At 38.4% G+C, this 144179-nt stretch overlaps 3 protein-coding genes across 7 annotated transcripts in view; 1 reads left to right on the forward strand and 2 right to left on the reverse strand.

Annotated features, from left to right (window-relative positions):
• Nucleotides 1-20583: 20583 nt before the first annotated feature.
• GSTCD (glutathione S-transferase C-terminal domain containing) lies at nucleotides 20584-87666 on the reverse strand. The gene is made up of 11 exons (XM_075709358.1): nucleotides 87241-87666; nucleotides 85103-85564; nucleotides 79109-79363; nucleotides 78330-78423; nucleotides 38517-38632; nucleotides 38252-38296; nucleotides 37709-37837; nucleotides 32226-32359; nucleotides 30382-30412; nucleotides 26139-26208; nucleotides 20584-20720 (listed from the first exon to the last, which is right to left on the reverse strand). The coding sequence occupies exons 1-11, from the start codon at nucleotides 87649-87651 to the stop codon at nucleotides 20584-20586; spliced, it is 1884 nt and encodes a 627-aa protein (XP_075565473.1). The 5' UTR covers nucleotides 87652-87666.
• Nucleotides 87667-97249: 9583 nt separating this feature from the next.
• On the forward strand, nucleotides 97250-125703 carry INTS12 (integrator complex subunit 12). Of its 5 annotated transcripts, XR_012831015.1 has the most exons (10): nucleotides 97268-97302; nucleotides 104497-104660; nucleotides 106654-106806; nucleotides 107355-107542; nucleotides 112493-112652; nucleotides 113981-114133; nucleotides 116355-116675; nucleotides 117482-117546; nucleotides 119206-119306; nucleotides 125621-125703. XR_012831015.1 is itself a non-coding variant. In XM_075709430.1 (8 exons), exons 3-8 carry the CDS (start codon nucleotides 104505-104507, stop codon nucleotides 116934-116936), a joined length of 1392 nt encoding a protein of 463 aa, XP_075565545.1. In that variant the 5' UTR covers nucleotides 97264-97302; nucleotides 102789-102914; nucleotides 104497-104504; the 3' UTR covers nucleotides 116937-117253. The 5 variants fall into 5 exon arrangements, 4 of the variants coding, with proteins under 4 accessions (XP_075565547.1, XP_075565545.1, XP_075565544.1 ...); XM_075709430.1 differs by lacking the exons at nucleotides 117482-117546; nucleotides 119206-119306; nucleotides 125621-125703 and adding an exon at nucleotides 102789-102914 and having other exon boundaries at nucleotides 97264-97302; nucleotides 116355-117253; XM_075709429.1 differs by lacking the exons at nucleotides 97268-97302; nucleotides 117482-117546; nucleotides 119206-119306; nucleotides 125621-125703 and adding exons at nucleotides 102112-102148; nucleotides 102789-102914 and having other exon boundaries at nucleotides 116355-117253.
• Nucleotides 125704-125794: 91 nt separating this feature from the next.
• The window catches only part of ARHGEF38 (Rho guanine nucleotide exchange factor 38), a 36254-nt gene continuing 17869 nt past the window's right edge, over nucleotides 125795-144179 (reverse strand). Inside the window, exons 5-14 of the mRNA XM_009479911.2 lie at nucleotides 141467-141484; nucleotides 136830-137029; nucleotides 136191-136324; nucleotides 134409-134513; nucleotides 133089-133211; nucleotides 130333-130653; nucleotides 128557-128697; nucleotides 127197-127395; nucleotides 126756-127015; nucleotides 125795-125980 (exon numbers count right to left, since the gene is read on the reverse strand). Coding sequence (XP_009478186.1) covers nucleotides 125795-125980; nucleotides 126756-127015; nucleotides 127197-127395; nucleotides 128557-128697; nucleotides 130333-130653; nucleotides 133089-133211; nucleotides 134409-134513; nucleotides 136191-136324; nucleotides 136830-137029; nucleotides 141467-141484 — 1687 coding nt within the window. The remainder of the gene's footprint in view (nucleotides 125981-126755; nucleotides 127016-127196; nucleotides 127396-128556; nucleotides 128698-130332; nucleotides 130654-133088; nucleotides 133212-134408; nucleotides 134514-136190; nucleotides 136325-136829; nucleotides 137030-141466; nucleotides 141485-144179) is intronic.

Genomic DNA, 144179 nt, shown 5'->3' on the forward strand with positions numbered 1-144179 from the left:
CAAAACGCATGCAGCAATTGCAAATAGGAAGGTAAATTTTGCCTGAAAAGGTGTTTATTTTATGCAAGCTTAGTGACCCTTCCCACCATCCTCATCTTACTCCTCTCCATTCCCTTATAAAGATCTTTATGTACCTTGTGGCAAAGAAGCCACACTATCAGCCATGAACCTCATCTCAGACTTTCAGTCTCATGGATATATTAAGCTCAGGTTGAGACACTTCTGTGAAAATCAAGATCCTAAACTTGTTAAGCTACTCTGTGTTGAAAGCAGAGGAAGAGCCTGAAATACTTGCAGTTGCCCATGCCACTAGAAAGCCCGTTACGTTCTGAATTATCTAGAATTTCCCAGGGGATGAAGCCCTAGGTATACATTCTATTGCTGTATTCTACACTGTAAGTGATAAAGGCACATCTGACCACACACAAAACTGAATTTTGGTGATAAGGTGGCAGCGAGTGAAGAAATACTCTAAAGAGCGGGGCTTGCTAATTCTGCTGCAGGCAGGGTAAAGGTGGTGATGACAACTGCCGCTTCTGGGATGGTGAGCGTGACAGAGTGACGTCTGGCACGGTACAGTTAAACAATGCATGCAGGAAGGTGTTCAATACACTGCTCAGTACAGTACTAGTATTTTTCAAAAAAATAATACAGTGCAGTGTTAAACTCCATTAAAGAACCGATGTCATGAGCAATGTAGGTAACTGGTAATAAAAGTAACATCAACTAAAAAAGCATGTAAACAACAGGAAACTCAGTTCTAATGAAATGATGCTTACTTGTAGTTTTATCTAGTGAAATGAACCTTTCCTATATACGTGGGACCTGTTTCTCTTGAACAAGAATACTTTTACTTCACTTGGGGCAGACTCTGCCCAGTGGTCTCAGTGTTTAAAACTTCAGCTGCAGGGCTAAATACAGGTTTCTAATGCACTCTTTGTGGCTATAACCATTCCTGAGAGGAAAAAACAACAGAACAAAACCAGTTTCTGGAATATTCCCTGGCATCAACTGGACAGGCAATATTAAGAAAAAAGCTGAAAAGATACAAGTGGTAGATACATTAGGCTGACAGATATTGGTAGATATGGTAGGTGATAGAATATGGTAGGTATGACAGAAATCACACAGAAACAGCTTTAAAATTTATCTTCATTGTTACAGGTAGCTATAAATTGGACATAATGACACCAGTAAGAGATACTGCTAGGTAACTTTTCTTTGAGGAAGGCATTAAATGAGTAACTTCTTTCATGTCTACTTTTTTAATATTAACTTCCTCTTTGTTGTCTTAAAACACATCACAAATATTAATGAAGTCCTCTGTTCAGTGGCATCAGGCAATACTTTTTGTAACTCTCCCATTTAGATAAGCAGAAATTAAGGAAGAGAAAATGATTTTCCCACAAATCAAATCATCTGTCATCAAACCAGAAACAGAACTCCTGTTTTCCAATTTCATACTTAAACCACAAATCCATCCTTCCTCCCTTCTAAGTACTTCACCCTCATTGAGGCTAAGAAAGTTAACCACAAATACCACACTACCCCAAGTCACTAAATCACACTATGACATGCGTAAAAAACACTTGATTTGTAGTTAATGGCATGCACAATCATATTCTGCACTTGTGATGCTAACGTAACACATATACTTCTTGCAAAATGGAACAGAAGAAAAGAACATGAGTCCAAATTATCTATGAAACTTTCAATGTCATTACTTTTCCTCTGGGGCTATGCAATACTGCTTTTCAACCAACTTTATATACAGTGTATGTAAAAGTAGTATTTATTGAGTAAATATTATCTCCATCATATGCTAGGTAACAATCTCTGTCAGACCCATGCTAATAAGAAAACTGTGAGGCATCAAGAAAATCCAGCAATTCAATCAGCTAAATCAATCTTGGTAATCCACCTCCCTCTTAGTAAACCTACCTGAAAGGGTAAGAATGTCATCAAAACTATCAGACACTGTAGTATCAAATTACCTTCTGTACAGATAAACACTGTGCTTTGGAAATACTAATTCAAAAGCTTCCAAATGCTTTTTCTGCATCAGATTTTCCAAATTAATTTGCTTTTTCCAGTAAGTTTTTTTCCAAGCATACTTGATCCTTCTTTAAGAACTACGAGTGGTATTTGTGTTGAAGTTTCCTGCATTTCATTACAGTGTAAAGAATTTATTTTCCCCTGTAAATAAACAACAATGTACCTTTCAAAGCCCAGTAAATTTTATATTCCCTTCTGCATGTGTCTTTTAAACAAATTTCTCACTGTCCATGTTATCAATTTTTGTGTCAAAGGTATTTTGCATAGGGGATCAGAATGATAATCCCCCGAATTTAACACTACCCTGTTCATTAGGGAGCCAGTCTACTTGGCCTCACTTGCAACACAACCACTGAATGCAGGAAAAATCTGTAACTCATACAGCTTCAGCAGGATGGTGAGGGACGGCATAGCCAACTTCAAAAAATGGTGCTAAACTGCCTGCACTAATCCCAGCCTTGCACATCCGGCACCTCTCAGTCGATGCCAGCAGTGAAAGAGATGCAACTGTTGGAAAACATGGGCTTAAGAAATTTTTTGTGGTCAGGACCAGAAACTACATTGCGTTGATCCCCACTTGCAGGCAGGCAACAGGGTGGAACTGGGATAAGTTCTGCATGTGACTAAAACAATTGTGAATGCCTTCACAGACTGAGCAGAAAAACACGCACGTGGCCTCTGACGCTGTCTGAAAAAGGGAGACAGAGAAGAAAGTTTTAGGAACCTGTTGAATAAATGACTGACAAACTATTTTATGCAATCAGACTGTCAGCACTGAACAGAATGCCTCCAACAACACATTAGCGTCATTGTTATCTACTCCAGGTTGTTTCAGCCGGTTAGCTCTCATTATTCACCACTCTAGTTCGGTCAGCCTTTGGGCTTGGGAAAGCCTCACAACAAACCAGCTAGGTTCAGTGCAAAGGAGGCAGGGCTAAGTTTCCTGAGACCCCTGGCTTAGTCATGCTTCTGTAATGGTGTTTTCCACATAATCTTGTAAGGTCCTACTGTTCCAATAATACACTGAGTCCAATACAACTCCTATAGCTTTACGGCATGTGTTTTGCAGATCATACTACAGCTCTTCATGTCCAGTTTTACACCGTACAGCCAACGTCCAATGCTGTCTCCTTTCCTCAGGAAACCAAACGTTTGAACACAAGAAAACGTCACTAATACATTGTCACCTAAATCATTACCACCTCCATGGGCTATATGCACATGCACTTTGCAGTCAGAGCGAAGAGACCAGAACTGAGGCACAAGCGAGACATTTAGCCTGAGTGGAAATTACCAAAGAAATATTACTAATATGGCAAGAAAATATACATACTTGGCAACACTCAGAATCAACAGTGTACTGTTTTTCACGGGCAAGGAGTGCATAAAACCTTCTGTTCAACAATATTAAAGACTGATGACAGATTCTTTAAAAAAAACAAAGCAAAAATCAAATCACCAGATTACTATCTATAACTAAAAGAAAATGTAAAGAAAACAAAACAGGAAAAGAGTCACATATGTCATACAGAGGATAACTATAAAAAAAGCTGTCAAGAATCAAAAAAACACACGTATGTAAGCTGAAACCAAACTTAACCTCACATTTTCTGCTTAACAAAAGAAAAAGGCAACATAGACAGAAGAGATCTCCTTGAAGACATGTTCTTGACCACAAGTCTGGTGTAAACTGATTTGAATCAAGCAGGCCAACTGTTTTGCATATTACCTGAAATAATTATGTACTTCATGTGAGTTTTCTATTTCATGAGCCCAGACTGCAAGCTAGGACTTCTGGGGCTATGTAAGAATTTTAACATATAAGAAACAGCCACAAATCAGCCTGAAAATTTACCAGAATTGTCTTTAGGACAAAAGAAGCAAATAATCTGGTGCAGCATGGATTCAATTGTTTCTGCTCATGAAATACAGTCCTTACAGCAAGAAATACACTGGGAGATGCAGAACCAGAAGGAAATGATTTACAGTAGCCTAAGATATCAGCCTTGACCATCACAAAGTTTTTGTGACTTTGTTTTTCCCCATGCCTTGGGCTCATTGCCAATATCAGACAAAAAAAGTTGGAGGTCCATATATTAATACAGGTATCCTGCCCAGACTACCTATATAAATTATAAATTATGACAATGACTTTCCAGAGAGAAATGATCAAGCACTACTTTAACCTCATCCTTCAGATTGTTTTTCTTTTTTCATACTGAACCTGGATTGCTACATGAATTCTGGCAAAGATGGAATAAATTAGCTCAAAATATATAAATCACTCTGGATCCTGATTTTCCCTGTGTTTCATTTGGTTTCAGGTGCTGTAACTTTGCTTGCCTGAGCTGAGCTATAGCGGTGTAATGAGATGGATCCTCTGGTACTGGCTACTGATAAATTGACCTAGAACTACTTATATAAATTAGTTTGAATTGCTATTCTCAAGGGAAAAATGGGCTTGTCTAATTGATTTAATTCCTTATTCAATTTCCATCTTATTTACATACAGAAAATTCCTAGTACATTCTGAGATACCAAGGGGGACCAGTTGTCCTGGTTTCGGCTGGGATAGAGTTAATTTTCTTCCTAGTAGCAGGCATAGTCCTGTGTTTTGGATTTAGTAGGGGAAGAATGTTGATAACACACTGATGGTTTAGTTGTTGCTAAGTACTGCTTATGCTAGTCAAGGACTTTTCAGCTTCCCATGCTCTGCCAGGTACACAAGAAACTGGGAGGGGGCACAGCCAGAATAGTTGATCCAAACTGGCCAAAGGGCTATTCCATACCATATGATGTCGTGCTCAGTATATAAACAGGGGGACGGGTTGGCCAGGGAGCAGTGATTGCTGCTCGGGAACTGTCTGCGTATCGGTCGGCGGGTGGTGAGCAATTGCATTGTGCATCTCTTGTTTTGTATATTATTATTATTATATTGTTATTATTATCATTACGATTTTACTTTATTTCACTTATTAAACTGTTCTTATCTCAACCCAGGAGTGTTTCTCACTCTTACTCCTCCGATTCTCTCCCCCATCCCATCGGGGCAGGGGGAGTGAGCAAGTGGCTGCGTGGTGCTTAGTTGCTGGCTGGGGCTAAACCACGACACCAGTAGGCAGGAAAACCTACTACAGATGCTCTGAGGGAGATTTTCCATATAGTTATGATATTGTTGACTCGGCTTCTCTTTTCAACTCTATATAACTGCAATCTCAGAAAGAACTTTCAGAAGTTAAAACTGTGAGGACAGCTAATTATTTCTATTGCTGTTTCATAGAATCACAGAATGGTTGAGGTTGGAAGGGATGTCTGTAGGTCATCTGGTCCAATCCCCCACCTCAAGCAGGGTCACCTACAGCTGGTTGCCCAGGACCATGTCCAGGCAGCTTTTGAATAGCTTCAAGGATGGAGACTCCATAACCTCCCTGGACAACCCATGGCAGTGCTCAGTCACCCTCACAGTGAAAAAGTGTTTCCTGATGTTCAAATGGCAACTCCTGTTTGTGTCCACTGCTTCTTGTCACTGGACACCACTGAAAAGCGCCTGGCTCCATCTTCTTTACACCTTCCTTTCAGATATTTGTCCACATTGATGAAATTCCCCCCAAACTTTCTCTTCTCCAGGCTAAATGGTCACAGATCTCAGCCTTTCTTCATAGGAGAGATGCTCTCATCCCTTAATCACCTTAGTGGCCTTTTGCTGGACTGTCTCCAGTAGCTTTGTATCTCTCGTACTGGGGAGCCCAGAACTGGACCGAGCACTCCAGCTATGGCCTTACCAGTGCTGAGTAGAGGGGAAGGATCACCTCCCTTGACCTGCTGGCAACAGTCCTCCTAATGTGGCCCAGGATACCATTAGCTGCCTTTGCAGCAAGGGCACATTGCTGGCTCATGTTCAACTTGGTGTCCACGAGGACCCCCAGGCTCTTTTCTGCAAAGCTGCTTTCCAGCCAGGCAGCTGTCAGCATATAGCACATGGGGTTGCTCCTCCCCAGGTGCAGGACTTCGCACTTTCCTTTGTTGAATTCCATGAGGTTCTTGTCAGCCCACTGCTCCAGCCTGTCGAGGTCCCTCTGGATGGCAGCATGACCCTCTGGCATATCAGCCACTCCTCCCAGTTTTGCGTCATCAGCAAACTTGCTGAAGGTACATGTGCCCTGTCATCCAGATCATTAACGAAGATGTTAAACAGAACTGGACCCAGTACTCACCTCTGTGAAACTAACAATTTATACCAATAAAGTTTTCATATGTTTTAAGTCAAAACCAAAAAAGATCTCATAGAAGTAGAGTGTAGTAATAGTTAAATAAAGCACATGACTGGTATGATGATTATTGCACAGATAGCGGCTCGTGAGCCTTTTCATGCCTTTCAGTATTACAGATTTTGTTTGTGGTTTTCATTAGGTAGGGTTTGAGAGACTAAAATGTGCATGAAATTCACGTCTTCAGAATACATTGTGAGAGACCAGAGGATGGAAAAGATTTAAGATGGGTTTAAGTGCTCAGCATGAAAGGAAATGAAGCCGTTTCAGGGTTATCTACAGTTTTTGGTAGACAGTTACTGATTCTTCTATATTCTGCTAAAACAATGCAGTAACATTCAGTTTTACTTTGTTCTTCTTGAAGCTGTATGTTCAAAACCAGTAAGTCCAAATAACACTTCTAAAGACTTCTATGGGTTTTCATGGATATCTTTTGAGAGGAGACAATAAATTTGGGATTCCTTTTTAAAATGCAATGCGACACACACCTGAACTGTTGAAATAAACAGAATTCTCCTGAACTGTGATTTTCATAAGGTAGAGAAATACAATAGTTCTGGCTGAGATGGATCGGGAGCACTAGAAGCTTCTTCCATCAGTAATGAAGATACTCTGCAGAAGGAAAAGTGAGAAAATTTCAGGAATAGAAAACAAATTTATAATGGCTAGCATGAAAGGAGAGGGGAAACCTAAGAAAAACCCTGGAACAAATCTGCTGACAATTTTAAAAACTGGTTTGTAGACTGTTCTAGGACAAATTTTAAAGGGCTTGGGGAAGAGTGGCTGGAAAGCTGCCTGGCTGAAAAGGACCTGGGGGTGTTGGTCGACAGCCGGTTGAATATGAGCCATCAGCATGCCCAGGTGGCCAAGAAGGCCAACAGCATCCTGGCTTGTATCAGGAATAGTGTGGCCAGCAGGAGCAGGGAAGTGATCGTCCCCCCTGTACTCAGCGCTGGTGAGGCCGCACCTGGAATACTGTGTCCAGTTTTGGGCCCCTCACTACAAGAAGGACATTGAGGTGCTGGAGCATGTCCAGAGAAGGGCAACAAAGCTGGTGAAGGGTCTGGAGCACAGGCCTTATGAGGAGCGGCTGAGGGAACTGGGGTTGTTTAGCCTGGAGAAGAGGAGGCTGAGAGGAGCCCTTATTGCTCTCTACAACTACCTGAAAAGAGGTTGTAGTGAGGTGGATGTTGGTCTCTTCTCCCATGTAGTTAGTGATAGGACAAGAGGAAATGGCTTCAAGCTGTGTCAGTGGAGGTTTAGATTGGATATTAGGAGAAATTTCTTTCCTCAGTTGGCAAGCATTGGAACAGGCTGCCCAGAGATGTGGTGAGGTCACCATCCCTGGAAGTGTTCAAAAAATGGGCAGATGTGGCACTTTGGGACATGGTTTAGTAGGCATGGTGGTGTTGGGTTGACGGTTGGACTGATAATCTTAGAGGTCCTTTCCAACCTTAATGATTCTATTCTAGTTTTACTTTCATTAAAAAATAATCTAGCCACCAAGCCAGGAAACATGAAATTAATTATTACTCTACCCTTAACTGGTTTAGTGGTGGACTTGGTATTGTTAGGTTAATGGTTGGACTTGATGATCTTAACAGTCTTTTCCAACCTGAATGATTCTATGATTCTATGAAATAGCAGAATCCACAGGTGACAGAATTAATGACAGCATTCATAAACAGTTCTATGGACAGACAGAAGACAGAACTAGTACAAAGGGATAAAAGTTGGTTCCTGACACATTTCAGAAAGTACATTTTATTCCTGTCTTTTTAGTTGTAATACCTAAATAACCATGACTGATAACTATGCTTGGTCAAGTAGGGGAAGTATTAGAGTTGAAAAGACAGACAGGAAAGTGTCTATAAAAAGGTCTACCTTCTTTCAAGAACTATAGCCTGAACTACTCTAAAATATTTTGCAATAATCTGAAGTGTAAAAGTTGCACCTTTAAACTGACAAACTGTCAGCTCTCAAAGACAGAGGGAAACTATCCAGATAAACGAGGTGTCATTTTTCCTTTGAGTGCAGTTAAAGAATGTCAGCTGCCCATCAGAAAATTAGACTGTCAAGCTTGCATAGTACTCAGTTTCTACTTTTACTGAAACTAAAGGCAATGATCATATAAGGAAAAAGGAATACATTTTAAAAATACCAAATCAGGAAGGAATTGAAGGAAGCCCACTTAAAGAATCAGATTTGGTTGTACTGTAAATGACATTAAAGATGCTAATCTCTGGTTCTTGGCCCCCAGAAGCTTATGATTTTGGGATTCAAACCAACAAACATTTGAACCCAAACCTAGTTGTACTGAACTTTTAGTCAATTTAGTAGTTGTACTGAACTTTTAGTCAATTTAGTTTATGAACCATTTCCCCAACATCAATAGCATTACTGACATGAATATAAAGTTAGGTGTGCACACTTGTAGGGCAACTCTCTACATTATACACAACCCCAAGGAACACTGCATCAGTGTGCACTAGGGACATGCTTCATTAAGCAGACAGGTCACAGAAATTTCTGTAGCGTCCTCCTGTATGTCAAAGCCTGACTGATTTTCTCGCCCTTCACACAGGGACAGCATAACAGGGTCTGCAGTATAGCTTAGAATTAAACTAGCACCTCCTGGCATTTACTGCTTTTAGTAATTTCTTCCTATTTGGCTCACAGGTGTCAACTCCTGCTTTGATTTTCTTGGTTCAAACCAGAAAAGTACTGAGTAAAGAAAGGTATTTTCTACTCTTTCTCAATGTGTGGAAGGTGCATGCAATTAGCAGAGCCAGACAGCGCTTACAGAAAACCTGCTGTGCTTCGTGTAAGGTGTGAGTCTACTGGACTTGATCACCCAGGAATAAAGTGTTACTGTTCAAAACCAGCTTGAGAGCAATAGCTAAAAACTTTGTCTCACTGCTTTCTGTGCTGTGTTGACTCTTCTCGGTAGATGAAGGCCAGTATTAAGTCATAGAAATTTTGTGCATCTGTATGCCTACATTTTCACGGTTAACAGATGACCTTCAGAAAGACACTAACATTCTTCAAGATCAGATGCACAAGATTATCCTGAAAAATTTTAAAACTATACTTTCTAGTGATCTCTACATACAACAGCAAATTCTGAATAAGGATGGTAGATACAGAATGGTGCTGTGTTATCCTCAGAACTTGAATGCTCCCACTTCTTTCAAGCAAGCTAAGTGCTAACATCAAATTAATTACATGATTTATGTCCATCAGGTTGACAGTATACGTCAATGGCATTTATTCTTGTAACAGTAGCTACTGTGTATACTAAGAGTATATAGATATCCTACTAATGTAAGATTATGAAGAGCTAAAAACAACTGCAGTTGCAAATTCTCTCAGTAAGGATTATTCAGCTGGAACATTTTTTCTTTAGAGGGCTTTGGGGTATTTATTACAGAGCATATAAAAGTAATCCAACTGTGATAAAGATTCATAAACTAACTGAAAGTTTCAAATTGAATAACTGCTTTAAGTAAGTTTAAAAAGGGTTTTCTTTTCCAGAATCCTACTTTGAACATGAAATGTTACTCCAGCATGGATGAGGTATCTATTTATAACCAAATGTTTGTGTGTAATGGTCAAATGCAAAAAAGAGGAATCGAATGTTTACTTTAGTCTTGATTTTCATCCAGTACTTTGCGTAATTTATCCTGAAATTCTAATTATATCCCCCTATATAAGCACTGCAAATATGAAAACTGAAATAAAACCAATTTGCTAGAACTTTTTTTCTCTTCTTTTTCCAAAGTAAAGAGATCCTTGCGGTCAAATTACTTAATGAAAAGAATTCAGTGTGTCAGCAATCATCCCAACAAAGAAAACATGTCCATTTACAGTATTGTTTAACTATTTCTATAGTTGGTGACCACATTAAATGGGTATTTGAATAGGAACATGCCAGATGAATAAAAGCAACCTCCATGGGTGCCAAACATTAGCTATTTCTACAAAGTTAGCTAAAAGCATGCAAAAGCAATGTGCAAATTTACACACACACCTACTATAACTACCGGCCTTTTAGGCAACATGCATAGTCTATAGCTGATGTGATTTTGTTTAAGAAAGCAGTGTCAATAAAATACACCAGGAGTTATTACCAGCCCATTATGTCACCATCCAAGCTCATATTGAACCACAGCCATATATATGTATTGTAGCTCAGGAACTGTAACACAGCAGGGCTACGAAAACGGGTATCTATTCATGAAAGAAAGCTACAGTTTATGCTGAAGTACATGAAAAATAATGTTAGCTGGACAAAAACCATAATAACCAGAAGCTATGCAGTTCAACAGCCTTTTTTCATGAAAGAAAGCTACAGTTTATGCTGAAGTACATGAAAAATAATGTTAGCTGGACAAAAACCATAATAACCAGAAGCTATGCAGTTCAACAGCCTTTTAGTAGTTGAAGAATTAAATTGAATAAAAGTTAATTTTAAGAAGTCAGCCACTGCAGAACTCAATTAAAGGAATGCGCCTGGGATTTGCAACAGTGAATCAGAACTTTGATTCTTCTGGTTGCCAGTAGTGGTCCAGACTGGAGGCCTCTGAGAAAGGAGCAACAGTGTTTTTAATGAACAGCAGTTGGCTCAAAGTTCTTGGCCTAAGTTCTAAAACATGAGGCTTCCATCCCCCATGATCCTTCCCTGTAGTCTATTTTAACTATGGATAACTTCATTATCCTTCTTTAAAAAACCATCTATTTAAAACCCTGATTTAAAACCTGGCTCAGTGATAGTTTGTCATGGGGAATTCCACTGGCTAAATACAGATGCCACAAAGAAACAGGCACATTATAAACGTGATCACTTACCTTTAAGTTTGCAAACTTACTGGCACCCCCAGAGTTCCACACTAAGTTGGTTATGTTATCCCAGACCACCATTTTTGTATTTTCTTTGCAAAATAATAGGATTCTTTGTATACAAGCTAATAAAATCACCTACATGATTTTCTTCACCTTACGTTTGCAATTTAATATGTATTTTTATATAGACTGAATGCAACCCAATAGTAGGTCAGCTTGTCACAAAAAAACACATAAGCAGCTCTTACATCTATCAGTTCAAACAGCCATAGATAACCCAGAAATGGTCCACAGTCCAGGAAATACCAGATAAAAAACCTCTCTACAAACATATGGCGAGGTAGGGAAACAAAATTGCTAGAGGGAGAAAGTGCCACAGCTGGAGTATCTCAAATAACCATCCTCCATTCAACTCACCCTTCCCTCTCCACATTTACACTGCTCCTCTCCACATGCTTTCACCAAAAGTACCCTGTCTTGAAAATATTAGGCTAAAACATCTGAAAAAAGTCAGATGTTCCTCAGTGGAGTAGTTACTGCGTGGCTTTTTTTTTTTTTTTTAAATGAGTAAATTAGAAGTTAATTTTAAACTTGTTCATTTCACAGGCAAGCAAACTTATCTATTTCCTCCATGTTTAACATTTCCCATCATACCATAGCCACAACCTGTTTCCCCCACTTAGACACTGTTCTCGAACTCATACAAGTCCATAGGAGTAGATGGGACACATCTGACAGTACTGGGAGAGCTGGCTGGCATCACCATGAGGCTGCTATTTATTGTCTTCGAAAGGTTGTGAAGCCTGGGGAGGTTCCCCAGCGATTTCATAAAGGTAAATCTTACAGCAAGAAGGACAACACAGGGCACGTGACGCAAGTCACCCTCACTTCCATCCCTGGGAAAATCACAGAGCAAGGACTCTTGGAAGCCCTCCAACCTGCTATATCTATGATTTCCATCTAACTTTGTAGCCTCCTTAAGAAACAGGTCTCACCTCCCCACGCAAGCTCTAAAACTTCAACCAAATTCTCTCTCCTTTCTCTTACCTGCAACACCATTTTAGGAACATTTGTTCTGGCATATCAAACCCTAATCATTTGAAAATGATACATCTGTAACTGGAGTCATGCTGAGGCCTTTGACATGCTACTGTTTGGGGGTGAATGAAATTACAGAAATCCAAAGAAAAAACACTAAAACCGAGAAACACATCGAAAGCTGGGCATCAAGACAATGCTGGTGATAAAGGAAAGCTAACTTTTTAGTTTTCTGTTCCATGGCACAGACGAATTTACCACTGCATTGCTTACCTTAGATAGACCATTTCCTCTTTATTACTTTCATGTAACGGAGCTGTTTTTCCTTTGTCTCTTGTGTCCATGACTGGACAAGTGCATTTCTCTTGAATATAACTTAGAATTATATTGCTATAATTGAAAGTGACCTACAACATAGTTGTACTGGTAACAGTTCAAAGTACAGTAATTTACTCTATCTTCATACATTCGAAAATACAGTCCTTCCAAAAACCTCCAAGTTCTAATTATAGTGTTAAATGCAGCAAAAGCAACCAAATACTAACAAAAACGTTAAAAATTACAACAATGACATATTAGAATAAAGGCCATATTAAGTACACTGGCATGTTATTTTAAATTGACACTAACACTCACAAAAAGCTGTTAACAAAAATATGTGTGGAATGCTGTTCCAACACACCCAAACTAACGATCTGGGTTGGAAAACTAGCACTGGGAGAGGGGAAAGCAAGAAAAATGGGAGCTATAATAGCATGCTAAAATGACAATTGTCAGGACTGACAAAAGTACAAGAATTTTAATGTGAACTAATGTTTTTGATGGATTAAAGTGCACAAAAACATTAAATTAGACTTTGGCTTTGGCATATGAAATGAACATGGCTAAGAAGCACAATTGCTTTTCTGTATGCTATATCTATTTCTACGCCTTTTGCAACTAGCAAGTGACAGTTTATCCAAATTTCATGATCACATATATAACATAATTATTGACATTATTTTAGTTCTCACATATGTAAGATTCTCCTGGGTCCACCACTCATTTAATTGTACTCTGATTCTAAAGGCAGACAGAACGGAGATTTTTTTTTCCTAAGCTTCAAGAAATGTAATTCAATCCTCACCAATATACAAATACCATACTGAGCACTAGTGTTGATGAATGGATTCCAAACTCAAAAAGACATCCTTTGAAAAGAAGGGATAATTAAAAAAAAAGCAGTATCAGCAGTAGTATGATCAGCAATAAACTATTTCTACACTCCAATGTACTTGCTGTGAAATAACCAAACCATAGGTGGCAGAGAAGTGTGTAGGTACAGATCTAAAAAGGAGAACAAATGATATCACATCAGCATGATGTCACCACATCAGCATGATGTCACCACATCAGCAGCATCTTTCAAGCTTCAGATTTGTTAAGTGAGAAACAGTAATTGTTCTTCTCTGCAGGTGGTTTATCCATGCATTTTGATCAGTGAGTAAATGTTTTATAAGATTTTCACGATGAATCCAATAAAATTGGGTTGTAATACAACTTACATATCGTTGTCCCATATACAGGTGCAGAATTTACAACCTGCTGATGAAATGCTTCCTTAGGGCTGAAAGAATCAAGTCTCCATTGTGAGCATGTTTCCTATTGGATTTGGCACACACGGTACACCTCTCTAGGCTATCACTGCATTGTGACACTTCAGTACTTACATACGCCATGACCTGTCTCACTTGTGTATCTGCTCCACTCAGCAACTACCAGCTGTATCTCCCTGGGAAAGTACAAAGAGTTCAGCCTGGGTAATTTTTGTTTTAGCTCTGAATTCCATACCTATTTTCCATTCTGCTGCATGCATGTCTACTGTAGCAATCTACAGAATTACATAAGATTTCTGCCGCTGTTCATGTCCAATATATATAAAAAACAGTTCAAGAGCTTTTCATCAGGAGGTCACAACTCCAATATGGTCTTACAGGCTCTATTAGCCAAGTCTCACTCAACCTCTCAAAAGATCAATTTAACACCCCCAAAAATATTAGTATTTACATTTGAAGCTAACTCAGATGGTTTTAAAATAGAAGTCCCTTAAAACTTTTCAAATACCTACAACAATGGAGTATAAACATAGAAGGGCCGCAGTACACAAAAATAATTAAAAAGTGATGTTTCATGTATTTGAAAGTCAGTGGAGGAAAACTTATTTTCCACAGTATCATGGACAGCTTGACATCTTCAGTGCAGCCGTGATTTCAATCATAGAATCACAGTATTGTTCAGGTTGGAAAAGACTGTTAAGATCATCCTGTCCAACCATTAACCTAACACTACCAAGTCCACCACTAAACCAGTTAAGGGTAGAGGAGGAATTTCATGTTTCCTGGCTTGGTGACTGGATAATTTTTTAATGAAAGTAAACACTAGGAATCATTAAGATTGGAAAGGACCTCTAAGATCATCAGTCCAACCACCAACCCAACACCACCATGCCTACTAAACCATGTCCCAAAGTGCCACATCTACACGTTTTTTGAACACTTCCAGGGATGGTGACTCCACCACCTCTCTGGGCAGCCTGTTCCAATGCTTGACTACCCTTTCCGTAAAGAAATTTTTCCTAATATCCAATCTAAACCTCCCCTGACACAGCTTGAGCCCATTTCCTCTCGTCCTATCGCTAACTACTTGGGAGAAGAGACCAACACCCACCTCACTACAACCTCCTTTCAGGGAGTTGTAGAGAGCGATAAGGGCTCCTCTCAGCCTCCTCTTCTCCAGGCTAAACAATCCCAGTTCCCTCAGCCGCTCCTCATAAGGCCTGTGCTCCAGACCCTTCACCAGCTTTGTTGCCCTTTTCTGAACACGCTCCAGCACCTCAATGTCCTTCTTGTAGTGAGGGGCCCAAAACTGGACACAGTATTCCAGGTGCAGCCTCACCAGCGCCGAGTACAGGGGAACAATCACCTCCCTGCTCCTGCTGGCCACACTATTCCTGATACAAGCCAGGATGCTGTTGGCCTTCTTGGCCACCTGGGCACGCTGATGGCTCATATTCAACCGGCTGTCGACCAACACCCCCAGGTCCTTTTCCGCCAGCCACTCTTCCCCAAGCCTGTAGCGTTGCACGGGGTTGTTGTGACCAAATGCAGGACCCAGCACTTGGCCTTGCTGAACCTCATATAATCGGCCTCAGCCTATCGGTCCAGCCTGTCCAAACCTCATGTATCCTAAGTGCTCTTTTAATTCTTAAAGGTCAAGGGACATCTTTCACTCAGGGAATAATGACAAATTTATCACAAGGAATGTGACAGTAAAACTACTGAAGCAATACAGGTATATTTCAATTCACACAACAGGTTCATATTTGTCAATGATACTGGAAAATGTTTTATTTTGGTTTTTTTTTTTTTTAAAAAAGAGTACAACTAAAATTAATAGTCATATTCAATATTAGTAAAACTGTATCATTTAGCAAATCTGTTTCAAGGGTTCCATCACAGCTAATGTTGTGCAAACTTATGAAAGATCAGCAACAATCAGGTAAAATATAGTCTGAAGGGGAACAAGCATAGTATTAGTCAGTCATTTAATTTCTAGAATCAGTGATTACTTAATTAACAAGAATACTCAAATAGTATCACTCACTTTCCAAAAAATGAACATTTCCACTACCACCTTTAAAAAAAAAATTTTGCAAAAATTTCAAACATTTAAGGTAAAATAATTTTGAGTTACAAGTTAGGAAATATACCATTTGACACATACAAAGTTTAAAAACTGTTCTGTTTTCACTCAGAAATGACCCGAGTGATTTATTATAAAACTATCCTAAACACTCTTCCTTACATATGAGGCTTATCAGGGGAATTCTGAGAATAGTAGTATTTTCTTAAATTCACTTTGAGGGGAAGAATGCAGAGCAGGACACTTCATTATTCATTTAATTTCTCTGTCAATAAAAGCTAAAAGCAAAGAGAAAATTAATTTGGTTTCAGTTTTACTTTTTGCATATAATCTTAATATTATTAACTTAGGAACTGGAATTTCTTTTAATGATAGTTCTAATAAGCTGAAACTTGCTAAGGACAAGCTACTGAACTGAAACTATGATAGCCAGGTAGTTTAAGCGCAAGTCTGAGCATAGAAAGTTCTGATGTTTTCTTCATTTTATTAAAGAGGCATGTAAGTAACACTTTTGACACTAGACATGTAGACAGATACATGTATGATACCTAGGTTTTCCTTTTTTTTTCCTAAAAAAAAAAAGTAGTAATAAAATTACAGGAACTTAGACTGAGATTGTACATCAGGAGTTTGGTATGACAGGCCAATGCTCCCAGGCAAAAACACTGAAAGTAGTACTTGAATAGTACTTGAATAGGGTTAAAGGAAAAAATTGTGCTTTTCTTTCTGCTGACAACTAAGCAATTAAGCACTAAGACTCAAACCAACACTTCAGCTGTTCAGTTACCTTTTGTTAAGAAATGTTTTTGTAGCTCAATACTCTTTAAAAAAAAAATACATATGTATTAATTGAAATGGTAAATTACTAATCCTAAACCAAAATCTTGACAGAAGATAGCTGTAGCTGATGGTGTCTAGCTAAACTAATATCCATATAAACCCATTATAAAATCAGCTGCGTGCCACTTCACTGCAGGTTACTTAAAGCTCATAAAATTATATGCGTACATACTTGACCATACAGGTTTTGTTTAATTGTTCTTTTCAATGAGAATACCTAGCATAGCATGTCACCTAGGAAGACAGCTATTTAAAAAGATATTTTTGCTTATTATCATTGTATTTTCAAATGACACCCACCAGGTGAAAGTCAAGCAATAATCAGAAACAGAAAACATCAGTCTAAAATTTATGGCAGCCCTGTGAATGAATCATTTCATATGTGTCTTTGTAAGAATGATCAATGGGTAATTTTGACAATGTGTAATTTTCATTTAAAAAAAAAAAAAAATTGGTTTAGCAGAGTCATACTAACATCCCAATTGTTTTTTGTTAAGATCAAGCCACAGAAAAATTAGGGGGCACAATGTATTACTAGGAACGCCCCTTATTTATTACTACCCATGCCTAAATATGGCAATACTAATACCTCTTGAAATAGGATTGAGGAAGCAGATAATTAAGATGATAAAGACAAAAACGAAAGAACAAAAATAAAGATACATGTACACACAGACAACTAACACACACACAGAGGAGCTCAGTTCAGTTTGGTCATCAGTTTCCTGTTATAAACTTACTTTTTCCAGCATTACTGGCTTCAAGGGTAACATAAAAGACGACTGGCAAGACAATGGAAAATTATGACTATGTTAGGACAACATACATCTGGTCCCAGTGGGGCCAGACACATAAGAAACACAAATAGTATTTAGCTGTGCATCTTAAGACATCGAGCTAGCTCCTTGCATAACAAGCTGCTAGAAGAACAACAGTTGTTCACTTACCAGGACCACAATGTCCAGTCACCTTGTTTAGCGAATTCTAGGCTCTATTCATTCCATACCCTTTATGTATATGGAAACATGTAACAAATTAATAACTAAAAAGTAATATGATGATCTTAGAGGTCCTTTCCAATCTTAATGATTCCTAGTTTTTACTTTCATTAAAAACAATCCAGCCACCAAGCCAGGAAACATGAAATTGCTACTATACCCTTAATTGTTTTAGTGGTGGACTTGGTAATGTAATGTTAATGGTTGGACTGGATGATCTTAAAGGTCTTTTCCAATCTAAATGATTCTATGATTCTATAATTCAGCTCACATTTCTAGAGTGAAGTATATGGCACACAGTGGCATTTTAATCTGTGGTAAATTAGCTATTATCAGCTGTTGAAAATATCTTCTCCTTTTTATGCTTTTTTTCATCTGCTTCTCTTCAGTTTTCAATAAACAAAACACCATTTTACCTCAAGTATAGTTCAGGCTTTACTATTCACAGTAATGTAACTCCATCCTTAGACATGAGGAAGATTCTGTTCTCCTGAGAAGAAAAGAAACCAGAGCCCACTGATGCCAACAGTGACAAGATCACAAAGTAGTATTATAAATGGGATGCAGTCTCACCATCCTGTAAGCCATCACGGTGATGGATATTACAAGATGCCATCAAAATACCCCTGCTCTCTGGAAAAAAAAAAAAAACACCTGTCACAAACTCACTTTCTACAGTTTGGCCCATCCAAGAAAAACAGGATGTCATGATGCATATAAACACAGTACTGGTTTTGCAGGTTTTCTCCCTTGCTTGTGTAAATCTTTTCTTCCTGTGAACCCCAAACAAAACAGAGATTGGTATTCAGATTTTTGCATGATTTTATCTGTTTTTCTTGACTGTATTAAGTATCTAATAACCTCTTGGACATTTGTCCAAATAAGGCTCCTTTCTCCACCTCTGTTTCCAATAACTACTGGGTTTTACCTGTCAAAAAAAGTAATTTTTATCTTTTATGCAGTGGCACACATGCTCCCTGTGGCACATCCCAAATGCATTCCTTCTCCATTTTCTGATAGATCCAAAAACTACTACAGACTATTGAGACAGACATTGTATTAATTTTGAAGCATGTAACAGCATAGATTTTTGCTCTACTGAAAGCTATTTATTATTGCATAATATCAGACCATGCCAAATATTCAACGTCACCACAGTTAAAACAGTCATATTGGTACCCATTGCCTGGAGCAGAGCATTGTGAAAATCTTCACCGTCAAGAGCATCAAAGCTTGCATCAGGTGTCTCACCTTGATGAGTTCTTCCTTCAGCACAAAAAGGTAATGAAGAGACATTTTCTCCCTCCAGACACAGTATCTGGAGTTCTAAATAAAGTAATTTAACATGGATAAAGTTCAGACTTGGCACACTGCTATCTTAAAAACTGAGTTCTCTTTGGGCAAGTACGAGAGAAAACCCTGGAAGCAATTGGTATTGCCACATATTTTATATTTGCTATATATTCTTCCAACCTCCAGCACTCCTGTAACTATAAAAAGCTGCAGAAAAAATACTACATCATTATCTACTGAGAACTCAGGCTAAAGGTATGAAATCATACCTACTTGCTTACCTTTGTGTTTCCAAATAAGTGTGCCACTTCGTTCAGTCTTCACGTTAAAAAAACTCAAGTATTTAGATCATTTAGAGGTATAAGTTTCATGAAGAATATTTCAGGATCTTTTTTTTTCCTCCAGTACCTGTTGTTGTCTGTAGTTCTGTGTGCCACATGCATTGAAGGTATGTTCACACTGACCAACCTTCAGATATATTTAAATTGATCCATGGCAGAATTCATAAACATATCAAACCCATAAACATGCAGGAAAAATAGAAGCTATGTTCCATTGTGTTAGTGTCAAGAGATGATTTTAAATTAGGGTAGAAAACTGCCTACTAATCAGAGCACAGAATAACATTTATTTTCATTTTACAGTAACATGTCTGTGGTTGATCTTTTCAAATGGTTCCACAACTGCAATTTTGTTCAAATTTTAAACTGACTATAAAATCAATGAAGATGATGTATATAGACATATGAACTGTCCTTAAAAATTTCTTCTGACAGCAAGTTTCTTAAGAATGGGAAGCAATACATTTCAATCAGCAGAGGTGGCAGTGAAGTATCCATTCGCTATCATCATCACTAGCTCCCGTTATCTGGTCCATGTGTAAATACGGGTTTGCTTTCTTTAACTAAAGACACTTTCAAATGCCTGGTTACAGAATTCTTGTGTAATATTTAAAGATAATTTTTAAGTCTTCTTAAAAAGATTGGTTAGAATACATTTTTCTACAAGCAGAATGATGCCCAAAGTATTCTGATGAACTTTTATTAAAAATAATCTTTCTACAGTAGTATGGAATTCTTTAGCCAAGTCAAGCCACGACCTGTTGCACAGCCTTCTTCACTAACACCATAAATTTGATCTTTTCTGGTCCTCTAGTGATCTGCATTATTGGCTGACAACTGCTCTGCTTATGAGCATAAATGCAGTTTTGAACATGAATGCAATTTTGAAGCAGCCAAGACAGCTTTACTAAAAAGGAAACCACCTTCCCTTCAATGAGACCAACTTTTTTCTAAACCTTTGCAGATGGACATGATTCCATGCACAGTCATTAGATCCAGAAAATTCTCAGTAAGAGAACCAAAAATTGCTTAATGACACATAACAAGTACGATTTGTGATGCTCTGCATGCAGTTCACTTTCTAAGAATTTCTGCGCTGCTTCCTTTTCCCAATGCAATGGGTTCAAGATGCGTGATGTCTGGTTCCCAGCTATGCTTGTATCTGCTGGATGTCATTATGTGCTGAAGATTTATGTTCAACTTCAAATCAAATGCAAGTTTCACACTCTAAGTAGGGATGCCCACAAACATATTGTTCTTTGGAGAACAACTCTCTGGCTCCATAGATATAACTTGCACAGAATAGTTACATTCTTCTGCAGCCCATGCCCGATCCAGATCCACAAGCCCCATACACTGCTTTCCTAAAATGAGAGCAAAGGAGAGTATGGAAACTCTAAAAATGTAGAAACATTATCCAAAATGTGCACTTCAATATTCAATGTTAGGAAAACACGTCAGTAAGTAATCTAAAAAATAAGTTCTAAATCCACTTAAAAAACTATCTTAATCTGCTTTGCTTCAAATAGACACTCACTAATAGTTCTAAATCACATCTGTGACCTGTAAACCTCATTTGGCAAAGAGCTTGAGAAGGATTATTAACTATTTATATATGGAGAAACATAACAGGCACAACTATTTTTAAGTATTCTCAAAACTTACAGAAAAATCCATGCATTAATGTAAAAGACACAGGAAGAAAAAAAATGCCTAGTTTACCCTTTAGCTCTCCAAATTGCCAAAATTCTACTCCCTTTATAACCATAACTGTTTTCCTCCTGTACTTTCATCTAAAATCTGAAAATCTCTGGTTATTGAATACCAATAAAAGATTAAAACACCAAACAGTGATCCAGTGTAATTGATTTGAGATACATGAATGTAACTGCTTATAAACAAAAATACTAAATTAATAATGAAAACTAATCTTATCTCAGATTTACCTGCAGAAAAAATGGGAAGGGTAAATTCAAGGGTTTTTTCTGCTTAGAAGTTTGTATTATGATACAGCCATGCCAAGATCATGGGACCATTTATCTTTACATATTTACTCACTATAATTATGTTGTGAAATACAGAACTGATTTGTCAGATAGTATTTTCAGCAGTTTGAAACTCTCTTGCAAGAAAGACTTAGCACTTCCCTGAAGTGTTTTATCACTAACAGTCATACAGTCTCAAGTCACAAACAAGGCACAGTCCAATGGTCCTATGTCTCTTCTTGTTCCTGACAGAATTGTATAGTTAAATATATTTGGGATCTGAGATGACACCAAGTTGGGCGGGAGTGCTGATGTGCTTGAGGGTAGGAAGGCTCTACAGAGGGATCTGGACAGGCTGGATTGATGGGCTGAGGCCAACTGTATGAGGTTTAACAAGACCAAGTGCCAGGTCCTTACAAGAACCCCATGCAACGCTACAGGCTTGGGGAAGAGTGGCTGGAAAGCTGCCTGGCTGAAAAGGACCTGGGGGTGTTGGTAGACAGCCGGCTGAACATGAGCCATCAGCGTGCCCAGGTGGCCAAGAAGGCCAACAGCATCCTGGCTTGTATCAGGAATAGTGTGGCCAGCAGGAGCAGGGAAGTGCTTGTCCCCCTGTACTTGGCACTGGTGAGACCACACCTGGAATACTGTGTCCAGTTTTGGGCCCCTCACTACAAGAAGGACATTGAGGTGCTGGAGCGTGTCCAGAGAAGGGCAACGAAGCTGGTGAAGGGTCTGGAGCACAGTTCTTATGAGGAGCAGCTGAGGGAACTGGGGTTGTTTAGCCTGGAGAAGAGGAGGCTGAGAGGAGACCTTATCACTCTCTACAACTACCTGAAAGGAGGCTGTAGTGAGGTGGATGTTGGTCTCTTCTCCCAAGTAACAAGCGATATGACAAGAGGAAATGGCTTCAGGTTGTGCCAGGGAAGGTTTAGATTGGATATGAGGAAAAACGTCTTCACGGAAAGGGTTGTCAAGCATTGGACCAGGCTGCCCAGGGAAGTGGTTGAGTCCCCATTCCTGGTGGTATTTAAAAGACGTGTAGATGTGGCGCTTAAGGACATGGTTTAGTGGTGGATTTGGCAGTGTTCAGTTAACAGTTGGACTTGATGATCTTAAAGGTCTTTTCCAACCTAAACGATTGTATGATTCTATGAAGGGAAGAGACAGGAGCACTCATTCTGTTTACCATCAGGATGCAAGTCTGGCATTCCAAACTACCCTCTGGAACTGCCCATCTCTCCCCTGAATATATACAGAGCTTGAGTGCCTGTATCATTACAAGCCCTGGTAACCATCTGTTAGGTGCCTGTAGAAGTTTTGGGTAGGTGGCACTAACATGCACCTTAGTACGCTTGTATTTCAGAACAGCTGGTGCACATCACACTTTAATACAGTACTCGGTCCAATTATTCTGCCTTTCCACAGTGAGCCGATGGCCAGAAGTATTTTCTACTTCTCAGCTGAATTCTTTAGTTACAAAAGAAAGTCAATACTTTGACCTTACCAATATTATGACATTTGGACTCCGTTTTGTTGGTGGCTTGGAATTTGAGAGGGGGAGTAATTGGGTAGGAGACAATTTAGAGATACAATAATAAGATTAGGTCTGAAAAAGAACTTTCCAACTCAGTCCTGTATGTATTTATGTGTTGCAGGGAGAAATTACCAGTTTATATAACCAACCAGGATAGATCTCCGTAAATCACTTCTTGTGGCACTATTCTCCTACATTTGTGGTTTCATAGAAAATCACCTTCTGCTGTTGGTTGAACAAAATGGCATGTACACGCTCCTACCACTGACAGCAATATCATTACTGTTCAAAGTGTACACACCAAAGGGGAGTTGGGATTGTCACAATGGGACCTGGTTCCCAGGGCTCTCTCAGTAAGACCACGTGAAATACATGGAGCAGTTCTGTGATCAGACAGAATAAATCGGGTGCACTGTAGTGATGTTCACAAAACCATTCAGTATGTTTGCACTCAGGTCCCACTGCTGCATGTAGTGGATAAAACACACATGTCCAGTGAAAATGGGAAACAAAACTTTGTTCATTTAAGAGGGAACTGCTGTGTGTAGCAGACTGCGTTCAACTGCGTATTTTTACGTTCACAGATACCACAGGAATTGGCGATAACTCCTTTGACCAATGTGTTGTTTCAGCCATGACAGTCACAGACAGAATGCTGTATGTTAGTGCTTTAGGGGATTACAAGTAATGAAACAAAATGATTTGTCACTTCACTGAAGCTGCATAAATTCAGTGGTAATTGCTAAAATACAATTTACAATACAACCTTAAATATTCAAAAAGTCACAGAACGAGTCGTTTTGCCACCATTTACAATAGAAAAGAAAAACTCTCCACCTGTTCAGGAATATTTTCATTAAATGAAATCTACACAGTTTTCTCAATACCTGGTCGTGCACTGCACAAAGTTAAATTAAAAAAAAAAACCAACCAAAAAACCTCACCATGGCTGTAACAATGATCTGATTCAATCTTCAACTATTTGCAAGCAAGACTTGAAAGTACCTACCCCAACAAGATTCCCATAAAACCAGTTTCAAAGCTGAAACAGAACACTGAAATGGGAATGATCTTCACTGAAAGAGATTAGTATTACATGGAACTTAAAGAAAAAAGAACATTCTTTAAAACAGAAAAAGCAATGATGTAGGGGAAGGGAGAGGAATAAGATTTATGTTTGGTTTTTTGTCAGGGCAAAGCACATAAAAGATAAAATTTGTGAAAAAAAATTACAGTTTCAGAGACAGAGAACAGATAAAAGTTACGATCTTTCAAAAAAGTTTTTTGGGTCTTTTTCCAATTTTCAGTCCACCTGGCAAGCAGCAGGAGGCAATGCGGGGTGCTACACTAGTAACTGAACACTGCTCTTTTGTTTGTTTGGATTTTTTTTTTTTTCAAATAGCAAGAGAGCCAATAAATTTATTAAAAAATAGATATTGTTATCTCAGAACCTGTATTATTTTCTTTTTGTGCAGCGAGTAAATACTTTGAATTCCTCAAAAGAAGCTTTGTAAAGACATTATGATTATTTGCTGCTACTGCTTTAATATACTTCTATGTGTTTCTTGCAAGCCAAGAATGCACAGATATATCCTGAGAGTTCCCAGCCCCTTCTGTCTTTTCTGACCTGGAAACTAATTTATAGCTTCCGTCAGAACATTAATACCAGACAGGAGCATGTTATACCCTTTTGTAAGTCAAAGAATACTAGAATATTGCACGTAATGAAGAAATGGCTTTGCTTATTCCAAATATTTGAAGTGTTATGTATTTTGCTGTCCTTCTGAGTAATGAAATTCCCTCTATCTTAATGATAGCTTCTTGCATTTCTTTTCCTCAGATATCACTGACACCTGACCAAGAAAGTCAAATCTCAGGGATCAACTTACTTTGGCCATTAATTGCACGGAAATGACCCAACAGAAGGCAGCTGCTCTTACTCAGAAGGCAGTAAAGTACAAACCTGAAACACAACTGACTATCGAAATGTAAAAATTGAGTCACGCACTGCTGTACCTGTAACACAAGTTTCCCCACAATGGGAAGGCTAGTACCCCAAGTAAGGGGTAAGCCAAACTGTGTTCTTGGTAAAGCCTTCAAATTATAAATATTATTAACTATTTTAAAAAAAAAAAAAAATCCCAGAAAACCTGTTGCGTTTTTTTCTAAAATTATTATGATGATCATAATAATGAGGTGGGTGTTGTGCTATAGGCTCTGTCGGTAACCAAGCCCCAGACAGCCACTCACTCACCCTCCTCCCGCTCAGTGGGGTGGGGGAGAGAATTGGAAGGGCAAAAGTAAAAAAAAATCATGGGTTGAGATAAGAACAGTTTAATAATTGAAATGAAGTAAAATAGTAATAATAATAATATACAAAGCAAGTGATGCACAATGCAATTGCTCACCACCTGCTGACCGATGCCCAGCCAGTCCCCGAGCAGCGATCGCTGCCCCCCAGCCAACCCCCCCAGTTTATATACTGGGCATGACATCATATGGTATGGAACAGCCCTTTGGTCAGTTTGGATCAACTATTCTGGCTGTGCCCCCTCCCAGTTTCTTGTGCACCTGGCAGAGCATGGGAAGCTGAAAAGTCCTTGACTAGTGTAAGCACTGCCTAGCAACAACTAAAACATCAGTGTGTTACCAGCATTATTCTCCTACTAAATCCAAAACACAGCACTATGCCAGCTACTAGGAAGAAAATTAACTCTATCCCAGCCAAAACCAGGACAGTGGACCAAACAGGTTTGTCTCTTCTTAAGCCTTCCTGTACCAAAACTAGCCCAACCTCTGCAATTTAGCCTTATCATTTCCAGCTGGCATTATATGTTTGCCCTTCTAAGAGAGTTATTACCAGTGATTACAAGCAGGATAAAGGGTGCACACTGAAAATCACTGCTACAAATAGCCTGTGCTTCTAATGTAAGATAAACTGGCAATAGCAGGACTTTAGTGAACTTTACAAAGACTTCCTTCTTTTCAAACAATGGTGGGAGGAAAAAAAAAGATGAAGCAACAAAAATCAGTAAAATGTAAATCCTCTATCTCGTATTGATAATTCTGAAAGAAGAAAAGAGTTTCTATACCATAGTTCAGAACAGCAAGAGGCAAAATGTGAAGAAACCCAAATTTTTCAATTGTTATATGAAGACAGCAACTTAATGCCCTGTTCATAAATGTACTACTTCTTCCTTTATGTATCAAGGTAAATACATTACTGAGATAGTTTACACAACAGCTGCAGAAATTCATACCAATTAGCCTGCGTTCAGGTGGAAGCTGAAGAGCTGTCTGATCTGCAAATCTGCAAAGGATCATGTGCTCCTAGGGAAAAAAAAAAATACAGAAATTTGGTCTAGTAGCATTTCCCTCTTCCAAATAAACTAAGAAAAACTAATTAAATGTTTAAAAGTATCAAAAATGCTATGATGTTGAAGATTATATTTCTAGAAAAATTATGTGTGCAAATTCTAATTTTGATACTGCTTTGGCTTGTAAATAATTGTGTGTAAATTAAGTGCTTGTAACCACAACCACATTTCTACTCATGAGTTATTTGTTTCCTGCTAAACTTTCTCTAATTCTCTGCAGTAGTTGAATTGGATGCAATGTATACAAAATAGCATTCTTCAAAGACATAGTGCAGACTAATTTTGCCTTCGATTACTGATGAGCAACACAGCCTTCTTTTAGCAGTCATCATGGGACAGCATCTCTGCATCAACAAGCAGCCAAGACAAAATTCTTAAATAGGTGATTTGAACTACTTCACATTTCTCCCAAGCAGTGATTTTGAATCCCAGAAGAATTCCCTTGTGGGTCAAACTTCCTCTCCACTGCCAAATCCATTCAGGATCAACCCAAAAGATCCTGAAGGCAAAATTGATCCTGAAGGCAAAAAATACCTGGCTGTGAATAGGGAAGTTTCCTACATCAAAATGAGCACAATTCACTTTCAAACTACCCCTGTTTCACTTAAGTTTCTGCAGAGGCTTCTACAACAGCTGCTGTTGCTTTCTTCCTGTCTTGTCACGCAGGGGTATGGTGCAGCAGAGGGTTAGCCCCACCACTTTACTCCCTGCTTAGATCACAACACAAGCAGGCAAAACCCCATCCTCATTTGCCTTCAAAAAACACCACCTATGCTAGCATAATGGTTTCTCAAAGACTAGCCAAGCTAAGAAAGGCAAGTTAGCCAGACAGTGAGAGAAAAAGACTTGAAGGTGTAGCAATGAAATGAATGCTCTGATGACAGCTGCGCTCTTTGGGACAGCTGCAATACTAAATACAGGACAGAGTCAATCAGAACCATTTTAGAACCGTACAGCATTCCTAAGTGTCCCATAATGTCATGGGGAGAAAACAGAAACGGACAACAACAAGAAGTGCTCTGCTAAGCAAAGCTTCCAGAGCTACAGTTCTGAAAAAAATGACGTGTCTTGCATCAAAAAGACGACTTTTTTTTTTTTTCATTCTTGTCAGATACAAAATGATGATTTTAAAGGTTTGGTTCCTGTAACAGATAGAGAGAGCAACTTCACGCAAGGATACTTCAGCTTCCTTCAGTATCCTGAAGTAAGGATACTTACTCCAGCTTTTTATTAGGGGGACATAAACATCCAAAAGTTTTCATTTCACAAAAAGCCTGAATGAAATTCCATCTTCATATTAAATCGAGATGGTAACTCCCTCCACAGTACACTCCATCCAATTAATGAATTTAATATATGCCTGACCACAAAAAAGTTCACCCACATATTATAAAATAAAATATTATCACTACTTGATATTCAAATATTAGTCATTTAAATAAATTTACAATATTTTGAGGCAGGGATATTTGTTCCCTAGTACCGCTCATTCACATGAAGGTTTTCAGCTCACAGCTCCATAAGAAATATGCAAGCAAAATGAGTACATGTTATAACATGTTTAGGACTTAAACATGTTATGCCCAGTCAGTTCAGTTAAAATATGGCTCTTGTAGTACAAAAGAGCTGAAAACGTTAAACCCAGATGTGACTACTGGAGAATGGAGGAGAAGGAGAGCCACAGGCAATGTGGCTGCTGTTAGGAGAGAAGAAGTGGTGATAGGCAGCTTTGGCAGAAAAAGAGAGATTCAGAGGAGAGAGAGAAGATCCACGTTAGCACAGAACCCGTCACCAGCCTCCAGGCACCCAACACAACCCAGCTCTTTGCAACATCAGGTTCTCAGCTCATCCAACTAGACCAGAGCCAAGGTAAGCCTCACCACTTAACCTGAAAATCTGGACTGATTCTAAAGCCTTGGCTTCCTACAGAGATGATCCAAAAAGTTAAACTAGAGCCTAAGTTACAACTACATCATTTCCCCATGACAGTCATTAAATTGTCACATTCCCTGTCAGCAGAAATAAGAAAAGCATTTCTAAAATAATGACGATAATTATAAACTGCCCAAACTTTGTGCGTGCATAAACAGTTAACTTGCTTATTAGAACACCTACATCTTCGATTCCTATTAAGTTTTCAAAGCTGTATGTGCAAAGTTCTTCAGTTTTACTTTCCAGTCCTCCTATAAGGAGAGTGTCTTGACAAATAGAGTCTCACAATGTATCATGGTAGAAATCTACAGCTATCATAACCTTATTCTTTGCAGCTATAAACTATTGAATTACAGCATAATGTTCTCATCAAAAAAGTTTTGGAATTGCCAGACTTCTGGATGTCTTTTTAGATCTCAGTAAAATGAAAGATAAGAGAAATGAATTTAAAATGGGAACTGGAGGGGGGTGACAAAGACAACGTCTGGCTAACACATGGTAGCTCTGGCTACTAGCCAATAACCTGTAACAATTTATTAATATGAAATATAAAAATGCATATAGCTAGCTGTATAACAGAAGTTATTTATAACTAGGATTATTTGAGGCACCAACCAGCCTAGACCATTTGTATAGACTCTTACATTATTAAGAGCAGCAATAGTTTTTAGCATTGTCCTTGGCCCCTGTGCCCTTCTGCAACACAAATAATAAAATGCTGGAACTTCTATAGTGTTGATAAACCCCGTGATTTAAACCTCCATGGATTAACAGATTAAGAAAAAAATTCACTGAGCTTTAATGATATTATACACACTATCCTAATCAAGGCACCCTTGACTTTATAATTGTCACCATGTCCCTCTGTACTGTCAACAGGTCTACTTTTAATAATATGTTAGTAAATAAACTTTTTCTGAACTGAAACCTGAGTTCTTTGTGATTATGTGTTAGAAACATATAAATATTTTGAAAAGAATGTTAAATCAAGGGAAAAAATAATGGCAGGTCCAAATCCACTGTGCCGCTTTTATCATCTCAATCTGTGCACATTTATTTCCATGTAAATTACTAAGTGTACATAAACCAGACTGTCATGAAGATAAGATTAGGGTATTACCAGATAACTGAACTTCCCTATACAGGATGGCTGGAAATTTTCTGAATTTTTTAAAATGCCCTCTTACTTGAGAATTCAAAAGGATAATCTCCATTTTCCTGCTACATATAGCACCTTTGTTATGCTCGCTGTCCCAAAACCCGTTTGGATATTAGAAATACTGTTTCTCATATTTCTGTTACAAAGGATTATTCTGCATCTCCAAAATTCATTTCCTATATTGTAAACGCCAAGACCCTTGTCTAGGATTTGGCATGTAAACTTAGTAAAGCTTCTATATAACCTTGCTTCTCTCAAATGGAAACATTTTCTTTCCACACCACATTAAGTGCATCTAACCTTCAAATTTCTGGTTGCTCATCACTAACTAGTTTAAACACACTAGACAAAGCTTAACAGATCAGTACCAGTTGTCTGCTGTCCACCTCTGCTCCTGTCCTTTTTCACTCCCCCGTTATCTTCATTCTGTTGGATCTGCATGTCTCATTCTTTTCTCCACACAGACCCTGGCTCCCCAGGGTCAAAACGCATTTGAATATTTTTGAAATTATTTTGAATAATGTTTTAAAAACAATACTGTATAAAATTCTTGCTGATGAGTATAAGCTCTTCCTACTCACTATGTCCAATCTTCTAGACATAAATTAGAGGGAAAAATCTAATGTTTATCAGAAAATAATATCTATAAAAGCAATAATTTTACCTAAAAAATGGTTAGACATTTCCACAGTATGAACAGTTGTATTTAAGACCTAAATAAATTGGTATCCTGTAATCATTAACTGATACTTGTTGAAGCATCTTAGGAATGGCTCGCTTATACATTATGATAAAAAAAAAAAAAGTTCTTTTGTGGAGAAACTATTTCATTTCATTGGAGAAAAAAAGCCTTAACAAATGGATGGTGGAGAGAAAGCAACACAACGACATCTGAACTACTAATGAACATTTCACATAACACATGCTCCTCCTTGCAATTAAAAGATAACCACTTATATTTCATTTTATAAGAAGACCCAGTGAAATGCAGGAAACTGCACGTAACCCTCTCCCCCCTGCAACCCTTTTACATACCTTGTAGGACAAAATTTCTTTGAACTGATGACTGAAAAAAAAAAAAAAAGACCAATTCAACTAACATCTAAAAAAAAGCAGAGGTGGAAAATAGAAGCAATCATTACATACTTGAACACATTTTAAACAAAATAGCAGTATCTGTACCCTACAGAAAGGCATTAAAAAAAAAAAAACAGAAACCATTACAGTTCCAGTTCACTAGAAAAGGAAAAGCGTATTTGGTGTCATCTTTTTTTTTTCCCTACTGTATTATTCATAAAAATTCTCTCTTTAAATCATTATAAATGCTAACAGATTTGCTGGCATTTCCACGTTGTCACATAAATACTTTATATTACACGTACACAATCTCTAGACATGCATATATTTTGTTCGTATCACAAAAGTAAGGTACCTCTACAATGGAACTGAGTACAGAACACAGGCAAGATGGGCATATGGGCAAGCTATCACGTTTTAGTATCATACAAAATAAAGAAAAAAGAAAAAGCAAACCCTAAAACGTAGCTTGAGCTAGGTTTGATATGTTATGAACCAAATAACTTTCTACATAGACTTACGATGTTAGATTCAAAATTTTAGCAAACACAAAACCATAATTTACATTCTTGCAGCATCTACAGCAACAAAAGTTTCTAACATAGTGACCATTTCCAGTCTTCGTGATCTAAAAATGTAACTGGTCAAAAGCTAAACAGTATCCAGTCAATTTTAAAACAAGTCAGCAGAGAAAAGCTATATGCCTGCTAACTTTAGAAGGCTTACATTGTATTGCCTCTTCCTTAAGAATACTTATTTGTTTTACTCTGTCACAAGAGAAAACAAAAAGGGCACACGCATAAAGAGATGGAAGAATCAAATTGACTACGAAAGCCCTGTTAAATGCAAGGTTTCTCAAACTCACAAATTCTAAATATTTACTCTCCACGCACTTCTGAGATAGCACATTTCGATATTACAGAAAAATATGAAAACTACTTAACATGGACACATAAGGTTTTTTTAGATTTGTTGATTCCTTTTCGACAGTATGTTTCAGTTTCTTATTTTAGCAAACATATACCTAAGACAATGTTGTAATTCCTAGCAGAATTAAATCTGATTCATCTTGGACATCCAAAAGGCAAAGCTCAGCTTTACAAAAAAAACCCCCACAACCCTCTTCCCCTATCTAGTTCTGCCTCAGAAAGCTGTTAGCCTCTTATCTTCTGCCACTTTATGCTTATCTTTTACATTTTATTTATATCAAAGGCATTAAAATTCTTAAGCCTAAGATATATACGTATCTCCAACATGGCAGATTAGAATAAGACAAAATATCAACACAGTCCACTGAAAAAGTATTACAAATATGAACTGAAATACAGAAGAGCTTGTCTACTTGGGAATAAATCAGGAGAGTTTCACAAGCAGTAAACTGTGGTATAAAGCAGACCCATTTCTTTAAGCTGATTGCTTACATCTTTCTCCAACATTAAAATGTCAATTCCCCTTCTTACAGTAATTTTCATGAGTTTTCTATTAACTTTGTGATTTCAAGGTAAAAGGTCTGCGTATTACACAGATTCCCACATGCTGTATCTACTACGTTGATGGTATAACATCTTCTGAAGTATGGACAGATAAATCCAGAAAAACACAACTCAGGAACTGCCAATCTGCCTCCCTTTCAGGACGGGTTTGCAAAAAGATACAGGAGGAAACAGTTGCATTATAACTGTGAACCAATTTAGCCTAGACACTTGCAATGATCTTCAATTGATTAATTCTATACTCTTTTAGTATTTTCTTCCTTTATTTAAGCTGATATTTTCAAGCTTATCTTGTTAGCTTTAGTTTACCTTCGTGGATATTGAAACTTCACTGTGTTTTGAATGAAGCCGTAACAACAAGGGGAGATGACAAAGGCTGCTCGTGCCTTGATGCAGTGTTCGATCACCATATCTGTTGCCACACCACATGCATGCAAAGCCACCTACAGTCGTGAAAACAAAAAACAAACAAACAAGCAAATTCTTTATAGCATTATTCTACATACAATTCTCTTGCAGTAATTTTTTGGTTGACTGAGTTAGTTAAATATTTGAGGAAGTTTTTGCAGTGAAAGCTGTTATGCCAAAGGCCTGGTCCTTAATTCCTCAGTTTTTCATTCCCCTCCTTCATATCTATGCTGAGGAAAATCTATGGCCTATTCCATTAACGCAGGAACCATCAACACTGAACAAGAGTCACTCACCAAAAGCACTCAAAAGGTAGGTACACTGCATCATGATATACAATCAATTAAAAACTAAGCTCCAGAAAAATATCAAAAGAAAAACTACTGTGGTCATTAATCAAAAGGTTTTGTCAAGCAAAAAGGACTTAGAAATACAAAGAACTATTTCAAAACTGGATTTCAACTTAGCAGTAAGAGAAGTAACAGATATACCTGAAGGTCACATTTAAAGGACAACATTTAAGCATAAATTTTGATCATTTGATTGTAAGGCATTGAGTAAAAACTTCATAAAACAAACATTGGGGGGAAGGGGGGGAAGCATAAAATATAACTTGCCCTCCTTTTTTTTTTTCCTCCTTATTCTTTTCTTTTTCTTAGTGATGGGAGCTCCAACTAAAACTAGAATGCCATTCAAGCACAACAGCTACCTGCGAGCATTGATGTGTATTTGGGCAACGCAGAGGTTGTACCCAAATTCTTCATGCTCTACTACAGAAAGGCAAGTTTTCGCTGTACTCAATATTTGCAAGGGAAGGCAAGCAGCTCTCTCCTATCAATACCTGTGATACCAAATGGGCCAGGTGAAATGGAGGCATTACTTTCTCTGCCTTCTTCCATGTAGTCAGTAGCTCAAAGACTAGGCTTGGTGCATACACATTGATCTAAGTTTTCATGAAACTAAGGACATTTTTGAGGCACATTTTCAATTTTATGCAGTGGTGTGGATTTGTAAAATTGCATTGTTTTCTTTGCTTTTTGTTCACTGTAAATTTAGGGAAAAGGTTTAAAACTGCAAAACTCAGATTTCAGGGTTCAAAGTTGTTTTTCAAGGTACAGCAATGGGAAGATAAAAAACTTTGCTCTCAGATATAGATTAAAACAAAGACTTTTTTTGTTTGCACACTGCTTGATGTAAGCTCAGCTGAGCAGACCATTAATCATCAACTGAACTATAACTGCATACAGATGGTAACAAATATTCTTGTCTCAAGCAGAACATTAAAATTTAATAAGAAAATAATTTCACAATAAAAGTTTTCTGCTTGTATGAAATTAACAGAAAAAAACCCTAGTTTAACATCAGAAATAGATTCTTAGTATCACAGCTATTAGATTATCATGGAATATAATTATAGTTACTTTCCCATGTATCCAAGCAGAAAACAAAGACCTCTGCTTTGCTTGCATGCTTGGAAAAGAGACCTTAAAACAGCAGTGGATAAAACTAGTAGCTTTGCTGAGCCTGTATGAACTTTTACAACAACTGATTTCTTCTTTGGGTTTCTCAGAATCAATTTAGCTAAGCTAAAAATCACAAATAAAATTCAAGACCAAGCTTTCTCAGGATATCCTATGTCTTAAACTCACTATCTAAAACAAGATGAAAAGCAAGGACTAATGCAGATAATGCATTTGGTTTACAAATCCGTACATCTATAAACACAGGAAAACAAAGTGGCACTTGAAGACAGCAACAGAGCTAATGCAGTGAGACCACTGCCCTATATTACTCCTCCAGTGCTGCAACTCCCCAGAACAGCCTAGTGCACACAGCAAAGTGAAGGGAAAAGAATGTTTCATGAAACCTCATGTTCACTTTAGTGATCTTAAAAAGATAAGCACTCAACACACACAAAAATATATGCCCCCCAATCAAACCTTAAACTTTTCAACGTGTTCTCACAAATTAGCTGAGATAGTATGAGTACTATATAAGTATTAAAACCAATTAAGATCTCAAAGACTCCTCTGGGTGTTGGCATGTAAAAGAACACTGCATGCAAATACTTGGAAAGCTTTCAGTTTTAGATTGAAATCCTTTATTATGGCAGTTGTACATAATAAACCACCATTTATTATGGTGGTTGTACTATAACATGTAAGATTACAATGTAATAGTAAGTCTGGCATTCAAACAGGTTGTTTCAGAACCTTGATCTTCATTACCCCAATAATTCATAAGGGCAGAAATTTTATGTGGAGCAGAAGGGAAGCAGTCAACACATTTTTCTTAACCTGCTTTTGAACTCCTGGCAGATAAGCTAAGTAATGCAGATTTGATGTCAAGGTAACTAAAATGCATATGAACATGTTTTAAATCAATACCAAAAACAGAGAGATGAAGACTTGTGTCACGTTCATTTTCCTATACCTCTTTAAATTTCAAGTACTATAACCAGTGAATTTGTCATCATGTCCACGCTCATATTTACACTGTATTGTTTTACTGAAAATGGTGAAGTCATGCAATGAATGAATAGCGTTACAAGCCTCAGAAGATGGGTTCAGAAATGAGGCATTGCCAAACTTCGTATGTATCTATGTATTATGGTATTATATTGTCATTTTTGTATCAGACCAGTGTTTATAACATAATCATAGAATCATAGAATCATTTAGGTTAGATAAGATCATCAAGTCCAACCATAAACCTAATACTGCCAAGTCCCACTAAACCATGTCCCTAAGTGCCACATCTACATGATACAAAGGCAACTAAACTTTACATTATTTACCTTCAAACACACCAAACACTTGTGCTACTGGTCAGTAAACCAGCCAGCTCCTGTCTGAATGTGGCTGCATAGGAAAAGTTAATCCTGAGTTAATGAGCTAATTCTGAAGAGTGAATCATGGTATGATACAAACTAATTCTGAAACTGAGATTGATGCAGGTCTCCCAAAAAGCGAAAGCTCCAGGTTTGTCTGTTGAATAGACTACAGAATCAAGTCAAAGAAACTGAAATCACAGACCTGGAAATGAAGAATTTCCAAGTGAATTTCTCTGACATATACTTCAATGTTTTCTTTGTCACAAAACTTAAAAGAGAGAATATAACACTTTTTTTTTTTTTAAATAAAAACTCAACAGAGATTTTTAACTTAGTATTAACCTGAAAAATAGATCCCAAAAAATGAAGACAGGAACTCCAATGATCATGAAATCGGAGACTCATTTCACTGAAAAACTATTACACACTTCACACACAGAATTCAATAAATTATTCATGAGATCCTGATTTTTTGAAATAGATCTCTAGTTCATCCACTGAGACTTATATGACAATGTAGCACAGAAAATAAAGCTAGAGAATTGGAAATATACACTGGGAAGGACTGGGCTAAAATAATTTATTCTCTCCTCTTTCTCCTGCACTTTATTTCTTTTCCTTTATTAAATAAACCAGCTAAATAGTTAAACAGCGCTGTTCATGCACCATAAACCTTCAGCATTAAACATTCTAAGCTATAGCTAAAACAGGCCCTTAGATGGATGATTTAAAGAACAGACTCGCACTGAAAGCTTGGGGCTTGCTGCAAAAGTTCATATTCTATTAACAGAAAATAAAACTGAACGACAGGAATCTTTACAGAGTTACAAAAGACTATTTATGCCTTACTCTTCACTAGGGCTGCAAAATCCTGGAGAGGACATTCATCTCATTTACTTTCAGGGTCTAACATGGATGCTTTGAATCAGTATTCAAATCACGTACTTTGTTCCTGCAGAACTCAGATTCCTGCTTTGGTGCGCTCATTTACAGTTAACTGGGAGTCAATATCACCAGTTGACTGCAATAGGAGTGCTCAGCATGAGTCCTACAAAACTGAGATATCATTCTGCCTTTATAAACAGAATCATACAATCGTTTAGGTTGGAAAAGACCTTTAAGATCATCAAGTCAAACCATTAACCTAACACTGCCAAATCCACCACTAAACCACGTCCCTAAGCATCACATCCACATATCTTTTAAATACCACCAGGGATGGGGACTCAAACACTTCCCTGGGCAGCCTGGTCCAATGCTTGACAACCTTTTCGGTGAAGATGTTTTTCCTGATATCCAATCTAAACCTCTCCCGGCACAACTTGAGGCCATTTGCTCTTGTCATATCACTAACTACTTGGGAGAAGAGACCAACACCCACCTCATTACAACTTCCTTTCAGGGAGTTGTAGAGAACAATAAGGTCTCCCCTCAGCCTCCTCTTCTCCAGGCTAAACAATCCCAGTTCCCTCAGTTGCTCCTCATAAGAACTGTGCTCCAGACCCTTCACCAGCTTCGTTGCCCTTCTCTGGACATGCTCCAGCACCTCAATGTCCTTCTTGTAGTGAGGGGCCCAAAACTGGACACAGTATTCCAGGTGCGGTCTCACCAGTGCCGAGTACAGGGGAACAATCACTTCCCTAAGTCCTGCTGGCCACACTATTGCTGATATAAGCCAGGATGCTGTTGGCCTTCTTGGCCACCTGGGCACGCTGATGGCTCATATTCAGCAGGCTGTGGACCAGCACCCCCAGGTCCTTTTCAGCCAGGCAGCTTTCCAGCCATTCTTCCCCAAGCCTGTAGCGTTGCATGGGGTTGCTGTGACCCAAGTGCAGGACCCAGCACTTGGCCTTGTTGAACCTCATGAAATTGGCCTCGGCCCATCAATCCAGCCTGTCCAGATCCTTCTGTAAAGCCTTCCTACCCTCAAGCAGATCAACACTCCCACCTAACTTGGTGTCATCTACAAACTTGGTGCACTCAGTCCCTTCATCCAGATCACTGATAAAGATATTAAGCAGAACTGGCCCCAATACTGAGCCCTGGGGAACACCGCTTGTGACCAGCCGCCAATTGGATTTAACTCCATTTACCACAACTCTTCGGACCCAGCCATCCAGCCAGTTTTTAAGTACACTTCTGATCTCACTTTACTGTACTCAGGCTTAATTTGAGCAACAGTAGTCTTCTCTTCCCATCTTCAAAACCTTCTCCAAAGTATATCCATTATATCACTAATTTTAAAATAACATGATTAAACCGATAATCTACCCCATTTTTAATTCAGCACGATCAGGCAGCACTCCTATTTTTGTTTTTGATTGGAGCAGACACTTCTTTCTTCACTCGCGTAATATAAAAATGATGCCAATTTGCAGCAAATAATAAATACGAAATTAACACGGTTACTATAACAAGGGTGCTTCTCATAGCATCAAAAATACCTGTCTGTAAGAACATATAGAATTTTATTTTCTCAGATATTTTAGTTGTTTTAAGAATAATTAACCAGACACTGAAGTTTTGAAGTGGAAAAGTTATAATCACTTACCCCAATGTTAAAAGTCCCATTAAAATAGTCCAAATTTGCTTGAATGAACCATATGTTGTTTAAACCTAGTTCATCACTTCTGTCTTTAGCACGGATCAGAGACAACTCCTTATTTTCTATGAGCACCACCTAGATTTCATACACAGGATAAAGTAAGGCAAAATAATACTGAGAAATCAAAGCACCACATTACCAACAAGCATAAAACTTCGTAGTTTAGTTGAGAAAACCTCTGAATTACTTGTGGCAGATCTTGAGATCTCCAAAATGATTGGCAGGAAACCCAACAACAATGGAAGGCATTTAATACTTGCCAATATCAATCAGCTTGCAGATATTTTATATTTTCCCATAACTTCTGTTTTCTCAGGCAAGCAGTGGGGACACATTTGGGATTATGCTAAAAATTCGCATGTTTCAAATCTAAGTCCTCTGCTGAGAAAATTGTGTCTTCACATTTATTCTCCTTACATGCACATCTTTTTAAGATGATTATCGGAGACCAAAAGCTCCTACCATCTGTACTTTATATTTAGAATTTACCTGGCATGATGGCATCATGTGAGCTAGAACAATTCCAACATGGCCCTGTGAAAACAAAAACAAACTGCAAAATCTGAGTCACTTTCCATTGTCCCTGTTGTTGACTCATTACATGATGAGCATCCCCCAACCAGTGACAGAACCTTTGAAAACAACTAAAATTTCAGCATTTGTACTTTTGCTTTGCCTTGTGGCAGCAACCACCTAGAACTGCAAAGATGAAAGCTGAAAGAAATTGCATCATGTAAACAAAAATATACATTACCCCTCCACTGCAAAAATCCACAATCACATCTCCAGGCTTAGCAAGTTTTGTCACCGCTGCTACCAAATTATTCAATTGCTGCTGCTTCCTCAGAGCCCGGTCTCTAGACATCTTTCCTGGGGATGACAGAGAAAATGCCTAAGCAGTGATCAGCAGTTCTCAACATTGATAATTTTAAATGGATAACAGCAAAGCATTGCAAATGAAATTTATGGCCAAGGCTAAAAACTCGCTGGAACACTTGGGCATCCAAATCCACTTCGAGCTAAATTCACAAATATTTGGTAGAGCTTTCTCTATACCTTTAGCATATTTAAAACCTTACTTTCCAGCTGTTGCTGTTAATGTATCCTTAGGAACAGACTCATATAAACTGGAAGCAATGTTAATATAAAAGTAATCAAATCGCTGTAAGCTCTAGCCTGATTATATTCCAAACCTGTGAATCATGCCCAGAAACAGAGCCCAAACCCATTCACAGTAAAGTTGCCAAAATAAATCCCTATTTACTGTATCTATGTACTGTCCTTAAGCATGTTGTTTTTAAAAGTTGTATTCTTTCTCCTGTCAATTTTCACTTTTCATAATAAGTAGCCCTGTTTGTTTAAATGACTCTGCGTGCAAGGCGGTACTTCTCAAAGCAACTACTCCTGCATAGCAAAGTCTGGCTTTCTGTCACATCTGTAACACAACCAGAAACGGAAAAACTATTAATTTCTTCCAAATGTGCTTGGTAAAGTCCAACATACAGTTGCTTCAGATATAACAGATTTGTTTAGTCAGCACTTACATATTTGTAAAGACGCATTTTGTCTCAGTGGTGCTAACAGAGTGCTGACAGACCAATTTAATACTCCTTTTGTTTGTTCAGAAAGCAGAGTTTGACAGTAAAAATATTCATGAGCTCATCTTTACAATAAGAAAAAAGGTACTGAAACAACTCTCTTGAATGAGTTTTCATGAAGGAGGTTTAGGTGTACCAAACAATCCTAATGTTCTCTGAAATATGAACATATTTCCTACTTGGAGCATCACATTATATTTGAGTATGGGCACTCTCCAGTTTTGTATTAAATTCATTAACTTTGTCTATTAAAAGTACATTTTTCTCAGTACTGAGGAGTAATTTAGAATAAAACCCACAAATCAGTGAAGTTTCCTGGTTACTACAAAACCAGTTCAATTCTCATCATCATCATAAATTGCATTTATTATACAGTTTATTGTTCAAAACTCTATCCTGAAAATGTATCATTTTGTATTATATTTTATTGTAAATAACCTTTCACTTTACAAATAATCTATCAAATTCAACAAACTCATAAGCACATTGTTCTGGGTAGAATGAGGGGGGAAAAAAAAAAGATCACTTTTCAAGACATTACATTCTATACTGTCAGGGCAAAGAAAACCAAAAAAACTGACAACAGAAAGGAGAGGAATTAGGGCACAGTTCATTCTGCACAGTAATTGCACAGACAGTCATTTAAAAAAAAACAGAGTAATGACTTGTTAAAAAAGTATTCCTAGATGACTGCACTGCATGGTGATATATTAAAATGTGTACTACTTCTTAATGAAAATTAAGAGATTGAACACAACCTCCTCACTTCTTATCAGCTTTCTAAGTATAAAATAGTGCATTTTATAAAAATAAAACCACAGTTACATTTCAAACATTTTTAACACTTTGTGAAAGTTACCATTAAGAAGAGTCCCAGAAAATCAAACTTTGTAATGACAAAAATGTATACAAGGACTGTGGATATGAAACCTTTACCACATTATGTAAAATGATAAATACATTTTAAGGGATCATCTCTTTCACATGAGTAGATCCTTAGAAAGAACTTTTATGAAAGACCATACTGGAAACCCTAATTCCTTGTGTGTCAAATATCGATGTGAACTACTATATAGATTGCCTCTAATTTTCATGCTTCCATTTGATAATCTAATGTTCAAATGTTCTCAACACCTACAGTTCTAACTGAAGCCAATGGAAGATGCAGGCATCCCAGTATGTGCAAAATCAAGTGCTGTCACGGTGTTTGAGCTAGAAATTCAGCATGTAAGGTGAAACCTATAATTTGTTAGGTAGACATTAATACCTAGAAAATCCTATACCTCAAAAAACCATACAGGTATGATCTCTGTGTACATGTATGTGTATGTCTGTGCACATATACGCACACACAGCCACAATGGATTGTTTGAGTTTTAAAAAGTAGCTGTTGTCCTGCACATAGCTTTAATGTAATTGAGGCTACTTGAGCAATAAATGAACAGAATCGAGAAATCTAATTTATATTTGTCTGCTATATCCCCCACACCTGAAATACAGCTGTAGCAAGGGGGGCACAATTAACGGGGACTTTTATCTTGATAATACAGGCTACTAATTGGGTTTGTTTTCATCAGTCAACAGATGTTATTGGGTTTGTTTCAATTATTTCAATTCTACCTGATAAAGTACTTAATAAAATAGTTGTTGCTCTAAAACAAAAAAGAAATGACCAGATGCTTTCCCCTCTTATGGAGGCAGCAAGAAACTGAATCACATCTGAATTTTTTCATCTGATAAGCAAAATGAGCAGCCGAGAAAGTCCAGACTTCCCCACACATACAGCTTCCTCAGAAGCCCACTAGGAGCTGTCCACGCACAGCATCTCCAGCTGAGTACGGTTACACGGCTGTAAGAGGTGTGACCACAGCTCAGCTCAGTAAATCTGAGCTTGCTTTAAACAACTCGGTTTGGGCACCAACAGCAACACTGCTATGACAGCTCTGAGTTTAGGGCAAGCTAGCCTTCCAAAAACCTATTTATTCACCTCCTATGCTGCTAAAACCCAAGCTACCAGCTTAAAAGTAGCTCGGCTTACCTCTATAAACTGCAGGCATCCTTCTAACTGCAGTATAAGCCTACTCTTGGATATTGCAGGTCCAGAACTAGTGGACAGCAGCAGCAGCAGGCACGAATAGCAAGAAGGAAGCAGGGACATAACTCCTGATCAGTACTGGATAAAATTTCAGGTTCAGCTAAAAACAGAAAAATGGGCTTTCCAGAAGCATGCTAAAAGCATAAACAGAGTTTTTTGTTCGACAAAATTCAGTATGGGCTTGCCCTTTTAACCTCAAGACAGCCAAAGCACACAGAATCCCTTAGTTAGAAATACACTGTGAAGATAAAAGGTCAGCTCTGCTCTCCAAAATAGATTTGAACACAACAAAATTTGCCTCATAAGCTTAGGTGGCTTCATTTACACTGTAATTATTTTTAACAGTGGTTGGTTCTCACAAGCATTATCTTAAAAAAAAAAGAAACAAAACCAAAACCTTCAACCTTCACAAATTTTCTTTCAATTCAGTGAAAACAAGTAATAAAAGTACTTAAAGCTCATTCACAGTATAAAGTGCAAGCTCCCTTGGTGGAAAGCCTTCTGAATTCAACACTTCCAGAGCTCAACCCCCGCAATTAATTTAATGGCATTTGTTGCAAATGCTTTTTTCCCTGGTAACTTTTGTATCACTCCCTTATATACACTTTCAACGTCAATCTTTGTAGTTATGAGAGGGACCAGGCAGACAATTTTGTTTCCAATTCCTGCCTCTCAACAGGCATTAGCACAAATGTTCTGAGCCATTTTCCTGCTCAGTACTGAAGGACAGACCACACCTGTCATGCCACAAACGGCACAAAAATCCATGTAAGCAAATGCTCTTACTTTCTTATCCAGCTTCTCTGTTCTTATTCTCCAAACCTAAGGTTTTCCCGAAAGGTCTGGAATTTATTAATATCAAGTACAACTCCTGAAAAACGTCACCAAATTTTCATACTGTGCAAAGTCAGCAAATAGATCCTAGAGTCACTAAAAATCAAAAAGTAAAATAACAGGTTTCATCAGCAACAAGAGATCCACTACTTAGTACTTAGTTAGTTGACCTCCTGAGTATTAAATTAGTAAGAAATACTTTAAAAAAAAAAAAAATTAACCTATAGCCTTTAAAACCTCCCTAAAAATTAACTCTTCATGGTTACCATCAAACAAGGTTTCATCCTGCCTTGCTGTGCAGACAATAAGTAACATACATTCCCTTGAAAGATGGAGAAAACAAAGCTCAAACCACTAGGTCTTTTGTCTGCTCTACCTCTGTATTTTGAGCTCGGTAGCTAGAATTACAGAAACACAGCAAGCCGGGACATAGCCAGCAGAGAATGTTAGCTAGCACAGCTGGGCACACTAGTCCTTCATTACAGCAAAGAAGCAATATATTCAACTAAAACTTCTGCATCTAAAATACTAGCACTCACTTTGCATTTCTCAAGCCCTGTGATGGTAAAGAATGCTAACTGTTGTCTTCAAGAACAGTGAGAGAGAAGATAGCTTGAAATTTAGCCCTACGAGGCAGAACATTGAAGAACGTGACCTTTTCCTACAATACACTGAAAGGCCCCCCCAAAATGCTTTGCTCCTTTGTAAGGCCCCAACCGACAGATTGCTATACAGTCCCAGAAAGATTTATTTTCGTTTTTAATTAATGGCCACAACAAAAATATTTTATTTGGCTTCATGAACCTAACATTACCGTTAATTCAGCCCATGTCAACAGAGCTTTAAAGTCTCTGTGGCATTTAGAGGTCTTGCATTTTGGCACAAAGAAATATAACTCTTCAGCAGGCAAAAAGCCCTTTATTTTTATATTGCCTTTTGTCAGTGTTCAAGGTCATATAATCTTTCAGTCCTCAAATAATACTTCCATATTTTGCAAGGTAAACTTGAAAAGCTATCAAAGTTTCCTTAAATAAGCAAAAGCCAAATATCATCCTTAAGACTTTAACCCTATCCAGCTTTGAAGTCATAACACAGTACAACAGAACACACGGCTACCAAAACATACATGTAACACACAATACATGCATTATCCTATTCCATATCGCAGAATTGCGTACTCCTATTGTTTTGGCACAAGTATCGTTTTATTAGGTTTTCCATAAGCTTCAGCTAACTAATTCAAATGATAATGTGAGTCTACTGTATTTATTGCCATATTGATTTAATCTTAGTACAGCAAAAAGGCTCAGTAACTATAAAGCAAAAGCCAAAACAGACAGTTTTATTATTTCATACTAAGCTGAACGCATTTTTCTGAAACCAATATTGTTTTTTTTTTTTTTCCCGGTAGCTCCTTATGATAATATTCAGCTCATTTCTCCGTCACTTTGATGATGGTATCTCCTGCTACGCTCTTTTTTGGTACATTTTGGGGGGTGTCGGGTTGTTTGCTTCTCTGTTTTGGAGGTGGTTGCTGTGGTTTTGCATTATGGGTGTTTTTTTCTTTTTAAATACAGTATTTGTCAGATTAATATAGCTATACAGTGGTTCCCATGCAACTGCTAGAAAAAGCAGAATTCAAACAGATGAAGGATGCCAGCTCAGCTGACATTTATTTACAAAGAAATATTCTTACTAGTCAGAAATAATAGTAAAATTCTTATAAAGAACTCTGCCAAATCTTGCAATAAATACAATTAGCGAGGACAGTAACTTTGCTATGGTCCAGTGGTCACCTCAGTTACTCCAGCAATATTCTTCTTCAACTTCAGCTGCTTTAATTCAATCTGTGTGGGCCAGTGCTGAAAGTTGAACACCTGTCCTCCCCTTCTCCAGCCTGAGGCCACCTTCCAGCTGCCCCCTTTCACTGCACTGACCTGTCTCCCTTCTCCTCCCTCCCAAGAAGGGAACTGTTAGCTTTCAGCCACATCTGTTTCCCACTCTTATTGCATGACCACACCAGAGGAGAGAGGAGAAGTAGCAGGACTGGACCTGCCAGTCTGAGCATCATCTACAAGTATGTCATGGTAAAGACCCAGCTGAATCACAGTCTGAAATACGTACTACGTCAAAAGGAAAACTTGCCCAAAAGGCATGAGAGGCAAGTGTATCTCAATCCCCCTCTCCCTCTCACCCCCCTTTTATAACAAAGGAGGGAGGCAACTTTGATCGAGCAAATAGGATGATTATCTTTTTTGAGCAGTATTTGAATTCAATACAGCAAATAGTGTGTTTGTGGTTTTTACACTTGGGTATAACTCAAAGGAGGGGACCCAGAAAAGACAGTGTGGCTGTTGAGAGAAAAGCCTGACCACATCCCTTGTCGGGACTTGAGTATCTCCTAATTGATATAAATCTGTCCATTTAAAAGCAAAAAGTTACATTCTTCAGAGTATGGTTTCAGCTTTGGGAATAAAACAGGCTCTTTCTTAACTCCAGAGTAGCTGTAAAACAATTAACATGGCAAAACATTCCTAACTGATTCCTCATGGCAGTCTAGATTGTAGAATGACACTAACGTTGGCCTTCCACTTGTCAGGCTCAGTATAAATTGTTTTCCTTATGTCCAACTCCCTTATTGTTACATAGCTTTGTGAAATAATTCAGTCTGGTTGTTTCCAGTGATGCCGGACTAAAAAAGTGTTTGTCACTGGAAGTCTGCTTCTTATTTACAGAGAACACACTCCTTTACTAAGCACATTAACTCTAAGGGTCAGACTTTGAGCTCTGACATGAATGCAGCATTCAATGGCTGGCCTCTGACACAGAGTAGTTTTGAAAAAGGATTTGCTGCTTCATCTTGAGAATTCTCTTTCTTTCCTTTGCTAAGAAAAATATTAAAGGCACACCTAAATGTGAAAAGTAACTTTGAGTCCATCCAAAAAAGGAAGTCTGATCCAGACCAATGCTAAAACAAATCATTTGACACATTAAAATGAAACTTTACAAGCTTATTAAGATGTGAAACAGACTGAGAAGCAAGGCTGAAAATACTCAAGAAACGCAAAGCCTGCTGAATTTGGTCATAAAAGTATTTCTTATAATGGGGAATACTGAATCTGCTGGAATTGACGGTGACAAAGAAAACATCAGCCAAATTCTTAAAAGAAGTTTCACTGTTTTTATGTTTTCCACTACATCATTTTACATTTTTCACATTTTTCTACCCTTAACAATCTAATACAATTAATTTGCACAATAGGTGAATTTTCCAGATCACTCTCATCAAAAAGTAAATGGAAACACTTAAATCAGAAGAGCTTCACAGAATTTTAAAGTAGGTATTTAATTAGCAGTTTCATCATATTCAGGAGATATTTCTGGGTTGTCCTACCTGCAGCAATGTATGAAGACTAAGAATATAATTCACATTTCGGAAGGCCAGGGAACAGAATTATCAGAAACAAAAAAGACCTACTTTGAAGTATCACAAAGCATCAAACAGTCCTGCAGCCAAAGCTCTGTGCTGGAAATTTTGTTTTATTGTAGAGAAAACTACAGCAAACCTGAATTTTTTCCTGTTTCATTCTTCTGATCTTTTTGCCTTTCCAAGACCTTCTTCCTAAGCTATACCCAAAAGGCAGCTTGCAGGTGGGGAATGTATATGGTTTTTGGCTCTGCAGACAATCTCATAGAGCTGTAATGTGATATAAAGACAGAGCGGCCAGAGGTGTCCAAAGACTACTGGGAGAACTAAACGCTCAAGCCTTTTCAAGGGACATATCTACAAGGTGCAGCAGAAAGATGCAGTTACACAAGATGATGGCAACTGTACTGGCTCTTTGAGCAGTAACAGCCCTGTCAGTGCAGAAACCCAAATTCCTTGTTGCTCTGTAAGATGCTACACTGTACCATATGAAGTAGGTCTCACTCACTGCTTATTCAAGCATGTCCTAGGGCTGTACTCCATGTTTACATGGTACACACATGCTCAGCTTCCTCCTTGGCTTTCTGTAGGCACTGTGACGCTGTCCCAGAAAGCAAACCAGCATTTTAGGACAGAACAGAATTGTTTCGTACTTACAAAGACTGCTTGTAACAATTCTTGTAGGTTTTCTTACGCATATGGCTGTGACTGAAGCCCTCAAAGTGTAAATCACTTCCTCTATTTAACCAGGAATAAATTCCTATGCAAAAAACAGACTAGAAGATAAGCTTCACTACTTGTATCATCAAGGAACAACACTAACCATGCTTTTCCCTAACTCTGGATATAATAATAAAAGAATCCTAAGGTACAAAAAGGAGCTTGCAGGTGAGTTGAAAAATTGCTCATTGAACAATTTGCAATAGAAAATAAAAGTAAAGCAGAATAGCATCTATGGTGAGCAATCACCTGCTTCCTAACTCCTAACTCTCTTACATGGATGACTCAAGACAATCTATCATTATTTTGTACTTTTCAGAGAAATAGGAGCCTATTCTATTACATTTAAATTGTCGTGTTTGTTTAGAGAAGCTAAAACATTTGTTCAATCAGATAAAAAATCAGCTTGGGGTTATTATTGACTCATTTGCTCTTCCTTTACTTTTGGAAATTGCTATTCTGATCTTCCTTACTACATGTGTAGATATGAAAATATATATATGCACATATATATATGAAAGTATTATATTTTAAGCAAAACCAATGTAGATATTCAACATTAGTTAATATAATATAGGTACACTAGAAATACGCCAGTGTCTCATTTCTTTTCAGCTTGGACTTCCTGCATTGGCTTAACTCAGTTTCCTCTTAAAACAGTTTTCCCACTGATTTAATTTCAAAAGTAACTGAGTTGGGTCAAATATAAAGAAAAAAAAAGTCTGTCTCTGATTGTATAAATATTTCCTTACTTCTGCATCAGAATTTTAATGCATTAATCTCATAATGAAATACCCTACTTTATCACAGAGGTAAGCAAAACAGAGCAATTGAGTAATAAAAACCAGCAACATTAACTGAAGGACTGTACTTTTATTACTGTTCTCCGCACCTCACCTCCTCCTATTTTTAATCTCTCTTTCCATTCACTCTTGGAGAACGAAAAGTATGAACTAAAGATTCAGGGAAAGCACTGTTTTATAGATCAGGTTGCAACAGAGAAAACCTCATTTTCCTCTATTTTTATTATTAACATTTTATAAAATAACTTGTTTTATAATATGCCTGTTTGAAGCAGACAGAAAGATATCCTGCTGCCCAGAATGCATTTTTATGAACAGAAGTAATCACCAGCCACACTTATCCACAGTTCAGAGAAAGGTGTTTTTTCGGTTGGGGTTTTTTTTTTGGTTTGGTTTGGGTTTTTTTAACCCTGAGTGGATGTTTATCAAAACATATTCTGGAACTATGAAGTTTGGAAACACACCACATGCCTTTACTTGTTGGTAAAAGGGCACGTAAATGCTTACTTTTTAAAAGAGGTAACAGATACATATGCCAATTCTACAACTTCATATATTTCTACAAGCAGCCATCTCTATTAAATGAAGAAAATTGCTAGTAAGTTGTCTTGGCATACAGTCTATTCACCTTTTCCTATCAGATCACTGAATATTTTCATTGTTACTTTGTGTCTTAGCTTTTCTCGTTCATCACAACAATAATTAGATTTTCAGGAAAGTTGTGTTGTTTTGTTTTATTGTTTTTTAACTAACCTCTGAGGAGGACAGGACTAACAAATGGGTTGACAAAAGCCAACATTTCTTGCCCAGAGACTCGTTACAGCTAAGAATACATAGCTGCTCTGCGCTTTGCAGTTCAGAATGTATCAGTCCTCATTCTGCAAAGACCAGACTTTGCACACTTGAAAGTTCCTGGCAAGTCTGAGAGAACTAACGGCGTTCATGAAGTTACTCGTGTGCGCACATGTAAAATAACAGCCTTAGCATTCATTGTGGGTGGGGGAACAAACCAAAACACCGAACGTCACAAATAAAGCCTATAAACTATCCTTCTGGAGAATGTATAGCATGCAATTTCAGTCAACAGATAAGGCCAGAACAGAAAACCTCAGAGTACACAATTTTTACTATATAAAGGCTTTTATGATCAACTGTGGTGGTATTTTAGCTGCAGTCAAGGGAGTAGGAGAAGAGAATATTACAATGCATGGTTTAAAATATATAGATATAGGGCAATAATAAAGAGGACAGGAAAGACAACTGAACTCCATGAGAACATTTTATTGTTTTTTTAAATAGGAGTCCCTCCTGATCTTACTAACCAATCTGCTCTTTATTAAGGCAAGCTTTGCAAAATAGCTTTATCACTTCAGGCATAAAAACCCCCTTCATCTCACATACACTATCTTGGTGCAGTCTGAAAAGGTCAGACAGCTATGAAAACTGACCTTTGACAACCTAAGCAGGAATTTGGTCTGCTTCCTTTTTTGTATTAGAAGATTATAAACAATAAAAGAATAACTCAACTTTAAAAAAATAAAGATCAACAGATGCCACTAAAAAAGAAGCAAATTAATGCTGGGCTCCCCCTGAATGTAACTATGTTCTATTTATAAAATTTTTTTGGTTTTTTTCCAATTGTTCATCTTCAAAACTCATCTTCCGAATATTCAGCAAAAAGCAATCCAGCAACAAACAGCTAACATCATTTTTACACATCTAATCTAGTATTTACACTATTTTTAAACTTTTTTGTACTAGATCATGAAGCCTCTGTATGTACTCAAATTAATGAGTGTTATCCACACTAGCATGCACTTGTTAGAGTTTTTCACGTTATAATATTGCCAAGAGCAATCTTCAGAAAAATCATGTATCAGCACCTCTCGTAAAACACTAGACTAGTTCCAAAATTCTGAGCTACTATACGTTTAAGATTGACAATGTCTGTTCATCCTTCTTCTCATTCTGAAGCCTTTGAGATTCATATTTTCAAGCTATTTTTCCAGAATCCCGAAGATTAGGGAATTATTTTGTTTTGAAATGAAAGCAGCCAATATTACACAATCATGGTATTTCAAGGAAGATATCAAACACTGTGTCATGACAGACCTGTGAGAAAAAAATGACATCACATTTACCCTTCCTTCACTTCTTTTTCTCCCATTTATTCATATACTGCCTCTCCTCCACTCCTCTCTCTTTTTTCCTTCACCTTTCTCCCTTACCTTCACTTCTTTAGGGTCAAGATGCCATAAAGAGAAGTCAATGTGTTCAGAACTCATGAGCAGTTGCAGGACCTCATAACTGACCCTACTGGACTACATGACTGCCTGAGTTCCCTTCCAACCTGAATTATCTCATGGTTCTATGAATGGGTATGTTACAGGTAGTAAGAGTTGTACACATCTTGCTCAAAGAGCAGGTATCAGAGCAAACACAGTACAGCAGACACATTTGTAACAGCTTTACAACAGTGGTGTTCCTTTAAATTTACACCTCCTGTCCTCACTGTACCTCTTCTGTTGCTGCTTTTCTTTTCCATTATCTCACTACACCTGAGCAGTCATCCCTTTTGCCTTTATCTTCTGCTCCTTATGCGTTCAAACCCATCTATCACTTATAGCAAAGTGTTTGAGTAAGATGTGAGGAGGAAGGCACACCAATACAAACCTTATAAAGCAAAAGATGATAAAGTTTTGGGGGAATAATAAAGGAAAGGGAAAAGCAACCTCTGCTGCGCTCAACGTGGAAAAAGGTCTCTAACCCCAAAACAAGTGTTGTTTTAACTATGCACAGTATTATACCAAATCTCAGCAACATCCAGGCTTGTGAGGTACAGGCTGCTCACCTTCTGCAAAATTTCTTCAGATGAAGATGTCACTGCCTGACAACGAAAGGAGAATCAAATGGTTTACCTTGCACAAGCCTAATATACTGATTGACAGCTACTGTCTTGCTGAGAAAGGGGAACAGCTAATTCCTGCTGAATTCAGCACTCACCAGGGGCTAAGAGTGGTTGTCTCTTGCAGAAACAGGAGAGCTCCTTCCCCAGCAGGGAACAGAGATGGGCCCCTGTTGAGGCCAGAACAAGGGCCAGAAGCCCCTGTCATTCACATTCACAGCTGTTCGACAGCATCTTGCCTCCAGGGGACCAACCCTTGGTAGTTAAGAGGCAGCCTATTCACGGCGCATGCAGGAACATGAGCTCCTTATGCTGAGTATCTATAACTGATTGTTAAGGAAAAGGTAAGAGTTAAATGGCTCTGTACAGTAAGGAGCAGTGAATCACAAGTAGGTGAAGGAAAGACTAAAAGACACCTTCTGATACATATCATCTCATCAGTTCCCACCACAGCCTCTAAAGAAGCAAAAAAATTTGCAATATTAGGTATATTAATAATTTGGATGATTCCTGTCTCTGATTTGCTTATCAATAAGAGTGAGAAAGCCTGAACTATTAACTCAGAAACAGGAAACGCTGGCTTAGAAGACAGACATGATTCATTTGGCCCTTACGTGTCAAGCAATTGAACAGCTGGCCGCCGGACAAACAGCAGTACTTCAGCTTAACTTTACACGTCATGTCAATGGCTGGAGGAATCCCTCCAAAACAATTACCCTGATGAAAAGGAATTTCATCCTTGAAACTTCATCCTGCATTTCAGTCATTACAAAAATTAAATCCCAAACTGCAAAGGGTTTGATGACCGATTCATAATTCACTGACATTTTAATATGCAAATAACCACATCATTTCACCATGGCTGGATACCACTTCCAAACAAAAGGCATTCTAGTTGCACATGGAAAGGCCAAGGTCACAGATTTCTACCTGGTCTGATCTACACTGCAATTATCACAGCACTTACAGCTTGATCCTGTATAAATCTGGAGTTTATGAAAATTTTACTCAATTCAATCGATTTTACTGTATAAAATGAGTGTCTCTGGTATTCATGTGGTTTATGTTAGTTAAAAGGGCTAAAAAAAAACCCAAACATTCAGGCGTTCATAGGAAATATAGCAATTACATGACTCCATCATAAGGTTTTAATTCAGTAATAATAACAACTGGTTGACCACTTAACTGTTTTCCTTCAGTTTCTTTTTTTTCTGATTAATTTTTTTAGCAAAGTGGTGGGGGGGAAGATATCAAAATGAACTGCAGTTTAGACATTAAACACAATTAATTCCTTTGAATACCTAGCTAACTAGGATGTTTTCTATACAGTTTTGCACTGAGTCACCTGCTTTGGATAAGCACTCTTTGAACCTCTGATGTTGAAGGTCATTATCTGCTTCTGCCAGGTTACCAGTCTACCACTGTAAATGCTGATGATCAGCATTAAAGTTTGTATAACCTCCAGAATTGCATTCTATAACAAATAAACTTTGTTATAAGAAGTACATATGACAGATTTAAAAAAAAAAAAAAAAAAGTTATTTTCAATTAGCATTTCTCTTTCCATAGTCTTTTCCCTCCAGTGCTTTCTCATACTATGAACACAAAATGAGTAAGCCAAAAGTGGCTGAGACGGCAGTCCTTTAGCTATAATTAAGTTCCTGTTATTGAATGCTAGCTGTGCAATTTTACAGGTAGCACACCACAGCCAAGTACGGTTACCAAGTAGTCCTTCAATATGTTTATGGTGCTATGGGTAACCAATTTGGGTCAGAAACAACAAGTATTTCAGCATTCTCAGCTTTTGAGGAGCTCTGTAACTATGTAAAACCAGACCACTTGCTAAGCAACTTTGGCATTTACTATATGAAAAAAAATAGGCTTTGTAACAAATGTCTTCATAAAGATAGTCCATTGGTACCTCCACCACCTTTAGAGCTGTAATAGATATGTTATTTATCCACACTACTAGAATCAGGGCATTTTGCACAATGCTCCTGTTCAACCTGCTCCTTTTCATTGTTGTCAGTAATCCAAACCACCCCACTCAAATCCTTCCAAATTAGGTAAAGCACAAATTGACTACAATCAGCACAACCTAATTACAATGCAGTGGAAAACAAACTAATGAAATGAACGGAATAAATACCTACTTTTTTCCTTTTAATAAATAAAAATAATGGTGTGATCACCTGGCTCATACTTCACAGCAACAGTCATTTACTACGAACAAATGCTACTTTACTGCACACTTTATGACAGAAAGATTGCGAAGTTAAACAATCCTGCCATAAATAGAAATTTTTCATGACAGGTCAAAACATGTAACATGCAGACAATAACGTTTTACATCAAGTTTATAAAAAGAAAATGTAATAAAATTTCAACATGTTTTAATGTGTTTCTGAAGGACTACACGTAAGGGGAAATGCCTCTCAAATAACACCGAAGTGTCGGCTTATGCTATACAGCACTTACAAATAAATACATTCCTAGAAGATTTTCAGAGCAAGTATAAAATACCAGTTAGAGACAATTTGGATATATCAATTCAGAAAGCTGCCTAAAGATAGAAAATATTTTAATTCTGGCTAATCCAGTGTAAGATCATTTCAGAAACACTGCTGAAAAGCTAACTGTGCATACAGTTCTCCACTACAAACATACATGCCTTTGACAAAAGAGCAGAAGAGAGTCTTTTCTTACTGATATTGTAAGGAATAAAAGTACTCATGCATGCAAAGATTGTCACAGTTAACTCATTTTCCTGAAATCCAAAGCAGAGGCAAAAATTTAGTTTCTAAGACAATGAATATATACAATTGGCACTTGTTGCCTCATCAATGGTTCTAATAATGACAAGCTCCTTTTATTTGTGTCTTAAGCAGCTTTTTGCCAGGTGGCTTTTTGTATTATTCTTACACAGTTTATGAAAGCAAATAGCCAAGAAAATCCATAAATCCATTCAACCACCTTTGAAACAGAGACTGAGATTTAAATGGAAAAAAAAGTTAATGAAACCGTGGGCACCAGCCCAGTACTGTATTCCAGTCCCCTAGGCTTTACATGTCAAGAACATTAGAAAACAAAGACATGATTCATTTGGCCCTTCCATAGCAAATAACTCTGAACAGCTGGCTGACGGACAAACAGCAGTAATTTCAGCTTAATTTTACACATCACTTCTGTTTATTGTACAAACTATCAGCATACTTAAGGCCATCTAACTAACAGTAAGATCATGCATAAACTTATCTCCAGCATGAAAACTCTGTATTAATTAATTTAGAGGAGGAAATGTACGATAGTATCTTCCTGCTCTTTATGTCAACACTGAGTTCTCTGCAGAAGGGAAAACATTAGCGCATTTCTCTCCCTCATCTCCCCAATATATTTTAATGACTTTATTATACTTGAACAAAACTAGACAAGCAGTTTTGAGGGGATAGAGACAGGCAGAAGAATTGGGTAGCATGGACTGAAGTCATTCAAACAGCTTGCTGGATTTCCATAAATGTTTCAGAAGTTGATCTGAAGCCAACAGAAATGAAAAAATATGAACTCTTTTCCAACAGAAATTAATCAGTTCAGTCAACTAAACAAAGACTCAGGCTAAAGAAACATCTGCCTTCAGAAACTTAAAAAGAAAATATAACTCCTACTAATTGCCAGAAGGCAGGTTCATAGAAACATCTGCCTTAATGGAAAATACACGACTAAACACAAAAAAATAGTAAAAACATGAGGTAGTTCAAGAGTAGTATAGAACATAAAACTAAGATATTTTAAAAACAGGCAAGTATTTGTAGGGTGCTGTGTAGAAAATGGTTCTGACACAAACTTTGTATGCCAGTATAATGTCAAAGGAGACAAAAGCTGTGAAATGCACAAAGAAAACAGCACAACAAATCATCACAGCAATGGTTTTTTGGGTAAGACCTCTGGAGTTATTCTGGTACAGCCACCTGCTCCAATTAGAGCTACCATCGAGACTTGGTCAGATCTAGCCAGCTCTTAAAAAAACCTCAAGCATGCAAATACCACAGGCCCCTGGGTAACCCATTCAAGTGCCATACTACCCTTCTAGTGCAAGAATCATCTCACAAAATTCTTTTTCCTTCATCAACATCATCTGTGGATACAGAGTTGTGGCACTGGAGAACATACAGATATATTTACTGTATCATCATCATTTAATGCTGATGCAGAAATTGACCTAATAGGTCACCAAGTATCTGTGGCTATAGACCTCTTCACCGCCTAATAAATTGTGAGAAGGGATGTCTGGCATTGAAAAAAATGAATAGTTTATATATTTTATAGCAGTACCTGTCTAAGAAACGCCTCAGCAGTGCCTCTGCTAAGCAATACCTCAGCTAGCAGTTCTTAAACATAAAATCTATTCTAATATATATAAACATACATATTTCTACTAACTGACTGTAGGAATGCTTTGCATCATTTACAAATGAAGACACTCAAAAATCACTAGATAAAAGTGGAAAATAAAATATATTCTTTTTTAATTTATTTAACTTTTAAAAATGTATGGATAACACACAAAAGTTAAGCCACTTTAGTACCACTTCCTCCTTAAAATTTCTTCCTTTATATATAATATAAAATTATTAAGTTTTTATTTTCTCAGCCAAGCAACCACAGTCATCAGAAATTGATGAGAAACAGTAATTATACCACTGCTTATTACTATTCTAACCAAGGAAATCAAGCACCATTTCTGCTAGAAAGATGAGAATATAAACTAGTCGGTATACTGAAGCCCAACAACATTCACACTATCACAGCTAAGACTAATAAAAAATCCAGAGGAGCAGCAATGTAAGATATATAAAAGCTCTGCACTGCACAGATTGTTTGGTATATTTGAACAAAGTCTGCCTGTCACACACATGTGGATGGACAAATTGGGCTTAAGCAAATGCATATGAAGCTAAGACAGCAATAGTCACCTACTTGAGTCACTTCAGAGTGGGGTTAACAGTTTGCCTTTTCTGTTATCCTATTTTCCTAAGTCTTCCTACTCACAAACTCCACACAGAAAAATCTGCAATATTCCTACTGCATCCCATTCTACCTACAATGTAGGCACTGACAAGCAGAATTATTTCTCTGGACCTGTAACTGTGTGGGGAATTGAGAATGGAAGACACCAGTAATGCAAGTCACAAGGAACCAAAGCTCCTCAAAGTAGCTCAAAGGAACCGAGAAACGTGGGGACCCTTCATCTTTGCATGGACACTACCTATGAGAGCAAGGCACATACATACTCGTGTAATACTTCTGAGACAGAAGTTCTGCAGGTGCTGGAGCCATTATATACCCACAGCACAAAGCAAGCATTCAAAGAAGAGCAAACTCAGAGGGTACTGACATTGCAAGCAAATTCTCCTCAAGCCCAAAGACATAAAACTGTTTTGACAGTAACTAACACAGACACACCATAGCAAAAAGCTTAACCTACAGAGAAAAGTGTCGTCAGTCAGATCAATAGTATTATACAAATATAATCCTTAAAATGGGCGTTTCAGGTATAAGAGTGGGATTATTTTGAGGCCATTTGATGGGATTGTTTTATTTATATTAAACCACTTCCTGAGTAATCCAAACTGAAAAGACATGAAGCCAGAACAAGCATCTCTATAGTAAAAGAATTATATTGCAATTACATGGAAAAGTGTTTCTTACAACACAACAAAAAAGACTATATGTGAGTATAGGCGTATCCGTAACTGAGTATTCAGTAATTTCAAGGGGTATTTTTAATTACAAAATCCAAGAAAACCTGAGCTGGGATAGTAACCACAACCTCCATTGTGTACCTGCATAATAGTGAATATTGGCAGAAAAGTGCAATATAAATCGTCTGCAGTCACTAAAATCCGAGGATGGAAGATAAAGTATTCGATGGTTTTCAATTCATTTCCCCCCTTAAGTACAAAGGAGCTCAACATCCCTTGATAATCAACAGCTGTCGTAAAGCCCACTTCTTCTCTTGTATTGCAGCTTTATATAAAAATATAAACATGACGTATGCTTCTAATTTTACTCATGCAGCAGCCACTAGATGTCTTATGAATGGACTACAGACCACATTCCATCAGATTTGATTTCTTCATAAAGCTGTTTTGAGTTAATGACTAAAATATTACAGGGTTAGGGTTTTTTTTTTTAATTAATTATTACTGAGTTGAAAATACTTCAGAAAAGTAATTGCAAATAAATGAGTTGAGCACTATGCTCTGTCCCTCTCTGACACATAAAAAATTAAATCAAATGGGAAATTAATACAGTATGGAGCACTTGACTATGCAACGTATTTGTGATACAAAACTGAAAAAACATGCTAAACAAAGTGTCTTAAAATTTATTTCTTTGGCTTTGTGTACATTGCACAGTAGCAAATCTAACTGAAACATCTTAATAAAGAACATAAAATGAAAGCTGTGATTCTACTGAAGCTTTTGTTGCCCAGTTTTGACACATGACCTCAACAAGACTACTCCTACATTTAAACAAAGTACACACATGGTTGCAGTAGGGAAGACAAAGCTCTATAAGTCACTGTAAAATTAAATTTATTAAAGAAAAACAAAACCAAAAGGAAGTTTTCCTGTATCTTTTTAACTAACTTAAGAAATGACTGGTTTTTAAGCAAACATTTCCCTATGTTTCTATTAAAATGATGAACACCTTATGCAAAAGAAGTTCTACATTCATAAAACACCTTGAACTAAGTATGAGATATTACCTAATTATTAGAGATGAACTATTACCTAATTATGAGAGATGAACTTACACTTGCAGAACCTTCAGGAAAAAATATAGCACAAAATCTGCTCATCTCCCTGACAACAAAATCATGAACAGATACATTCATATAGACCTGCATGTTCTGAACTTGACACAAAACCAGGTGAAGCTTAATCTACAACCAACCAGCGTGTTCTGTGGGAAGTTACTGCAGTGATTTTCAGCCCTACTGCTTGCCGTTGCAACAGCTACAAACCAATCTTTAAACAAAATTTCTGACATTATGGCTTAAATAGGAGTTCAACATTCATAATCTCTGCCATATGTTCTACTTGCTCCCTACAAGCAAGAATCAACTGTGGCTGTAATCTTTATGCCACAGTTAAAAACAGAAATATGTAAAATGCATGTATTAACCATGAAACAAGAAAAAAATGGGGGATACAAACATAGAAAGAACAATCTAACCTTTGTTTACAAAGCAATTAAGATCCCAAAAGCCCAGAAAGCTTGACTGAAGGTATGATTTATTTTCTGCATCACATCTTATTTAACATCATCCAAAATAAGTTACAGAGAACTTAGAATTCCAATATTCACCAAGTGGGATCACAACTGGGCCAAAGCATCCAGTAACAAGCACAAGCAGAGGAATGTCAAATACGTGCTGCAGATAAGATGGAAAGTAATCCACTTGGCAGATGTTTTTTGAATAGCATAGAACATAGGATTAAGAACTCTTCTGTCTCAGCTTAAATTGGGGTTTTGTTTTTTGTTTTTTTTAGAGAAACAGATTATTTTAATTAAGAAATCATTTCCAGAGTTTCAATAAAAGATGAGAGTCTAGTGAAGAAATTATGGCAATGCTTCACAAAAACTGTACAGCAGTAGACTGTGCTCAGAAAATGCATTACAGAATATAGGGACAGTAACAGTTTTGGAAGATGTTTATCTACCCATTTATGTTTGCTTTCATATTTTAGATCAGGTAAAGCACATGAACAAAATTTATTTCTGTTGTGAAAATTCCTCAAAACTGATACCTGCCTAGCAGACTATGGTTACTTCACATAAATCTGAAATACATTTTGGGGACGACAAACCTGAATTACAAAGAATAAGCGTCTAGCAATGGGCAAGCATTGGAGAGCTCTAATGAAGATTTTTACTGTTTACATTTATATACTTTAAAAAAAAAATCACTAGAATCAACAATGGCTAATTTAAGAAAGCATGAAACATTCGCTTGATTTATTCATTAGTTCAAAACGCACCCACCTCCCTCAAAAACTAGTACCATCAACAAATGTTTTACATAGAAGTCCAAAACTATCTGACGTGCAGTCTATTACAAGCATGAGAGGTTCTGCAAACCTGGCGAAAAAATATGGAACAAAAAGTTATCACAATTTTAAGTGCCAGACTTATTTTCAAAGATTTTTGGCAAGTGGTGTGACTGAGAAAATAAAACCCTAAGTTTGAAGTGACTAACAAATCAAATTCCTTATATGGAAACTACCAGTCTGAAGTTAGACGATCTAGATGTAAAATCTGGGATTTGCTTCTACATTTCCTACACTTAAAGCATAGTGACATTTATTTTTGCTTACGTCGTTTGCTACAGAAACCACCGAAGAACACAAATAATTTCAGGATTAGCACACATAGAAAAGCTGTACAGCTACTTTATGGTTAAAGCAAAGGGCCAAACGAGCTACAAGTATAAATTCAGAAGCTGTTCAAGAGTAAACAGTCTTTCTTAACACTTGACTCTCAAAGTTACATATCAAAAAATAACTCTCATAGCCCCGGCTACAAGACTTTTCACGGTACTTGCTTACAGTTTTATATTTCCATTATAAATAGAAATGAAACATATCCATATACACTGATCCATAAACATAATTATTTTAAAGCATGTCATAAATATCTTAAAATACACTTTTATACTAAAAATAAGGTCTTGCTACTTGCTTACTATAACACCATACTGGTCAGTAACAAGTTTCTGGATTACAGGTAAATTAGGCCTGGAAATCCCACTCATTATTTTGGAAACCATTTACATTATTATCAGGATTCCATAGAGTCTTCAACAAGCAAGGCCTAAATTCTTAGGCTACAATTCTTAGGCTACGTGTTATTGTAGAGATAGATCTATAAATTCCAATACTAAGCAGCTGTGCATTTCAGACTAAGCCATTTACTGAATTTTCTAGGACTGCCCACATTTTCCTGAATCGTCCTCCTTCCCTTAACCTTTAAAGGTGAAAAAATGGGAGAGGAAAAATTATTCTAAAAACAGTTAAATTCCACACTCCAGCCCAGCCACAATATTCAGAGTCCAGCATGATAAAAATATATTAATTCTTACATTGCTATAAATCATACCTAAAGTTTAAATTTTATTTGAGGAGAAAAACATGGGTCATTGGCTAGTATAATAACATGGAAGCAGAGTTCAGGTTCTGGCTATTTCATATTTCTCTTGTGGACCTCCTCAGGCACACCAGCTAAGCCCAGGGCCTCGGCCGTATGTGGGTATTAGTGTTGTCCCATGTCCCAAGCCAGCTCTGAATTTTAACAACTGAGAAGCTGTAAACTAGATACAACAGCAATAGCAGCGACATAAACATCTACGATAAAATGATACAATTAAAAGTGACCCCACTTCCAGAAGAAACTTGTGAAAGAGAGCTATGTTGGAAAAGAACAACCAAGAAACAACCACCCTGAGACATTTTTAAGGTGCAGATAATTGAAGTATGTCAGAGGCTGCACAAACAAGGGGAAAAAACACAACTATTTGATTCTACAAAGCAAACAGGAAAAGAGATTAAGATGAATGTTACTAATGCTTTCTTGTGGTATTTTTTATTTTATTTTTAGTCTCAACGTATGCTAAAAGACTGAACATATTAATCCACTGCCTTCTGTTCTGCAGTCTCTTCCTCCTCCTCCCATTCAAAATCACTAACTAGTGCTAGGCCAAATCCAATCAAGATTTTCTGGAAAAACAGAAGTCAGTAATGAGAACTGGTGAAAGTGTACATCCCTGTGATTATATTTATTGAATATGTACAGACATATCTATGTAATTGTCTTGCAAACAATTGCAACTATCTGGATAAAGACAGAATGAAGACTTGATGCTATAATGCATATACTTGCTTCAAAAAAACAAACCCAAAAAAATAAAACCCCTTAGTATGATCTTGGGTTTCTTAATTTAATGATTTTAAGTGATCAGAGATGCAGTGATCTCAGCCAAATTATTTCAAAACTAGTCATACTGCTGAATTATTGTCAAAAGAAACAAAACAGCGTATTGGTTTATGTTAGTCCAGAGTTGGGCTCAAAACATTTTCACTGAGTTTGTGGGAAACAAATCTGACAGTAATGAGATGGTGAAATGAACAGACTGGTCGTACATCCTTCCAGATGTTCAATATTGGAAGTGAAGAAGGACTTGATATTAGAACTGAAATACCCACAAGTATCTGCTAAGTTCTACATCCTTATCTTTTCTTCCTTAGGAAATGAGTCTGGAAATGAACCAAGTGAAATCAAAGTACAATTCAATATATGGAGGAAGTGGCAGAATCAGACTCTTCTAGGAAGAACAGGGACAGATTCTCCAGGCAACAAGCTCTTCTGGGACAAGGACTCTAATTATGGGTACATTCAGTATTAAGCACTTAAGAAAGGATTCTAGTTCAGGTGGAAGCTAAACAAGTTATTAAATAATGCTTGAGTGCTACTGCTACCAGACCAAAAATGCAGCTTCCTCATATTGCAAAGCATTGATTTGATATCACCCTGGGGGCTCAATTAACACTTCTAATTCTGCGCACTCCCCCCCCTTTTTTGATATTTAACTTGTACTGAAAAGCTTTCATTTAGGTAACATTCTCTTTATCCGTAGCACTGTTTACAAGCCAAGTCAGATTTCAGGTGTCCTTTCACAGCTAGCATAGCAGTATCTAGGCACAAGTTCCAAATTGTGTGCTAATTTGTCACAGATACAGTAGCATGCCAATGTCTAATTCAGATCAGACTTTACTACAAAAAGACCTGGCAGTGAAACCATTGCTTCTGTTGAGAAACTTAAGTACTACAGAAATACAAACAACAGAAAAGGCCCTGGCCTTAGAACTCTGCAGACCAACAGATGCCTACTATGATCAGAAAGCTCAAAATAAGCAAATACTCACAAACTGGGAGTGAAGGAAGTCACACCAAAGCCACCCATGACTAAGGTCATGGTGACAGGACTGAGGCAGTCCCTCTTACTTACCTGGATTGTTCTGCAGCATTATACTGCAGAAGTACATTGCAGTGCTCATTTCAACAGAGGACACTTAAAAAAAAAGTCATGCCTTCAAGAAGACACATAGCACAAGAACAAACAGAATATAGAACTAAATGAATATCACTAAACAAACATTTTTCAGTGTTAGTACTGTTGCTTCACCCCTTTTTCCATTTTGCTAAATATGAAAGTAACATTTTTGCAAGGTCTGGAGGACACTATTCACAGCAGAATACTAACCAAAAAAATCAGTTTACTTCTCACTGCAGAACAAACTATGCTTTCCCTCTCACATTAAGAAGAAAAAGTTTGCTGATTTCAGAATCAAAGGAATTCACTTCCACTCAACAAGCAACATCAACACCTGTGAAGAGCCATCTTTGATGACACAGCAGCCTTCAAGCAAACTGTTAACTTCTGCTTTGGAAAATAAAAATTCTCCATTCTTCACACTACCAAGTGTACCTATTTTTAAAAAATCCACCAAAGTGTCTAGCCAGAGGATTTGAAAATGCACTCATCAAGAACGTGGAGGAATATAGATACTGCAATCTCTAAAGAGCAGTGGAAAAAAAAAATTCACTCACATTTGCAGCAATAATATGAAGCTTGTTAAAAGTAAAACCAGTAATTCTGTCTATTACAGTTGACAAGGTCTAAAGAATGTAAGTCAAAAAAAGCCCGAACCATCAATTTAAAATGTGAAAAACATTAGAAACTTATCCATATTAATGTAAAATTTGTCATTAAAGTCCACAAAATTTATCTTGCACAGCAAGTCTGGTTTCTCAAGCTTACCTATGTATATTTGATAACCCGGTTCATTTTTCAAGTTACTACTTCTGAACAAAGATTTAATTACATTCTTTTCCCTGTATGAGGGGAAATGAGCTACAAACACCAAATCCCTATTCACATTATTGAAACATGCATTTTGAGAACAGACAACACCTATATAAGTAGCTTCTGTTGATGATACCGGAACATAAGAATGATAAAGACAGGTATTAAAATTTCAAGCAAAATATACCAAATATTACTATAAAACACAACAGAAATATGAGGCATGAGTCAAGGTATTATATCTCCAAATTGCCTTATTTCTTGGACAAAATAAGCCTGTCACGCTGCAAGTAACAGCACCATGTTCTTTCCTAAAGATACCAGCTAGTTAAATCCCACTGAACTTGCACCGAAACATGTGAACCCATCCAGGATGCAGCATGAAATGCTAGCTCATAGAAGTCCATGACACATACCAATATTTCCTAATGTCTTTAACTGACGGAGGATAGGGAAAGGAAGCCAGTTTCCATATGGAGTCTTGAACGTCACATATACAGCCTAGAACCATTTACAACCTGAGCTAACTTTCAGTGCAGCCTTCAAAATATCAGGTACAAAGTCTAGGACAACAAGGAGTGTTTGTATAAAACAGAGAAGTTTTAAGAGTGCGTTTTTATTTTTTCCAGCACACTCTTCCTACCAAAGGAAAGACTGCAGAAAACATTCAGTGCAACTGAGAGCCAAGGTAAGAACTTTGTCCAGTTTAGCATTTCTTCATGGAAGCACTCAGAACAGTTTATACTGCTAAGAGGTATCTTAGTCTTTGGGGGTGAGGGCGTGTTGTTTTGTTTCTTATTTCTTGTCACTAAAAATGCAAGAACACAGGGAAGATCTGCAAATGGGATATTCAAAAACATTTTAGAAGATTTAAGAGCACTTCACCAATCAGACACATTAGAAAATTCCAGGTAGAGTGTGCTGATGGAACAACTAAATGAATACTATCTCAACTGGTCTACTCACAATACTTAAACAAGCAATTTAAACATCAACACAAAGACCAACAACTCCGTGAAAGATCTGCAAAAATTTTAAAGTAACCTCCTGGCGCAAACTGAAATAAAAGTGTCATACCTCTCTTATCTCTGGATCTTTAGATTGATGTTCCACAACAACAGGGGAAAAATTTTATTGCTTCAGATTAGGTTTGACTAATGTTAATATTGGGATTATTCTCCAATTCTTCTACACTTACAAGATAATTCTACAAACAGCTGAATTTCCTACTTGCCTTTGCTCTTCAATACTTTAAAAGTTTTTAAAGGATGTAAATTCCTTTTGATATTGCTATGGTAAGATGCCAGAAGTTTGACATGAGACATGCGCCAAAAATTAACTTTTCAGAAGCTATTCCAGACCATCTGGAGAAGATGCATTTCAAGTACAAAATAATTAATACCACCTTCACTAAACCACTAAACACACAGTAGTCTGGCCTTTCCTTTGTGCAATTAAAAGCTTTGAAAGTATCAGACTACTCAGAGGAGATTATGAATCACTCATAACAAAATAATTTTACTTTTTTTTTTTTTTTTTAAAAACACTTAGGTTTGGGGTTTTTCTTTTTAAACATAGCAGTGCTGTCTTTCTTGAAATTGCTGATTAGAACTTCAAATGCACAACTGTGGCCTAAGAACTCACTTTCAGGAAGAGCTAAAATGAAACTCCTGACATTATCCAGTGTGGAATTGTATCCAAATCAAGTAATACATCCATGGTTCTTAACATGGAAGTCTAAAAACAATGAAAGTGCAGATGGAAACCATAAGTAACTTCAACAGACAGAAAAAATCCTCCTTATCTCATATTTTGTCACAAATGATTTATGGATTGGAAACAAAATCTGCACCTCAAATCTGCAACAGATAAACATTGAGGGATGGAAAAAGAAGGTATATGCAGCCACTTGTACAATGCTTACCTTTAGGAGTACACACACCACCTGTGTTTCTAGCAGAAACTTTAGTTTCAAAGTATGTTTTATATACACAAGTCTATCACATTGCTTCGATGAAATATGTTGTGATTCATAAACTCCTCATAAAATGTCCATAAAGAGCTTACAGACATTCACTAATGCTACACAAAACTTGACAGTACCTCAACAGTGATATACTTTTTAGATAACAAGGCAGTTCCCCGCCCCCAACGTACAAAACTCTGACACTGCAGAAGAAGGTTGTTCAAAACATGTTTGCCTACATTTCTGAAGGAAACCGTCTAGTTTAAGAACCACAAAATAAACCTCCATGTTATTTATTATGATCATTTATGAATTGACAAAATCTAGGCAATCACAAACTCTGGAAACAATCAGTAGCCTTAGAAAGAACTCCTCAAATTAAATTAAATACTAAGTAAGAGAGATTCATAGTTTCAGTAATCCAGTAAAATAACAAACTGCAAACTGAGAACACAGGTTGAATTATTTTTCACAAATAATCTACAAATAAGCTACTGCGTTCTTCAAAGACCACTACAAAAAAGATAATGTAAATCATCTATGAAGTATTTCAACTTCCAGCAAATCCTCTCCTCCTTCCCTCCCAATGAATAACAAATAATGGTTTTAAAGAAATATCCCCAGAACAAAATATGAGTGAATGTCAATAAACTTGAGTGAGAAGGACATATACATTCTTTCAACATGTTTGCAGTATTTTGTTACCAAGGAAGAAGAGAAACACACAGGCTCAGTTTCAGTCATTCTCTGGGCTGCGCTCTCTTCGGTGTGCAAGCACAGTAACTATACCTTCCTTCTCATGTTTAGTTAATCTTCTGATCTTAACTTCTGTGTAATTTCTCAGTGCCTACATCTTCTTTTTTGGAAGCAAGATTACACCAGGAAGAGAAGTTGTGAGAGGTTCAATTAAGAGAAAGAATCTTTTTTGACTTGTTTCTGGGGACCATTTTCAAATATTTGCATAGGCTAGACAGCTCTTTCACATTCTGACTACTGCCCTCCCCTCCTAGTGAAGAAGGTCACATATTCTCATGTGCTCACAGTGCTGCTACCACAAAAAAAACATTACTGGTTAGTTGCTTAAAATTCACCTCTTTACATCCTTTCACTTGCCTACTTTTTTCTTCTATCATATCAAACAAGTTATTTCCCTTTCCTCTGAATTCCAGCCATAACCTATCCTTTAATGCTACCACCTTTTTCAGTTACCAAAATGTTGACCCTTGAGCTATGGCAGCATTTACTGATCAATTAAAAAAAAAAAAAAAAATTAAATCACTTGCACAATTCTTCTCGTGTTGTTCCATATGTGACAGGAAAAAATTCCCAGAAATTTCCATTGAGCTCCTCACTATCTTACAAATATCTTCCCAGCATTCTCCTTTATCCCAAAGGACACAAAACTCCAGCAAAAGAAGTTGAGCTGATCAACTTTCCCCCTATCAGTCCCTGCTCAGCTGTTATCTCTTTTCTTAGACTTGAAAACATTCAAGGCAGAAAGCATTACTCTGCTATGTGTTTATACAGCACCTAGCACAACAGACTCCGCAATTATTGCTTCTAGGTCCTAGTCCAATACAATGAGTGTGTCAACTGTTAAATCATCAACTCGAATTTGAAGGAAAAAGAAAAACTTTTAAATCACTTTTTCCAACAGGTGGTCCCAAATTTTGGGATTAGAGGTTACTGAGCTGAGAACTGCCACATGATTAAAAGCATCTTTCTCTTGGGTGACTTAGTTGCAGGGCACAGCTCCATCCATCCAGGTACAGTTTTTTATCCAAACAGATTTTGCTGCCCTCCTGTGGCCTGTGAAGATTTTAAGCTCCAAAAGTCACGCGCACACACACACCAGCGCGCTGGCGAAACAGCTAAGAAAAACTCTGATTCCACTCCGCTCAACCAGTTCACACTTTTGTCTTGAAAGACAGATTGCACAGCTCAACATGACACTTTGAAGACAGTAAAAAAGCCAAAATGCTGTTGCAGAGGTAACAAAGGCCTCCTGATGCCTCTGCTTGCAAGGACCACTTCGGCTTTGTAGCAGAAACACAGAGATCAGTCATGCTCACTTAACAGTTGAGCTGATAAACTTAGAACTCAGCTGTCCCTCAGTTGCAATGTGTAGAAAACAACACTGTAAGTGACCTATAAAAATACTGCAAAGGAAGGGAAAAAACCTAACTTTAAATCCTTGTGTTGATTATGCTACATAGCTATACGAATTATGAATCCCCATACTCTCAGATATGGCAAATGGATGACACATGAAATAGCTAAAGGACGCAAGCTATACAGTAGTTACACCCTATCATCGATGTAGTTGAGATTTAAGTCTAATGAGAAAACTTACAGAAAAATCTTCAAATAAGCAGTGAAGACGTTTTACAGCAAGAAATACGAGAATACTGAAGCAGGTTAAATATCTCTTTTAAAGACAATGCTGGTGCTACAAAAGATATATTTAAACTGTACAGCAACTAGAATACTATGACATTAGTATATTCTGGGAAAAAAGGATGAAGCCTAATGTCATCAACAATTTAACTTTTATCCAATAGCATATTCTGCATATTTGGAAACAAAGAAAGGCATTAACTCCCCCCCCTCCTAAATCTTTGTAATTAACACAAATATGCTAATGCATATGGAACTCATTACTACATTTGATTAAAATCTTTAGAAAGTTAAAACATATCTTTCAAAAAGGGAAATATTAGCCCCAATGAAGTAAAAGCAGTATTTTTATTTGCTTATGTGGAAATAGGACAGGATTTCTTTACACATATTTACAAGTTTTCAGATGGTATCCGAAGGTTTTTAAAGGAATTCATAGTCCAAAACTAGGCACATCATTACAAAAGCATGCTGAAAATCAGGTACATACAGATTTAAAACTGGACAAGGTATAAAAATGAATTTGCTGTAAGTTTGATCACTATATATACTCCATAGGAAAGTTCACATCTACTACTGCAAAGAGCAAACATCCTGAAATAGGCATTTCATTCTTCCTCATAGTGGCAGACGTAAAGTCTATTTTGACCTATTCAGAGGCAAGCAAGAGAAAATAAATGGAACATGAACAAAAAAGCCAGCATTCCTCCATCTAATTATCTGTTTATACTTTTGCTGAAGTTCTGAAACAGGCTGATTTTTTTGACAACCAGGGTTTTTTTGACAAACAGCTGCCATGAGGACCATCTGAGGGCCAGCAGTTCATGAATGGTCAGCATCTGTGTAATTCAGACTGGATGGCATATATGGAATCAGTTATTATGAAATGGCAACACTATAAACAGGACTCAGAAAAAAAAAAAAGTAGTTAAGTGGCTCCTCATACGTAGTTTCTAGGCAAAAAGGAGCAAGAAATGTGTCATATCACTGTCTTCCCTACAAAGTGTCACTTTGTACCACAGCATCACTCCTAAGTACACCTTACTGACCATTAAAGGAGATAAATTTCTATATACTCTGGCTTCCCCAGAAATAACCCTGCTGATGATTTCGAGACATGTTTAGAAGAAAATGTCTTTTTGGATCACATGAATCATCTCTCCCAGATTTTTGCTGGACATTGTCCCAAACCAAAATTGCTAGAATGCATCATCAATCCTTCTTTCCTCAATAGTAATCTTCCATAAAGAATGACCTGCACCTCCATGCTATGGAGTACTTAGCAGAAACTTGTTCTCTAAACTCTGGCTTAAAAGATAAATAATATAACTTTGGGGCTTTGCTATCCCATGAACAAGGAACACAGAAATATAGAACGGGCAAAAACAAGTAAACTCTACTACAGTGGTATCACAACAACAGGCCAGAGTTACTTAGCAGGCTATTTAATATTCATTAAAGGTTTCTGAGGAAGACACGGAAAATTAATTTAACAGTCCTGTTAGGAAAAAAAAAAAAAAAATCTGCTAGTCATCTATGAGTTGATGTTTTTGGTTTTTATGTCCTTCCAGATGTGTGAGAAATTTAGAGACAAAAAGGAAAAAAGCCCTACAGTCTAATGAATAAAACTACTTTTTCTATCTAGGGCAGATCACACTCAAATTCTGTCTATACAAAGCCAGCTTAAGGCCAGTGACTGCCAAGTGCAGACACTTTGTAAAAATTCACTCTGATTAATCAAGAACATGCTTTAATTTAACTGTCAGAATTAAGACTACTGTGAATTTACAAAACCAAATCATTAAGAATTGCCTTCAGTTCCCAAATCATAAATCACTAAAACGTTTCAACTGGCAAATTGCAGCATTTAATTTCAATTCTTTAGACATGTTCAGCAAACACAAACCACAATGGGACTAGAAAAAGCTTCCACTGAACTTTATATACTGTATTATATAAAACAAATCTCTCAGAAGCCCAATAAACTCACAATTAACAAGGACTTGTAACTTGTAAAACCATACCTCTAGGGATTAAATTTCATCAAAAACTGAGCTCCTGTTATAGAGGATATTCAATATGAAGAGCTAAGGTTTCAGTAATTCTCTGAGGGTTTACACTTATTCCACAAAGCAGGGGACTAAACCAAAGGTGACACTTTTCAGTATGATTATCAGCCGTATGGAAAGCCCATCAATCACCCTCACCATAATAATTTCTTACAGAACAGGCCAAGCACCAATGAGAATCTCTCCTAACTGAATCAAAATGCAGCTGTTAGAACTTGGTATTATTCTTTCTAGTATTATTTTCAGTAAGACACACTAGCAACTGCTGTTTTTTACTTTGCAGATTTTAAACATTTCAGAGGTTGTTAAGCATTGCATTTAGATCAAAACATCACTTAAAAAAATGCAACAGACTTCGAGCAAACATAAAGGTACCGAACTTGTATCCCTCATAATGCAGATGCACTGTTTTCATGAGGCATACAAACCTTCTACGTTTTCAAAAAGTATTTGTTTCAGTAAAACATTGTACCTAAAAATCAGGTTTACATACTAATTTAACTTAGTCATGTAACAGCTTTGCCTCCTGTCTCCAAATAGGCATCTTAAAAGTATAAGATAATGCATTCCCTTCCCTTGTTTAGTTTGGTAACCAAGACAATCACAAAAGAAAAATGGACGGAGAGCACAGTAATAGTAGGAACAGTATATATTGCCATGGACAAGTTACCTGGTTTGGGGGCATGCCTAATTTATTATTTCCAGTTACACATAAAGAATTTTTTGTCTAAAAATTAGTAATTGCACTCAAACTCCCATCAAAATTGTCCTCAGACCAACTATGCAATGCTATATCCCAGAACAATCAAAAGATCCAAAGAAGTCACGTACGAAATCTAAAGTTTTACAAGAATCCTCTTTTTAAGATAAGCCACATAAAAGAAGAGTGAAATCGCAGTAATAAGCTTCCATTTTCTTACACTTATCACCTCAAATATCAATGTTGTCTATATCAAGCCATGAGCATTTCCCTTTCTCTTTGTTACTGAAAATTACTTACTTCTCAAGAATTTATTAAGAATATGAGGCAACCTGGCTCCATTGCCATTACAGGTTTTCCAGATCTTGAATTGCAAAATACAATACAATCATAAATGTGGTTTAAACTTATTTAAATGAGTGCAGCAAAACTATAACTTTACGGAGAGGTTAATGAGAAGCAGCTTCAGTTGAGTTTCCCTTGGATTGTTACCCATGTGGCTTGCAGGCAAAGAGCTGTCTGATACGGAAAAATCAGTTGAAGAAGAAGGATGAGTTCCTGCTTCAGGATGCTTGAGATACTGAAATAGGCTACAAAACTATTAAAAAAAAAATCTTCAAAGTCTTTCAAAGAGTTCTGACAGGCTTGGAAGGGAAATAGAGAACTTTAAAGTGTTTTAACTCTTTTTGTTTTATAGAATAAATGACTGCCTGGATCTCATTTCAGAAACACTGTTGTTTTTCACATTTAAAGTAAAACCCGTAATTTGCATCTCTTGATTAGCAAAAATTTTAATAAAATGTCACATTCCCTAAAGCAGTTTTTATTTTTAAGCATCATGTATTCTCATCTCAGAAAGCATCTCTCAAATCTAAAATATTCCAAAGGTAATACGAATATAAAAAGCAGAACAAAGTAACTGTGACTCATCTTCACAAAATAATCCTAGAAGCAACTTGGATATATTGAATCAATCTTGACAACAATTTCAAATCAAATAACTCTGCATCTAATGAAGCATTTATTCCACAGTTATTGTGTTAGTTCTGTTAGCAATTACAAACAATTTAAAAGTTTGTGACTCTGGGTCCATATTAAAGTTGGTTAAAAGATACTGACATCATTTAATGCTGTTTTCCTTCAATGTTGTGAAAAAAAATGCTGCAACCATTAAAAAAAAATCAGTAATCTCTAATCATGTGAAGTTAGAGAATGGTTGATAGTAATTTGATATAAGGGTAGAACCCATGAAATCAACACTATGTCCAAAACACAGGGAACTCATTGGAAGCCAGGCTTTTCAATGGCTGATAGATCAAATCAAGAATCTCATCATAGCTCATTGATGTCTCCTTCCTTGCACTAAAGCTAATTTTGTATATGAAAAATAAGGGCTGAAAATTTTTCAAAATGTTTTTCTGCCAAGTTAAGAAGTCTCTGTATCTTCACTGTTGAGAGGCCATTCTACACTGAAGTATCTTTTACTTAATATCAGTTCTGGAAGCTGAAGCTAACACTGATCCTCCAGGATTGTTGTCTGGTATACCACTAAGACTGCTTAATCAAAACGTCAGTTAATTCCACAGAACTATAACACTTTGTTCTGTGCTACTGTTATTGTGCTAGCCTGTGTTACTTAAAGGTTCTTAAGTTTTGAAGATGTTTCTAAACTAAAATTGTAGACATTGTTTTATTCTTGTTGGTCCACCTGAGCTCTTTTTAAAAACTGCTGCCCTTCGTAACTTATTCTTTCACTTTAGAATATCTAATTTACAGTTTAATCTCCATTCTGGATAAATAAAATTTTACTGTGAACCCACAACTCTTCCTTCAACCAGGTACCTTTTAAACATTATTATTATTCCATGAATCATTCTGCTTGATGCATGCAATTATGAATTTAGCTTATAGCCAGAATCAGGCAGGAGACAGGTATAGATGATCATATTGTCTACCTAGCTTTAAAATGCACTAATTGATGAGTTTAAAGAGTGTTACTAATTTAAAGAAACAGAGTAGAGAGGCATTTGTTACTAGATTAGTATTTCAGATCCCATCCAGATAAAAGATAATAGAGTTTTTGGGCAAGGTAGGGGGGTAGGAGGAGCTGGGGAGAGTTTGGGGACCTGAGAAGTCATTTTACAAAACAACATCTTATTAAATAGGTAAATGAATTTTAAAAATAGCCTCACAACTACTTGTATATTTAGTCTTCAAAGAAAGACCAGAGGTTTTATCTCAACTGTAGACAAATTAGCTGATGCCTTAATTCCTAAGTTATGCACACTGGAAATCAAGACTAGAGATCAATCTGAACAGTGACATTGGTCAAACCTGATGAACAGGCATCACGGGGAAACTTGTTTTGATTGTGTTAATTTGTCATTTGATAAAGGAACTGCAACTCCTAAACCAGACTATATTTGTATTGTTAATCTGTCAAATGGAAAAAACTTACATTAATGTCTCACAGAAAGCAGACAAGGAAGTAAAACTATTAAAATAAATTCCTCTGCATACTTCATTTACAAATACTTTCTCAAAGTCTAATGCAAATTTCTTACAAAATGTCCTATAAAGTCAGTGTTTATGGACAGAGAAAGAAAAGAGAGTAGGTATGGAGAGAGAGTATGCAGAGTAGCAAACCACTGACACAGTACTCAGTATTTGCAAAGCACTTATGCTGAATGAACTCAGTCCTTGAGAGCTGACCCAAGAGGACAAACCAAATGGCCTTGGAATAATATACACAAATGGGATCTCCAAGGTCACTGGTTGTCCAACTATAAAAACATTTTTGAGATCCCCATCCCAGAAAATTTTTATTTAGCAGATTCATTTTTGCCAATGAAGGAAAAAACCCTTTTGCCTTCTTAAGATATTTTAACAATTCCAGTGCAACAAAGCGTCAGCCAAATATCTGTGATGCATTTTTCTTTCTGCCAGAAAGACATGTATTACAGTAACCCTATGTTACATTGGACAACAGGTTAAAAACAAAACCTGGTTTGCAAATAATTAATGCCACAAAGAAAATGTGAGCATTAGTCCTATACAACAATTGTGGAGCACAAAGATCCTTCTGGAGGGAAGCAAGTTTCACTGCCTTGCATTTTCAATTATGTGTTTTTAAAGAACATGACATTGTGACAAACAGTTCCGCTACAGACATCGAGAGCTGCTTTTTTTTTAGTGAAACACATAAAGATAGTGGAAATTTCCATCTCTCCATATTCTTAATTCGCAAGCAATTTGTTTAAAAATAATTTTAAGAAAATTTTCTGTTCTTCATCTGGCCATACATATTGTGATGTCAATTCTCAAAGCCACATACTAGATTTACTTGTAGTTTTTTCTCATACTCAAATGACTTGAGACAACCATTCATCAGAAATTATGTTCAAACAGTGTCACTTGTATTTTTTCCAAATAAAACAATATCCCAATCACAAAAATGTAGCATTTCCTTTTGGGAAAAAATTATCACCACTACCAAACATACAGAAAGGTGACACAGTAGGAAGAGCTTCATCCTCATGTCACTATTCTTTCTGTAATTCAGACAAGCTCCCTATTTCTAATGTGAACATTCTATACTCTATATGTACATAAATAACTGCATATGGCACCTTTAGCAAGATTTATATTTATGCATATGTTAAAATACTCGTATTATTAAAAGAAGGCCTCTCAAAACCAGAGAAAGCACTGAAGATGAAATTCTCAGCTGAAATAAATTATTTAGGAAAAGACAACATAAAGGCAACATTTTAAATATTATATACCTGTATTTCCTGTATTCTGCTTCTCCCCCCCCCCCAAAAAAAAACATTTACTGTATATTATGAATTATTCTGTGGCTTAAAAATCAAGGTAACAAATCTCTTCTCAACAACCATTTAAAGGACAACCTTATCCCTGAATAGTAGCTGTTAAGCTTTCCAAATTTTGTCTTGTTTTGAAAGCTAAGCATTCTAAAAATCTAGCAACTTTCTCAAAAGTCTGAAGACTTGAATGGAAACAAGGGGCAAGTATCAATCTGGGTATCATTTTATTCAGGCTAACCTTTCTGTGACAGTTTTATATAGTCATTTAATTTGGCCATCAACTTGCTACTGACCACAAAGCAAGCATAAATCAAACAAACTTGATCAGAGTCATTCTGAACTTCAGCCAGGCAGGTATGCATAGCCTTGCAATGGATTAACACCCTTTCTTACACCTGTGCACTGGACACAGAAGATGTGAAAGGCCTTTTTCTGTATTCGCTTTTTTTAAATTCATACATGGAAAATTTCACCTCCTCAAGTCAAACACTCGTCCAAATCAATCCAATACGAGGAATCAATCGATTTCTTACGAGGAATAACGAAACATATAAAATACTTGACATGCTTCATTGGGAGCTGTGTTGATACACAATCCATTAAAATGCACTTGTTTAGGAAAAATTTACCCTATGAATAGGACCAGCTACAAAGTTAAAGGGCTACATGTCTTCCATTAATTGGTAAGAGCAAGCTGCACTTATAAAATGCATTCATGTATTTTGATCTAGCTTTATTTATTTGCCTACATTTTTTAAACTAACTCCCTCCACCTCAACTCTTCAGGGATTCTGTAATTGAATCATCTATCTCCTACTGTGCATGCACCCCTAGTTTTTATTGTAGTGATCTTTCCACATTCACCCAACAGTAAGTTGTATTTCAGCAAGAGGAGCTCTTTTCTCTATAATTTCTACTATAATTCCTTCATTTAAGAAAAAATATTTTTATGAGGAAGAGGGCATTACTCACAAGCCTACAGAATGTAGATTACTACTTGCTACATTCATTCTGTAAGCAGTTTCACACTTTGTAAACAACAGTATAAATTTGTCCACAGCTAACCACTACCTTTGTAAGTAAATACCGTCGTATGCACACTCGGTCAGTCTAGCTGGTAATGTCAGAATGAGATACCACAAACAAAGCACTTTTCTTCTTTTAAGTACTTCCCGCTTAACAAGTATTTCAACTTAGAGAAAAAGTAAGGGTTTGTGAGACTGTGGGTCAGTTATTTCTCATTCTTGAATTTCACAATTGGGTAAAAGGTTTAAATAAATAAAAAGCTGTTTTAAAGCAAAAAAAGCTTCCTGTTAAAAAACATAACCTTTCTCCCTTTTTTTGTTTCACAGTGAACACAATGCTTGATGAAAAAATGACAGTACCAAAGACTTACATCCCCATATATTGTCAGAATAATAAAGCAGCAACAGGGGTTATCACTCCCCACCCCCACATACACACACTTTCCCCCTCCCCTTAACGTGCTTTGGGTGAGCCTAAAGGAAGCACCTCTAACCATAACCAGTCAAACTGATCTCGATAGCCACAAAGCCTGTGCTGCTAGCAAGAAATTAACCTGAAGACAAGGAATGGTTTCATGCACACAGAGCACCAGGAACACAATCAAAGACTCCAGGGTTGACTAAAGTTCTAAAAAGGATAAAAACATTCTTTCTACTGCTAATATGAACTGCAGAACCACAGAAAAGACGCCCCATTTCTTTGCTCGTCACAAATCTAATTAAATACAGCCTCCCCTTTCCCAGACCCCTCATTTAATCAGCAGTAGCACAATATTTCCATTCAGCATTCTTATTTCAACAAGCCCCTCTTCCCAAAAATTCAGCCACCACCTTGTCAGGGAAAAAATGAAGATTTTCTATGCTGACATACATTATGTGATTACTTCCCCGCACTGCTGATGCAAGTATCTCACTTTCCTTCGCTCTCACATTGTCACCACATACACGTTTATATTCTGACCTGCCAACCTGTTCTTTTAGCATCTGTATTTATTTACAACTGTATCTCCCTTTACTTCTATGGAAAGCTCAACACAACCAAGCACTGAGCTTGGTTAGGACCTCTGGGTTGTGTCTACTGCTGACTGAAGTATTTATTGCAAATATTGTAAGTATTTCATTAAATACTTTAATGGCTTACAAGCTTCCAGTATTCATCCCTAATATAACTTAGAAATACTACATTTTCTTTTGGGATTTTGCACAAATTAATTTTTCAATATCAAGAGATGCATTTAGCCAGACAGACTTGGTTTGTGTGCCTGGGGGTAAGTCTTTATACACTATGTGATTTGGAAGAAACAACAAAATCCAAAGGGGTTTTGGCTTCTGTATTTAATAGACAATATCAACATATTTCTGATCTAAACATAGATTTGGAAAACAAGCTTAGAAAAAATACAGTTGAAGTACTGGCCAAATTTTTATATAGTAAACTACAATAGAAACCAGCATTTACAGTACATTTTAAAATAAATGAATTATTTGGTGTTAAATGCCTTCTGAAAACAAGTTTGTAACAACCCAACCACTACAATATCCTAGAATATCAACAGTTATAGAGGCACTAAGATACTGTATTTTGGGATATTTTGCAATGTTTCAAATACAGTCCAGATGCTCACAAAGCCTTACAGATTCACACATGTCTCAAGGCTGATACACACAACTTGAGAAGCCAAGTATTTTAGAAGTAATTGACATAATGGCAGGAATTTTAAAAGCTGGAGGATATCTAAAATGTAAACATGCCTCCATTTTGGGTCAATCAAATACCTTTTAAAAATTGCATCAGGACTAGAACTAACAGCTCTTTATCTCATTCTGCTTCAGAAATATGACTAAGCAAATGAAATGCAAATCATGATGTTCTTTTTTGCAACAGTAAATAACCCCTACCAAAAAAACTGAATGAACCAAAATGTATAATCTAAATAATACATTAGAACTGCAATCATCAGTAATTCTTTTCTGTACTAAATAGCTGTGACAGCAAGGTGGTCTAATTAGATTTACAGACTGAACAATTCAATCCAAGAACTTCCACATACATATAACAAAAACTCTGAGTTATCTAATCTGAGATAGAGCAAAGAAAGTATATCACGTATGCTATTAAATTAAGATTTGACAGCAAACTAAATTTACTGTGGATAAAAAACAAAGTGATTTTTAACTGAAACATTCTCTACTTCATTCCAACTGCTATGAACATTAGTAAGAAGAAATGTTTTTGCCAGTTATAGGGGTAATCTGTTTGAAAGCTTGAATTGCATTACTCAAATCCAGTTTAAAACCCTGTCAGATTCAGTGACTATTTTCTTAGTGTGCCAGGTAGGATTTAGTAGCAAAATATTGAGAATTCAATCCATAAAACAATGATTAGGCCATACTAGCAAAAGAATCAGGAAACAGAGAACAGTACCACTAGAACAGCTGAGCTAAGCATGCAGATGTATCCAACTGAAAAGCAAAATCAATTCTTGTATCACGAAATTTCTTTTTGTCCTGTGTGACTCTGTAGCTCCTGGACTAAAAGCACAACCATTTGGAGCTTCCCTAAATCAGAAAATGGCATCAGCATCACTGTGATCTTGGGTGAAGGAAGGTGAAATCTCTCTCGGCACCTTGTTGAGCTAGCAAATGTTCCCAAAAATTGAACTGAAAATGGATTGCAGATATCAACGTCATTAGTAGCAATTTCAGCAAACGTGAAAAGAGAGAGCAAGCACACATGCAGGCAGGAAGCAGCAGGAGTTCATTTTTCTCCCAGTCAAACCAAGTCCAAGAGACGCCTTCCAGCACAAAAATATACATTCATTATGCGGTTTTATACATTATGCATCTTTCTCAAAATTTTCTTTCAAATATAAGAAAAGAGATAGTATGAACTAAAACTTACAGCCAAAAACCTGAGCACTGGAAATAGCCAAAATGTTTATTCACTTCCAACAAAATATTGGAACTTGTCACAGAAATTCAACGCATATAATCCTCCCTGAGCATTTCAGCAGTCAGACTACAGAGCTATTTTAACATAAGAAGCATATCCAAAACAGGCACATAAAGCCTGAAGAAGCATTATGTAATGTTGACAAATGCAAACCCAAGTTTGGAGTTTTTTTTTTTACTTCCATGCTAAAGGAAAGAAAGGATCAATCATTAAAGCAGGGTGTGCAACTTCTCAGTAAAGAGTTCTCTCAGGACAAAACCAGGGGAAAACAATTCACGCTAGAAGGATGGATACTTTACATAAAACTAAAATCTACTCATGGTCACATGAGGGTTCTGTCACGGCTTTGTGAACTACACACAGACCCAAAACAGAGGAAACCAACTTCAAATTTGATCTTATTTTTATAGCCTGCATACTGTAGATGGGAATACATGCTTGTATTCACACAGTTAGATATTTAAAAAAAAAAAAAAACCAACAACCAAGAACGAGTATTTTGTGTAAGTGCCTATAGCTCTTCAGTGATTACTATTATATCCTGTGAGGAATTTCACATATTGATCATTGAAGAGCATCTATACGTTGCACGTATATTTCTGTATTTTTTAAATCAGAAGTTCCTATGCCACTGAGGCTAGACTGACTCCAGTATCTAAGTTATCTTATTTACATAAAAGAACACAAATTTTTTTATTCCCCATAGAAAGGAGTTACCGTCCACTAACTTCTTACTGTCTGGTAGTATGTATAAGAGCTTTTAGAGGAAACTCTGCTGTGTGGTGGAAGAGGTAGTCAATATTCATAACACCAATGAAAACAACAAACATTGTGATAAATCAGTTTTTCCTCTGTAGAACTATAGCCGCTAGGCAACAGACTGCCCTGCAATCCAGCAAACCAAACTTTGCTAATGAACATTATTTTCATCAGAATAAAATCAGTGGCTGCTGCTTTGGGGAGACACAGTCCATGTACAACATTCATGCCGATTATATTAACATCATGTAGTCAGAATTTATTATTCTAGAGATGAAGAAAAGTTCAGGAAAATGGGAAACAGTGGGGGAAAAATATGGTTCAGGAACCAAGGTCAAGCTTTTATTCCCAGTTTGGTCATTAGCTGTTGATGACCTGAGGGAAGTCATCTCACCATGTGTCCCAAACAGGCTGAATTTTAAAAACACATTTAAAACTGCTTACCTGTTTTACAGAGCTCTGAAATACATTGAAAAGTGACATATTTTCCTATGAAACAGTTTCATAACTTCACCAGGAGAAAGCACTGCTAAATACATACACACATACATAAAAACCCTTACCTTCTCCAGGACTGACTGCAGATGGTAGATTGGTCCAGTCCAGGGTCCAGTTGGGGCATGGATGAGGAGAAAACTTTGCTTCAATACCATTTTCCTATGTGAAAGGGGGGAAAAAATTAAGGCCCACTGAAGTTGGTAGCAAAATTCCCACTGAATTTAACGGCATCAGATCAAACTGCAACACTTTCAGCCTAACTGAAACTGAACAGGTAGCTGACTCTACATTAAATGGATTCAAATTACGTATTTCTCTCATTTTCACAAGAAAGCCCTGTTAATTTTCTTTAGGAAATGCTGTCAGTCTCTATGCAAAAAATACTGAGAGTTACGGAACACGATGGAGAGTTTTCTCGAACAAAACTCATCAGGGTTCCCAGATGTTCAAAGCTAATCAAATAGCAAAAAACCAACAGAAACGATAAAATAAGGAAGCCAAACATGAAAGCAATGGGGTTTTGTCATCTTTTATATAAGTATCTTTTAAAGAGGAATACAATATTGCATTTCAAACAAAAAGTTACTTCGATTATTCAGAATTATTGATAGGGCTTCCAGCAGTCCTATCTTTGCTCAATTCCTGAACTGATCAAATATCATTAACAGAACAAAAAAGTAAAATCACTTCTAAGTTAATGCACATCAGACAGAAGGCAGGCAAAACGTAATAAACCGTTCAAGGCTGTCAGACTTAGCTTCTGCAATTCTAATAAATTTCACCTATTCCAAATCAAGCAGGATATATTAATATTAAAAATAACTCATTAAAAAACTTAAATTACCATTAACTTAGTCATAGTTGGCCTTGGACCACCTATGAAATGACTGTCTTCATTTTCCTCTTCTAATTCATCAGGAACTGGAGAGAGGTCTTGCATATCTTCCTCCGAAGCAGACATCAACTCTGGAAGCTGGAGAAGCTCCATATTGCATTTGCCAGCAGCTTTCTTAACTCCAGGTACTTTTTGAACTCTTTGATACCAACGGGATATCAGAGGCAAATTTACCAGATTTTTGCCTTGTTTTTTGCTGGAAACCTAGAAAAATAAAACAGAAAGGTTACTTGCTACTGTAAATTTCTTCCTACAAGCCACAAGAAGGCAAGAACTACAGAAGCGATCTGGGCTCCATGCTGAGCACGCTTACTCATAGCATGATGCTAATGCAAAAAGCTACCTAGTTAAGAGCTCAGGCCTGCAGGTGGAATTGCCAGTTGGCCATTTAGACTTTATCTGCAATTCTCATTTGCTTAATAGGATGAAAAGGTTTACATGACCAATTTTAATCCTAATTTCAATCAGTAACAGGAAAACACAATTTAAATAATATTCTTAATTATCTGTTATTTCCTAACAAGGCAATAATTCATTTTGGTTGGTAATCACAAAAAAAACCAAAACAAAACAAACAAAAAAAAAACCCAAAAAACAACCACCCCACCAAAACAAACCACAACAGTAATTTGCAACAAATACTGAACTCTAAGCAAGACATTATGGTACCTGAATGCTCTTCCTTCCTACAGGCACCCTGCAGCCCTTAAAAGCTCATCCACTGACAGCAGTTTTGCCCGCAACTGCAAGCCTGAAATACCTTTGAATATGTGGTAACAGCAAAATGGGCACAGGCATACATTGTCCCTGGTCTTTATTGAAGTCTTTGCACTACATCTGTGACTTTTTTTTTTTTTACTAGTACTGAATCCAAAACCTTTTTTTTTTAAAAATCATATATTTACTCAAACTTTTTTTACCATCTTAACTTCATAACTTTCATATTACAAATGGTAACTAGTGTATTTCTTTTCTGAATTAAGTGTATATGATGGTGAGATGAAGTGGCCTTCAATAGAAATTAGAATTTTAAGTGAAAAAAAAAAAAATTCTTAAGTAAGAATACAATGCACATATTACAAAAAAAGATACCCAAATCACAAATTTCACATGAAGATCAGCTAATTTTAAAAAGGATGCATTTGGTGAACTGAAGTAATTTTTGTTCAGCTTCCCAAACGTTTTTAAACAGTGAAGATCATCCTCTTACAGGAGAGGTTGTGATGGCTCCATCCTTAGAGACACTCAAAACCTGACTGGATACAATCCTGGGCAACCAGCTCTAGTTGACCCTGCTCTGAGCAAGGGGGTTAGACAAGATGATCTCCAGAGGTGCCCTCCAACCTCAACTATTCCAACCTCATCTATTCTGTGATGCTGTGCCTGCTTTAAGCAGAAAATGAAAAATCAAGATTACAGAAAAAGGCAGAAAAGACCAGGCAAAAACAGTGTTCCTCCGCATAATCTGTCCTCAGTGTGGAAATCGAAATTGGTAAAGAACACTTGAAATGACACGAAATTTCAAGCAGTTTTCTTGCATGCTGTGTTTTAATGCTCTTGGGGTAATCACAAGTAATTAGTAATAGCTAAAGGAGAATAAACTGTGTAATTTTAGTATCTAATTCAATATCCTAATAGTAACACAGGCAGAAATACATTAATTCAGTTAAGGAAGAAGTATTTTGGAAAGCAAGTCTAAGAGGCACTGTTACACTTGATAACAAGTGTTCTAAATTGTATTTCAAAAAGTGAATAGTGGGTTTCTCCCAGATGGAGAATGGAGCTTTTGTTATTCTTCTATTAATTTTAAAGTTACAACTAATAGAAAGCATAACAAAGGTAACCTCAGAAAGATAACAGAAATGGAATGAGGTAATGAAAAACAACTCTTCAGCTTCATTATCTTACTTTTGGTAATTACAATTACAATCAGCTAGTGAGGTCTCCTCATATTTATTGTACAATACTTTCCAGACACATACCCATTGAAGACCTCATTATTATTCACACGCTAAAGCAAAGTGGAAGTGCAACTATAATGATTTTTTTAAACACAACCCAGGAAGTCCAGTTATGTGAGTGATAAATAACATCTTAACACAGAATTAAACTCTGGCACTCCCATCAATAAGAGCATTTCAACCCACTGCCTGCAAGAAGCTTTCAGATGCAAGTTACTAAATTTGGATGATAACTGTAGGAATCAAGGTATGATGGCTTAGAAAACTGATCATTCACCAGAGACCAGAAATAAAGCAACATTACCCCAGAGCTCTTATAAGTTACATAAAAATGAAACTGAAAGCCAGTTTTTTAGGACAATCCTTGGTGCGAGCTAACAAAAATGTATTATACAATATATCGTTCGTAAACTGCAGACCACCAGGGCTCAAGGGTCACACATGAAAAGCAAACAAATACAGCATTCTCAGCTGCTCCCAGTAGATCTACAGAACAATTTCAATTGGATTGCTGAAATCAATTAAGCATCTGATCCAAGAATCTTCTCATGCCTAGCACCAGTAAATCAAGTATTACTGTAAAAAGTTATGCTGCTCTTATTTAAAACGGTCTTGGAAAAATAAAGACGACTGAAATATATTAAAATTTTTAAAATAGCAGGAAAGCATTTTGTCTTACTACTTTTGTTAGTATCATCCATACAGAAGTTGCTGTTAATCCCCAATTATGTGATTTGCAAAACAAGCAAAGCAGAGATGAATTAATAACCATTTCTGTAAAATAACTCACTATCTTAATTCAAAGGTAGCCATATTAACCTACTTCTGGACTCCCATATTGCTATCATCATACAGAAATCCACTGAGGATGATGATCTCGGTTAAAGAGGTTATAAATAGGACATTTGTCACATATTAATGTTAATTAGTAATTATCTTGATTTTAGAGATTGCTTCTATGAATGTGACTGACGGCATCTTCTCCAGGAATTCCATTTGTTTTCAAACACCATAAGGCAAATTTGGCAAAAGAATTTGCAAAATCAAAATGCAAATACCAGCTTCACTCAGAGCTCTTCCTGGCAACAGACGCCAGCTTAGCTATCAATCTTGTAGAATAACTGCAGGAATACTGGTAGTAGGCAACCTCGTTGTATCATTTTATTGTCATGGGAAATAAAGACACAGTTGTCGTTTCCTTAATTCTCTTCTGTGTATACATCCTCATAAAACTAAGTAGACAGATTGCACTGAACAAGACTCTCACACAGTCTTGCCACAGAAGTTTTTCCCACTGTAAAATTGGTTTTGAAGCTGAGCTCAAGTCACTTGCACTACTAAGCCCTACCTCTTTCCACAGGTGAGAAAAGCACAGAGCGACAAAAGGGGGGCTGAAGGGTGGGGGTTAAAAAAAAAAGTAAATAAAAATCAAATTGCATGGCTTTATTAGGCTCAAAACATATTTTGATATATTTTCCTAACCCAGGTGTTAAGATATTTGTACAAAGAATGTGCAAGACACTGGCACTTACTAGATAAGTGCTACAAAAAAAAGCAACCACCACCAACACACACACACACGGAATTCTCCTTCTCAAGCCCAGGTAAATTTTGTATGAAGTGAGAGATCCACCAAAGATTTCATAAGGAAGTGACTAAGGCTCTCCCTACAAGAGGGGCGAGATAAGCTTTTAACAGATCATTGATCTTAAGGTACAGAGATGTGAATATTTTACTGATTCAAATTACAGTTGAGTTGACACAACCAATAGCCTCGCCAACTGCATCCTGAAGTGCAGGAACTTCTAAAATCAGCTTTGCCACTTGCAACAGTGTTTCTATAATGACATTCTATGTCAGGGAGCAAAGATTTATTCCCCAGTTTTGCGCATGGGGTGTGGTGCCCTCACTGCCAGCTGTGTCAGCACTTTTCCTGCTTTATCTCAGTGAAACTCTTTGGAGATTTCAAATTCCTCCATATACAGCCTGGGAGACTTTTTGAGATATCTAAACACAGCACAAGACACAAAATAGTCCTACACTCAGAATGAAATTTTGCATATACCCACTATATACAGTGTCCATGTTACTTTGCTAGCACACACTGGTTTTCCTCATTGTGCTGCAAAAACCTCTTGATGTGAAGGAAAAAGACAAGGATGAAGACAATTGAAAACAGCTCATTGGTTTGTCCAGCATTAGGAAGGTGCTAGTTGACTGCAGTGGAGAAGAGAGACAAAGGCATCTCTGAATAGACCACACTCTTGGCATTTCCAAAATACTTACATAAACATTCAACTCCTGTGAAGTGTGGACCATAGAGGTAACACAAAATTCTATTAGAAAAAAAACCTAAGCAGCCAACCTCATAGGACTGCAAGGAGATTCGTAACTTTTCAGTTATAAACTTCACTCCAAGAGCTTCTAGCAACGTAACCTTTTCCAAGGAACTTCTCCTTTCACTGCAGTAAACAAAGGACCTTCCACAAACTGTGGAAAACAGTTTAGTATTAACAATATTTTGAATGACAAAACTACAGATTACTGAAGTTTCAGGGGCTGAAGCACATCCCAAAGAAGCTGGCTCCCTTGTCTGACCACGTCATTCCTGAGCGGGGTCACAGTAATCAGTCCTTGCTTGAAGAAGAATACAGACTAAGTTCTGTAAAAACAAAACTGCATGGAAGCGTAAAAGGTTTGCTGATATGTAGGTATGACGCTGTCCTAGACACCCATCTTTATCTACAGATGTGCAATGAAACCGGCTTATTTTGTGGGAGTGCTTGATAAAAAGCACCCATTTGAGAGAGACTAAAGCCAGGCTGGCTACACAGGAATGCTTCCTCCCAAAGAAAGAAATCACTCCTACGAACTAGAAGAAAACAACAGCAGAGATTAAGAATAACTAATGAGGAGAAATAAGCAAATCGAAAGTCATAGCGCACCGTATTTTAAAAAGAAATATTTGTAGACAAAAAAAAAAAATTCTCAAGAGAAATTACACACCAGTAGCATAAACAAATGAGCTTTTGGAAGTCTTCCCCTAGTCAATACCAGAGTACCTCTTCAGCTCTAGTATGTGTAAGGAAAGTCAAGGATTTATACCTCTAAAAAGCTACCATAGACTCTGAATCTCTCTCCATTCACTGCCTCCCTTAAAAGGCATTCTTACTTTCCTAGAAGGTATTTGTTTTCTTCTACGCACATCTGTCCATGTCAAGATAAAGTTACATAAAGTTTCAAGTCTTTGTTGGTAAGAATTCCAATTCAGATAATATCCATGTAGTAAAAGTGCAACAAGCTGGGTAAGAATTCATTTTGCCTTGTCCCCTAGTACGCTGAAGCCAAAATTAAAATAGGTTCATGCTCACCTACTTTTTTCCTATGCACTTTACAATGTACTTTAAGGGTCCATTTTAAATCTCTCCTGAGGGACATCCTTTACAGTATTTTAAAATTATTATACCATTCTCAACCCTCCCTCCTTTTAAAATTTACAATTTATGATGGAATCAAAATTCTAAAGCTCAAAAAATTCCTCACGGATAAAATGGTCTCATTTTAGTAAATACCTATTGACTCATGGTCGTAAATCTAGTACACTAAATTCAAGCAGGAAAATAGGTTCATGCTTACCTACTTCTGTTTTATGTATATTACAATGAACTTCAAGTGTCCATTTTAAGTATTTTCACAGAGGAATTTTCTGGGCAACTTGGTGTCAAAACATTTCAGCATGATATTTCAACAGTTATCAGTGTTTACTAAGTATTGATATGCTACGTATTTAAAAGTAATTTTGGTGATCTCACCAATCCCCGGTATTTGTTTGTACAAAAACAAAGATAAACCTTCTGTTTCAGGTTAAGTTCACATTGTAAACACCACTATATATTTTAAATTAACACATTTTACAACTTTCCAGTTCGTAAAAAAAAAATACATATGCACTACTTAATACCTGCAGAATTTGCCATCTTACCAAGAACTGATGAATGCATGGCAAAAGCACTATATCTGCCAAGGTAAAATAAAGCCCTTCTGCAAAAACGTGGTCCAAAAGTGGAAGGTCAGAGGTTTTTGTTCTCCTGATGTGAGGGGCCTCTCTGTTGACCACATCTGATACTTCCTGGACAAGTAGCTTGGAGAAAGCTATGCTCAGTTCCAAACTTGGGAGTGGATGTTCATGCATTTCCACTGTTTTTCCTTCCTCTGTTGCTTCTTTACCAAGTACCGGCACTGCAGCCTTGGTACCTGCCTTCTGTTGTTGAAGTTTTTGCCTTCGAATTTTGTCATCATTATGTACTCGGACAGGTTCTCCAAGCTTCCTTTCAAGCTGTAAAATGTCAGGAGGAATAGTCTGACAGTGCTCAGGAGATGCTGTCAAAAATGCTTCAACAGCCAGAGGTATGCTGATCTCACAAAGTCTGGTCCACTGGCTAACCTGTCAGATAAATTTATGTAATTAATGTCTCTACAGAAAGAGAAACAAAATCAAAGGTACTTTTTTGTACACTTTAAGCAAAGAAATTCCAGCCGAAGGTGGAAACTCCAGCTTTTAATACATTCTTTGATAATCTTAGAAGCTCAGGTATTTTGTATTACTTTTGCAATAGCAGAATTAGGAAGCTAAATCTTATACCTAACAGAATGAACAGTTATCCAGTATAGCATATTTTTATTCCTTATTATTGGCATAAGATTAGGGTGGCTGCGTAACTCATGAGAAGCAAAGTTGTGATCAATTTATATATGTCACCTCTACCAAGTGCTGTTAATAAAACCAGAAGATTACACCAAACATATTTTGAGCACAATTATTTTACAGAAATGCATTATATTATTAGCGGGTTTTTAGCACGCAACATCAAAAAACTTTAGTCTAACCAAACAGCACCTTAACAGAAATTACTTATTTTTTCATGTTCTTATCCTTGTCCTCTTTTTCTTATTTCCTGTACTTAAAGGTTTAAAAACTTTTAAACTCTTGTATTTTCTTATTCAGTTTACTCACTTTGCAGCCATCTGAAACATGGAATCAAGTTTTCCAGCAGTTCCAAGAAGAGATTAGAACCAGAGGTTTCTGGAGGATGTCAGGGACAATTTCTTTATGCTAGTGCTAGATGGACTAACACAGATATGCTTCCCCAGATCTGCTGCTCACCAGCGGGGATGAACTGGGTTGGAGGCACAGTAATCAATGGCAACCATGGATGTAGCGATCATGAAATAGTGGAGTTCAACCTCCTGAGAGGAGGGAGGAAGGCAAGTCTAAATGGATGAACTGCCAGGTGAGTAAACTGCTGTGCAATAAATGGGCTGAAATATCAACTCAAAGGGTAGCAGTGGTTAATGGTTCACACTCTACCTGAAGGTCAGTTAGAAGTGAAGCTCTTTAGGGGTCTATGCTGAGGCCTATCCTATTTAATTATCTTTACCGATGACCTGGAGGGGGAGATGGAATACACTGACATCAAGGGTGACACTGAGTTGAGCGGAGCAGTCAATAAACTCCAAGAAAGGGCTGCCATTCACAGGGGCCTACACAGGCTACAGAATGGGCTGACAGAAACTTCCTGAAACTCCATAAAACACCCCGCACCTAGGCGGGACTAAATCCCTGTACTGGCACAGGCTAGGGACTGACTACCTGCCCAGGCAACAGCTTGCTGAAAGAAAACTGGACACCCTGGTAAGCATAAGCTAAACATAAGCCAGCAGCACGCCTTGGCAGTGATGAAGGCTAACGGTATACAGTGCTCTTGAAATCAAAATTAACAATGAATTAGGTATTTCTTAGTTTACTTCAAACTGGAAGGGTTGTACGTTATAACTCATTGACACTATATTGCTAGACATAAAAAACAAAGATCTGACCCATTTTTTTTAATCTTAAGGTTCTTTTTGTGCTGCTAAAAAGTAGTATCTTTAAAAAGAATTATTTTTTATCTTTATGCCAAAATACAGGTACTTCTCCATTAAGGAAATTTCATTTTCTAAGCAAATAAAGTTTCTTACTACAAGAATTTAGTTTACATCAATACTAAGAGTCTACTTCAGAGCATTTAATTATTATAAAAAAAACCTATTAATGTAACTAAGAGAAAGAGATGCACTCACTTCAGCACAAGCTTTTAAGCAGGTCTTCTTAAAGCCTAAGAGTTCCAAAACATCCTTTTTAGATGGGTCTGCCTCATATGTTTTCTGTATTATATGCCTTAAGACAACAGAAAGCCCAGCTCGGCAGAACTTGCCATCTTTCACGACAACAGCAGGTAAACAGCAGCTCTGCACAACCACTGGAAGCTGATGTCTGGAGATTAAATGGATCTCAAGATCACCAAGGAGGTTTTTTGTCACAAACTGATCATCCACATTTTCACCAGTCGGCACTAAGAAAATTTTGAATAACTTGCAGTCACAGTAGGATAGCAAAAACAGTGAAATAGATGTATGAAGAGGAAAGATACTATCTCTGTACTGATGAGAAAAACTCAAATATAAATGTTCTTCAGCGACACTATCTTTCATCTTCCTGCTGAGCTGAAGTTCCTGAAATAGAAATCAGAACACAACATTCAAAAAACAATACAGAATTTAGAACAAAAAGAGGGTTTGAAACAGTGGTCTTCCACTATCTGCTAAAACTGATTTTAATGTAAGACACTATTAAAGACATCCTGCCTGAATAAGTGGACTTCAGGCCCTTCTTGAGGGAAAAGAATGGTTTCACATATACACTGTCTCTTCACATACAAATCACTGATAGGGAAATGATCTGTGTAAAATTTTTTTACATTTTAGCATATTACTGACATTAAACAAAACAAACAATACCAAAAGAAAATATTTCCTTTTAAATTTTTTAGTTTATAAACATTTTATATCAAGGCTTTTTTTTTTTTTAAATCAATAATCTCCCAGAACATTAACTGTATATTATTGAAAAAAACAAGTTCTGGAGCACTTATCTACAACAGTCAGTTTCCTAAGGCACACATTTCTCTTTCTGTAACTGTTGGAAGACACTTATATATATATAGGGTATCTAAGCCATGGGAAATAATATTGGTTTCTGTATTAGAAATTAATCTAGGGCCTAGTGAGATACTAACTGAAGGTCAAGAGGACACATAAGAAAAAACCCATTCATTTCAAGAATGCTACATGAACACCTCAAACACACAACTGCTTTAAAGCAGTTAAATACAACAGTAACATAGCTGAAATAAATGTCTTCTCATTATATTAAAAACTTAAATTCATTTTCCTTATACTTGGTTGAAAATTACATTTTTCCTATTAAACTATTCCACACCAGTTTAGTATAAAAAAATGATGTAATAATTTTTCTGCTCCATCACTCAATAAAATTGCCCATTAACTTCTAAATCACAACTCTTATTGAAAAGCTTTAGACACTAGATGGCACTCTTAAAACAATCATTATATAAGAAAGCTTTATTATAATAAGAGAAAGAAATTTTAATGTTGCTAAGAAAGGCCAGTAAGTTTTTTTATATACACACATATATATAAAGCACAAGTGACATTGCAACAGCATCAGTCTTTCAAATAACTGTCTAGATTAATATGGTCTCTGTATAGTTACATGAATATGATGTAATTATTTAAAAAGAGAAAATTGGTTTGCATATGATATATCTAGATTATTGGATTTTTTTTTTCATGTAGATGTATACATCAAACTTGCTATTTTATATTATCTATCACTGGGCCAAATCAATTGTCCAAAAAGAGGCAGTGGAAGAATAAAAACAAGTCCACGTGACATTAAGTAAAGATCATAATAATGATTGTTCTAGCAAAGTATTTTTAAACCATTACTTGACTTTGTCTCAGAACAACAGTGGCTCAGCATAACAGTTGCTTTTGTAACTGTTGCTTTTCTTTCATTAATACACCTGCCACACAAAGAATAGTACAATACATACCTACTTTCCTAAAAGCTATTTTATTTGGATAAATCTTGACAGCATGTAAGTTGAGACAGATTCAATACCGTAAGTACCGCTCTATGGAAGAAACTATATAGTGAAAGTATTGCTGAGGAGATTAGACAAGAAGAGCTAGTCTTACCTGCTGAATCCATAGTTACTAGCACTTAAACTCATATCCTCGACTACAGTACTTCCTTCAATATTAAATAGTACCCTCATATGCATTTGGGTTGTTTTTCTTTTCCACAGGAGTCCACAGAGCATACAACCCCATCTTTTCCTGGCCACTCTAGCCACTCAGACATACACATTCACCTTACAAATCATTTAACCACTGAGTTTTTTCTTCCGGTTGACCTTACTGGACATAATCAGCTTTTCTGGTCATTTAGAACTGCTAAATATTTTGGTAAATTGTAAAGAGGTTTCTATTTCCAAAGTATATTATTCTGTAGTTTCCATCTGCTAATCATCTCTTCTTACAAATTATTCCAAATCCACCACTCAGGACTGCACAAGTAAAACATTAACCTTTTCACCACATAGGTAGTCTCAATAGGTACACCAGCCCTTGCCCATTTCCATCCAGAGTAGCAGCTCTGAAGCACCACTGCACCACAGAGGATAACATTTCATTAGACTAAAAATAAGAAATAAATACTTGAAAGATGCCCAAAGAGAGATACTACTTAATCAGGCTACTCATTAAAATTACAAAAATGTCCTGCTACAAAAACTGCTAGGTGAAAGGGCAAACACCTTCAATGTGGATTCTCCTCCAATCTGTTGAACAAAATTATTTCTACCCAGTAGCAAAAAGTAGTAGATAGCAGCCGTCAGTCAGTCCCAGAGACAGTAACTGATTGGAAATAATGACTTGTTGGTTATTGGTCTGCTCTGTATTCAACCCAGTAAATGCCACAGCTGACACTATCCTATTAATCCATGCATCTCCTTGAAGTTTGAAATTTTACTTGAAATTAGTCTGGTCAAATTCAACTACTCTTATCCTCAGGTATACAACTATCACATACAGAAGTCGCACAAACCAGATAAACCAATACTAGAATCTTGCTGAAGCAGGATAAGCACGATGTTTTTCAGAGCTACCCACTCCACTTTCTGACTCTGGACAGTGTCAGAAAATGGGAATATGCATGCAGCGCAGTTCATTAGTCCATAGTATCTTAACTTAAAGTCACTTCCCTCAACCATTTTAGGTAAGGCTCTGGATTTTGCACTGAAGCAAAGGTACACTCAGGAAGGTCTGTTCTTCCAAAGGCCTTGAAGACAGAACCTCTGGGAGACAGCTGGGCCAGATAGCTTGAGGGTGGTTACTAACTTCTTCAAAATTCAAAGTAATTTTTTGTGGACATACACAGTAATTTACCACTACTCAGCTGCAACATGGTGAACTATACCAGAGAGACTTAATTATTTTTCTGAACCTAAATGAACTTCTACAAAGACAGAAAGAACACAGAAACCGTGACATTCATGATCTACTTACACAGCAGCACTGTGCTCACGCTGTAAAATCAGAACATTTTGAAGAACTGATTGAGAAAAAATTATTTTGGGGAGGAGGGAAAGGCCAAGACTTTTCTTCCCCCCTCAGCCAAAGCAGTAAATTAATGTCTTGCAGCATGCAGCTGCAAAAGTGCGTGTGTAAAGGACATGATAGAAATGTGCAACTGCAGGTGACAGGGAGCCCAGGAAATTACTTGTTTTGACAGTGGCTCAGAGCTAGACAGTGTCAACTGGTCTTGGTATCACACACTGAATCAGTTTAGTACCCTCTCGTCCCACAACCTGTCAGTTATACCTTCTCCACGGAGTCAGTTCAGACTCTGATGTGGCTCGCTCTTGTATTCTCCTTCCTCAGGTAAAGCCACCTCACGCAGGCTTGGCAGTGCTTAAAATAAGCTTAGATAGTCTATGAGAGGGGTTCTCACCTAGGACTGTCCAGTACAACACAAGTTACTGTACTCAGTGGCTAGCAGTCCTCCAGTACCTGCCTATAATTATCTACACGAGCCCAAAAGGACAAAAAAGTTCTCCAGGAACTCTCCACAGAATTGTACGACTCATCTCCATGAAGCACAAAGAACGAGTGAACAGGTCTAGAGAGGTAAGCGTAATGCCCAGTATAATTTGAAGTTTAGCTGCTCAAACACAGGTAGCTATATTAACCCCAAAATAAAAACAGAGCTTTCATTGCTCATTGACAAGAATCTCAGGGCTCTTAGGGAAGTTGCAATATGTGCTGTTGATTTTTCTGATATATAAAAAAGTTTCTACCTTTTCTTCTATTTGTACAAGCAGTTGTTTTTAATAAGTTTTCCAAAAGCTCGATTCTCCTTTAGCTAGGTTTTGTGCACACGCTGAAGTTGCATTTATCCCAAAAAGCAAAAAATTTTAAATACCACTCACCGTAAAACACTAATTAGCTACTCAGTTCTTTTTTTTAATAAAGTACTTAAAAAACTTTTAGCTACTCAGTTCTTTTTTTTTTAATGAAGTACTTAAAAAACTTTTAGACGGAAATTCTTGTATCAAGGTGAGGGGCAGGAGAAGGGTTAAGCTAAAGCAGCTGCTTCAGTTAATTTGACTCTCCCCACATGGAAGAAGGGGAGATCCAAAGGTGAAAATTATGGTCAATATTATGAGAATTCCCTTGTTAAAGAATCATATAAACAGTGACAGTATCAATACAGCAACAATTAATCATCCCAGTTAGTAATTCAGAACCAAATAAAAATGAACTGTAAATTGCTAATTTCTGAAAAAAGCACAAGCAACTAATATCTTATACTTAACGGCAGAATGAATTCCAGAGCAGGAGGGAACTCCAGCTCTCATCACAAAAAATACAAACGTCTCATTTCTTTCTTTTTCAGGGAGAGTCAAGAACATTGCACGTTTCACAAGATCAGGTCTTAAATCTGAGAATAGGTGCTTACATACACAAATGACTTCCAGACCCTGACAAGCCAATCTGTCATTTCATCATTTATATGACAGCGATTCATTTCGGTTCATCCAGGCAATCAGAGCTCTCTCAACTAAAGGTCCTGATCCTGCAAGCACTCATCGTACCTGACCCAAAGGTGTCTTTGCAATATACTGTCCCATTATTTTCAAATATAGTCCCAAATTCTTCTCATATTGTATACTACTACTATTTTTCCTACCAAAGTCCCCTTCTCTTCTCAAATTTGCAGTGCTCCAACACTGAAATTGGTTCCCCAGAACCGTACTCCCTGTTCTGCTACTGATATATGGTCAGTTTAGATCTCAGTTATTAAACTTACTGTGTGGAGTGGAACAAATTATATTCTCCATTAGGGTCCATTTAGGACAATAACACTTTTCTGTTTCTGCAGCTAACCTTAAGGGATGAAAAGATGAGCTTCACTGAGCAGGAAAACAAAAGAAATGTTGCACTTAAAACTCCTGTTTGCATCCTCCAGCTGTTTCTCTCCTCCTTTGCTGTGCCCAGTGTGGTAGTCCAGGGACACGTCTCCTTTGCAGTTGCCAAAGAACTTGCATCTAAATTCCAAGGAAGCCCAAACAAACACGCTAAATTGCGGATCTTTAAATTTGTGATAATTCAGGCTTAAATATCAAACCAAGTATTTTTAAAATTCTAACTATTGGCTTAATGAAGGTTAAGACTCACTTGTCAATTTGCTCAGGTCCGGTCCTCCCTCTCCTTCCAATACTCACACTTAATTCTTTATTTCACCCAAATGAAAATACAAATTACTAAGATGAAGGTACCATCCTCAAACAAGAACAGATAAGCTTATTAGCTGATATTTCTGCTGGTGATCAACAGTTAGGCAATTAACAGTGCTCGTGTTAAGATCAGCTACCAAGTGAACACCCTTATGAGCTGAGCAGTGGAAGATGTTTCTCAGAACTCTAAAGGAATCAAGGCCACTGTTTTGGTTTATACTTGCAAGTTACTTTTTGCAACTAGATGGGCTATAAGTTTTTTTCTAATTCTTCGTATCTACAAGATTCTCAGGGAGCAAAGGACTTTTCTTTCTGTCTTTAAAACACTCAAAAGTTGAAGGTGTTTTTGCTTCTTTAATCCATTTGTATCCCACATAAGAGATTTCAGAAGGCCAAAAAAATAGCAGATAAGTTAATTTTTGTTATAGATAAGTAAGTTGAACAGCCAAATGACATTCTGAATAAAGTAAGTCTCTATTAGAGATTCAGTTTCATTGCAACTATAGAGCTCACAATGCATGGGGTAAACACAGAAATTTTAACCTTTTTAGAACTTCCTACTACACCAAGAAGAAAAAAAATGTCCTGAGCTCAGTTGCTGAGAAAATCTTTTGTAAATCACCTTTTCCCATTTTCTGACTTCTAAACGCAGATGTCTCTACCAACTTCAGAAAGCAAGGCTAAAAGTTCTCTACCTTTTTTTTTTTCATAAAACACGTGGACAGTGTAATTTCTGAACTCATACACAACTTTCATACAGGCTGTGCAATTGCCAAGTAACATGCCTACCTTGGTAACTTAAGAATTTTTTTTTATTCCCATTTGAATTTGTAAGATTTAGACTAACCCAGCAGGTTTCTCTTGCTCTTACTCCCCTACACATCAAAAACCTTTTCGCCACAAAAGAGATCATTCAGTGACGACCTCAAAAGTTTATCTAGGAAATGTTCCTTTTCAGCCTCAGTCAGAGAGTGACCAACATAAAGCCACCTGCTACATTCAAAGGGCCCGTATCTTGAATTACAGGGTAACTGTTCAAAGAGAAGGTTTTCCTCTTTCCCCACTCAACATTTATTTCTAGCATTACTAAGAGGAGAGCAGCATTATTAAAATATTGTAACAGAGATTTGAGAGATGGATAAAATTCACATTAGCTAATACCAGAAACAAGACTTTTGTCCTGGACACAAGCTTTGCCACGTACACGGGGAAACTGCACAAACTGCATTCACCACCACTGTCAGAAGGCCTAAGCACTGAAGTTTGTCCCAGTTCATACTGGCGATTCAACTCTCCATGCATGCCACAGATCTCTATTGTCTCATGTTTGACCAGATCACCGTAGTATTCTCCACAACGGGAATCACTGAATCCTCTTCCTTTACTGCAACCATACACCAAAAATGATTAATCTGACATGTTGTTAACTAGTATTTTTCCCCTACCTTTTGCCTGAATTTAAATTTTGCTATTCCACCTGTTTAGAGAGAAGTTAGCAATTTCTCAGCAAACTGGAAAAGAACAGGAAATATTAACTATAGGGATGTTTAAAGTTATGTACTTTTCAGACCAGCAAGACAGACTTTTTCAGACTACAAGGTAGAGCGAGCTAGCAACAGAAAACTCCACTCTGCTTTTTGCATCGAGCTTTTCAATATCAACAGAATTACTCTAATATTTTAATTCCCACAAAAACTTGCAGAAGTATTTTTAACAAAACGGGCTTCTGTAATGACTGCAACTCATTACGTATTTATTTCATTAGAATAGCAAAGCATCCAGTCTGGATTTGTTTATACTGCTAGTTACTGTAAAAACTTCTATGTCCCCTCATCACAACAGTAACTGAACGTCTCATGGACTTTCCTCCCTTGCAAGGTGGAAGTTTCCTGTGTTCCCACTATACACATGAAAAGCTGAAGCATGAAGAGAATTTTTAGTTCAGCATCACACAGGAAGTCTGTTGTAGAGCAACCCTAAAAATCAGACATTTTCCTTAACGGGTTTTGTTGTGGCGGGTTTTTTTAACTCCAGTCTGTGAGTACAATGTAAAACTACAATCAGGCTAATTTTGTTCCCAAGTCTGTCACAGAAGAGAAACCAAAATAAATGTGTCCAGGAGTTCTGTCTATAAGTGACTTTACCTGTATTTCCTTACTGTTTCCTGTGAGAAGATAAGGTTGTCTTGTATCGTCACTTCAACTGAACCGTACACTCTAACACTGCCATAACCCATCCCTCTCCCATCTTTTACTTCAGAGAATTCCTCCTAACATCTTGTCTCTAAGCACAGATGTTTATAAAGTCTTGTTTCCTATATTTTTTGTTTCTAAGACAGTTGTCTTTCTGCACTGTTTTGGCTCTGCAGAGTACATCTTCCTTGTGGATTTATGCACAGCCTTTCCTTTGAAAGACTTAATAGCCTACCTGCTTGCCCATCCTCACTTATGTATTTTCGCATAATGACTACCCTTCCATTAAACGTGATAAATTTACGAATCCCTTGGCAGCTTACTAGGACAAAAGCAGCCACAGACATACACAATAAAACAAAACATGGAACACAGAGCTAACAAAACCTACAAGACATTACACTATTCACTCACAATATTTTTTCCCGGCACTTTTTTTTCCTCTAATTAGACTGTAAATTCTGTGGGAAGAATGTTTTTTTTTATTCTATACTGGCCTTATTTACAGCAGCCACTGTTGAAAGAGGGAAAGGGAAAAGTAATGAACATCACAGGATTTGCAACGTAACGTAATGACAAGATAAATAACATTGTCTACCTTTGGTACAAAAATCACCTTGGCTATTTAAAAATAATAAGCATTAAGTAAGTATAATTTTCACTAACCGTACTGTTTGTCAGCATTTTCTCTTCCCTTTCAACATGCATTAAACAACAGTTAAATTAGCTTCACTGAGCTACTGCGTTAACAATGTAATAAAGAAAATTGTTGCTTTAAAAACAAATGTTTCCCAGGAAAAATTAAAATAAATAAATAAGTACATAAACATCCTCTTCCTTTTAGTTACTGCAAAAGATCTCGTTTATTTGTTGATTACCACATGGTAAAACAGAGCTTTTGTTAAACGGACACATTAACATTTGAGAAACGTTCAACATAATAAGTCATTTAAAAATGCAGCCTTCCACCAGCAAATATTTAACTTAGTACAAAGTAATATTTGTGCTTTAAGGCAGATAACTTTGGAGGTTGGAGCTATATTTCTATCCAGATGATCGATTTGCTGTATGAGTTTAGGGCCACCATTGCATCCTCAAGTGAATCCAAAGAGAAGCATACAAGCTTTTCACGCAGAGCTTCAAACCAGAATTTCAGTCAGGTGTATCAATAAAGTAAAAGTTGGCAATGGTTCAAGAAAGTAAGACATGGGCTATGAAGAACAGAAGCCAAACTTTAGAAAGACAGCACACTAAAACTCGGTTATTGCAGAAAAAAGTACCGCTGAGTTAAAATTCCTTTGCAGACCTACTCCATCAAATCTCAACTCTAAGCTTCTCTCAGCAGTTTGTCAGCCCAGAAAACTCGGACCTGGTGGTCAACGTGAAATCTTTTCTTTTTTTCCTCACACACCCCCCCCCCCCTGCCCAAAGCTTAACCATAAGCCACCAAGTGTCAGATAAATGATAGGAAGGCGGCAAAGTGTCTTTCCCGCCATCAACAATTACTGGTCTTCACGGAGAAACACCTCCAAGATCATGGTTGGACTGATGATCTTAGAGGTCCTTTCCAACCTTAATGATTCCTAGTTTTTACTTTCATTAAAAATAACCCAGCCACCAGGCCAGGAAACATGGAATTGCTACTCTACCCTTAACTGGTTTAGTGGTGGACTTGGTAGTGGCAGGTTAACGGTTGGGCTGGATGACCTTAAAGGTCTTTTCCAACCCGAACGATTCTAAGGAGCCTCCAGCCAGCCCCTTCAGGGCAGAGCGAACTAACGGCAAAGGGGGCAGACGCGGCCGTTCTCGCTCAGGCAGCCCAGGCGAGGAGGAAGCAGAAAACCGGGGCTCCCCAGGGCCGCGCAGCGGCCGCCGCGACCCGCCCCTGCTCTCCCTCAGGCAGCGCCCGCCGCCGCCGCCCGCTAACGGCCGCGAGACAGCGGGGCGGGCCCGCCCCTCCCCCCAACGGCCCCGTCCCCCCCGCGCGCGAGGCGGGCGCCAACCGCCGCTTACCCCGCCCCGCCCGCAGCGCTCTCCCGCACCCGCACGCGGCCCGGCCCGGCCGCTTCCGCCCCGGCTCCGCCCCTTCCTGCGCGCGCGCCTGGCCGGGCCCCGCCCCGCCCACTTCCCCCCGCCCACGGCACAGGGCGCTCGTCCGGAACCGCTGCGTCCGGGCCCTGGTTGCGCGGGGGGACCGTGCGCGGCGGCGGACCCGGCTGCGGGCGGTGAGGGCGGGGGGTGGTGGCTGCCCCCGCACGGTGTCGTCGTCTTCCTCCTCCTCTTCTCCGGTAAGAGCGCGGCGGGCGGCTCCGCGGGGGCAGACACGACTTCGCCGGGCGGCAGGAAGAGCGGGGCCCACAAGCACGCTTGGCGGCCGCTGCCCCGGTCCCGGGGCGGGGCGAGGCGAGCGTTGAGTCTCCCTTTGGCGCGGGGAGGGCCCGGGCGGAGCCGGCGGGGAGGCCAGGCGAAGCCAGGCGGCCGCGTTGGCCCTGTGGGTGCCGGCGCCCCTCCTGCCGGCCTCTGGAGGGACGGGCCCTCCCGGGCACAGGCGCACGCCCGGTGCCGCGGCCTTGAGGAAAGCGGGCCAGGGCGGTGACGAGTGCGGGAGGGTCCCCGCAGCCTTGTTTCGGGCTCTGCCGGGGCGGGAGCCGGTCGCGCCGCTCTGCCGCAGGGCAGCGTGTCCGGGGAGGCTTCCCCCGCGGGGCACCGAGCCGTGCGGAGCCGCCCAGCCCGCTCCCGGGCGGCCGGCGCTGGGTCCCGGCGTTCGTCTCCGGTGTAAGCGGACTCGGTTGTCAGCGCCGTAGTGAAACGGGGAGGTTCGGCTCCCGCTCCGGGGTAGGGATAGGCCCCGGGCGCGGGAAGAAGCAGACCGAGCAAATAGAGGTGATGTACGCGTAATGCAGGGCGTATAAGTTTCAACCATAGTATAGGATATTTCTGGATTAAAAAAGATGGTGGCATTTTATTCTCTCGAGCATTTTATTTTTGAAGCGTGACTTTCAGAGTAGAGGCCTTTTCTTCATTCTTAAAGGAAACGTCAGGGAGAAATTTGCAGCAGGTATCTTGCAAAGGATCTGATCGTGGCTTTAGTGTAACTAATTCAAAAATCCAGTTTTAACTAAAGTTTGGTTCTTCCACTGAGAAATCACCAGGAGGGTATCTGGATGTATCTAGGAGGGTTGGATGTATCTAGGGTATTTGTAAACCTGATAAATTTTGGTAGGCATTGAATTAGGGAAAGGTGAAAGCAATAATGGAGATATAATCAATTTACCAGTGACTGAAAACAATGAGCAGTGACATCTGTTTAAACAGCATCTTCATTTTTGCGCAATATTGAAGCTTAGTGGTAGCAGGGATTAGCAAATCTCAATTGTGTCAGTATGATTATCTCATTTACTTGAATAAATGTCTTTTAGAAAACTGATTTTTTGTGGCAACACATGAGACCAAAAACATTCTGTAGAAAGGAAAGGCAGATCTAACAGGAAAAGGGCTTGATTAAACAAGGAACTTTTGACAGAGTTCCAATGCAAAAAGGACATATACAGCAGGTGGAAGTGGAGGCATTGCCTCAAAGGAGGAATGTAGAAATACTGCCCAGGCCTGTGAGGGTAGTGTTAGGAAAGCTAAAGCTAAGCTAGATTTGAAACTAGCAAGAGATGTCAATGGTAACAAGATGTCATTTATCAGGAAAAGAATTCACAAGGAAAATGTGGTGCTGCTGCTGAGTGGGACAAGTGTGTTAGTGACAGCAGACACAGATAACGGTGAGTTAGTCGATGTCTTCTTTGCCTCAGACTTCACCAATAAGGTCTCCCAGGCCTTTCGCCAGAAGGCAGTGTTCAAGGAGAGGAAGAACTACAAGCTGTGGAAGGGAATTGAAGCAGGGATTGTTTACCTGACAAGTCCATGGGCCCAGGTGGACTGCATTCAAGGGTGCTGAGAGCTGACAGCATCTTCATGAAGCTACTCTCTGTCATCTTTGAAAGGCCATGAGATTGGGGGAGATCCCCAAAGACAGGAGGAAGGCAAATCCCATGTTCATCTTCAAAAAGGGCAGGAAGGACAATCCAGAGAACTACAGGCTGGTCAGCCTCTCTCCTTCCACCTGTGGGAGGATCATGGAGGAAGCCATTTCTAGGCATAAGAAGGAGCAGGTGGTGACTGGGGATAGCCAGTTTGGGATCTACCAAGGATAAATCATGCCTGACCAACTGGGCTTGTCCTCTGTGACAAAATAACTAGATCTGAAGATGAAGGGAGAGTGTTGGATGTCATCTACTGTGGGCTTAGGGGGACCTAATGGAAGCCTGTATCTACCTAAGAGGAGGTTATTGAGAAGATCAAGCCAGTCTTTCTACTCAGGTGCATTGCAGGGGAATGAGAGACAGCACAAGTTGGAACTTCTAATTTGAAGTAAGGAAATGAAGACAGTTAGGCATTGAGACAGGTTGCCCAGAATGTTTGTCACATTCCTGTCTTTGAAGGTTTTCAAGATCCAATGGGACGAAGTCCTGGGCAAGCTGGTCTGAATTCAGTGTTGACTTTGCTTTGAGCAGGAGGTTGCACAGGGTGACCACTTGGGGTCCCTTCCAAACTGAATGATTTTGTGACTGAAATAATGTACTGTTTGTGAGGAGTAGAAGATGGCAAATATAGGGCAATAGTGTGATCTTAGAAATTTTGAATAAACAGGTTACTGTGATATTGATTGAAATATTGATTTTAAAGTACAGTATAAAATAAGCTGTAGAATGTAAAATGAAGGATCCAAATAACTCCATACTAAGTTCCATAGGTACAAATAACTCCATAGCAGAAGACTTTACTCCACTCTTCTAACATTCTTTGGAGAAGATGTCAAATAAATAAGAACTGATTAATACAATTGCTTTGATTAATAAAGTTGTCTGGACTACTGAAGTGCGTGAGTTTTGAAATATCCCTCATGGGAGATAGCTGAGAAATTAAGTTGTCATGAATCAAGTCTGATTAAGATACTAAACCAAAAATGGAAAACAGAAGTTTAGTTTTTCCTGCTTTTAAGATTTTCCTTGATCTACTTTATTAAGACTTACATTAAATCTGAAAGTGATCTGGAAAGGGCATTATTGGTAAATAAGAAAAATCTGCCACTGTCACAGTCATTAGATTAGTCAGGAAGAGAGAAAGTCCTGAAGGACAGAAGAATCCAAAGCAGGGCGGTGGGGGAGGTGAATTGATATTATGGTGGTAAGTGAAATTTATTATTGATGAACACAGTGCATGCTTTGGAAGGAATTTTGTGCTACTGATTCATGTTACTGGGTTTGAAGTTAACTGCTACAGATGTTGAAGGTAGCTGAAAAGGATATGTGAGTGAAAGTCCTTTTAATCATTAGTGTCAGTGAAAAATAAAAGTATTGCTGAGTTTATAAAGAATGGATTTGATAATAGCATTGCAATATAAATTGAAGGTATGCACTTTCTTGGAAAAATATCTTCACTTGTATACCTGTCTCAGAAAATAATAGAAATAGGAGATTAGAAACAGACGGATGAAAATATACCATATCTGAAAATGTCATGCAAGTAGATCCATGTAACCGAAAGTGATGATGAATAAGATAATACATGTGTAGGCATGCAAAATAATAGCTGTCAAGTAAATGAAAAGAAAGGGTCTCTTATGCCCTGAAAATCTAGTAAGTCTATTAAATTGGAAGACCTCATATTCTGTATAGTGCTCAATTAAGCTTGTATGTATTTGGCAGAAGACAATAGTATGCTCAAGAGAGACACTGAAAAAATTCTTACATGTTTTAAGAATAACAACCCACTAATCAACACTTTTTCTCCCCACGGGGATTTAAACCATTTAGCATTAAGAGAGATCATACTCCATGATTGTCCATTGTAGGATTTTTATATTATCTCACATACTTCAGAGAGTTTTGTTACCTTATATTTGGTCTTGTCTATCCATGATCAAACAGTTCTTACACAATAGTGAAGAAGTGTCAAACACAGACATTAGCTGAGAAAGGTGCTTTTAGGGCTGGGCTAATAGGTTAATGCTTAGTTGCAAGAGGGTGTACTTGAGTTGCTGTTCCTGCTGCACAAGTTGCCTGCATGTTCCCTTCAGTTACTGCTTTGTGCAAAACCCATTCTGCTCTGGGTTCAAGGATTATAGCACAGCCCTCTAATCTCACAGCTGCGTTATCAAACTGCTACACAAAAGACAGTGTCATACTCACTTTTTTCCCCTATTTCTTTTTCCTAAACAACATTTGAATTTTTTTCTGTACAAAGATTCCACTTCAACAAGAAAGTCATGGAGTGCTCTCGCACAGAATAACCTATGGCATCGTTAAAACACTGTCCTATTCTTGCTCCAAGACTGTCAAGTTGCTATATGCTTACTTCACCACCAGAGGAGCAGTTATGAATGAAAACATGAATTAATGCAACTGGATCTTAGCTTTATAAGTATCAAACCACTGTTCTGATGTGTTGTCCTGGTTTCGGCTGGGATAGAGTTAATTTTCTCCCTAGTAGCAGGCGTAGTGCTGTGTTTTGGATTTGGTAGGAGAAGAATGTTGATAACACGCTGATGTTTTTAGTTGTTGCTGAGTACTGCTTATGCCAGTCAAGGACTTTTCAGCTTCCCATGCTCTGCCAGGCGCACAAGAAACTGGGAGGGGGCACAGCCAGAATAGTTGATCCAAACTGGCCAAAGGGCTATTCCATACCATATGATGTCATGCTCAGTATAGAAACTGGGGGGAGTTGGCCGGGGAGCAGCGATCACTGCTCGGGAACTGTCTGGGTATCAGTTGGCGGGTGGTGAGCAATTGCATTGTGCATCACTTGCTTTGTATATTATTATTGTTATTATCATTATTATATTGTTATTATTATCATTACTACTTTACTTTATTTCAATTATTAAACTGTTCTTATCTTAACCCGGGAGTGTTTCTCACTCTTACTCCTCCGATTCTCTCCCCCATCCCATCGGGGTAGGGGGAGTGAGCGAGCGGCTCCGTGGTGCTTAGTTGCTGGCTGGGGCTAAACCACAACATCTGTAAGTATCTGGAAAAGGCCGTTACCAAAAGCAATAATTTGCCTTTTGGACCAGGCCACTTATTGGTATGAGCCTATTTGACAGTTGTGTTATTGTGGCCCAGTAAGGAGAGCATATTTAGCAAGTTAATGTTTTCAGGTGATGCTGTTCTTAAGACAGCTATCGATGTGTTCATCTTTCTGTCAAATATACTTACCTTCTTTAACTTAGAAATAGATTTTTTTAATTTGAAAATTTATGCCTAAACTGAGCATACTCGAACTGTTTAATGAGCCCGGTTTCCTCCCTTCTCATGAGAAAATTTCTCGTGATAAGTTAGTTATAACTGCATTAGCCTATGACATTATAGTTTACCCTTGAGAACAGAGAAAGAATTACTGCAATTTCATAGGCAAATAAAAGAATAAATACAGAGAACCCTTTTGAAATTTGGATTTTAACAGTTCCTTTACAATAGATTTCTTTGAAAAGGTAGAGCTAGAGATAAATCTGGGAAGTGTTACCTTCAGAAAGATGAAAATAGAATTAGCATGCTTGTTCTCTAAATACTCCAGGCATCCTGAATTGGCTGCTAATGACTGTTGAGGCTACCTGTTCCTTACATACACAAGTATATATTCCTAGAAGAAGGATTGGTTTTTTTAACAGGAAATTATTCCAAATTTCTGAAATTGGTGTTTTAATTCTACTATTTTCATTCAACAGAGGGTTTAGCAGAGTCCTAATTTAAGATTATATGGTACTGAAACTTGGAAGGCGTATTCACAGAACAAAGAAATGAAGAGATAACCTACTCACAGAACTCGGGAGCAGCCTGAAAATTTATCAGAGGTAGATGCATAAAAAAAGAGGATATGTGCTTTCCACATGCATTGAATTAACTTTTTGTAAACATCAGAGAGAGAGAGTCTGAATTGTCTGGATGGGGCTCGCACTACAGTCTCTGCTTGATCAGTGAAAAAGCAGAGTAACTGGTGCGTAGTACTTACCAGCAGAAGTTCTGTGGCCAGCAGAAAATGATTTGACGAGTAGCAAAGATTAAGGAAGAGAGAAGAAGCTCTTGAAGAGGATTCTTAACTCTCTGCTGGGTCCATTGATAAAATCCCTATGAAGTCTACTGTATGTCAAACTCCTTGATGATCTCAGTCACGCGATTCTCTGGTGTCTCGTGAAAGCTCAGCATGAGATAAAGGTTCCTGGAGACTTCTAGGCAAGTGTTGAGGGAGCAGGCTGCCACTGCTGGTGTTTTGGCCAGAGAGGTAAAAGTTCACTGCCTTGAATATCAAAAGGAATTCATCAGACAAAATCTTGGAAGCTCCAGCTGAAAAAGCTGTCCAGGCAGTGCTTTTGAGCAGAACTGATGAAAGCCTTTTCAAGAATGTCTTCTAGATTACTGTATAAAAAAATAAAACATCCTGATGTGTTTCAAATGGGATTCAAAGGGATTATTAATAATACCACTTCTCATTCATTTTGGAAAAGAGCAGGAAACTTCTCTTTCTGTGCTATTTCTTAAATTATTAATTGTTAATTACTGATTTAAGTTAGAGAGCTAGCTGTCTTTGTAGGGACAATTTCTGATGTAAATGTAGTTCCTTAGAGCTTTTGTTAAATAAATTAACAGAGGAGGCTCCAGAATGCAGGAGTGTATTGCTATGAAGCAAACGTATGTGGTTTTTTTTAAATTTGTTCTAACCCTTTCCTCACTTTATTTCATTTACGTGCTGTGGCATCTTAGAGCTCTGGATAGTCATTACTTGACATGAAAACCTAGGCTATCACAAGTGGACTTGGATGAATCACAATCTGAGTTACAAATTTTCTGTTTTATCTAAATTTAAAAATGGACAATATATTTTTTCATATTTTTAATATATATATCATCATATACTAGCTGGTTTATATCTCATTGTATGTTACAATGAGCTGTTCTTTTCAGAAGTTTCAAAAGTTAATTTTTCTACAAGTAAGATTTTTCTTTGTTCTTAAATGAGCAATGAGATAGAAATCACTGTATGTGCAAATAATGTTAAGGAGAAGGGTAATAATTGCTTTCCTTGAAGTTTACACTTATTTTGCATAATGTTCTGTATGTATGTGATATCAAGGATATGGAATATTTGTTCCATTTATGTAAGTATGATGAGTTTAGTTTCTGAACATCAGATATGCCAAAGAATGAATTTGACATCATTTCAGATGTAAAGCCAAATTCAAGTTCTGCAGCTCTGAGGTTCACAATCAGTCATCTTCTAATGATGATAATTAATTCACATATCATCCTTGCTGTGATTTAATGTAATTTCTTCTTACAAAAAAAAACCCCAAACCTTCTGTGAGATAGCCACATGCTGCCTGAGTTATGCTCCATATGAATAAAGTTGTCACTGTTTTTCTCCCCCCCCCTCCAAAGACACCACTATGGCTGCTACAGTGAACTTGGAGCTTGATCCCATTTTTCTGAAAGCCCTGGGCTTCTTGCATTCAAAGAGTAAGGACTCTGCTGAAAAGCTGAAAGCACTTCTTGATGAGTCTTTGGCCAGAGGAACTGACTCAAGCTATCGTCCATCTCAGAAGGTATTGGTATTAGAGAACATGGGTCACTTTTTTTGTGTCTTTTTAAAGCTCCTGCTATTCCTAGTTCATCTTTTATAGCTGAAAAGGTAAGAGAGAATCAGAAATTGAGGAAAAAGAAAAATAATTACGGAATGTTTCTATTCATCATTCCCCTTTTACGCAACATAATCTGTTTGATTAATTGAAGTTAATGAAAAAAAAATCTTTTTACCTTGTTGTTGTACCGAGACCCGTAAAAGAGATATTCAATGCTATATTGCAAGTGTCATGACTTTGCAATGGTACTTTTTGTATTCACTTTTATATCAGTTTTGGCATTTTTGTTTGTAAGCTATCATGCATGCTGTCTGAGGTGAACCCAAAATTATGTATTTCTTCAGTTACAATCAGAGCTAAAAGGTCTTTAAAATGCAGATTATTTTTGCCACAGATAAATATGAAATAAAACAAGCTATTTACTGATAAAGCTGGATCTCTTTTCTTGAAATTCTGTTGATGAAGTCACATGAGAATGAATAACACCAAATGGTTCAAAGCAGAAATTATTTGCAGGCTGAAACCATTGCCATCCAATGGACAAACATTATTTTTCATCTATTGAAAATCACTAAACACCTGCTAGAGAGAATATTTGAATCCGAGATTAGTGTATGGAAATAACCAAGCGGGGACATCCTCATACTGCTACGTATTGCCATATGGATAATGAGGTAGTATTCTCCCCTAGGATGCCTAGAAGTCAGCCTGGTATGTTCTAATGATGGTCTGTATGCTGATACATTAGTAATATTTCATTTCTACATGCACATGGTTCTGAATAACTAAAAGGCACCATTACTGCTTACAGCATCCATCATGCTTGTACTGTGTGGTCTAACTCCTTTCTATTCAAACTGTTAATTTCCTGAAACCTAAACTGCAGTTCACTCTGGCACAGGTCTCAAAATTCTCAGGAGCCCCCTGTGTCAGAGCTCAAAGAAGCATTGGTTTGTGGTTTAAAGAGGAAGCCGGGAGCCAAATAATAGTGCAATTCTAGTAACAGCTCAGCTGGTAGTCACCTGCCCTCAGGTGAGACTGAGGCCAGAGGAGGAAATCTTTTGTTCTCCTCTTTTCAGTGTGTCTCCAGTATCAGCTGGACTGCAAAGCTCAGAAATGGAAAAAGTACAAGCATTCCTTTCCTTCCATTCTCAGGCTACAGCATTAATTTGTGGTTGACCGTGAAATCCAAGAACAGAGCAAGAAGCACAGGATTACCACAGTCGGGCAGATGAGGAAACCCATTTCTGACTCTGGATGCAACAGGAAGTCAGCAAACTTGGCGGGGGGCAAAGCTCAGGGCTCAGGACCTGTCCCAGTATACAGCAGAGCACTACCCCATTTTACCAAGCCGGGGGAGGGTACCTTGCTCATGCACATTGCTGTGACTAATCACTCATTCACAGACTCACTTGCTTATTATCCATTGCTGACACTAATGCGTCATTAATAAGAACTATTGATTTCTGTTGAGATCTAAATTTATTAATCTGATAGGTGAATATGGACTGAGATTAAGTGGAGGTCAATATTTTTCTCTGACGGAATGAAGTATTGATGTCTGGTGACATGAGATGTCAGCTTATGTTTTCAGCTTATATTGAATTTTGTGCTCAGAACTATCTGAAAATTTGTGTTCATTATCTCTTTGAGTTTTAAAAGCAGAAAAGTTTTCCTTTTTTTAATTAATGTTCCAAAGAGGATCTGTCTGTGGAAATGGAGCACCTTTTCCTCTGGAACGTGAGTGATAAGGGGAGGTTTTAATAATTGACTGCAGCTTAAATACACTAATTTGTCAATGTGGTATGAAAATATTTCAGAAATGTTTAAAACGGTATATATGTACGTGATCATTGTTGTCTGACATGTTGTTTGCCTATCCTGTTATCTAACTAATTGCAAACTAGGAAGTAACTCAAGTGTAGGGTTTGCCTTCAATTTTTGTTTCTGTTTTTAGGAAGTAGAGCAACCCAAAGTACCTGTTACCAAACCTATTTCCAGTAAGCAAGAGCCTAAAGCTTCTTCTAGTTTGCCTTCTGGCAACAACAATGGCAAGCCCACTGCATCAGAAAAGGCGAAAAAAGAAACAGAAAAGAGGTCTGCTGATAAAGTAAGTAATTTTTGTTCTTTAATGAAATAACTTGGTTAGTAAACTTGAAGATGTTTTAGACAACAGCTCTCCTTTTTAACCTGCTTAAGCCAACTCGATCTAATTGTGCATAGCCTGTGAGATGCATTATCCAATCATGTTGCCTTCTGGGCAAGCCAACAAAAGTCTTGTTATAATTCTGTGAATGTTTTCCCTGCTTATTGCAGGGGGGTTGGACTAGATGACCTTTAAAGGTTCCTTCCAACCCAGATCTTTCTGTGACGCTATGTTTTAAATATCCTGATGATAAGACATTACTAAAATGTAGCAAGCTGAAATGTGGGATTCCCAAAGCTTTTTCAAGGATTTTGAGGTGAAGTACAAAAAGTGGACTTGAGCTTCTCATCCATAAATGTTTTGAAGAAAATACGTATGTAAGGAAAATAAGTTGTGTCTATGCTGTGTAAAGTACACCTTATACTGCTAACCTAATTGTTCCAGTCATTTTCTCATTTTAATAATATCCATTAGCTTTTTGCATTTTCACATTCTCTGTCTGTGTGTAATAGATAAAAGGGGATACCCCTGAAGGAGCTGATACACCAAAGAAGCCCAGACTAGAGAAGCAAGAGGCTCGTTCCTCTCCTATTACAGTTCAGACAAGCAAGGATTTATCCATGCCTGATTTATCTAGCTTTGAGGAAACCAGTGCTGATGACTTTGCTATGGAAATGGGATTAGCCTGTGTTGTTTGCAGGTAAGTCAACACTGCTTCCTTGCAATTGTGTAGTTACCTTTTTTTTTTAATTGTGTACTATTGAGTTAATGCTTCCTGGAGTTTTTATTCTGGAAATCACTTAAGCACATATCCAGAATTAATAATGCATTTAAGCATCCTTCATGAATAAGAATGGTTTCTTGATAATGAAACCTCTAATGAGAAAACCAACTCTTCTTCAGGAAAGGGCAAGTGAAAAATAATAAAACTAGACATGATGGAAAACATGTCGTGACAAATACTGATTTTCAATTATGGGGAAAACAAGTGAAAATATTAATGGCTAATAATAAGCATTTTTAAAAAATTGGTTCCCTTCTGAAAACATTTTTAGTGGCATTATTATGAGATCTGTACGTGTTGCTCCTCTTTTCATAATCATTTGACATTAGTTTACACATAGCCATGCTTTTTCAGTTAACGGTGTAAATATATCTTGCAGTCAAGACAGGTTCTTCTTACTTTTCAGTAAGGGCCTCTAAAATTGGATCTTAGTAACATTCTGCTAACAATAAATTTAGTGTTAACAGAAGTATAAAATACGCTTTTGAATATCCACCCTGGGATCAAATCACTCAAAACAGGATTTGGTTTCACAGATGGTTTATGTCCTTGTAAGTGCCCACTGCTGCCAAAAGGAACAGTTTGGCTCTCCCAATTGTACCGCCTTCCCTGTCCTGTTTAGGGGGGTCTATTGCCCACACAGGTGTTTGATCAGCTGAATCGGCTTCTGGATCAGGTCTCCACTTCGGTTTTTTGGTAGGTTTACATTTCAGGCAGCTTAGTGAGTGTAAATGCTTATGCTGGCACATGTGTGGATGCAGGAACATGGAGCCAGGACAGAGAGGAAGGTGGGACTGGCCTTTTGGTAGCGTTATATACTTTAGCTCAGCTTAAGCCAGCTGGGAAACTGTGCTTTATAACTTTGTCCTTCAGTCATTTCCATGGTCGTTCCTGTTTTGCAGATAAGGAGATGTCTCCAGTATATAGAGGATAACTTTCCATTGTTACAGCTAATTATACTGTTAACCAATTGTGAACTGATGAGATTTCATGTCACATTATTCCCATGTGTTGGCTCAAACGTTTAATTTCTTATTATAGGCATTAAGAAAGGAAGAACAGTTAAAACATTTGAAGTATGAAATAAATATTTCAGTTTTACCTTTCTTCCTACAAATTCCATTTTTGCTGTCTCCTAGAGGGGCAAAGCCCTGTTCAGCACTATGTTAAAATGGTACTAAAACCAGTATGGTATTAACTTATTTGGCAGGAGGGGATAAAGAAAAGTTTTGTTTAGACAGTCTTCAGCTGCTGTGGATTATTTATTCTGCATCTTCCCTGGCAAAGGAAAACACGTACAAGCATAATGAGAAATGCCTGCAAAGTAAAGAAAGAAAATGCAACTACTGTGCCTAGCGTGGCCAAGACTTTGCTTTGAAAAGCATAGGCCAGGTATGTGGTTCCATTAGCTGTTCCACAATCAATGTTTAACCTGGCTGCTGAAGGCGTTGCTTCTAGCTAACTGTGGTCACAAATTCATAGTGCTCTTGCAAAAGATGCATCTAGCCTGGCTAACTAAAATAGCTCTCATTAAGCTGATGCCAGAGGGAGGGAGAAGCACAACAGGGAAAGAAACAACCCATTAGAGAGGCGATGGCAACAGTCACCCAATGCTCAGGATTTATTTTCATTTTACATGAAACGTGCTGGAAGTGATGTCTTGTGGTTCTACTACTCCAGCTCACGCTGGACACGATGTTTCTCAGAGTACTCGTGCTTCAGACTTTCTGAATCCAACACATTGGTTAGACAGTATTCCACTATTTACTGCTCAGCTTTCAACATGTGGGCCCTTTTTGGGGTTGGCCATCTTGAGCTGAAATAGAATCATAGAATTGTTTAGGTTGGAAAAGACCTTTAAGATCATCCACTCCAACCATTAACCTACACTACCAAGTCCACACTAAACCAATCAAGGGTAGACTAGACTAAACCATGTCCTGAAGTGCCACATCTACCCGTTTTTTGAACACTTCCAGGGATGGTGACTCCATCACCTCTCTGGGCAGCCTGTTCCAATGCTTGACTGCCCTTTCCGTGAAGAAATTTTTCCTGATTTCCAAACTAAACCTCCCCTGGCGCAGCTTGAGCCCATTTCCTCTCGTCCTATTGCTAACTACATGGGAGAAGAGACCAACACCCACCTCACTACAACCTCCTTTCAGGTAGTATGAAATATACGTATGAAATACAAAAGCACTGGATACACTATAAAATAACTCAAGTATGAATAGTATTTAGAAACTGACATCTTTTAATAACTCAATCAATTATTCAATCAATTGTGAATGAAAACACCATGTCCAATTGCAGAGTAGGTAGGGTTCACAGCCAAAGGGTTTATATTTATATTGCTTAAGAAGACAAGTTAACAAGAACCCGGCACTGGGTTCACAAATTCAAAAGAGTATATTTGAATATTAACTGTTCCTTTGCTATAGATGTAAAAACTAGAGACATGAAATGTTTGTTCAAGATTTGCTAAGTGTCAAATGTATTTTCACAGTAATTAGGAGTATTGAACGTTGATGCCTATGGTGGTTTTCTTCTTGTTCTTTTATACCAAGTTAGGCATAAGGAGAGAGAGTATTAAAGTTAAGTTCAACCTCTCCAGTACCTGCAGATGTTAGAAAAATAGAACTCACCAGTTATATGGCTCCTCAGTTATATGAAGAAGAAATACTACATGCGGTTTGCATATCATAGAATTGTTTAGGGTGGAAAAGACCTTGAAGATCATCAAGTCCAACCATTAACCTAACACTACCAAGTCCACCACTAAACCAATTAAGGGTAGAGTAGTAATTAATCTCATGTTTCCTGGCTTGGTGGCTGGGTTACTTTTTAATGAAAGTAAAACTAGAATAAAATCATTAAGGTTGGAAAGGACCTCTAAGATCACCAGTTCGACCATCAACCCAACACCACCATGCCCACTAAACCATGTCCCAGAGTGCCACGTCTACCCATTTTTTTTTTAACACCTCCAGGGATGGTGAATCCACCACCTCTCTGGGCAGCCTGTTCCAATGCTTGACCACTCAGGAAAGAAATTTCTCCTAATATCCAATGTAAACCTCCCCTGATGCAATTTGAGCCATTTTCCTCTCATCCTATCACTAGTTACTTGGGAGAAGAGACCAACACCCACCTCACTACAACCTCCTTTCAGGGAGTTGTAGAGAGTGATAAGGTCTCCCCTCAGCCTCCTTTTCTCCAGGCTAAACAATCCCAGTTCCCTCAACTGCTCCTCATAAGACTTGTTCTCCAGACCCTTCACCAGCTTTGTTGCCCTTCTCTGGACACGCTCCAGCACCTCAATGTCTTTCTTGTATTGAGGGGCCCAAAACTGGACACAGTATTTGAGGTGCGGCCTCACCAGCGCTGAGTACAGGGAGACGATCACTTCCCTGCTCCTGCTGGCCACGATGTTCCTGATACAATGATCAGATGATAGATGATAGGGAACTCTGTCTCTCAAAAAAACCCCAAAATATATGTCTTTAAAAAGACCTGGTTTTGAAAGAACAACCTTGGTTTTTATGAATACTTGTTTGTTTGTTTTCTGAAGGTAAAAAATCACTTGGTTTGTTTCTCAGTTATCATATCATTTAAAAATAAGTCTGGTTTATCTTGTTTCTGGGCATGAAGAGTTCATGGTTTTTTAATCAGTCTGGAATTGTTCTTTTAACTTTAAAATAGGGTGAGTCGTCTTCCTTGAGACATGGGGTTGAACCATCACTGCATTCTTCTGACCCAATTTATTTAGGAATAATAAACAAAACAGCTTTTGAAATTTCCTGCATCTAAAATAATGGGCCCTGGAATTTCAGAAAGGTTTCTCCCTCTGTTTTTAAATAGCCCATTTAAAAGAGAAATATTTCTTAGAAAATGTTCTAGTATCCATATGGACAATACCTTCAGACTTCATTTTCCTGCTATATGAAGAAATAAGGTATTACCTTTTCCCACCCATCTACAAATAGAGTTTCCATGGTTACCTGGGTACCTGCTCCTTGGGGATATGAGCAAAAGCAGCTTAGCAATTAAATAGCCTGATTTGTCATCTGAAGGAAGAAATCATTGGGAAAATGGTATTTGGCTAATTCACAGACTTACTCCCAGTCATGTGTATATCACTAATTTGTCATTTATACAGCGTGATTACTTTCACCAGAGGCCCACGCGAAATTAGGTCCTCATCACCAGCTTACATGTTTGCTTCAAGGCAGGACTGCACAGTTAATCCTCTCTGTTCCATCTTTCCATGGTTCTGGTATTATCTCAAACTCCGAGTGCCTGTTTGGGTAGTAGGGACCAAAAGGATGGGTAATAAAACATCTTTAAAGTAGTATACAGCTTGGATGATGATGCTTTTAAAACCTGTAGCAGAAAGCACTCTTACAGGCTTGTTGTTGAGAAATTATTTGGTCTTGAACTGCTCTACAGCTTACAGCAAAATTATCCAAACATAAACTAGGCCTTGATATGCTAATATAATGAGGAAGTCATAATTAGTATACAGTGAGGTATCCATAAAATGCCCAGGTGAAGCAAAGCAGGTTAGACTTACATTTCTAATATAAAAATCAAACAGGAAATCAAAAGTGTCATAGACACATGTTTAATAGTATAGAAGTTTTAGATTTTCTTGAATGAAATTACCTTTAAAAAATACAAAATTTCTAAAATATTTATTAGGAATACTCATACAGGAAGAAAAGAAATACATTTCATTTGCCACAGGTAGAAAATACACGTGAAAGCAGAAATAGTTTTTATCTTAAGCCTTGCAAAATTTGCAACAATTGGATAATCCTTTAAGTGCTTTCTCCCATAATCTGTTCTTAACTATTTGCTCTGCAGGCAAATGACAGTTATTTCTGGGAATCAGCTAGTGGAGTGTCAGGAGTGCCATAATCTCTACCACCAGGATTGCCATAAACCTCAAGTGACAGACAAGGAAGTGAATGATCCTCGACTTGTGTGGTATTGTGCCCGCTGTACCAGGCAGATGAAGAGAATGGTAGGAGTCAGTTTTTTGTATGAGCACTGTTTGAATACAGCAGGCTGTTTCTAATATATGAGAGTATTTACTGGTTGCAGAAATCTTTGGAAGCATGTTGGAGAACTGTTTTTCTCTGCAGTGCTTCCCTTGCTGCAGCTGTGGTTTTTAATGTAGCATCTCAAACACTATTCTGTAACATGCTTCTTAAACAAAGCTTTTTAAAAAGCAGAAGCTGAGTGAAGAAGAGTGAAATAGGATTATTTCCTACTTAGTAAGCAGCAGGAGAAAACTTTATTTCAGGTGATACTTGGGTTTTAGTACATGTCTACCAAATAGCTCTACAGTTTTAGTTTCCTTCTCAGCTTTGGACATGAATGGTTGTTTTCCTGTAAGACAAGACTGCAAATTTCAGTCCAGATCTTAAGTGCTGAGTGTTCTCAGGCTCAACAGTAAGCTGAGGGTAGCACATTCCAGGAAAAAATTCCTTTATTTTGATTAATTTGTGTGTTAATTTCTTGACTAAACAGAGTAATTATTCCTGATCCCACAGGAATCCCACTCATCTCATAATGAGAAACAAACATCAGAGTAAGAGAGCATCTTTGGGTGCATGAAACATTAACCATTTGTTCGCACGACTTTAGTTCTGACATTTTAAAATCAAACCCTTTTACGCAGCAGAAAATGTGTTCTATTTTGGAACTGTTCTGTGATAACTTAGCAAATTGTTATCTGTTGCAATGGCTCTACTAAGAAACAAGAAGGCAATGTAAGATCCTGGCCTAGGAGTTATCATCACTGACTGAAGTACATGATTATTCTGATGATCATCAGGCCTTTGAACTCAGAGGAGTGTTTTCTTGAGGTCAGTTATTGCACAGGATAGCCATTGCAGCCATTCAATGTTTGCCTTCAATATGCCCTTTCCTTTTTTTGTTTCAGCATAAGTTCTACCATTTTACCTGCCACTTCTTAGCAGTCTCTTGCAGCCTGCCTTGCAGTACTGCTGGATTATGTCCCTGTCTTCCTCAAGTTCACCTGTCTTTGCCTTATTTCTGTGAGGGCCCAGTGCTTTCCTGTTCCCTGAGTGTTAATGCTGCCGCTCTTCCCACGCTGAAATAGCAAGTCCTATTCAGTATGCTTTTTGCCTGGACTCTGTCCCCAGTATCATATTCAGCACTACCTCCAGATCCCCTATTACCTTATTTCTCAGGCACCATTCAGTTTGAAATTGTAAAGGCTAGACTGCAGTTCTGATAATGCTCATGCTTTTTGTTAACAGTCAAAACAGTCAATGTATGAGGCCTATAACTAATTTGGAGGTTTTTTCCCTACCACTTACTCAGGCTCAGAAGACACAAAAACCACCTCAAAAACCAGCTCCTGCAGTGGTTTCAGTTGCACCAGCTGTGAAGGATCCATTGGTCAAGAAGCCAGAAATTAAGTTAAAACCTGAGACCCCACCAACTTTTCTAGCATTCAAGAGAACGGAAGTCAAGGTAATGTAGTTTAAATTTTCCAGAGGAAGAGTTTACATTTTACTGCATAGATTATCATTTTTTGAATTAGACCAAACTTTTCTCACAAGAACCATGAATGAAAATAGTCTGCTATACTATGTGTACTGAGTAGTACCATAGCATAGTAGTTTTGCATTAACACTAAAAGACTGGGGGAAAAACCCGCAATTCAACTGTAAGTCCCTAATGCATCTAGCTCTTGGCTCTGTTTTTGTTAGAAGGGAGAGAACGGAATTTATGGATTTTTTTAAATGTAATTTTATACAGGTAGAAATTGTCATAAATGTGTGCTAGCAGTCCAGAAAGCCAATTGCATTTTGGGCTGCATCAAAAGAAGTGTGACCAGCAGGTTTAGGGAGGTGATTCTCTCCCTCTACCTGGCTCTTGTGAGACCCCACTTGGAGTACTGTGTTCAGCTCTGGGGCCCCCAGCATAAGAAGGACATGGACCTGCTTGAGTGGTCCAGAGGAGGGCCACAAAAGATGATCGGGGGCTGGAGCACCTCCCCTATGAGGGCAGGTGAGAGAGTTGGGTTTGTTTAGCCTGGAGAAGAGAAGGCTCTGGAGAGACCTTATAGCAGTCTTCCAGTGCTTAAAGGGGCCCTACAGGAAAGATAGGGAGGGACTCTTTATTAGGGAGTGTAGTGATAGGATGAGGGGTAATGGTTTTAAACTGAAAGAGAGTAGATTTAGATTAGATATTGGGAAGAAATTCGTTATTGTGAGGGTGGTGAGACACTGGAACAGCTTGCCAAGAGAAGCTGTGAATGCCTCCTCCCTGGAAGTGTTCAAGGCCAGGTTGGATGGGGCTTTGAGAAGCCTGATCTAGTGGCAGGTGTCCCTGCCCATGGTAGGGGGGTTGGAACTAGATGATCTTTAAAGGTTCCTTCCAACCCAAACCATTCTATGAATTGTATAAAAGATACGATTTGCTCTCTGGTCAAGTAACATGCGTATTTTGATAGTTAGGCGGCTTCTCCTCATGATAGTAGGGAAACTATAGCTGACTCTGAGAGATCTAATTTAGGAGGCTGCTTCTTCCTGTATATATTGCCTCAAGTTTCTGTTTCTCCCAAGTTATCTAATAAATGTTGTCACAAATTGGTCAAAAGTGGTAAACCAGTGTAATAAGTAACATAGTAGTCTAACAAAGCATGACCCTTACCTCGGGAAACACATCTTTAACTCAGTATCAAAGCAGTTATTCATGTACTCAACGTTATGTTTGCCATTGCTCTGCCTGGATGCAAACCATCATGAGTAATATGATGGCTATTGCTAAAGCACTTACACTTGTGAATGCTGAGGTGCAAAATGTTAAGAGTTATTTATGTGCCTAAATGGGCTGTAAGAGTGAGGCCCAATTTCACCCCTCATCTTTACTGCTTAGAAACTATCTGGATATTATAGAAGGGGTATTACTTGAATAGAGGGCTTTAATTTCCATTTTCACTCTGCTGTTTTGTATAACTCTGGTTTAATAATTCAACATGTATCCCCATCTGAAAACTGAAGATTATAGGGTTTAAGGTGTGGGAACTGCAGTTAATGTGTATTGCACTTTGCAGGCAAGGAAAACTTTGTTTGCAGAAGGCTTGTCTTTTGCAGTACCTGAATGGGAAGGCTACAGGAAAGAAGTCCAATGACTTTTTTTTTTTTTAAAATTGTGTCTATAGTACAGGCTGCTAAGAACCAAGAGGAGGGGGAAGGGAAGGAAAAAGTTTAGACACTGCTACTTTGACCAAAAGACTGTAATAAATGCAAAATACTTAATTGCTCAGTGTCTGATTTTTGTCTGAGCATCTGTTATCTTGTTAAAAAGTGACACCAGGTAACGACAGTAAACAATAAAAGGTGGTGGCTTGCTGCCCTTTTTTATAGTTCACAAATTTGGGCTTCTTGCAGTTACTTCAGTTAAACCATCTTTTAGAGTTTATGGGGGGATCACAATGCCATATGATAGCCTGCTAGCTGTATAGAAGAACAGGTAATACTGGCTTTGTGGCTGGGAAATTAAAAGTTGCCTGCATCTGGCATCCTTTCCTTTTCTTGTTAATACTTTTAACTGTAGTGACCAGTGATGAAATATTGTCCATTGGGTGTTCCTGGGAAAAGAACTGAAACAGAGGCTTGATCTATTCCTGTTGTGATGTGTTACACAAATAGATGCTGCTATAATAAGAATGCTTTATTTATTTTAGACCTCAGCAGCAATTTCGGGGAACTCGGCCAGTACAAGTGTTTCCTCTTCAGCAACCAGTGGCCTTACAGGATGGGCTGCTTTTGCAGCCAAAACCTCCTCTGCCAATCCATCAACTGCCAAACTGGGATCAACAGCACAGAGCGCCAGTGGGAAACCTGCAGCTTCTTCAAATAACCAGAAACCTGTGGGTTTGTCAGGGTTGGCAACTTCCAAAACAGGACTAGGGTCAAAAATAGCTTCTGCCAACAACAGCACAAACCCTGTTCAGCTGAAACCTCCTCCACCTCTGACACTGGGGAAAACCACTCTTAGCCGTTCGGTAAGCAGTGACAATGTCAGCAAAGTAGGTCTTCCTAGTCCCAGCAGTACTGCGCCAAGCACCAGCAGCCAGGTGAGCAGTGGGAATGGCAACAGCGGGACCACGGGTAACAGTGGGGGCAGCGCAAGCAAAACCACGGCAGATACTGGTAATCAGTCAGCCTCCCTAAAAGGCCCGACTTCTCAGGAATCTCAGCTCAATGCTATGAAAAGGTTACAAATGGTCAAGAAGAAGGCTGCTCAAAAGAAACTGAAGAAGTAGCAGCATTGGTGTTTTTCTTAAAGAAAATCCCCCGGTTACTGGACTGTAATGGTAGTTAAATCAGGGAAGCCCAAAACCTATGTTATACAGGAGGTCAAACTTTGATAATTCTAGTATTCCTTCTGACTTTGCAAATCTATGAATTGAATATGTTGGAGGAATTCCCTATTATATGCTCCTGTTCTTAAGCTCAAAGCACTGAAACTTGAAATTGTAAAAGTTGGGTATTTTGGAGTATAAAAAACCAGATTTATGTGGACACTTAATAAATTGAACTTACTGAAACTGTCAAAGGTTATTAATAAAAGTATTATTAATCTGGGAAATCATTGCTGCTTTTCTTTCACCCCATTTTCTAATACTTAAAATGCTTCACCTGTTCAGAGTTGTCTGTATTGTGCGGAGTTAATGAAGTTTATCCCAAATTATACAGTTCCTTAGGGGAAAAAATATATTTTTGTTTAAACAATTTCAAAAATTAACTGTTAAATGACATGTTCTATTTAAAGTAAGAATTTTAAGTGGCCTATTTTGGTTTTATACAGTGAGAAACTTCATGGGTCGTGATGTTGTAATTCTCTGAGGGAGGAGCAAAGAGCGTTGGCAGAAGGTAAATGGCCCCTAACATATAAAAAGAGCTGGAGAGAGCCAAAACAGTGTTTTCAAGCTTTCTTAATCTGTAATATGAATGGGAAATAAGTAGTAGGCAGTATATATTTTAATCAAAAGCACAGTCCAATTGAACCACATTGTTTTGATGATGTGAGAAGGAAAAATAGAAGAAAATGGAGTTGTCTTAGGTGTCAATAAGTTAGCTTCCTTTCTGGCACACCTGAAACACATAAGGCTTTTTCATCATCTAAGAATTCCGTGCTGTTAAGTATTGCTATAAAATTCACAAGCCTTGCACGTGTCAAAGTAGTATTTGCCTGCCAACCTATCTTGGAAAATGAAGCCTGTAGTCTCTTAACTGTTCTGCTGTAGCCTATATGATTATTATTTAAAATTACAGCTTGCTTATACAAGGAAGTAGCAAAGGCAGAAATCTCTTTAGTAGTTAGTGACAGTGCTAGTAGAGAAAAACCCTTTTCTAGCCCTGTCAGCTAGTTTCTAATGGGGGCAGAGGGAGGGGGTGGTTGTGTTTTTAAAAAATGTCTATTAGAGTTTTGAAATCAGCTGGAAAAGCTTTTCCTGCAATTTTTGTAGGAGATAGAAACAGAAGCAGATGCATACAAGTGCATGTCTTCCTTCATGCTGCTCAAAGTAGCAAATAGATTGTGTAATTTCTTTCACCTTCCCCTCAGCGATTTGTATTTTAGAGGGAAGACTCTGCTCATGCATGCTTTCCCAAATCTGCTGGAAGGCCCTGTATTTGAATTTACTAGCAAGTGTTACGGAACTACTTCTAACTGGATATTGGCATTGGATCTTTCAAGGCTTGTATGTAGATGGGTTTAAGCCTGGCGAGAAGGTTTAGATTTCCAGATGCAATTTGGAGAGAAGGGCCAGGGCATGTTGGGGTTTTAGAAGAGGCTTAACCTTACAGAAAGTTGATTCCAATCTCCTGGCTGCAAAAACATATCCACAAAGAAATGCTAGGACACAGACCCTACCCAGCTGTGTTATGGTACCTGTTTTATCCCTTGCGTTCTAATTAGAGGTAAAACTACAAACCACCACACCAGTTCTGATGTTGCACAGTGTCACATTTGTATTAATCTAAGACCCATGGCAATCTCGCTGCTTGGGTTTCAGGTTGGCTAGCGTCTGAAGGCACAAGGGCCAGGGTCTGGCACTTGGGAGGCCAGGTGTTAGGATCAAGGTATCCAAGAATGGGGATCCTAATGTGCCACTGTCCCTCCCATAGCATTCATGGGACAAATGCTTTGATTTTATTTGGGCAGAGGGCAGAGTTATTCGGAAACTCTCTTCCTTTCTCCTCAATCCACAGACTTCCTTTTTTTCCCCTCTACTAGTTCCTTTGTGGATTTACAAGTGTCTGAAATAGTGATACAAGGTATTTTAGCTGTTAAAATAGGTCAAAAATACTTGTAACAGCATAGATTTTTCAAATAGAAAAGATTGCTAAGAGATCTGAATATATTCCTTTAGCCCTTTGTGAAAATGAGGGTTCATATTTTGCTTTCATAAGGAATAATGAAAAATGTTTTTTTAACCCTGCATAGGAAAAGTTTTCATGTTATACTGAGTGACGTATTCCACGCAACTTTCATGGGAACTGTCGTATTTGTGTTTCATTGTTATTTAGTGTCTCAGTTCCAGGAGCAAATGAAGCAGATGCCACAGGATTATTGCAAGAGAGAAGCTATGCCAGGGCAGAGTTGCATCCAGACAGCAGCAGTGTCCAAGGTGATTTATATCCTAGCAGCATCTTGGGTCCCCTGCCTAACTGCTAATAATGCTATGAACTTGAAGGGGCGGCGGGGAGGAAGAGGAATTTGTCGCTGTGTGTGGGTATTGTTCAAGCTGGATACATTAAATTCCTACTTTCAGGGCTTTGGGTGGGATCAGCTTTGTCTCTCTTCATTTTGCAGAACGTAAACCCCCTCCACCCCCCAGCCCCAGCACAGTCTTGTGCTTGGCCCAGCCGCTGTTACAAAGGAGGCTTGTAGGCGCTGTGACTGCCTCTTGGGAGCTTCCTGTGGAGGCATTTGTGGCTTTTTCCTGACTAGCACTAGCTCTTACACCCACAAGCCTCCCTTCAGCTCTTTCTGTGTATCCTGCTGGATTCTGTTACGCTCCTTGAAACGTGTCACAGCCACGTGCAGGTTACGCTTGATGCTTTACCGCCGTGACTAAAAGAGGTAGATGAGAAAGTATCAGGTCTTCCAGCTCTCCACTTGCAACCCTGAGCTGTTCTTCAGAGCTTGTGGTGCCTCTTTTCATCCCAGCTGCTCCGAGTTTTGTTCGGCTCTCAGGAACTGGCTCAGGCTGAGTACTGGAAAAGGATCTTGAGTCTTGCTGTCTGTGAGCAGCACTCAGCAATCCTCTCCATTCCTTCTGTGATGAGGGGACCATCTCTAAACATGAAAACAGCTCAGACTTTCGTAGGTAGGTGAAAGCTACAGCTTTTCTTAGCCATCCTGTATTTTAAGTATGTGTAAAGCTGATACATGCAGCTATTTCCCATACCTCTTTTCCCTTCTCCACAATTAAGATTTAGGCTATGGTTCCGTAAACATCCAAAGGAATAGTTTGATTTACTCAGGATTGCCTTAGCTACCTGGAGAATTTGCATACTTTTGCAACTATTATTTCCTGTGGAGGAAAAAAAGAAAGGCTTTGTCTTTGGTAGTGCCTGTGGCTTCCAGGGTGATTTTAAAATAACAGCATGAGGAGGAGGAATCCAGAACTTTTATTGCTCTTCGATCAGTCCATCCTTCTTCCTCTCTAGCACAGAAGGTTTTTTAATGGTGATATAGTAGGAAAAGACACGGAAGCGGTTTCCATTAGGAAACAGAAGGCATATTCTTTTCCTAAATGTTAATCATAAGAATGTTGCCTACACTATGAAGTAGAGTGTGAAGATAGATTCTTTTAATGGCTGGAGTGCTCCTATGTAAAGTGATCACTCTAGTAAAACCTGTTCCCACAGGAAGGTTCAAGGTGCTAGCTGCCCTCTGTCTTGCCTCTGAATATGCATACAGTTTTGCTTGCAAGAGTTCAGGAGCTTACATCTGAACTGTGCAGATTACTTTAGGTACCATGTATGGGGTGAACAAAGGCAGGAAAAAATGATCTTTGTTTTTAAATTGTGGTAGCTAGTGCCACTTAAAATACCTCTGAGACCCGATTCAAGTGTATCCTGATGTTTTTACATCTATAACTCTGGCATGGGATGACTGTAGGTTATCTCCTATTCATTTAAAATCAAGTAACTTATGCTATACCTTTTATGCATGCCTGTCTTTTCCCCCTAATAAGGCCAAGTGGCTGGACTTGCTGATATCACTGTATTAGCAAAATCTGTGACAGAGCTGCAATTTGTATCGTCAAAAGACTTTCTTCCACTGTAACTTTCCCAGCTTCCTAAATGAAATATAAAGTCTCCTTCTGTTGGTATAAAAATGTCAGTTAGGATTGTGATTCTTTGAAGTATTATATCAGGAAGGATTTATAGCATAGACCTGGTCTTTTAAATCAAGTGTTTAGCTTGAATGTGTAAGATAGGCACTGCTGAAAAACAGACTAGATTGAAGGGAACAGTTGCTTTCTGCTTTGAAGTTATAGTTAGGATGGAATTAACAACTGTATTTTCAGGAAAGGAGTCTGTTCTACAGGATTGTTTGACTGAATTTGCACGTCAGGTTGAGGAATCTACTGTAGGGCAGAAAGAAGGATGGCCCTTCTGAATTTTGAGAAGCATACCTCATATTTAGAAAAAATAACTGGAAAACAGTCCTGTGATTTTTCTATCCCCAAACCAAATTGCTCTGTGATTTACTATAAAAATAGCTACTTGACTTTCCTTATCCATTTTATAAATTGGTATGGCAATATTTTACTTCTGCTTAAATACAATATTTTTTCATAGATGCCCAAATTCTGATACACTTAGTAATGTGAAACAATAGGTTCCTCTGATTCTGTGAGTGCTCCTTCTGGCTGGACTTGGGGATGCTGGTGATATCTGGGTCTAAGAAGAAAGATCTAACACAAAGTTCTGTGATTTATTTCAGTAGCATGAGCTTTTATCTATTACAACTCATGACAGACCTCTGGTTGCACACAGCAGTAAATAATAGTCATGACCTTAGGAGCAGCTAGAAAAGAACAGAACTAAGCTGACATTGAAGTGTATTTTGAAACTTGCTTAGTATTTTGATGGTGTTTGATGAGTTCTAATATATTGATAGATAAGCTAGGATGCATACTAGAAATGCAGTATTTTATCTGAGGCGACTGTCTATTTCCTCTGCTCTGCTAATTTTGCCATGATGCTTGTTATAATTCACTATGGAAGGCAGATCTCAGCGTATAAAGCTCTTTGCTTCTGGAAAAAGTCTTGTTTAAAAAAAAAAAGAAGAAACATCTTTACAAAAATAGATTTTTATTATTACAATAATTTAAAAGAAGATTTTTTCACCATTTCTGAACAAACAATATTGTAAGAGGAATTACCAGTAATAGATCTACAGGCACAAGGATTGTCATGGCTGTGTTTCCTATTGCAGGTGTTAGGTCCGCTTCACATATCTGCATTTTTACAAGCTACCTTAAAATGACAGGAAAAATATACTTTAGTGTTTGAAGGAGGTAATGACTCAGTGAAGCTTCCTAAGATGAAAAGTCAGAAGGAATAATTCTTCAATTTGTGTTTGCATTGAAAAGGTGAATCCTTACTTAAGGTTCACGAGCACCATCCGAGCAGAGGGAAGATGCTGAAGCATACAGGTGCTAGAGGTCAGAGCCAGAGACTCTGTGCTGTTCATTGGCTTGGACATTTTCTGGGTTCCAGGTTATCAATGACAACACTGAAAAATACTCCCTGAATGGAGAAACAATTCAGTTTGAGTGGACCCAATCTTGGAAGTACTTATACATGCTTATTGTCACAACGTTTCAAGCAAGTAAAACACACATTTGAATAAATGCGAGATTGGTCCATTAAACTGCAGCCTGTCCCTGCTTCAATCAAAATAAATTATTGTCACTAATCAGAATAAGAAAACTCCTAGAATACTGTAACCTTCTCTACGTTAAAGAAACAGCTGCAAAAACGTTGCATGTTCTTAGGAATTTCTGGAGCCCTAACATAGCTGTTTCTAGTATTTAAAGCACTACTATCTTAACAAAAATAGTGCTTGTCTGAACAAGTCTAATATGAATTGTTGTAAATCTCCTTAATGTAGGAAGGCTTTAGATTCAGAGTGTCTCAATATTTTGCAATTGTAGTTTGCGTTCATCTGTTTTAAACAGAAATAAAAGTTTGTGTCTGTAATATCAAATGATAACAGCTAAACCTTTGAATTTCTGAAATGAATTAAACCAATTCATCTGGGTACCTAATAAAGTACCTTTTCTGGATTCCAAGTTACGAGGCTATAATAGTCATATAAATTATCCCACAATATAAAAATTATTATGGGTCCTAACCATACACTGGGATTTCATATGGCCTACTAGGAGTTCCCAAGTCCCACAGAAATTCAATGAAATTTAGGTGACCAGCTCCAGTATATTTCATCCTTCATTCCTTGTTACTTCAAGATACCTAGTGAATATTTTGGAGAGCAGTGTTTGAGTACACTTTGAGACACCTTCACAGAGCCTGACTTTTCATGGGGAATGTACCTAACACTCAAAATCAGAGCTCTCCCTATGACTCAAGCTGAGGTATCAGAGCTAAGACTTCAGGAATCTTTTTTTCCTGACTTTTGCCCTTAATTAATTTTACTGTCTGAAATACAAAACTTCATCATTGTGCTTATTAAGCATTAAGCCTATTAAGTACAATTCAGTCATTTCTAAAACTGCTTCAACTATTGCAAAGTATAGATCATATCTAAATAAAATATTCCAAATTGTAAGACATACTGAAAAGCTCCTTATGTGCATCTTCCCCATAAACTTAAAATATAAAAGCCAAAGCAGTGCAAGCTTAGTAGGGAGGAGTCATTCAGTCCGTTCTTCCAAGCTGATACTTCCTCTCCAAAGCTTAATTTTCTTCATTTAACTAAAGGCAAACTTTTCCATAAAAACAGCTACATCCATTAATAAAACAAATGAGAACCTTTTTTGCTTGCTATGGAAACAGCAGGATTTAAGTGCCTGAGGTGATGTACGGTTAGGCAAAATAATGCATTATCTATTATTACTGCTCATTGGATTGCAGTAGTTCAGAGAGTTTCACATACCAGTTTCTGGATGTCCATCTCAGAGAACTCTTAAGAAGTTTCTCTATCATATGATTTAATCCAGCACAAATTTCAGGTTCTCATCTCTCTGATCCACTGCATTCATCTTCTGAGCAAGACTGAGAACTTTCTTTACATTTTTAGGAAGATAATATGAAAATTTGGGACACTAAAGAAAATGAAACTAGGTTCATTAGTGTAGCAAAAATTATTGTTTGCATTGACTGTCCTAACTTCTCTCATCCTTTCTTTGCTGACAGGTTATTTGCTATTACATCTTGGGAAGGGTTTTGAATCATTTCATCTTCATACCCCACACTTCAACTACAGGAAGTAGAAACTTACACAAAAGCTTTAGAGCAACTTCTGTGTACCCTTGATCAGATCAGCAACACCGTCCCCCCTAATTTTTATAGTGTTGTCATTTTAATGGTCAGTCAGTAATAAGCAATTATGTAGCAATACAGAAAATACCTGACAGGACTTTACCTGCAATTACCCTATCTGCTGCAGGCATAGTCACTTTTTTGTTTCTTTTTTGCAATGCTTAGCACAAGGTCCTCACTTATCACTAGAGGACCTAGGCATTGCTCTACTGCAATAAATTGCAATGAACACTCAGTTATAGATGGCAATAGTAATGAGATGTTGTTATATCACTATTCAGTCTAGCTCAGGTGTAGGGCACCAGCCTGACCTAAGGATCACTGTAGTCAATGAACCTGAAGAAGTACTACTTGACATTCAGATCCTTCCTTGGGATTTTTTGTTTTCTGTGCTCATTGAGGATGCAATGTGAACTATATTAACTTGCTAAAATAGCCTTGACCGTTTTGAAGATATTTTAGCAAAATACAGGGTGTTTGACTCTGAATTCTGCAAACAGTGAATCAGCTCATCAATACATTCTTCATTGCTCAATCTAACATCAGACACTTTGAGAATTATGATGTTTTTTTTTTCCTGGATGAGAAATTTTGATGCATCTTAAATCCTAGTGTATTCACTAGACATTATGATCCCTGTATCTGACCTAAGGAATCAGATGGGCTGTAAATATTCATTGAAAGGCACTGCTTGACTTTTTTTTTAATCTTAACAAATTTCCCAAGTCTAATAACACAGGTTTCATTTCACTACACAGATCTTGCACTATAAAGCAGTTAGTGTGGAGACACATGCGGAATTTCAAACCTGGGTCACTTTCATATTGCTACAAACTGTTTCCTACCATATGAAGCAGCTGTGTAATTCTTTTGAAAATTATAACTTCTTGATTTCACAGTACCCATTTCTTGTGGCCCCTCTTCCACTCCCGCCATTTCCATATTTATCTAAACATACCTCCTTCCCTGGGACCAGCCACTGGTACCACCACATTTGGTATGTTTTAAGTTGAAATGATTCCCACAAAAATGAAACCCTTTTTCTTTTCCCACTCTAATAATCTCCACTGAGAAAAAGATTCATTACAAAAGTGGCTGAGGATAAAAACAGACAACCAAAAAGTTCAAGTTTTAAGACGTGTCTATGTTCATTGGGATAGCGCTTCAGGAACAATTCAGCCTGAACTACAGCATCTCTGAAGATCGAATTTGTCCTTTTTCAAGGCTAATTCTCTTAATCTTGAATATTATTTGCTAAATATCATGGAAGAAAAACATAATTTTAGCTGTGATTTGTACTTGTAGGTTGACTTTTGACGTAGGACGCTTTGACAAAAGAGAAAATTATGGGTAATAGAAAAGCAAGCTCTTCAGGATGTTAATCAGAATCAGTCTTCCTGTTAAATGTTTCCTCCCTCAGGTCTTGACAAGGTGATGGCTTTTGGAGGATGCAGGTTCTCAATCTCATCTGTGTGCTGTACCAGATACCATGGCTTCTGTCAATCACTTGTGAGTTTGCCTTGCTTGCTGCAAACCATAATAGATGATTATTCTGTCTACTTCAGAGAAACTGGCTCAATGGGCCTGTCTGTTCCTAAGCGTATGTCATCTTCCCAAGATAATTAGATGGTACATATCCTTTCTGACCTTTTGCTTCTGCTAGCCACCATTCTTTATTGCCACTCAGGTCAGAAAACCGAAGTATCCTAACCTTCTGGTACTCCTGAAGACTGAGTTCCTGATCACTTCTTGCTTGAAATGCGTAAACAGCATAGAAGGTCTGAAAAAGCAAAGCCACAAAAAACAAAATCTGAATTCAGAAATGTAACCACATCTTACCTTGTCATTGTGTATTAGTATGAATTCTGTATACGGAAAATGTGTAATAATGTATACAAACCAGTACACAACTACATAGTCTGCAATTGCTAGACAGGCTACAATGAACAGGGCCAAAATAAAAAGTAGAATTGAAGGATCTGAGGAATTCTGCGTGGGGAGGAAGAAACCAAGCTCCAAGACCTCATCACCTTACTATACTAGTAAGGTTTTCAGCTCACACTAAGTGCCTGTTTCTGTCACACCAAGCGGCCTTGGATTGGATGGAGAATTTTCCAGCAAGGTTTCCTCAGGGAGAATCACCTTTCCTAAAGCTCCTGCACTCAAATGTGGCACATGGGTCACTTCTGTGCCTTGCGGATCAGCATTGCCACAGCTTTCTTGTCAACAGTAAGTGGAAAAATCCCCCAAAGCGAGCTGTTTTGCAGGTTCCTGCCCCACAGGAGAACCTTGAGGCATTGTACGTGGGGTGGGGTAGTGCAACAGTGTGTTTTCTGTGAGACAGGACTGCGATTCACAGTTTAACGTTATCTTTTCCTACCTCGTAGCTGTTTAAGAAAGGCAAAGAACAGAGGATAATGAGTTCCCGTGTCATACTGACAGATTAGTGCCAGTCTTTTCCGGTGTAAAAGGAAACCATTTAAATTATAAGCAGTATAATTCTAGATTTGAAATAGGAACAAGAAGACGACAGGCACAGTGTGTATCATACTTACATGCTGATCATCCATATCCTGAAAAGCATCGGTCCCTGTGTCATTAATTGTGGGATTTTCACAGAAGTGAAGAGATGAGCTGCTGCCACTCTTCCTGTGCCCCTGACTTCTTGTGCTGCTGTCAGTAGAGGGCCGTGAAGAGACAAAGAGGCTGATATTATCAAAGTCTTCATCACCGAAGCTGTTTTCTGCTACGTCCTTCTGCGCTTTGGCTGGATTGTAAGGCCTCAGAAAGGAGGAATACACATACCCTTTAAGGACTAGGCACCAGAATAAAAAGAGAGAAAATAAACAAACAGCAAAATACTGCTAAAACCATTTCAAAACCAACCATTTTATGCAGCTGTCAGTATGACAGAGGCAAACAGATGGGGCCAGAATGAAAAGAAATCAATATCCCAAGGGGAAGCTGTTATTGGGATGTTTGCACAGAGAACTTACTTCCTGTGTCAACAAGCCATCTGCTCGTACTTCCGAAGGGGTCCTTTTGCTCCACAACAGCCACCAGTTCTCCTTCATGTAAATCAATATCAAATTCCTGTGTGGCATTGCACTTACGCTTAGCTTGGTATAGCAATTCTGTGCTGTACGTAGACAACAGCTTGGACCTGTGGCCTTCTGTTTGACGTGGGGATTCGATCTGAAAAGCAAAAAAATTACTCACTGGGAATAATGCTGAGGCCATTTCTAGAGCAACATGGATGCATAAAAACCAGTGTTTGCTGCATGTGGCAACTGACCCTACATTTTTACACACAGATCAAGGAGTGACTTACACAGCTATATCTAACCAAATCTCCTTTGCATATCCAGCAAGGACCTGTCCAACTGCTATAGTAATAGGTGAGCAATAAAGGGCAGATTTTAAAGAAATGTAGGAATTTCACTAATTAAAGACCTCTTAGTCTGTCCTCTGCTCTCAAAGAGCTGGTGTTCTGTATGTGAACTGTCACTTGCTTAATTGTTTTTCCGTAGCAATGATCTTTGAATTCTATGTAATATCAAAAAAAGCATAATCCAAAAATCAGCTGAGGTGTGCTAAGGTCACATAACAACTTGCATGATAAGGCATTAGGCAAAAAAAATCAGTGGTACCAGACGGTCTGCTTTTTGTGTGAAATTACCTTGCCAAATAAGGGCAAAGTGCTATTAACTGCTGGAAGAATATTCACTCAGATTTTGGTTAGAGGCCAGGGAGAGAGGTGCTGCACATCAATGTGATCTTAACATGCCACAGAAGCAAGTGCACACGTGCCTTACTGATGCTAAAAGGAATCCTACAGCTTGAGGTTTTATTTTACTGTAAACTAGACTCCTAAAAGCTCTGGAAATGTCTGATAAGATTGGGAACCAGGGGGACACAGATTTCCTGGTCGATTTTCTGAATCTTCTGCTGTGGGGGTATATGTGTGTGCATACATGTGTAAACACCAGTGCACATAACCACAGCTAAGGACAAGGAAAAAAAAATGTTCTGAATTAGAAGGCTAAGACGCACCGTAAAAGTATTTAACAAAAGAAGAAATCAAAGTTTACATATAAAACCTTAGACTTAACATGTGCTTAAAGACCTAAGGGTAATCAGAGATAATTTCAAGTGGATTTTCAAGATAACAACATGAAAACAGAGTGAAAAATCTTCAGAAGTTACTGGTCAATGGAACAGCTCCATTCCAACAACCTGATTCAGAGTGCCAGTGAAGAGACCAAGCCCAAACCTCTAGGGGGCATAAAAATGGCTTTGTTTCAAAAGTGATCAAAAGAGGATGCTTCATACACAATTCGGATGTATGGTACTCACCAGAGAAGGGACAGGTTTCTTTTTTTCCAAGCTCAATTTTCTCTCAATAAAGGTTGCACTGCTGTTTTCTTTTACAAAATTCAGCTTCTGAACCTTCTCCATCAACTGATTCTGCACTTCACAGATGCTTGAGGAAGACAGCTGCAAACACAAAGGTAGGTTAGATCTCATGAACAAAATGGTAAGGAGATTTGAGAGAGTAGGTTTGGTTTAATGGGCTGAATGATAGGAGTCAGGACATCTGACAATTTACTGCTATTTTCTGCAGAGGCCATAGTGTGCTAGGTACGAGATGGAAAGAAAAGAAAGGTCCTTGCTTAAAGAAAGTTTCTAATGATTGCTATTAGATTTAAAAGACATACTAATTCAAGTTAAATCATTAAAAAATATTTTAAACAGTGATGAAAATGAACAGCCTTGCACTTATGCTACTGAGCCACCTGCTTTCAGATGCAAATGTGCATCTCGGCAGCTATCAGAGTGGCCAATGTGCTGCAAGGCTTGGAGTAGTTTACCACAGCTGTATGTTTGTGGAACTGGGTGCTGCCACCAGGTTAAAAATTGTTGGGTAAGCCGAAGCTCCGTCTGTGGCACTGGATAAGTGCTTTCGGTCTGTGCCTAACCCCAAATGTATTTGCTGATGTAAACAGAAAAAGAAGAAAAAGAAGGTAATTTTGTAGGCAGAGCTTCACAGAAAACAATGCACAATACAACAGCTTTCAAAACATGAAATGGTCAAATTACAGGGATGCAATTTCTTCATATGGGAAAAGCCTTCATTTTCCCATTAAACAGTGCAGCTCTATGTTTTGATCCTGACCTTGCTTGCTTAATTTTTCAGCTGCCTCTGACTATGAAGTGCTGTGTTCAAGCCTTGATGGAAGGGAATACTCCAGAATTGCCTCCCTACAATGTGTTTCCTATCTAGAGTCTTGCTCCAGTTCAGGTGAGTGGGTTTGGATATGCAGAAGGCATTGTTGGAGCCGTGTTTCTCAGGGGGTTCAAGTCCTCTAGGCAAAAGTACAACAGAACTGAAACACTGTAGGATTTTCACACAAATTAAGAATAATTTCTGAACTTCAGTCTTCAAGTAATGATCATCATGCCCAGCAAGAGCAGAGTGAAGGAGGAACTGATGCCCTTCTGTGTAACTCAGACAGGCATCTTTGGTACTTTTGGTTACATAAGTGAAATGATTTGAACTTTCTAAAAATGCTAATGTAGACAAAGCTATTCCTTACTGCCTATAGATGCCTGCAGGAGCTTCTGCAGCACATTTGGGTTTAAAAGCAACTTGCTTTTCATAGAAATTATTTCATCAGATCTCCTAACCTGCTCCTCTTCTGTGGTCATCTGTGACTCTGCTGGTTTAGCAGCAACAGGAGTGTTCGTGTACTTTCTTTGAATTTCTCTTCCTGTGTTTTCTGGACTACTCAGGGTAGACACTAAGAAACAAAGACTAAAATGCTAGCAGCTGCCTCCTTTTTGCCTTACTGTAATGTTCTTGCATTACTATCACTGTAGCAGCTGGAACAGCTGCATCAGGATCATTCTTGATGAAAAGTCCAGGCCTGACAAAACTTAAGCTCAGAACAACCTTTACTGAGCTTGCAAGGGAAAGAAAAAAAAAAAAAAAAACAAAACCTGACTGTGCTTAGCAGAACAAACAAACTCAGTGTGGCTTGTAGGTACGTGTCCTACATAACTGTAGCCAAATCATACAGAAAGAAAAAAGACAAATAAAGGCAGAGCTACACCTGTTTCTAATGTACTTACCGGAACAGGCACCACCACAGCAGAATTTGATTGAAGTGCTGCAGACATAATATTCCTGAGGAGGGTGATGAAGCAATGGAGGCAGTTCAACACAATCTGTTTGGCTGCTCTGTTGAATACCTGAAGTTCTTCCACTAACTGTGCATTTAGAGCCTCGTAGTCTTTCTTTGCCAGGTCCAGTTCTTCTCCTGTTGACTTCTGAAGGTAGCTGTTGTAGTCCAACAACTTGTCATAGCGCTTCTGGATGAGCTTCTGTGGGCCTGAAAACAAGGCTTGCAGGGCTGAGAGGGGAGTCAAAACAAGCTTGTCCAGCTGAGCCATCTGGAAAGGTATAAAACAGGCCTATTTATTACTTTATTCATACAGTTCTTCAGGCCCAGTAACAGGTCAAGCCTAATGGCAGCCCATCAAGCAACCTATTAATTACTCTTCACAAAGCATTGCTGTCAGAGGCAGCTTCAAGCAGAGTCTAGCATGAGTTAGAATCTCCTCCATAACATTGCAAAGGAGAGGTAACAGTTTTGCAGCTTCAAGTGCCTGGTGATGGTAATGGTAATGGTCCCTTGGAGCACGCAGCCTGCAGTACTGCCCTTAGGGCGTTACTACTGAGGAAAAACTGGGCAAGGATCGGTGAAGTGGTCCAATAAAACTGGGATTTCCATAACTGGAAGGCCCATGCCAATATACAGTCTAGAGACAACGAGGTCTTGTTAAATGGCAGTCTTGCAATCTTGAATGCTATCAAAGCTTTTTTTTTTTCCCCTCCCCCCCTGGAAACAGCTGTAACTCAATTCCTGTTTAAGCAAACACAATCAATCACTTGATTTGATTAAATTATGTTATGCTTGTTGGGTTTATCTCTAGTAATCAACAAAATTAGACACCTGGTAAAAAAACAAAGTCTCAGACTTTTCTATTAGTCTCTAATTGTCTCAAGGGATTAATATTGCATGAAATAAAATTTATTTTTGTAAGTCACTTGTTCAAATACAGCACAGGCTTGTAGTGAGTGAAACTCATTATCATATTAAAGCTCTTGGACGTTCTATGTGAATTAAGTTGTTGGGTTGAATGTGAGAATAAAAGAGCAGCTGTCCCTCTACCCTCCGTAACACACCACAGTTGAGGACAGATCCATTTTAGTACCAGAATTGCTCTCCCAAGGCCAAGATGATGCATGCTGGCTAGATAGTTCCTACTTTATTTCCACCTGAAAAACTGGGTTGTGTTTAGCAAACCAATTTTTGATGCATTAAGATTCTTTCCAAACTTCTGGACCTGATTTCTGGAAGGGAAGAGGCTATTGTGGATTTCTGCTCTAAAATTTTCCCTAAAATATAATGAGAGAGGAAGGTATTCATTATTGACAAATGCACAAAGGAAAAAAAAAAAATTAACCTGAGCCCATTGCTGAGATCTCCATTGATAATACCCTTTCAGGAAAACTTGCGAAGAACACTATGGGTTTTTCAGTGAGAACATCTACTCGTCGTGCAATGTCAGGACAAAAGTTTTTTTAAAAAAAACCTTTTACATAGGATAGAGAATCCTCGTAATCTTGTAAATCCAAGACACAGAAATAAATAGATAATAAGTGAAATTAATATGGTTAATAACAATGTCCACAGTTAAAACAAATAAGATAAAGATTTTTTTTTTTTTAATTACATAGACCTTCAGAATAGCTGGGTCATGAGGCAATAGAAGTTACAAAATTTTTTCTGAAAAGAAGTTTTCTGTTTCATCTGTTGTGGAATTGCTTCTGCTTTTCTTTGATGTTTCTGAATATGGGGGCATCTTCCATACTGGACACACTCACCACTGCAATGACAGGAGGGTACTCTTCTGCACTTTATGCACACATTCATTGTAAAGACATTGAAAATATCTTTCTGATTATTGAGATTAATTTTTGAGATTCTTTTCAAATGTGGGAGCTTCAAAGGAAAGGAAATACAACATCTTACTTCCCTGTCATTATCTGGGAGGATGTGGTCTGTCACAGATCCTCCTGTTTCTCGGCAGACTCAGTTTTCAGTGTTTTGGAAAGGATTGAATGGCTGTATTTCAGTCAGCGCAAACCTAGGAAAATATAAGAAAACCTCCACCTCTGAATTTTTCCAGCCTGAGCAGGTGTCTGAAAAAGCAGCCTGCCCCATTTTGAAGAGACATTTTAGTCTGTCTTAGTAGAGCCAGGCATTAGAGTTCATTTGGACCCTGAAAGCAAGAGACTAGTTGAAAAACTATTACCTTTTTTTTAAAATTGCTTTTTAATTCCTATGGGCTATATTCAGATTTTTCATGGTTTCCCTATATGAAGGGTAGTAACTTACTTGAAAAGGTAATAAAGCTGAGATTTTCACAGATCTATGATTCCAGGAGCTGATAGTTCCTGAGCACAACAAAGATCACAGAAGTCACTCTAAAACTGCAGGTGTTGGTAACAAAAGTAGCAAAGTAAAGATCTGCTGCTCTTGTCTGAAGCTCAGGTGAAACATGCAAATTTAGCACAAAGATTTTAGTTTAAACCCAGGAATTTAGCTTGAGAAGTTTTCTTTAGCTCTTCTAGGGAAAACACAGTGCACTTACACTGAATTTTATCTTATTTCTTATAGACACTCAACCAAAAAACCCACTCATCTTTCCCAATGGATTCCTAAGGGTTTTTGCTCTTTTCTGTCCTAGTCTTCCTCACATACACCTGTTTTCTCACACGTACAGATAGCTGTGTAACACCGGGCATTGCATAAACTTACAAGATCTTCACAGAGATTTGCAGTGTTGTTCCATTTTTTCAAATAGTTGTTGACTTTGTCATCTTTGTCTTGCAAGATTTCCTGAAGCCCAATTATATTCTGTGCAGCCAGATGTATAGAATCCTAAAGGAGAAGATGGTAGGAAGATGAAACTGTATTACAATCTGTTTTAATATACTGCATTCACTCATGCAGATACTGCAATAATACTGATGGAATCAGAAATACTTTCCATCTGTGACACTTGTGCAGTTTCTGTGTAGTTTCCAGCCATTGTGGGATTGTTTACTGTGATAATATTTTCCTGTGTTTTATCTCTTTTCAATGTAAACTATTTAAGAATCAAGTTGTTAATGTTCAACTGAGAAAATTATGCCCCAACCTAATGAATGTCCCACTGGAAGTTAGCTACTCCTCAGCAAGAAGCCAGCTCAAGACCCCACCCTCAAAGGACTCTTTTGGAGGACTAAGTAGGACTACAGTGGTGTATTTCACTTACTCTGAATTTTAATCTTAATGAAGTATGCATCCGTTTGGATACGGAACTGTCAACACCATTCCAGGCAACAACCCTTGTTGTCTGAGCTCACTGGCCTTCCCGTTTGCTGAACCAAACGAGGTGCATTTGCGATAAGCTCTGGCCAGCTGGCTATTGATCTTACCTACCTCTCAAACAACCTTTGTGTCTGGTTTGGGCACACTTACACTTTGAAGGGCTTCATGCCATCTACAAAGTTGACAAGTTGTCCATGAGAGGGAGAATTCGGTAAGTTACAAGCCAACCCACATCTTCGGAGAGGAGGATTAAAGCAAAGACATTTACAGCATTTGAGCACTCTGCATATCTAATGCTAGCCCTCAACACAGCTTAGCAACAGGATAAAGGAAGGAGTCCTCACATCCAAAATATGTATTTTAGGACATTTGAATTCATGTGGCTGCAACTCAAGTTTTTCCATTTTTAATGAGAAGCAGTTGGTGCTCCACTGCAGGAGATGTGCGTGACCCATATGACGGCTTCACACAGTGATTGAAAATCATAACTGTGCCACCAGACAGCACCTTCTTTTCTGCACTGCACCCATGGGTTTCCACAGAGCCTGCTTGTGTAAGGGGAAAAAGTGCAGAAGTGTGGGCTTCAAAACTTCTTTGCCATGGGCTCAGTAATGCAGCAGCAGCACAGCTTATTTATTTAATATTGTGACGTAGGTAGGCCTGCTTATAAATAACTTGGTGTTGCCTAACCAGTGGCAGAAATGTGTGTTAAACTGGTTATGGACACAGTTTGTGGCCACAGATTTCAAAAAGGCCTGTACCCACCTGTAGATGTTGCGAGGAGAGGGAAATGTTCTTCACACACAATTTCACAGTCTTCTCTAAACTTCGAAACACCTTTTCTTCCTTGTTAAAAGTTTGATCTTTCACCTAAAATAGATGTTTGCACTGTTATTTTGGCAGCCCAAAAGAGCCTGGCTAATGACAGAAACGTCCAGAGTGCTGCTGGAAAAATCCCAAACCTTCCCTGAACTCCTCCCTCTGAAAACAGAACAGATCAGGCCCTGATTGTCCCAAGCTCCAGTTTTAATCCAAGAAAAATCAAAGGCACAGGGTAACATGACAGAGAATTTAGTCTTTAATCCTTGTGGAAGCAGGGAGTTGCTTCATTACAAGCACACCTACGTGTGCCAATAAAACTCTTCGTTTTCTGCATATTGTTGCTCCTTTTGAGGAAACAGTGGTGAAAAGTGTAAGATATTTTTACGTCATGGCATTACTTCCCTGCGTGCTTGTTTGTGGGTGATGGGGAGATTTCCCCCAGGCAGGCTGTAGGTGGAGCTGTTACCTCTAGAGCAATGCCAGCTCTTCAGCTAGAAACCTCAGCAGCTGGAAATAGGCTTGTACTACTTTCTTATGCTAGCTGAAAAAACCCTGAAAATACGTTTATTTCTGCCTACCTTTTACGTGAGGAATTTGAGAAATCTCAAGTCTTGTTTTCAGTGGTCTTGCTGTAAGAGTCACAGCATGTTTCAGAGATGTGAATTGGGAACTTTCTTAGTCTAATGAAGCAGGAGAGGGGGCTGAAATCTTTAACAGATGTATCCTGATTCTAAAATGATTCTCAAATCTTTTAAGCATGATTAAAAAACAAAAACAAAAAAACATAAAACAGAAGCTTCTAGAGAAAAAAAAAAGCAAAATCTCATTTCCTCTTAACCAAATTTAATTCCCTGGTTTTCTCTGATTTTATAGCCTTGCTGGTGTCCCGTTCTGAATACAAAAATTTCCACTATAGAAATAAATGAACAGAAAAAATAAATGTGGGTTGTTTGCGTCAGAGAAAGGGGGAAAACACTGATCAAAAACAAAGCAGGAAAAAACGGCACGTATCTTGTAAAGTCACATCTAGAAAAGCAACTGACCTTGTATAATCAGCCATCTCATACAATAAGGTGCACTGGATATCATTTTCAAGGTCAGTTGTAATTGATTTTCTTTGAGATTTAGATTTAAGCTTTCCTGAAAACGTTTATCCTGCTAGGTTTTGAATTACAACCTTGAAATTATGAAGGAGCGTTTTATTTTAGGCCACCCAACACCCATTGGACATGTCACGGGGCTCTTTGCCTCTGGTAGTTTTGACAGTTCCAGGTCCTTACACAGGCAGAGGCAAACCCCATGGCTTTTCCTAAGCAGAAGTATTGCTCATCTTTCTTGGTGGGTTCAGAAACTGAATCTTACGATGCGGAGCAAGATAGACTGAACATGTTCTCAGCACCAACAGTAACTATCGCCAGTCTATCCGCAAAGCACTGATCTGAGGCTGAGTTTCACAAAACTACCAGTCACTTCCTCTCTGCTGATGATCAGAAGTTTGAGAAACTCTCAGATAAAAAAGGAAAAGGTGGAGAACACATTACACTATTTTCTATTTCAATCACAAAGATCTTTCCTGTCTTCTGTGACAGTCAGAAAATGACTTCATAAACGATGCAGAAAAAAAGCAACACCACAAACTCCATTTCCAACATGTTTTAAAAAGTGCCCAGTGCAAAAGCAGAACTGAAGCTGTCAATGCAAATCTGCAGCTGGATGAGTAAGTACCTGAGGTTCTCCCCCCGTCAGTATTTTCAGATGGCTGGTGACCCGCTTGGATTTCTTGCTAATGGAGTGGATATTCAGTCGGGAAAACTTTTCCTTAAGGGTTTCATCATCATCATTCCTCTTATACTTCAGCACTGCAGGCAGAGAATTTCATGATACTAATAATCCGTATTCGCAGGGCTTTTCACAGGGATGGGCACACAAATATGAAACCATTTGAGAGCAGACACTTTGATGTCACTTGCTGTAATCTTGTGTGAAAACACTTGAGATGATGAAAACCCTGTTATCAATGCTAGCCTTGGGAATAATGAAGTTTGGGCTTCAATGTGGCAAGTCTATGAGAAATATTGCTATCACTGCATCTTAATTATTATCAATGTTTGCAACTGCATTATGGACAATGAACATGGCTATAACATGAATTTTTTCATCATTTTCATATTTCTGGAGTTAACATAGCTGGCTGAGGACAAGTGACATTAAGGCATCTGTTACCTTCTTGAAACCCAGCGTATTACACAACTTGGGTCGCACCAACCAAAACTGTTGTAGTGATATGACTGGAGTTGAAACCTGTCTTGTAATTGCCAGTCCAAACCTACAAAGACAGAGTAACTTACTGTGCCTTTTTCTTACCTAAATCTTTCCTCCTTTTAAGTTCATTGATGTTCACATTAATGTTTTTCATAGCAAAAAGGGCATCTTGTAGCACCTTGTGGTCAGGGTGACAAGCAGGAGTTGAATTCAAGAGTTCACAGAGTAACAAGGGATATTTCATCACCCGCTGCACTGGTTTGATCATCAGGGATCCCATGTCCATTAGATTTGGCTTTCCTCTATAATTTATACAAGAAAAATTGCCACATAAGGAAAAACTCCTTGAAGACAAAAACTTCATATTATTTCTGTCTAGTCATTGAAGCTGCTGCCTTTTATATCCTTCAGTTGACCTTACAACTACAGAAAATATCAAAACCAGAGCAGTGCTTTGCACTGAGTCATAGAAGTGCAATTACCACTTAAGTCAAAAAATAAGATATATCTTGTCAGGGAACAGGGGCCATTGTAAACGAAACCCTCCTCTCGCCCCCTCAATGAGAAATACACACCGGGTCCGAGTTAATCTGTATTTCAGCAACCTACCAGACTATTGCTTAGACATTACCTCTGAAACTGTCCCACTCGGTCTGAGGGTGCGTGTGGTACAACTTACACACCATAACACCCAGGAAGGGAGATGTAGGTGGAAGAACAAATAACAGGAAGTTTGAGAAACACATGTGAGTGGGGCTATTACATCCTGCTCTGGCCCCTCAGGCTTAAAATTGCAGCATCTCCCTGCTGTGAGTAACTGGGATGCCCGTTCACGGCTGCATCCCTTCTCACAACACCTCTCAACTCGCCACAGTGACCCTTAAGCATTACTGTCTTTTACCTGCAGTTTTAACTTGCTGGCTGCCAGTAGGTTATTTCTAATGATGCCTGAGCTTCTAAAGGGTACCGGATCTGGTCTGGGGGAACACTGAGCATACAAGATGTTCACCCAGGCTTGATCCAACGTGCTGGAAGTCACTTTGCTCAAAGGCAAAGCAGGCAGCTGCCTAGGGTGGCAGAAGGATGAGGGTAGGAAAGTCACAGGTTCCAGCGTGGGCACAGGGATGCTCTGTGGCTCCGGGCTTGATCCCCGCTGGCTTGGCAGGGGCAGCAGAGCCGCTTCCCAGGCACCCGAGTAGCTCAGGCCATCAAGGCCACCCAAGCTGTCTGGCCGCCATGCAAGGGAGTTACCAGCCAGCTGAATTCTTGCTCCAGCCCCACTCTGGACAAAAGCCTTTGCTCACACTCTCTAGGCTTGAAGGGGAGAGGCCATGCAGTTTGCAGGCCATCACAACAGCCTGGGAGAAAAGAGAGGAAGGACAGGACCAAGCCACACGTGCCTTCATTACCTTCCACGTGGCTGGTAGAAACATGGGGTCTCCCCAGAGTAGGCAACAGCAGGTGGCCAAGCCCTAGGGCCAGGGCCAGCCATTACTGAGGCTCCAGCGGCAGGACAGACATGTCCGTTGTCTCTCCTCGTTACAGCACGCTCCTGAGCAAACCAGGCAACGCTGCTAGTGCACCAGTGCTGGTACGAACTACCTGTGACTCACAGACATCCCCTCTGAAATTGAGTGTGAGCTGTTGGTAATGGTGTGAAGGGCAGTAAAGCAGAGCAAGCTTTGCATTTGCGTGCCCGAAAAGGCTGCTTTGGAGGGGGAAAGGTTGCTTGACATTAACTATGCAAGAGTTAATGCTAAGCGAAGATGGATTTCTGCATATGGAAAGATGGAATAACACAATGTAGAAGGAAAGTACAAAAAACAGGGAACAGCCACTTGGTTTTGCAGGCTGACATCTATTGTTTTGTGCAGCAGGAAGAGTAAAAGAGAAAAAAAAAAAGCTTTCATTCCCACTTTTATATGTGTAAAAAGTACAAGAGCCAATCCTTACTGCTGACTAATTAACTAACAATTTGAATGCCTTTGAGAAGAGACATCTGCATATTTAAACCATCTCTCTCGCACAGGCATTATCTGTAAAAAAGTTCTGCATGAAAAAAAATTAACGGTAGATGCCTTTTAAGGCTTCTTGATGTCCCCAAACCTCATCATTTCAATCCCCCTCATTTCCCCCGTATCCTACATTAAATATAGAGAGCTGTTTTCCCTTCTTTCAGCTTCTGGCAGCAATAATGAAAAAAAAAAAATCTTAAATTGTTATTGTTTTCTCTGAAAAGCCCCATGAATGCAAATCTATAAAAGCTGCCTCATGAATGGAAAAATCTTCAAGTGTCTTCTCTTTATATAGTTGCACTTTGGACAGCTGCCCAAGTGATAAACAGCCCTCTGTTCGCATATCTGCATGACACAGTCTTGCAATATGGTTTGAGAGATAGTAGGTTTGTTATAAGATAATGACTCCCTGGGGCACTAAATGCCACAAAGTTCAACTCATCTAATTCTCCCCAGCAAGATTAGCTGATGATAGCCACTCTCCCTGGACGAGTCCCGTTTGCAATGCGCCCCGTTAGGACACACCCAGCTGCTGGGCAGGACATGGCCTTGCCACGCGACCAAAACAGCTTGTGACATCCATTGTGCAGAAAATTAAGTTGATAATTCATTTGTGATGCTACTTCAGCCTTCCCCCCATGTTATTGTGAATTTAGCAAGTATTCTAGGTCATATGTAGCTGTACTAATCTCATCACAAATTATTACCATAGCTCTGCAGTAAATGCAGCTGGCTTAACTGCAGTGAGCTTCACAGCATACCCTTCCTCCCTCCTCCCAACAAAACAAAGTCACAAATGCAGGAAGATTCCCACCTGTTTAAAAAACAGATGGGGGTGAGCTATGCAAAGACAGGTGATTCAGGATTTAGTTTCATTTGCTCTCATTACCCAGCAACTAGGTCCAGTGGCAAACACGATAGCCAGTATGGTACAACAGGGCTGAGGCTGGTGTCATATTCAGCGTGGCAGTTTTGAAACGATGTGCGTGCATCATGGGCTGCAGCACGACTTAAAGTCTCAGGCTTCACGGTTTACTGTGCATGAGTTCATTTTAGTACCAGACATGCAGGGCACATCATTCACTGTGCCGTAAGACTCTCATGCAAACCCAAGGAATTCACCGAGGCTGCACAGTTGTTAAGCCAAGCAGAATTTAACCTATCGAGCTGCTAGCAAAGGGCAGCACTGTCTGGTATTTATGTAATTGTTTTCTTGATCATGCTTGAATGAAAAGCAATCTGGGAGCAGCAACATCACAGACTGTTTGGGGTGAGTTACACTGTATTTTCCAGTTCAACGTTAACCAGATTTTTGGGTGCGGTCCTGCCCAAGGGCTGCTGAGACTCTGCAACCTCTAAGCTGCGTTGCAGGTGATGGCATTTCTCAGTGCCCTGAGGGTCAGCGGGGATGGCAAACGCTACCACACCCTGCGAGGTAGCCAAGCTCAGGGAGGGCTCCGCAGCTAAACCTGGCTCATTGCACTCCGCGCAGCTTTGTAAGAGCCAGTTTAAACTCAGAAAATGAGTTGTATCCTACACTCCACTGGAGACTCTTTGAAGGAGAAAACCAGGCATTCATTCCTGATAGAGTCACGCAAGGCAGAGCAGCCAGTCCTGCGCTATTTCTGTATGCGTTGCTGTCTCACATGATCTTATTGTGACTTCAGATATTTTGTTCCTCTCGGAGCCCTGCTCCTTGGGAGACTGGAGTATACAAGAATGTCCCTTATCAAAACAAAATGCAGAAAAACTATTTCCTATCACAGACTGAAGCTTGAAAACCCCAACGGTAGAATTTCAACATGTAAATCCTTCAAAGTGTATTTTACACTGATCTTATTTATGACATGCAGTTGACTGACTGATTAATAAATTCTCTGACTTTACAGGTGTTCCTGTCCTACCAATATAGAGCACACTTGCTCCTCTTTTCTCTCTTACATTTCTCTCTGGTGTTGTAATAATTTTCTTCAGTTCAGCTAACCTCTCCTCTGACCTCTCCCTGCAGGTAACTTCAGGAGATGCTGCATTTCAATGATCCCACCCTGCTGGATGTCCAGAAACTGCAGCTGTGACAAACTCCCCCTTACAGTTTTTCAAAAACGTCACATCTGACACAGAAGCCCGTTAACCACAAATTATCGCTGTCTGGCTGAGTATTCTGGCAAAGTGTTGCAATGAGCTTGTTCTTTTCTGATCTTCTTCCAGCCACTGTCAGAAGGAAGATCCTAAGGTGGACTTCTCATATAGGGCTACCGAAGGGGTCGTCACCTTAGAAATAGCTTTACCTATGAACCTAACATGTATTGTAGCAGGTCTACAGAGGCCTATGCAAAATGATTTCAGAGTGTCTGGATTTCAGACTGACATATGTTGTTGACAAACCACTCTTGCAGACCTCAGAGCTCTCTAAGCACACTTACAAGACAGCAAGGTGATAATAAAGGGCTCTGAATGAATTGGCAACCAAATTAAGTAGCTCCATAAACCACAAGTTTTGAAAGATACTGCAAAGCAAAGCTAGTGCAGTGGTAATTAGAAAACTAGACAGGCTTAGGGAAAGTGAGAGCCTTTATCACATATGTCCTGAAAAAATCTATGGGTTATTCTGACACAGAAGTCTTGTGTTCTTAAAATTTCCACATGTACAGTTTTAAGCATACTGGAGATAAATTAAAGATATTTTAAAGATTATTTGACATGCAAGAAAGGCATAGTACTTACTCTTCCTCATATATCTTTCTGCAAAAGAGAAGAAAACAAAACATATATTAGATTCCTCCTAAAAGGATTTATACAGATCAGGGGCCAGATTCGCCGATACACTTCAGTGACACAGAGCAGCCGTAACTGGCCGGTTAACTTACGTTTATGGCTGCTATGTGTCAGCAGAACTGCGCCAAGCAGCCGGAGGGTACCAGTGAATCTGGCCCTATATCTTTTTGAAAGGACACTCCCAAATGAGAAAGGATTGTCAGAAACCTGGCTTTGGCTCTAAGACCCAGTCTTGTCCTAACACTGTTAGAGAAGGAAGTTTGGGTCACTGTGCTAACAACGGTAAGTAACATCAAGTCCTTAATACAAAAGGTAGAATTAAACATGTCATTCTTACACTTTACATATGTTCCTGTCTACTCTCGTTAAATAGAAATGTATTTCTAAATGAGAAAGAATACATTTCAGCCTTTTAGGATATAGAATCAATGAAGCTGTTAAGTTTTTTGTAGGTTACACATCAAGTGAAACCTCTTCAGAGTAGGACGGTGTTGATTCCTATACTGAAAGCAGCAGGGATGCACAATTGCAGTTTGAAAACATGGAAACATGTGCATAGAGTATTTTCCTCATGGTATGAATTCACTCAAATGCAAGGGAACCAAAATGTCGCTCCATCTCTGCGTTAGGCTTTCCTGACATCCCATCATCAGCCACTGCTTTTTGACTGCCTGTACTCTTATCTTCTTGCCCACCAGTGCCTAACTGAGCATCTGGAAGCTGGTGCTTTCATTGCTTCTGCACTGTCAGCACTTTGCGTGCTTATGATGTCCCTCTGCCCCTGTGATAGTTGACCGAGCTACTTCAGGCTGAAAGCAGAGCAGGTAGTTGCCAGCATCCTTTCATTTTTACCAGCTGCATTTCTTTGGCTAAGCTAGAAAACAACATCCCCAGTTTACATAATTGCTGCTGAAACACGGGACTCTACAGAATTTGGATTTGCACATGTCTCCAAGGCAGACACCTACATTTTGGGATGGAATTTCTCCTTTTCAGTCAACAGGAGGAATAGAAATCTCAGCATGGCTAATTAAATCTGATTTGTCTGTACAGATGTGCAGAGTGCCACTCTCAAATTGCTCCTGATATAGAAATGGTTTTTCACATGGCAGATACTACTCTGAACAGAAGCCCCTAGTAATGTTAGCCCATTTTAATTTTTTAAAAAAATGAACAATATTCTTTCCAAGGAAAAAAATAATTACCTAAGAAGTAAACATTTTTCAAGAATAGTTGTGACCAGCCCCCGCATTTATTATGTCTCACAATGGAAAACAGCCTATAACTTATTTGGTAAAAATGCTGCATAATTTTCTTCCTAGGCCAAGTATTCTCCAATCAGTAGTAACAGGTTTAGGTGACCACAGCTCTGCATTTGAGTGTGCACTTTCAGGTCTTAATATTTGAATTGGCTGCAATCTTTAGGCACTGGGAAAAAACCCAACATAGTATACGTGCACCAGTGCCTTTTTCATTGGTTCCTGTTTAAAGGCTCATCAGGAAAGAACAAGACAAAACAAGGCTTCATTGTGGGGAAGGCTTTGTCACTTCCTGTAGCAAAAGCTACAGTGGCTCAGCACAAAATACCCTTTCCCTTCACAAATCCCAGCTGTGATGTTGGAACAGGAGCTCCTCTTGCTGGCTCTGGAATTCAAGTGGCAGCATCCACCCTAGCACATACGTGGATACTATCTTTTATCTTTATTTCCTTCCATGTCCCCTTGCCTCAGCAGCAGGTATGAGTGAATGACAGTAGCAGCTTCTCTTGATTAGCCAGAAAAGAATATTGTAGGCATCAGCAACTAAAACACCCCCTTAGGAGGGATACCTGGCCATCCGTTAGCCTGAAAACCTGAGTTTATATGAAAATCTATTTCTTTCCACTTCCAGGGTAGCTAAAGCCTCAGTGCCCTGCACATATACTTTGTTATGTATTTAATAACTGGACACGTTGCACAAAATAAGCCTTATTTCCAACATAGCCTGTCTTCAAAGTGAACATTTCTCTTTTGATGTTGTTAATATTTTCTTCCACCACTCTTTCCAGATTTCACTTGGACATACTTCCCATCTCCTAAGTCCTACCACATCTCTGCAGACTGATCACTAACTGGGGTGTGGTTGAAATATCTGTTGCTGATGTACACTCCATTATTTGTGATAGCTTTACATCTCTCCTACAAGCATGCAGCGTGGGTCTTTCCTGGAGCTGGAGCTAGACCTCTGATCTGAAAGACCGTGGCGCGTTCCCTCCCGACAGCTCCGTGCAGCGCTTTTGGGAAAGTGAGGGGGCAAGGGGATTTATGAGTGGGAAGAGAAGCACTCTCCATGGAGTCGGTAACTGGTTACTGCAACTGGGTGCAGGAGGAAACTGTGCTAGAGGAAATATGGATCTGTTATTCTGCAGCATCCCCTGTTCTCAACGCTTTTCCCCGAGGGGCTGACACTGGAGGTGATGGCACAAAGCACCTTCCACTGGTGGGATGTGGCAGCTTGCTCCAATGCTGATCTCTCTCAAATACACCCATCATGAGGGGTCCAGCACCACACAGCCACTCCAGATCCCTGGGGCCTTGCAACAGGGGCCCAGAAACACCAGTGCATGTGAATAGCAGCATTACCAGCTATTTTAATTCAAGCAATAAAATTGCTGAAGACAGGG

Source organism: Pelecanus crispus, chromosome 4, assembly GCF_030463565.1.
Source record: "Pelecanus crispus isolate bPelCri1 chromosome 4, bPelCri1.pri, whole genome shotgun sequence".
Classification (NCBI taxonomy): Eukaryota; Metazoa; Chordata; class Aves; order Pelecaniformes; family Pelecanidae; genus Pelecanus; species Pelecanus crispus.

Bases quoted from the DNA above. Each gene is read 5' to 3' on its own strand.
- INTS12 (XM_075709432.1), top strand. From the start codon at position 104,505: ATGGCTGCTACAGTGAACTTGGAGCTTGATCCCATTTTTCTGAAAGCC. The intron at 107,543-112,492 runs GTAAGTCAACAC...TTTGCTCTGCAG, and splicing joins TTAGCCTGTGTTGTTTGCAG to GCAAATGACAGTTATTTCTG. The intron at 112,653-113,980 runs GTAGGAGTCAGT...CCACTTACTCAG, and splicing joins CCAGGCAGATGAAGAGAATG to GCTCAGAAGACACAAAAACC.
- GSTCD (XM_075709358.1), bottom strand. From the start codon at position 87,651: ATGAAAGATAGTGTCGCTGAAGAACATTTATATTTGAGTTTTTCTCAT. The intron at 79,364-85,102 runs GTAAGATGGCAA...TTATTTTTCTAG, and splicing joins CATGCATTCATCAGTTCTTG to GTTTCCAGCAAAAAACAAGG. The intron at 37,838-38,251 runs GTAAATTCTAAA...TATGAAATCTAG, and splicing joins ACATGATGCCATCATGCCAG to GTGGTGCTCATAGAAAATAA.